This window comes from Oncorhynchus masou, chromosome 15 (assembly GCF_036934945.1).
Source record: "Oncorhynchus masou masou isolate Uvic2021 chromosome 15, UVic_Omas_1.1, whole genome shotgun sequence".
Classification (NCBI taxonomy): domain Eukaryota; kingdom Metazoa; phylum Chordata; class Actinopteri; order Salmoniformes; family Salmonidae; genus Oncorhynchus; species Oncorhynchus masou.
In genome coordinates this window covers 26,192,530-26,331,288 of record NC_088226.1, presented here as the reverse complement: position 1 = coordinate 26,331,288, position 138,759 = coordinate 26,192,530, and the positions used below count along the sequence as shown (strand labels likewise).

General features: G+C 41.8%; 2 protein-coding genes across 2 annotated transcripts; both read right to left on the bottom strand.

Moving 5' to 3' along the window:
• Positions 1 to 26,739: 26,739 nt before the first annotated feature.
• On the bottom strand, positions 26,740 to 61,136 carry pitpnbl (phosphatidylinositol transfer protein, beta, like). Its single transcript, XM_064988939.1, has 11 exons — positions 61,054 to 61,136; positions 60,354 to 60,384; positions 54,445 to 54,590; positions 52,426 to 52,517; positions 48,812 to 48,819; positions 48,646 to 48,720; positions 48,293 to 48,376; positions 43,633 to 43,710; positions 43,305 to 43,412; positions 39,725 to 39,847; positions 26,740 to 27,529 (listed from the first exon to the last, which is right to left on the bottom strand). The coding sequence occupies exons 1-11, from the start codon at positions 61,071 to 61,073 to the stop codon at positions 27,482 to 27,484; spliced, it is 813 nt and encodes a 270-aa protein (XP_064845011.1). The 5' UTR covers positions 61,074 to 61,136; the 3' UTR covers positions 26,740 to 27,481.
• A 13,158-nt stretch (positions 61,137 to 74,294) lies between these two features.
• On the bottom strand, positions 74,295 to 133,887 carry asphd1 (aspartate beta-hydroxylase domain containing 1). Its single transcript, XM_064990270.1, has 5 exons — positions 133,819 to 133,887; positions 104,136 to 104,342; positions 100,687 to 100,894; positions 100,240 to 100,353; positions 74,295 to 75,600 (listed from the first exon to the last, which is right to left on the bottom strand). The coding sequence occupies exons 1-5, from the start codon at positions 133,885 to 133,887 to the stop codon at positions 75,491 to 75,493; spliced, it is 708 nt and encodes a 235-aa protein (XP_064846342.1). The 3' UTR covers positions 74,295 to 75,490.
• Positions 133,888 to 138,759: the final 4,872 nt, after the last annotated feature.

Below are 138,759 nucleotides of genomic sequence, written 5' to 3'. Positions count from 1 at the left end.
CCTATTCTGAGATTTTTGGTTCCAATCGCTGTGTCTTTGTGAGACGCAGAGTAGTTGAACGGATGATTTCAGCATGTGTGGTCCCACCGTGGCGGCATGGAGGAAGTGGTGTGATGGTGTGGGAGTGCGTTGCTGGTGACACTGTCTGTGATTTATTTAGAATTCAAGGCACACTTAGGATGGCGTATCGATAGTCTTGCTGGTTATCTGTTTTGCGCTTAGTGGGACTATCGTCTTCACTATTATCCTACAATGTAGAAAATAGTAAAATAAAGAAAAACCCTTGAATGAGTAGGTGTCCAAACTTTTGACTAGCTCTGTATATATTAGCAATTTTTATGCCAACATTATAATAGAAGTGCCGGATCTCAAGCAGTAGAAAATGTGAGGTTCTGGTACTCAGTACTGGTGTGTTCCAGCCAAATTCAAGTAGTGTTGATCCCAGATATCTCCTCGCCTCATGTATTGAAGGAGAAGGTCCCAGGTCCCTTCCCTTGGACCTTCTTGTCCTATGAGTTTTGAGAAGGAGGTAAGCAGAGAAAATTCAAGGTATCAAGGGAAATATTCATTGAGAAACAGCCTTTGTTTCAGTTTCCATGTCTTGACCCGAAATTAGACTGCAACAGGGTGGTGCGGTGAGTGTACGGGGATGTCAGTTCGCATCCACTTCTAATCCCCTGGATGTCTTCTCTCGGTCAGTATTGTTAATGGGGGAGCTATGTCGGCTGGGGTAGGCATAGTGTGTTGCCCAGGAGGAAGACTCTGGATGTGCAAAGATATGGGCTGGGGGTTAACATGTTGGCTCTCACCTCACCACCTCAAAACTCATTGGAGAGAGTCAGAGGTCCCTCCCCTCTGGCTTTCTCATCCAATGGGTTTTGAGAAGGATGCGAGGAGAGAGGATACGAGGAATATGTCAGTTGAGGATGCCTGGTCATTCTTTAAAAGTAACTTCCTCACCATTTTAGATAAGCATGCTCCGTTCAAAAAATGCAGAACTAAGAACAGATATAGCCCTTGGTTCACTCCAGACCTAACTGCCCTGGACCAGCACAAAAACATCCTGTGGCGGACTGCAATAGCATTGAATAGTCCCCGCGATATGCAACTGTTCAGGGAAGTCAGGAACCAATACACGCAGTCAGTCAGGAAAGCTAAGGCCAGCTTCTTCAGGCAGAAATTTGCATCCTGTAGCTCCAACTCCAAAAAGTTCTGGGACACTGTGAAATCCATGGAGAACAAGAGCACCTCCTCCCAGCTGCCCACTGCACTGAGGCTAGGTAACACGGTCACCACCGATAAATCCATGATTATCGAAAACTTCAACAAGCATTTCTCAACGGCTGGCCATGCCTTCCGCCTGGCTACTCCAACCTCGGCCAACAGCTCCGCACCCCCGCAGCTACTCGCCCAAGCCTCTCCAGGTTCTCCTTTACCCAAATCCAGATAGCAGATGTTCTGACAGAGCTGCAAAATTGGACCCGTACAAATCAGCTGGGCTTGACAATCTGGACCCTCTATTTCTGAAACTATCTGCCGCCATTGTTGCAACCCCTATTACCAGCCTGTTCAACCTCTCTTTCATATCATCTGAGATCCCCAAGGATTGGAAAGCTGCCGCAGTCATCCCCCTCTTCAAAGGGGGAGACACCCTGGACCCAAACTTTTACAGACCTACATCCATCCTGCCCTGCCTATCTAAGGTCTTCGAAAGCCAAGTCAACAAACAGGTCACTGACCATCTCGAATCACACCGTACCTTCTCCGCTGTGCAATCTGGTTTCCGAGCCGGTCACGGGTGCACCTCAGCCACGCTCATGGTACTAAACGATATCATAACGGCCATCGATAAAAGGCAGTACTGTGCAGCCGTATTCATCGACCTTGCCAAGGCTTTCGACTCTGTCAATCACCATATTCTTATCTGCAGACTCAGTAGCCTTGGTTTTTCTGATGACTGCCTTGCCTGGTTCACCAACTACTTTGCAGACAGAGTTCAGTGTGTCAAATCGGAGGGCATGCTGTCCGGTCCTCTGGCAGTCTCTATGGGGGTGCCACAGGGTTCAATTCTCGGGCCGACTCTTTTCTCTATATATATCAATGATGTTGCTCTTCCTGCGGGCAATTCCCTGACCCACCTCTACGCAGACGACACCATTCTATATACTTCCGGCCCCTCCTTGGACACTGTGCTATCTAACCTCCAAACGAGCTTACATGCCATACAACACTTCTTCCGTGGCCTCCAACTGCTCTTAAACGCTAGTAAAACCAAATGCATGCTTTTCAACCGTTCGCTGCCTGCACCCGCACGCCTGACTAGTATCACCACCCTGAATGGTTCCGACCTTGAATATGTGGACATCTATAAGTACCTAGGTGTCTGGCTAGACTGTAAACTCTCCTTCCAGACTCATATCAAACATCTCCAATCGAAAATCAAATCTAGAGTCGGCTTTCTATTCCGCAACAAAGCCTCCTTCACTCACGCCGCCATACTTACCCTAGTAAAACTGACTATCCTACCGATCCTCGACTTCGGCGACGTCATCTACAAAATAGCTTCCAACACTCTACTCAGCAAACTGGATGCAGTTTATCACAGTGCCATCCGTTTTGTCACTAAACCACCTTATACCACCCACCACTGCGACCTGTATGCTCTAGTCGGCTGGCCCTCGCTACATATTCGTCGCCAGACCCACTGGTTCCAGGTCATCTACAAGTCCATGCTAGGTAAAGCTCCGCCTTATCTCAGTTCACTGGTCACGATGGCAGCACCCACCCGTAGCACGCGCTCCAGCAGGTGTATCTCACTGATCATCCCTAAAGCCAACACCTCATTTGGCCGCCTTTCGTTCCAGTTCTCTGCTGCCTGTGACTGGAACAAATTGCAAAAATCACTGAAGTTGGAGACTTTTATCTCCCTCACCAACTTCAAACATCTGCTATCTGAGCAGCTAACCGATCGCTGCAGCTGTACATAGTCTATCGGTAAATAGCCCACCCAATTTTACCTACCTCATCCCCATACTGTTTTTATTTATTTACTTTTCTGCTCTTTTGCACACCAATATCTCTACCTGTACATGACCATCTGATCATTTATCACTCCAGTGTTAATCTGCAAAATTGTAATTATTTGCCTACCTCCTCATGCCTTTTGCACACAATGTATATATAGACTCTCTTTTTTTCTACTGTGTTATTGACTTGTGTAACTCTGTGTTGTCTGTTCACACTGCTATGCTTTATCTTGGCCAGGTCACAGTTGCAAATGAGAACTTGTTCTCAACTAGCCTACCTGGTTAAATTAAGGTGAAATAAATAAAAAAATTGACATTCTCCATCTGTCTCTCACCCTCTTCTACACTCGGAGACAGACACCAATCACTGCAGAGTATTTCCACATGTTTGGTTCCAGATGCAAGCCAAAGCCAGCACCTGTCTGAAATGTAAAGAGACAACCAGGTTTAGCGAAACAGATGTGTGTGTGCTCTACCTAACTAGAGCCAGAATTACATTGTGCAAAACAGTGAAAGCAACTTTGATATCAACTCATTACTTACTAAAAAGTAAGTAAGTAGCCTTGCAAGATCCTTGGCGTGTGTGAGCCGGAACAGCTCATAGGAGCTCCTGTTTCTGTAGCGTGAGGCAGCTTGATGTACAAGTTCACCCTCTGATAGGACACTAGCCTGTTACTTAGTAAGCGTAATGTTAAAGATGATAGTGAAAATCCAATATATCTTTCCAGTCCTCAAATGCAACCATTTACGATTGTATTTGATTGTGTTGTATCCCGATCAGGTTGTTCGTTTCTTTGTTTTCTAGATTTGTGTAGTTTACAAATGCTTTTTGATTCATATTTGATTTCATATTGATATTTAGTCAATATGAAAAGGCAAAACTCATGTAGAAATACCTGCATGTGTTTTCAGTTGTGTGACTCCTATTTCCGATTGTGATCCGCAGCCAAGGTACATTCAGGTGGTGTGAACTTTTGTTAGAACACATGCAGGGTGAAATTAGCAATCAAAACACACAGAACAGGCAATCAGTGGACCTTAGACAATCAGCCACTGATATTAGACATTATGCGGTTTAGCAACACAGATCCCGCTTTAGGCTACTGCTGTTTGCTCAGATACCCAGGCTACAATCTAATTTCCATGCTCTCTTACTCAAAGGCAAAACCTTAGTTAACATCTATCTTATTACAAAAAGAGGAAAAACAGGCTGACAGGGTAGGCGGTCTTGCCTATGGGACTCATAGGCTGTGTTTACATAGGCAGCCTAATTCTGATCTTTTGCCCAATTATTGGCAAAATAGCTGATCTGATTGGTCAAATCAGAATGGGGCTGCCTGTGTGAATGCATTAATAAAAAAAGCCCAAGTTATGTTTCAGCTGTTCGAAAGTCCATCCTCTCCTCGCCTCCTCCCCCTTATCTGCCCTGACTGTAAAATACTTGACAGGTAAAAACAATATAGTTGAAGCTCTTTCACCTGGTCAGTTCTTTCACATCGAAATGTTGAAGGAGAGGAGGGGACAGGACTGATTGGGACCGAGCCATGGAGCTGTTAGTGGAGAAAACAAAGCCGTTGCTAGACTGCCCCCTTCTGTTAAGAAAGTACACTGCTGACTTGCTCCAACAAACTATTACATTCAATGTTCAATGGGTGACATGTCTGGTGAGTATGCAGTCCTTGGAAGAACTGGGACGCTTTCAGTGTACAGATCCTTGTGACATGGGGCTGTGCATTACTGAAGTGATGGCTGCGGGTGAATGGCACAACAATGGGCCTCAGGATCTCATCATGGTATGTCTGTGCATTCAAATTGTCATTGTGGTGTATTGGAAATGTTATTATTCAGAATAACCAATCATATTTATTCCAAAGAGGGTTATGGTTTGAATGAACAAATAGTAATTGTGGTACTGCCCTCCAAAGAGTGTGATTGGCTAATGAGAGGCCAGGGGATCACCTGGGAAGGCAGTAGGCGTTAGTAGGGCTGAAGCAGCGAATAGTCATATCTATCTGTGTTACCTGTGTGAATGTGAAATAAACATATTCCTTTGTTTTACAAATTGGCGAAGTCTCAGAGTCATCAGTAAAGAACCCAGCGTCTAAGAATCTAAGATGCAACAACTGGTGATGAGGATGAGATGAATTCTGAGGTAAAACCCTCAATTTGCTGACAACCAATTGAGCGAGCTAGCTGCGCGGCTAGTTGGAATCTGCATCATTGCGCACGATGACTAACGAGAGCCATGGCATTGTTCATTAATTAGACCGCTTGGTGCTATGATGAAGCTATCGATAGTTTCAACACATACTGTATGAGGAATTTTTTTTACCGTTTTTGGAGGCCAACGAGATATAGGACAACAGGAGAAGAGCTGTTTCTATCGGTCGTGGGTTCAGGGACTTTTACACTGCTGAAAGACTTGGTAGCGCCGAAGAAGCCTGGTGAGGTTAGCGTCAAGGAGTTAATGAAAGCTCCAAGAGACTTATTCAAATCAAATCGTATTTGTCACATGCATCGAATACAACCTTACAGTAAAATGCTTACTTACAAGCCCTTAACCAACAATGCAGTTCAAGAAAATATTTACCAAAAAAAAGTTACACAATAAAATAACAATAATGAGGCAATATACAGGGGCTACCGGTACCGAGTCAATCTGTGGGGGTACAGATTAGTTGAGGTAATTTGTACATGTAGGTAGGGGTAAAGTGACTATACATAGATAATAAAAATAGTGAGTAGCAGCAGTGTAAAACCAAAGGGGGTAAATGTAAATAGTCCGGGTGGCCATTTGATTAATTGTTCAGAAGTCCTATGGCTTGAGTGTAGAAGCTGTTAACTCCATGCCACCATGGGGCACTCTGTTGATGTCAGCAAACCACTCGCCCACACAACGACAGACACGTGGTCTGAGGTTCTGAGGCCGGTTGGACGTACTGCCAAATTCTCTAAAACGACGTTGGATGCGGCCTATGGTAAAGAAATTAACATTCACTTCACTTCTTGTATGTTCCCTCAAAACTTGAGACATCTGTAGCATTGTGTTGTGTTACAAAACTGCACATTTTAGAGTGGCCTGTTATTATCCCCAGCACGAGGTGCGCCTCGGACTGTGTAATGATCACTATGTTTAACTAATCCATTTCTTGATATGTCACACGTCATGTGGATGGATTATCTTGGCAAAGGAGAAATGCTAACTAACAGGACTGAGACTTGTCAGTAGATAACAAACCTGAATTAACAGGATAGAATGATGACATATACATTTTAGTGATGTTCAGTAGCAGGCATTCTCAAAGATGTATTAAAATATGATATTTTCTTCATCTTTTTCTTTTGTTAAAATCAAGTACGCATTACAACTCTATTGTAGTATTAAATCTACCCATTCCATATTCCAGTATAAAAGGTCTCAGGTTTTTTTTTATCGCCATACTTATACACATTCCCGTTATATATATAACTTATGGTTCTATCAGTGTCAATTTCTAAAAAGGTGTCAATTACTGGAGGCCTGTGTAAACAATGCTACAACCATTACACTATAAACCACCAACTTGTAAGCTAACATTGACCAAAACCAACTAGCCTAGAGCTAGCTAGTGCTGAGCCAAGCTAAATTCGTTTACCATCAAGCTAGTGAACTGTTGAATGTACTTTTTCGACAAATATTTAACATTTTTGATCATCACATTGCATATTTATATATATTCCCTGAACTAAACTGAGCCTTCGTTCATAGGCGTGCTATAGGAGCTAAAATATTGTTGAAAGTTCTCTTACATATAAACCATTAGCAACCTAGCCAACCTCCATTACTTACAATGGGGAAAACACCAACAGCTTTTTTACACCTGATTAAAACGCCCTCCAATTGCCTTCAAATGTCACCAAACTCATGGACTATGCAATTAACCATGTTAACACAATATTTTGAGAGTTATATTGCACTTTTGCACATTATATACCTGAATTAACAGGATAAAATGATGAGATGAAGAAACGTTAGTAGTGTTCAGTGGTAGGCATTCTCCAAGATTGAAGAAGAAACCTCCAAACCTCACTATCTCAGTAATGGTCCCATTTGACGTCACAGCTTCCTCTAGTGGCAGTACTCATATGCATGACTTCAAATGCAAATACCTAGGAGGCATAGAAAATGATACAAGGGATGGCCCCATAAAATAACAAACAAAATGGAACATCAAAAATATGACCATACATATATGTGTGTCTCACACCAGAAAAGCCACTACACAACACTAAACAATACATTAATTGCACTATAACGGTGACAAACTGTGCCCACAAACGGTTAGGGCCTACATAAAGATGTCCCAACAGCAGAGCTTTCTTTTCAGCACCATGGAGTGAATCCTTAACACTGCTTCACCTGGCTATCAGCGGAGCCTTGTTTGGCAGCGAAACAGTTCATTCAGCCTAATTTAATGCTTTTAAAAAACACAACTGATATGGCTGACTTTCTTAAAGAAAGGTGGTTTCTACTGAGAATTAAGATTTAAAAACTATAGCATAAGAGGCGATCCGTAATTTTGATTAAGACATTAATGAGCAAGCTTGGACGAACATAGACTTTGAAATGTACAGCGACAGTATTCAGAACATGGGCCATTCTCACAGTATTCTCCCTGTACACCAAGTAGGAACCGTGTGACAAATAAAGGGGGCATATAAGCAGACAATGAAAGCTCTTACAATATTCAATGATTACATTTCTCTAAAACTACATGTGCATCACCAAGTCAGAGCAGTAGGCTAAGTTATGAGAGGCAAAGGGACCAAATTATTAGGATGAGGCACATGGGTTTCTAACAGTTTACTACACAAAATAAACGTAGTATTACTTTCTTAGATGCAGTATTCATATCTCCCTGGCATATTACATCATTTATGCAGCAGCATATAAAACATTTTTTGGACTCACCTGGTTGTGCTATGCTCACTTGAATAGGAAGGTGGAGCGGCGGTCCTTGTGGGCAAATTATGTCATCAAACTCTGGAATTATGGTGCTTTCAAGACAACTGGGATCTCTAACAAAAACAAAGTCGAATCATGACGTCAGTGATCTTCAGGTTGGATCTCCGAGTTGGATGACTGTTGAAAACACATTTTCCCAGTCGGAGCTCGTTTTTCCCCCCGAGTTTCCAGTTGTTTTGAACGTGCAGAAGTCATGCTGGATTGACAGCATGGCCAATGTATTCCTGCTTACAAGCAAAAACTAAGATGTTGAATTGCTACTCTACTTTGTCTCTATACTGACGCTTAGCTTGTTTGATTGTCTTGCGGAATAGCTACACTGTTTGTATTCGGTCATGTTTCCGGTCACCTTGCCCTGATTAAAAGCAGTGGTTCGCGCTTTCAGTTTTGCGCGAATGTTGCTATCAATCCACGGTTTATGGTTAGAGAAGGTTTAAATAGTCACTGTTTGTACAACATCACCGATGCATTTGCTAATAAACTCACTCAGCATATACATCAATGTTGTTGTTCGACGCTATCCGCAACATATCCCAGTCCACGTGATGGAAGCAATCTTGGAGCGTGGAATCAGATTGGTTTGACCGTTGAACAGACCTGAGCATGAGCGTTTCCTGCTTTAGTTTCTGTCTATGGCCTGGGAGCAACAAAATGGAGTCGTGATCAGATTTGCCCGAAAGGAGGGCAAGGGATTGCTTTGTATGCATCGCGGAAGTTAGAGCAACAATGATCCAGAATTTTCCCAGCCCCGGTAGCGCATTCAATATGCTGATAAAATTTAGGGAGCCTTGTTTTCAGATTAGCCTTGTTAAAATCCCCAGTTACAATAAATGCAACCTCAGGATATGTGGTTTCCAGTTTGCATAGAGTCCAATGAAGTTCTTTCAGGGCTGTCGATGTGTCTGCTTGGGGTGATGTATACGAATGTGTTAAGGGAATTTTTATCAATGATGACTAATTATGTATACATTTCAATCAGGACTGACTAGTCCAAATGCTATTATGTACTGTACATATATGAATTTTCTCTCTTGCTCCCATTCCCAATTGTATATAATATAGTCAGGAGTTTAGAACAGTGCCTTGGTACAAATGAATGAACTATCTCCAGATGGCAGGGACGGACTATCTCTAGACTGTCTAGAATGCTATCTACACTGATGAATTGACCTTGGCTACAGGCGAGGAGGGAAGGCTCGAGAACTATAGGGCCTCTCTACCGGTGTCATGAAGAGATAGATCATTTAGAAAACGCTGACGTAATTTTCAGTTTATAACCTGTGGAAAAATGTGTATATACCAGTACTCTCTTGAATTAAACGCTGTTACCTGACTTTTAAGACTGGTCTCGATCTATTTCATGCAAAAATGATAAACTTACAACTTATTATGAAATAGATAGAGTATGAATTTGGATTTGGCTACAAAACATATAGGAATTTAGAATTCCTCTAACAGAATGTGATTTTATTCGAAGAGAATTCTCTTGGTAGATAATGCGGTTGGCATTTGATTGTAAGGAATTCTAGGTCAGGTGAACAAAAGGACTTGAGTTCCTGTATGCTGTTATGATCACACCACGACTCGTTAATCATAAGGCATACACCCCCACCCTTCTTCTTACCATAGAGAAGTTTGTTTCTGTCGGCGCAATGCGTGAAGAAACCAGGTGGCTGTATCCCGAGTGAGCCATGTTTCCGTGAAACAGAGAATGTTACAATCTCTGATGTCTCTCTGGAAGGCAACCCTTGCTCGGATTTCGTCCACCTTGTTGTCAAGAGACTGGATGCTGGCTAGTAGTATACGCCAGAATTTGTTTACATCCCTGTAAGTGAGCATTTCCCCATTGTCAAGATAATCCATCAACCTGACAGGTGTGGCATATCAAGAAGCTGATTAAACAGCATGATCATTACACAGGTGCAATGATAAATAAAGGGCGGTATGGCCGCTGACCATTTCTTTCCATGGGATTATCTGGAAGTTCTTTTCCAATAAGTGCAGTTCGCCATGTGCTGATACCAACCTTTGGTGGTTTACATTAAACTTGACATTTCTTGATATGAGTGTCTGAGCATCTGTGAAGGATGTCCTCTTTCCAGCCCCTGGGTTACCATGACGGCAGCCAGGCTGACTGGCCACCTACTTCCAAGAGTGTGCTTATTACACGGTACCCAAAACGGCTGCGTGTGTGCACCATCGTGCGCTATCGTGCATAAATTTATTTTGTCCCCCACACCAAACACGATCACTACATGTAGGTTAAAATATCAAAACAAACTCTGAGCCAATTAATATGGGGACAGGTCGAAAAGCATTAAACATGTATGGCAATTTAGCTAGCTAGCTTGCACTTGCTAGCTAATTTGTACTTTTTAGCTAGCTTGCTGTTGCTAGCTAATTTGTCCTGGGATATAAACATTGAGTTGTTAGTTTACCTGAAATGCACAAGGTCCTCTACTCCGCCAATTCATCCACACATAAAACGGTCAACCGAATCGTTTCTAGTCATCTCTCTTCTTTCCAGGCTTTTCTTGTCTTGACTTTATATTGCGATTGGCAACTTTCATAAATTAGGTGCATTGACCTCGTTCGTCTTTCAGTCACCCACGTGGGTATAACCAATGAGGAGATGGGAGAGGCAGGACTTGCAGTGCGATCTGCGTCTGAAATAGAACTGATTTCTATTTTAGCCCTTGGCAATGCAGACACTCGTTGGCGTGTGCAATAATTGAATAACATTGAATAACATAGATTTCTACATTTATTTTGCGATGTGAGCGGTGTGGTCAGCCTGTTACAGACCTCTAATGTAAGAATGCTACAGAGGACTGACTATTCCATTACCTTGTAATGAACAAATGAAACACTGTGGTCTGCCCTGTCAATTCCAAGTTGTTATGTTGGTTATTTCAGAACTATACTGAACACAATATAAACACAACATGTAAAGTGTTGGTCCCATGTTTCATGAGCTGAAACAAAAGATCCCAGAAAGGTTTTACATCCCTGATATTAGGCATTTTTCCTTTGCCAAGATAATCCATCCACCTGACATGTGTGGCATATCAAGAAGCTGATTAATTAAACATAATGATCATTACAGAGGTGCACCTTGTGCTGGGGCCAATAACAGTTCACTCTAAAATGTGCAGTTTTGTCACACAACACAATGCCACAGATGTCTCTAGTTTTGGGGGAGCATGCAATTGGAATGCTGACTGCAGGAATGTACACCATGGCTGTTGCCAGAGAATTTAGTGTTAATTTCTCTACCATAAGCCACTTCCAATGTTGTTTTAGAGAATTTAGCACTACGTTCAACTGGTCTCTGATGTTTTTGTGCATTAACTACATTCCAACGTGAAAGGGTTCAAGGTCAAACATATGTTGTTCTCCAGACAAATGAGCAACAGGTCTCTCGCTCATTTCCCGACACTGGCAGCACCAAAAACCACAGCGGTGCCACACTGACATACAGTAGCACATTGAGCGACTTGCATGCTAAGTTCTCCCACCGCTTCTCAGACTTTGGCAAGATTGAGACTGAGCTGGAGCTTGTATCATGCCCCCTGTTTCGACATTGAGAAAGCACCGCTAGACACACAACTGGTGATTAATCGACATCCAGTGCAACAGTTCTTTGAAGGATAAGTACAACACAGCCACAATAGACCCGTTTTGTGGCTCATTGAATGAAACAGTTTCCCAACATGAAAAAGCACTTTTATTCAGGTTCACATATGCGCGTGAACAAACTTTCTCCATCATGAATCATGTCAAGGTCAAATTTAACAAATTACCACTGATGCCCTTTCCAAGAGAGGTGGACAGACCCATTCCTCACATTAAGACCGTAATCATCAAAAGTGGGGTAGGCCAGGCTTATGTTTTCTTTAAGTGTTTTAAATAGTTTTTGGCTACGTTTCACACCCTGATCTGTTTCACCTGTCTTTGTGCTTGTCTCCGGCCCCCCTCCATGTGTCGCACATCTTCCCCGTTATCCCCAGTGTACTTATACCTGTGTTCTCTGTTTTTCTGTTGCCAATTGGTTTTGTTTCGGCAAGCCTACCAGTGGTTTTCCCGTGCGCCTGTCTTTCTCTAGTTCCTGTTTTCTAGCTTTCCCGGTTTTGACAATTCTGCCTGCCCTGACCCTAAGTCTGCCTGCCATTCTGTATCTTGTCACACCCCCCTGGATTAATGACCTCTGTCTACCCTGACCCCTGACTCTGTCTGCCGTTCTGTACCTTTCGGACGCTGATCTGGACTACTGGCTTCTGCCTGCCATTGACCTGTCCTTTGCCTGCCCCCTGTTTCTGTAATAAACATTTGTTACTTCAAAACTGTCTGGGTCTTCTCCTAAACCTTGATACTATGTTTTTTGAAATTGTATTATGGTGATGGTTATTGCAGTGAGAACTATCCAGCAATGCACTTGGATTCTGGTCTTGTCACCATTCATTTGACATTGAACACCTACAACAATAGCTCAGATTGTACTTAATTTGGGCTGAGATGATTTGAGAACTGTTCAGTGATCTGCTTTAATAGATCTACATTAATTTGAACATGAAGCCAAATGTTTTATGTATGCTCTATGTGGCTCACAGTGTTCTTTGTTAGGGTTGAGGTGAATTGAGAACTGTTCAATAATATGCTGTCGATATGAACTCAAATTATTATATACACTTATTTGTGTCACTCAGATTGTACTTTAGGAGAAGAGATGGTCTTTACAGTGCTCTATCAGACATCTGCTGTTTCCAGTTATATAAACATGCTTATTTCATGTTTCTTTTTGTGGATGTGAGTTGCATTGTACTTTAGAAGGGTAGAGATGGGGTGGCAGGGTAGCCTAGTGGTCAGAGCCAAATCCCCAAGCTGACAAGGTACAAATCTGTCGTTCTGCCCCTGAACAGGCAGTTAACCCACTGTTCCTAGGCCGTCATTGAAAATAAGAATTTGTTCTTAACTGACTTGCCTAGTAAAATAAAAAAAATAAAAAAGATGGTACAGTGACTGAATAGTTCTGCAATCTTAGCAACATACTTAAACCTACAGTACACTAGTAGTTGTGTGTCAATGTGAACGAAGGCTTCAGATGTTTTGTCACACATATAGTATGTGGCTCCTCACATGGTTTCAAAAGCTGAATGTGGCCCTTGAGCCAAACTATTTGCCCGGCTATGTACTGTAGAATAAGGTGTGAAACTGTAAATAATGGACTTTTGGCACCTCTAACACCTTAAAGCTGGAATATGCAGTAGTCTCCTATTCTCGCTATACACCAAGTCACTTGGCTCTGTCATAACCTTACATGGTCTCTCCTATCATTGCTATGCAGACGACACACAATTAATCTTCTCCTTTCCCCCTTCTGATGACCAGGTGGCGAATCGCATCTCTGCATGTCTGGCAGACATATCAGTGTGGATGACGGATCACCACCTCAAGCTGAACCTCGGCAAGACGGAGCTGCTCTTCCTCCCGGGGAAGGACTGCCCGTTCCATGATCTCGCCATCACGGTTGACAACTCCATTGTGTCCTCCTCCCAGAGCGCTAAGAACCTTGGCGTGATCCTGGACAACACCCTGTCGTTCTCAACCAACATCATGGCGGTGGCCCGTTCCTGTAGGTTCATGCTCTACAACATCCGCAGAGTACGACCCTGCCTCACACAGGAAGCGGCGCAGGTCCTAATCCAGGCACTTGTCATCTCCCGTCTGGATTACTGCAACTCGCTGTTGGCTGGGCTCCCTGCCTGTGCCATTAAACCCCTACAACTCATCCAGAACGCCGCAGCCCGTCTGGTGTTCAACCTTCCCAAGTTCTCTCACGTCACCCCGCTCCTCCGCTCTCTCCACTGGCTTCCAGTTGAAGCTCGCATCCGCTACAAGACCATGGTGCTTGCCTACGGAGCTGTGAGGGGAACGGCACCGCAGTACCTCCAGGCTCTGATCAGGCCCTACACCCAAGCAAGGGCACTGCGTTCATCCACCTCTGGCCTGCTCGCCTCCCTACCACTGAGGAAGTACAGTTCCCGCTCAGCCCAGTCAAAACTGTTCGCTGCTCTGGCCCCCCAATGGTGGAACAAACTCCCTCACGACGCCAGGACAGCGGAGTCAATCACCACCTTCCGGAGACACCTGAAACCCCACCTCTTCAAGGAATACCTAGGATAGGATAAGTAATCCTTCTCACCCCCCCCTCCCCCTTAATGATTTAGATGCACTATTGTAAAGTGGCTGTTCCACTGGATGTCAGAAGGTGAATTCACCAATTTGTAAGTCGCTCTGGATAAGAGCGTCTGCTAAATGACTTAAATGTAAATGTAAAATGTAGTGGAAAGACAGTATCTCTTCGCCCCAGCACATACTGTTATTTCTGTTTTGTTTATGAAATGGAGGAGAGCATCCAGCATCTTGTTTAAAAAAATCTAATATGTGCTTGTATTGCAGTGAAGGAATAGAGCCAGGAAGCAGGTGGGAAGAACTGAGGTGTAGCCTGGTCTTATAGACTAGACATAACATAGTAAAGGTAAATCCGGGACACTCAAATTAGTACGATATGTTATGTTTGGGATGGTTACTTTAAGAAAAAACAAAACTAGGGTGGTTGGTCCGGGTGGATAACGCAAATGCAGGTTGTGAGTTCAAATCTCATCATGGACAACTTCAGCATTTTAACTAATTAGCAACCTTTTAACTGCTTACAACTTTTTAGCTACTTTGCAACTTCTTACTGTAACATGTTTGCTAACCCTTCCCCTAACACAGCATGGCAGCAACACAGGACAGCACAGCATGATAGCAACACAACATGGCAGCAGTACAACATGGTACAAACATTGTTCGGCACAGATAACAGCACAAAGGACAAAAAGGTAAGACAACAACACATCACAAGAAGCAGCTACAAATGTCAGTAAGTGTCCATGATGGAGTCTTTGAATGTAGCGATGGAGACAAAATTGTCCAGTTTGTGTGTACTTACTATGATGTAGCCTACAATCACGGTTAAAATACAAAGGTGCATGAATTGATATTTATTTTAAGTGAAACCTCAGCTTCTCATCCTGGAGAAGCTTTTAATTGACAACGCATTCTTCAGGGATATTTGAGGAATGGACAGCATCAATGGCACCAATACTTCCATGGACATGACCATGTTAATAGACAACAGAACAAGCTCCCCAAGGAGCGAAAATATGCAGAAAATTGTCTACGGACACTGCTGACTTGGAAACAACTGGTTGAAACCAATGTACTACAGTCCATCAACAAGAAATGATCGATGCTAGAAGTTGTGCACAAAGATCTCAGTGAGCTAAAATGCCAATCTGGAATTCTTCCAGCTCCAAATAAAAGACCTGATCAAAGACAATCTTCAGCTCAAAGGTAATGTCAAAACACAACTACTGTTACTTCATTATCACGTGACAATAACATGTTCATGAGACATTATTAGACCTACAGTCCTGTTTGCTGGAAGATAACCTGGTTTTCACAGGTATTTCTGAGAATAATGATGAAAAATCTGAGCAAATTGTCAGACTTTATACAAACAAAACTACATATCCCTGCAGATAAGGCATCAAAAATGGTTTTGGACCGTGTCCACAGAATGGCTATCCCTTCTATGAAATTACATCTTCACTATAGAAGGAACAGTACTTTCTCAAGTAAGATTCCCAAACCAGTGTCTATGAAAAAAAAGACCTAGGTATTGACAGCTATAATTGTAATGGTCTTGTAAATTGTTGAAAAAGAAGATAAATGTTCATGTGGTTTCGAGATAGGTAGTTTTCCCCCAGTAATGTGTTGTGCGGACCGCACTACCCTCTGGAGAGCCTTCAGGTTGAGGGCTGTGCAGTAACCATACCAGGTGATATGTTTGTGAAGGTTTTAGATGACAAGTCAAATATCTTCAGCCTACTGAGGTTGCGCATTCTTCACCACACTGTCTGTGTGGGTGGACCATTTCAGTTTGTCCGTGATGTGTACACAGAGGAACTTAAAACTTTCCGGGGTGTACAGGAGAGGGCTGAGTACGCACCCTTGTGGGGCCCCAGTGTTGAGGATCAGCGGATTGAAGATGTTTCCTACCTTAACCACCTGGAGGTGGCCCGTCAGAAGGTCCAGGACCCAGTTGCACAGGGCAGGGTTGAGACCCAGGATCTCAAGCTGAACTTCTTATGGGCAGGGGGGACGGTAGCGTCCTACCTTGCCGACATCCAGTGAAATTGCAGAGCACGAAATTCAAACTACAGAACTATAAATATTTAACTTTCATAAAATCACAAGTGTAATACCTCAAAATAAAGCTTAACTTCCTGTTAATCCAGCAGCTGTGTCAGATTTCAAAAAGGCTTTACGGCGAAAGCACACCATGTGATTATCTGAGGACAGCGCCCCGCATACAAATGCATGAAAAACACATTTCAATCAGGCAGGTGCGCCACGAAAGTCAGAAATAGCGATATAATAAATGCCTTACCTTTGATTATATTCTTCTGTTGGCACTCCAAAAGGTCCCAGATACATCACAAATGGTCCTTTTGTTCGATAATATCCTTCTTTATATCCATAAAAACTCAGTTTAGCTGGAGCGCTTCAGTCAATTATCCACCCAGTTTCCCTCCATCAAAATTCATACAAAATGAATCCCAAACGTTACTAATAAACTTTTCCAAACAAGTCAAACAACGTTTAATAATCAAACCTTAGGTACCCTAATAAGTAAATAAACTATAAATTCACCAATTTGTAAGTCGCTCTGGATAAGAGCGTCTGCTAAATGACTTAAATGTAAATGTAAAAGTTAAATCATTATTGTCTTTACCTGAGAAAAAATACCAAAGAACGCGCTCTCTGCCACACACTTGGAAACACTACAGCCAAAATGGGAGCCACTTAGAAAAACTACAATTTCTGGCTCATTTTACCAAAAACCAGCATGAAACTTTCTAAAGACTGTTGACATCTAATGGAAGCCCTAGGAACTGCAATCTGGGAGGATTCCCTTTGATTTTCCCATAGACAGCCATTTCAATGGGTGGTGACCTCAAAACATTTTCCGGATGGATTCTCCTTGGGTATTCGCCTGCCATATCAGTTCTGTTAAACTCACATACATTAATTTAACAGTTTTAGAAACTTCAGAGTGTTTTCTATCGAATACTACCAATTATATGCATATCCTAGCTTCTGGGCCTGAGTAACAGGCAGTTTACTTTGGGCACCTCAGTCATCCAAACTTCTGAATACTGCCCCCCATATCCCTAAGCCAGTGTTCCTTTGCTCAGGTGGAGAGAGCTGATTGATATGTCCTGTGTTGGTTGTAGCTCAGAGAGAGCTTATTGGTATGCCCTGTGTTGGTTGTTGCTCACAGTTTTTGTTAAGTATTTTGTAGCCGCTGCTTCTGAGGTAATGTGTGTGCCAATAGGATGCAGTGTTTTTGATTATTGAAATGGTTTACTTACGTTTGTATTATTCTGTTTTTGTTCCCAGGGGGGAAGGGGAAGGCACCTTGAGAGTGCTTAGCCAAGAGGCCTATGGGCTTACATATACCCGTAGTATATGTCTGTCTATGCACACTAGGTAAGACCTGGGCGGACCATCCCCTGTATTTTGGTTAGTGCTTGTTAGGTAAGTTTTTTAAAAACATTTTTTACTTAACCTTTATTTAACCAGGTAGGCTAGTTGAGAACAAGTTATCATTTACAACTGCGACCTGGCCAAAATAAACCTAGCAGTGTGAACAGACAACAACACAGAGTTAAACATAGAGTAAACAATAAACAAGTCAATAACACAGTAGAAAAAAAAGTCTTTTTTGGAAGAGGAAGGCTTTTGATACTGTTAACCATGAGATTCACATCACAAAATTGTCAAAGTTCAACTTTTCCCCTGATGCCTTGAGATGGATGAAATCATACCTTGAAGGCAGAACTCAGTGTGTCAGAGTGAGCAATGAGCTGTCGCCCTATCGTAGCTATGATGTGGGCGTGCCCCAGGGGTCAATACTGGGGCCCCTCCTGTTCAGCCTGTACATTAATGATCTGCCTTCTGTCTGTACTGGGTCTGAAGTTCAAATGTATGCAGATGATACAGTGATATATGTGCATGCAAAGAGCAAACAACAAGCTGCACAAGAACTCACTACTGTAATGGTCCAGGTTACAAAGTGGCTCAGTGACACGTGTTTGCATCTCAATGTGAAAAAAACTGTTTGCATGTTCTTCACAAAGAGGGCAACAGATGCTACTGAGCCAGATGTCTATGTGTCAGGGGAGAAGCTACAGGTGGTATCCGATTTTAAGTACCTTGGCATCATACTTGATTCCAACCTCTCTTTTAAAAAGCATGTAAAAAAGGTAATTCAAATAACTAAATTCAACCTAGCTAATTTATACAAAATTGTTTGACTACAGAGGTAGCAAAACTGTACTTCAACTCTATGATACTCCCCCACTTAACATACTTCTTGACTAGTTGGGCCCAAGCTTGCTGTACAACATTAAAACCTATTCAGTCTGTCTACGAACAGGCTCTCAAAGTGCTTGATAGGAAGCCCAATAGCCATCATCATTGTCACATCCTTAGAAAGCATGAGCTCTTGAGTTGGGAAAATCTTGTGCAATACACCGACGCATGTCTTGTATTCAAGATCCTTAATGGCCTGGCTCCCCCTCCACTCAATATTTTTGTTAAACAGAAAATCCAGACATATGGCAGCAGATCCACAAGGTCTGCCATGAGAGGTGACTGTATAGTTCCCCTAAGGAAAAGCACCTTTAGTAAATCTGCATTCTCTGTGAGAGCTTCCCATGTCTGGAATACACTGCCATCAGACACACATAACTGCACCACATATCACACTTTCACAAAATGCTTGAAGACATGGCTAAAGGTCAATCAGATTTGTGAACATGGTCCCTAGCTGTGTGTTGCCGCTTTCCATGTTGTCTGTTGTCTGTAGCTTGTGAGGTGTGGAAACACTTTGTTGCTTTTATGAATTTTGTCTTGCTGCTTTTTGCTCTATGTTGCTCTGTCTGTATGCTACGTCTTGCTTGTCCTATGTTGCTATGTCTTGCTTGTTCTATGTTGCTATTGTCTATATTGTAATTGTTTTTAATAACCTGCCCAGGGACTGCGGTTGAAAATTAGCCGGCTGGCTAAAACCGGATCTTTTACTGAAACGTTGATTAATGTGTACTGTCCCTGTAAAAATGAAAATAAACTCAACTCAAACTCATATACATTGTGTGCAAAAGGCATGGGGAGGTAGGCGAATAATTACAATTTAGCAGATTAACACTGGAGTGATAAATGATCAGATGGTCATGTGCAGGTAGAGATACTGGTGTGCAAAAGAGCAGAAAAGTAAATAAATAAAAACAGCATGGGGATGAGGTAGGCAAATTGGGTGGGCTATTTACCGATGGACTATGTACAGCTGAAGCGATCGGTTAGCTGCTCAGATAGCAGATGTTTAAGGTTGGAGAGGGAGATAAAAGTCTCCAACTTCAGCGATTTTTGCAATTCGTTCCAGTCACAGGCAGCAGAGAACTGGAAGGAAAGGCGGCCAAATGAGGTGTTGGCTTTAGGGATGATCAGTGAGATACACCTGCTGGAGCACGTGCTACGGGTGGGTGTTGCCATCGTGACCAGTGAACTGAGATAAGGTGGAGCTTTACCTAGCATGGACTTGTAGATGACCTGGAGCCAGTGGGTCTGGCGACGAATATGTACCGAGGGCCAGCTGACTAGAGCATACAGGTCGCAGTGGTGGGTGGTATAAGGTGATTTGGTAACAAAATGGATGGCACTGTGATAGACTGCATCCAGTTTGCAGGGTAGAGTGTTGGAAGCTATTTTGTAGATGACATCGCCGAAGTCGAGGATCGGTAGGATAGTCAGTTTGGCAGCGTGAGTGAAGGAGGCTTTTTTGCGAAATAGAAAGCCGATTCTAGATTTGATTTTGGATTGGAGATGTTTAATATGAGTCTGGAAGGAGAGTTTACAGTCTAGCCAGACACCTAGGCATTTATAGTTGTCCACATATTCTAGGTCGGAACCGTCCAAGGTGGTGATGCTAGTCGGGCGGGTGGGTGCGGGCAGCATACATTTGGTTTTACTAGCGTTTAAGAGCAGTTGGAGGCCACGGAAGGAGTGTATGGCACGAAGCTTGTTTGGAAGTTAGTTAGCACAGTGTCCAAGGAAGGGCCAGAAGCATACAGAATGGTGTCGTCTGCATAGAGGTGGATCAGGGAATCGCCAGCAGCAAGAGCGACATCATTGATATATACAGAGAAAAGAGTTGGCACGAGAATTGAACCCTGTGGTACCCCCATAGAGACTGGCAGAGGTCCAGACAACATGCCCTCTGATTTGACACACTGAACTCTGTCTGCAAAGTAGTTAGTGAACCAGGCGAGGCAGTCATTAGAAAAACCAAGGCTATTGAGTCTGCTGATAAGAATACGGTGATTGACAGAGTTGAAAGCCTTGGCCGGGTTGATGAAGACGGCTGCACAGTACTGTCTTTTATCGATGGCGGTTATGATATCGTTTAGTACCTTGAGCGTGGCTGAGGTGTACCCGTGACCGGCTCGGAAACCGGATTGCAAGCAGAGAAGGTACGGTGAGATTCAAAATGATGAAAGTGATCTGTTTATTGACTTGGCTTTCAAAGACTTTAGATAGGTAGGGCAGGATGGATATAGGTCTGTAACAGTTTGGGTCTAGGGTGTCACCCCCTTTGAAGAGGGGGATGAACGCGGCAGCTTTCCAATCTTTACGGATCTCGGACGATACGAAAGAGAGGTTGAACAGGCTGGTAATAGGGGTTGCAACAATGGCGGCGGATAGTTTTAGAAAGATAAATATACAGTGGCTTGCGAAAGTATTCACCCCCCTTGGCCTTTTTAAAAATGTGTTGCCTTACAACCTGGAAATAAAATTGATTTTTGGGGGGATTTGTATCATTTGATTTACACAACATGCCTACCACTTTGAAGATGCAAAATATGTTTTCTTGTGAAACAAACAAGAAATAAGACCAAAAAAAACCTGAAAACTTGAGCGTGCATAACTATTCACCCCCTCCAAAGTCCATACTTTGTAGAGCCACCATTTGTAGCAATTACAGCTGCAAATTTCTTGGTGTATGTCTCTATAAGCTTGGCACATCTAGCCATTGGGATTTTTGCCCATTCTTCAAGGCAAAACTGCTCCTACTCCTTCAAGTTAGATGGGTTCCGCTGGTGTACAGCAATCTTTAAGTCATACCACAGACTCTCAATTGGATTTAGGTCTGGGCTTTGACTTTGCCATTCCAAGACATTTAAATGTTTCCCATTAATCCACTTGACTGTTGCATTAGCAGTATGCTTAAGGTCCTTGTCCTACTGGAAGGTGAACTTCCGTCCCAGTCTCAAATCTCTGGATGACTGAAACAAGTTTCCCTCAAGAATTTCCCTGTATTTAGCGCCATCCATCATTCCTTCAATTCTGACCAGTTTCCCAGTCCCTGCCGATGAAAAACATCCCCACAGCATGATGCTGCCACTACCATGCTTCACTGTGAGGATGGATGGTGTTGTCGGTGTGATGAGACATAGCGTTTTCCTTGATGGCCATAAAGCTCAATTTTAGTCTCATCTGACCAGAGTACCTTCTTTCATATGTTTGGGGAGTCTCCCACATGCCTTTTGGCGAACACCAAACGTGTTTGCTTATTTTTTTCTGTTAAACAATGGCTTTTTTTCTGGCCCCTCTTCCGTAAAGCCCAGCTCTATGGAGCGTGCGGCTTAAAGTGGTCCTCTGGACAGATACTCCAATCTCCACTGTGGAGCTTTGCAGCTCCTTCAGGGTTATCTTTGGTCTCTTTGTTGCCTCTGATTAACTTCTTGAAACTCCCCATCCCGGATCCGGGTTTGTGACTAAAGCCTCAGGCTCATTAGCATAACGCAACGTTAACGATTTCTGAAAATCGCAAATAAAATGAAAATAATGCTTCTGCTCTCAAGCTTAGCCTTTTCTTAACAACACTGTCATCTCAGATTTTCAAAATATGCTTTTGAACCATAGAAATTGACTAATTTGTGTAAGAGTATGCAAAGCTAGCATAGCATTTCGAGTAGCATTTAGCACGCAACATTTTCACAAAAACCAGATAACCAAATAAATAAAATCATTTACCTTTGAAGAGCTTCTGATGTTTTCAATGAGGAGACTCTCAGTTACATACCAAATGCACAGTTTTTCCTGAAAGCGTCTGTGTGTAGGAGAAATCGTTCCGTTTTCTACATTGCGTCTGGCTACCGAAACGAACCGAAAATTCAGTCACCTACAACGTAAAACTTTTTCCGGATTAACTACATAATATCGACCGAAACATGGCAAACGTTGTTTGGAATCAATCCTCAAGGTGTTTTTTCACATATCTCTTCATTGATATATTGTTCGTGGAAGCTTGCTTTCCTCTCTGTATCGCATGGAAAAATACTGGCAGGTGACTTTTGCGCACCAATTTCGGCGCAGGACACCGGGCGGACACCTGGTAAATGTGGTCTCTTATGGTGTCAACAGTACAGGCTGGTGGCAGTGGTGTACTGGTGTGGGGAATGTTTTCCTGGCACACGTTAACCTAATTTTATTACCTTGTGCAATCCACCCCTCATAAAAAATACAGTTTGACAAAACAAACCATACAACTAATATATATATGCCAAACTCACTGAAGGCCAGCATAACGGAGTCGCCTCTTCACTGTTGACGTTGACACGTGTTTTGCGGGTATTATTTAATGAAGCTGCTAGTTGAGGACTTGTGAGTCGTCTCTTTCTCAAACTAGACACTCTAATGTACTTGTCCTCTTGCTCAGTTGTGCACCGGGGCCTCCCACTCCTCTTTCTATTCTGGTTAGTGCCCGTTTGCGATGTTCTGTGAAGGGAGTAGCACACAGAGTTGTACCAGATCTTCAGTTTATTGGCAATTTCTCACATGGAATAGCCTTAATTTCTCAGAACAAGAATAGACTGACGAGTTTCAGAAGAAAGTCTTTGTTTCTGACTATTTTACGCCTGTAATCGAACCCACAAATGCTGATACTCCAGATACTCAACTAGTCTAAAGAAGGCCAGTTTTATTGCTTCCTTAACAGAACAACAGTTTTCAGCTGTGCTAACATAATTTCAAAAGGATTTTCTAATGATCAATTAGCCTTTTAAAATGATAAACTTGGATTAGCTAACACAACGTGCCATTGTAACACAGGAGTGATGATTGCTGATAATGGGCCTCTGTACACCTATGTAGATATTCCATTAAAAAGAAATTATATTGTAGTTTACAGCTACAATAGTCATTTACAACATTAACAATGTCTACCTTGTATTTCTGATCAATTTGGTGTTATTGTAATGGACAAAAATATGCTTTTCTTTCAAAAACAAGGACATTTCTAAGTGACCCAAAACTTTTGAATGGTAGTATATCTCTACTTCTCATACGAATCCTCTCAGGATCCCTCCCCCTTGACCCATCTTGCTCAACTTTCTTCACTGACTCAACATATGACATCCTCTGCTCTACTCTAACCCTGGTAACCTCAACCTGCCACTCTTGCACAGGACATTAACAATTTCTACACTATTTCTGATCAATTTTATGTTATTTTAATCAACAAAAAATGTGATTTTCTTTCAGAAACAAGGACATTCCTAAGTGACCTCAAACTTTTGAACAGTAGTGTATATGCTTCAGTAAGTTTGGCTTTTTAACGTTCATAGTAATGGTTATCAACTGTACTGCAGGGATGAAATGTAAGTCGCACAAAATAGAGGTTGTGGTGGCAGCTGCAGAGAAGCATTTGGGTGTACGAGATTTGATGTTTGCAGTGTTACAGGGTGTGGAGTGGTGGTGTTCCATTCTTTAGATAGGATTAGATGGTAGGCTATTTGTTGATTTATTTTCCTTTTTTCAAATAAAGTATAAATCAAATAACATTTTATTGGTCACATATTTAGGAGATGTTATTGCGGGTGTAGAGAATTGCCTGTGTTCCTAGCTCCAACAGTGTAGTAGTATCTAACAACTCACAAATCTAAAAAGTAAAATAATGTAATTAAGAAATTTATAAATATTAGGACGAGTAATGTTGGAGTGGCATTGACTAAAATATGGTAGAATAGAATACAGAACATACATATCAGTAAAGCAGTATGTAAACATGATTAAAGTGACTTGTGTTCCATTATTAAAGTGGCCTGTGATTCCATGTCTATGTATATAGGGCAGCAGCCTCTAAGGTGCAGGGTTGAGTGACTGGGTGGTAGCCGGCTAGTGATGGCTATTTAACAGTCTGATGGCCTTGAGATGGAAGCTGTTTTTTAGTCTCTCTGTCCCAGCTTCGATGCACCTGTACTGACCTCACCTTCTGGATGACTATGCATAGTCACTTTGCCCCCCACCTACTTGTACAGATTACCTCAACTAGCCTGTACCCCAATGACTACCGGTGCCCCCTGTATATAGCCTCGTTATTCTTATTGTGTTACTTTTTATTATTACTTTTTATTTTAGCCTACTTGGTAAATATTTTCTTCTTCTTGAACTGCACTGTTGGTTAAGGGCTTGTAAGTAAGCATTTCACGGTAAAGTCTACACTTGTTGTATTCGGCGCATGTGGCAAATAAAGTTTGATTTGATAGCGGGGCGAATAGGCCGTGGCTTGAGTGGTTGATGATGTCCTTGATAAATCATACTCCAGTCTAGTTGGCGGTAATGCAACATTTATTGGATGCCAACCGCCAATAATCCTCATCGAGGAAGACAAATTCAGTTAGGTCCCTTCCAGTTTTGTTTGCTTCCGTTTAAGAAACGTTCTGCAACAGAATCGTCGTAATGAATAGGCTATGTAGCAGTAGTAGCAAATGCAAATACAATACTTGAAAAGTGTACAAGCTATTGAAGGCCTATTCGATCTATAAGAGCTAGAGGAATTATTAGAAATATTACTGCGGTAAATAGCTTATAGGCCTAGAATTTACAAAGTGAAATATGTTTTAATCTTTTATTTATTTATTTTACCTTTATTTAAACAGGCAAGTCAGTTAAGAACAAATTCTTATTTTCCATGACGGCCTGGGAACAGTGGGTTAACTGCCTGTTCAGGGGCAGAACGACAGATTTGTACATTGTTAGGTCGGGGGTTTGAACTTGCAACCTTCCGGTTACTAGTCCACCACTCTAACCACTAGGCTACCCTGCCGCCCCATCTGATTGATATGAACTGACAATGCATGCAGCCTAGGATAAACATATCTCTCAAAAACGGAGAACAACTCGTAGGCATAGTCTACACATAGTCCAGCCATCCACATGGACTGTCTTCATTCGGTAGCGACTCCAACACCTGATTGAATACATTCACTTTTTTCCAACATTCCATGGAACTTTTTTCTGGTTCTTGCGTAATTGTTTAAGGCCATGCTTGTTGTTGTGATAAACCATTTTTGTGTGATTTTAAGACAAAACAATCACAAAAATATATACTTCAGGTCGGTGTCATGTCAGTGAAATTCAGGTCAGAAAGTCAGAGCTCGAGAAAGATGCCTGAGTTTCCAAACTCAGTCCTGCCCCCCGTGCACGTTTTGGTCACAGTACTACATTGGATTCAAATAATCAAAGTTTGATGTGTTATTTGAATCAGTTTTGTAGTTAGTGGTGAAAAAACTAAAACGTGCACGGGGGAAGGACCGAGTTTGGGCTGGGTTCCAACCTGAACAATGTTTAAAATGTTGATGCAGCCCCCAGTTATCCATAGTGTATACTTTTTTCTCTTATGAAAATGAAGATCCCAAAAATTGTCGGGAAAACTGTACCAAGAGATGACTTACCTTTTCACAATGTAGTTACAATACTATGTTAAATCCACAGTCGAGATCCTTTATTAAAAAGGCTTTACATTTGTCAGTCCATTTTGTAGATTAATCAAGGCCTAGAATCAATTCAGATGGCGAAATTTAAAGGCCACATGTGCAGAGACTGCATTCAAGGCAAATGTTGAATATAATCGGCTCAATCAGAAATCATAATTATCGCACTATTATGTGGATCTTCTGTTGTCCGGATTGAATCTAGCCCGAAGTGGGGCAATGACCCTCTTGTCCCTATGAAAGTGCCAACCCAGTAAAGTTTTCCACAGACTGCTGGGGCATGCTTGGCATTTAAACGCATTAAAGGTATTAATGGAAACAATTTAACACAGAGCGCTTTGTTCAAGTTAACGCAGCTTACTTGGCTCTGATTAGATAGTGTCATGCTCTACAGAAGCAAAGCGAGCGAGTAGTGTCTGTAAAACATTAACATTGTCCCATTTGACCTATGTTGACACCTAACATACTGTATTAACTCCTCTGAAACTTTTTTCTTAGCTATCAGTTCTACACAAATACAGTGGTATCACATTCTACAATAGGAACACATCAGTACTACTGAATATATGTTTGCTATATCCAAGCGATGAAATAGAAGGCATTAGCTGCAAAGCATAAATTGCTTTAATCCCAGGACCCTGGGAATATTTTGGCAAGAAAAACAAGCAGACCAGAAATGAAATTCAAAATGTCAAGCTGACACCCAAGAATGGTGAAAGACTGAAAAAGATGGTATTTCCAACATATCTACAGTACCCCATGCTTCATGATAGTCAATATTAGTCTTTATTATTATTGTAAATCAGACTCAACTCTCCAAAAGTTCCCTAGCCAACCCAACTCTTTGGAAGCGTGGTCTGGGCAGAGGTGGGAGGGGTTCCACTGGTTACACTCAAGTTTAAAAGACATGTCATCCACTCAATCATCTCAAAACTTTCATAGGTCTGCATTAAAATGGTGACTATCTCACAGGTTCTCTTCAATCTGAAGCTACCACTGAGACTTGAAGTAGCATACATTTTAATTAAAGTAAGTGAATGGTTATCATCATAATTTAGATACATGTGTAAATAGGAGAAATGCATCACAGACTTAATAGTGGGGGTGATTTTTTACGGGATTCACTGGCATAGTCACGAGCTAATGGTTCAAAATGAATAAAAAACAGAGTAATAATACTTATTATAAAAAAGGTTGATATCGTGTAATATTTTTCAGTAAAAAACAATGAATTTGCCAGCAAATAATGAGGTTAAGAGCCAACGGAAAAGCAAGGACAAAAAATATGACAAAGTTACACACTCATACACATTCTCTCATAGAAACCATACACTCTCACGTACACAGACACTTCCTGGATGAGGGATGACAGTTTCATGTGTGGAAGGACTCGGTGATGTGGCACGCTGTGAATGGCCATGGGGGGACTGAAGGTCGAATAATGGTTGATTGAACATAGCCCCATATCCCTCTCTTCCATCCAATCCCTTTCTCCCTCCCTCTGTCTAGTCTTCTCCTGCTTTCATTCCTCTGACAGATCCCTCATTCCGCATCTGAAAAAAGCAGAGGAAAAACCATACATTATATCCCTGCAACATGTAAAAATGCATCCAAATCACACATTTTCCAGACATTCCACAAAGCAACATATATTTTTTGTTAAAATATGATTTTAAGCCATAGCAAAACACATTTAGTGTACAGTCGTGTATGACAACTACTGCAATAGCTTATACAGTATGTTGAGAGGGGCTAGGGTCAACTTGTCGTATCCGGTGTGCCGTGTGATCGTAAGCATGCTCCCAGTAATCTTTTCTCTCTCGGTCCCCCCTTCCGGAGGGCCTGAGACCGTAGGACGGCAGCTGAGGACACCTTGGCCCGATGATTGTTGGCTGTGCCTGTCCCCAGTCCACCTGGTTGTGCTGCCGATCCTGTGCTGCTGATCTGACAGCAGCTGTGGACTGCCTGGCCTGATTACACATGCTCGTAAGGTAGCCTTCCGAGGTGGCAATAGTGGCATAGTAGCATAGTGGTTAGAGATGCAAGCCAGCAACAGGAGGGTTGCCAGGTCCGATGGGAAAAATCAGTCAGGAAGTGAGCTGTTAACCAGGGGGTTGTTGGTATCAAATCCTAGATGATATCACGTGTCGCTGTGCCCTTGAGCAAGACACTTACGACTCTATTCAATCCACATTGCAGAAGTTTATCTTTACAGTGTGATTGCCTTAATTTCAAAGTTCCTGCTTTAGAGGTGACTGCATTCATGGTAAATGTTGCATATGTCGGCTCAATCGGAAATTCACTTAATTATATTGCGGAATCTGTAACGCTTCAGTTTTACAGATTGAATAGAGCCATTTGTATTTATTCTGGAACCCCATTAGCTGCTGCCAAGGCAGCTACTCTTCCTGGGGTCTGGCAAAATTAAAGCAGTTATACAATTTTAAAAACGTTACAATACATTCATAACAGATTTCACAACACACGAAGTGTGTGCCCTAAGGCCCCTACTCCACTACCACATATCTACAACACAAAATCCATGTGTACATGTGTATGTTATCGTGTGTATATGCATGTGTTTCATAGTCCCCGCTGTACCATAAGGTGTATTTTATCTGCTTCTACTGCTTGCATCAGTTACCGGATGTGGAATAGAGTTCTATGTAGTCATGGCTCCATGTAGTACTGTGCGCCTCCCATAATCTGTTTTGGACTTGGAGTCTGTGAAGAGACCTCTGATGGCATGTCTTGTGGGGTATGCATGGGTGTCTGAGCTGTATGCCAGTAGTCAATAGCTCGCACAAATACAAGTAGCGATGAAGTCAATCTCTCCTCCACTTTGAGCCAGGAGAGATTGACATGCATATTATTAATGTTTGCGCTCTGTGTGAATCCAAGGGCCAGCCGTGCAGCCCTGTTCTGGGCCAATTGAGTTGTGGCACCTGACCACACAACTCAACAGTAGCCCAGGTGCGACAAAACTAGAGCCTGTAGGACTTGCCTTGTTGATAGTGCTGTTAAGGTGGTAGAGCTTTATTATGGACAGACTTCTCCCCATCTTCGCTACTGTTGTGTCAATATGTTTTGACCATGACAGTTTACAATCCAGGGTTACTCCAAGCAGTTGTCACCTCAACTTGCTCAATTTCCACATTATTTAGTGAATGACTTGTCCCAAATACAATGCTTTTATTTTTAGAAATATTTTAGGACAAACTTATTCCTTGCCACCCATTCTGAAACTAACTGCAGCTCTTTGTTAAGTGTTAATTTCAGTCGCTCTAGTAGCTGACATTTATAGTTAAATTAATTATTTTACCTGATTATAACACACTATTTTGCAAAGAAGGTCCACAGTAGCCTCAACAGCACTCTCTAGGGTAGTATCATGGTGTAGCCAGAGGACAGCTAGCTTCCGTCCTCTTCTGGGTACATTGACTTCAATACAAAACCTAGGAGGCTCATGGTTCTCATCCCCTTCCATAGACTTACACAGTAATTATGACAACTTCCGGAGGACTTCCTCCAGGCTATCAGAGCTCTTACAGCATGAACTGAAATGTTGTCCACCCAATCAAATGATCAGAGAATTAATCTAGTAATGAAAGCATAAACTACAGCTAGCTAGCACTGCAGTGTATAACATTTGGTGAGTAGATGACTCAAAGAGAAAACATAAAATAGTTGAACAGTTCTGAAGAAATGAATTTCTTCCAAAATGAAGGAGAAGCAAGTGTCTTCTTTTCTTCAATGAAATGTATTTATAAAAGCCCTTTTTACATCAGCCGATGTCACAAAGTGCTGTACAGAAACCCAGCCTAAAACCCCAAACAGCAAGCAATGCAGATGTAGAAGCACGTGGCTAGGAAACACTCCCTTGAAAGGCCGAAACCTAGAGATGAACCAGAGGGAGGGGTGGCCAGTCCTCTTCTGCCTGTGCCGGGTGGAGATTATAATAGTACATGGCCAAGATGTTCAAACGTCATAGAATACCAGCAGGGTCAGATAATAATCACACTGGTTGTAGAGGGGGCAACAGGTCAACACCTCAGATCAGTTGGCTTTTCATAGCCTATCATCCAGAGTTAGAGACAGCAGGTGCGGTAGAGAGAGTCCAAAACAGCAGGTCTTGGACAAGGTAGCACTTCCGGTGTTTAACTTTCACTTACTTAGTTACCAAATGCAGCTAGCTAGTTTAGCCTACTGAAACACCCTGCTCAAAAAGAAGGATGCTATTTTAGCTAGGTGGTTATGACTTTCCAACAACACTGGCACTATTCCAAGTCAAGGTAAGCTTTTGGGATTACTAATGTATTGCCACCGGGCCCACCGGTGTAACTGCTTACACTAACATTACGGCATGATTGTAGCTGGTTTACAAACACATTAGTTATATTAGCCAGTGGTGTAAAGTACTTAAAATACTTTAAAGTATCTGTACTTTACCATTTAAATTTTTTGACTACCGTAATTGCTGGATTAAGCGCACCTGAATATAAACCGCACCCACTGAATTATTTAAAAAATAAGTATTTTGTACATAAATAAGCCGCACATGTCTATAAGCCACAGGTGCTTACCGGTATTGAAACAAATGAACTTTAAACAGCCTTTAAACGAAACACGGCTTGTAACAAAAATTAAAAAACAGTAGCCTACCAAGAAAGTCATTGGTCACTATCTTCCTCCTCCTGTGCACTGAAACCATTGAAGTCATCTCCTTCGGTGTCGGAGTTGAATAGCCTCAGAATTGCTTCATCCGATGTTGGATCGTTTTCATTGTCGCTCTCGTCACTTTAATCCGGAGGCAAATACCCCGCTGAGCTCATGCTGCCCCTTCAACACGCAGCAGTCCAGCCTTTCGAAACCCGTTGATGATAGTGGATTTTTTGACAATGCTCCACGCTGTCAGGACCCACTGGCAGACTTGACCATAAGTTGCTCTTCGCATGCGGCCCGTTTTAGTGAAGGATTTCTCCCCACTTGTCATCCAAGCCTCCCACTGAACACGGAGCGCCACATTAAATGCACGATTTACACTGATGTCGAGTGGCTGCAAATACTTTGGGCCGGCCATCTGCTTTTCTTCCCTCTGAAACGTTTGTTGTCTTTTTGCACTGAGTCAGTTCCTCACACTGCTGTTTACAAAGTCTTATAAATCGACTCATTAAGGCCAAGCTCCCATGCAGCAGCTCTATTTCCTTTTCCGACAGCCAGATCGATCGCCTTCAACTTGAAAGCTGCATCATATGCATTTCTCCGTGTCTTTGTCATGATGAGGGTGACAAAATTACTACCGTAATCAGAATGATGGGAAGTTTGAGCGCGCTCGATTTACGTCACATTATGTGATGGTGCTCAGTTTTTTGGCGGCATGAATCTTGTGAAAGCGGGAAAAATCCATAAATTAGCCGCGTCATTGTATAAACCGCGAGGTTCAAAGTGTGGGAATAAAGTAGCGGCTTATAGTCCGCAAATTACGGTCCTTTTACTTCACTACATTCCTTCAGAAAATATTGTACTTTTTACACCATACATTTTCCTTGACACCCAAAATTACTCATCACATTTTGAATGCTTAGCATGCCAGGAAAATAGTCCAATTCACGCACTTATCAACCGAACATCCCTGGTCATCCCTACTGCCTCTGATCTGGCGGACTCTCTAAATATACACTTTGTGTGTAAATTATGTCAGTGTTGGAGTGCCCCTGGCTTTCCGCAATTACATTTTTTTTGTTTATAAATAAAAATGGTGCCATCTGGTTTTAAATTATTTATACTCAGGTATATTTTAAATCAAATATTTTTAGACTTACTCAAGTAGCATTTTACTGGGTGACTTATTTTCGATTAAGGTATCTTTACTTTTACTCAAGTATGACAGTTGGGTACTTTATCCACCACTGCTATTAGCTATGCTGACTATGACATTACTTTAACTAATATGGTGACAACGACGTAGGCGGTGTGTAGAGCAGTGATTCTTAACCTGGGTTCGATCGAGTCAGTCTCAGGGGTTCGGCGGAGGTCAAGACACACATCCGACTCATATGATTCGTGATGACACGCCCTTCTTGGCCATCATTGGCTGCAGGTGATCAAGCTACATCACTTGGCCTATCTGTGCTGCAGGGAATTTGGTGCACTCAGTAGTCGACTTGTGACTGTCGTGATGGTACGTCTTGTGATTTCTTTCTTTTAATCCCTTCATTCTTACCATGTCGAGCAAAAAAAGAAAGTTGTCGGACGAATATGTACAATATGGATTCACATGTATAACGGAACGTGATGGGAGTCAGCGTCCTAACTGCATGATTTGCAATGTCAAGTTGAGCAATTCTAGTCTAGCACCGGCAAAACTAAGAGAACACTTCCTTAATTAAGCTGCATGGAGATGGAAAATACAAGAACACAACGCTCGTTGAATTCGATGAAAAGGCTACTCTGCCTGTTCTCTGCTTTGTACCAATCAACAAACCGATCCTCACAGCATCATACGAAGTTGCTTACCTGATCGCAAAGCAGGGCAAACCACACACCATTGGTGAAACACTCATAAAACCAGCTGTGGCGAATATCATGCTGGGAAAAGAGGCTGAAGTTATCCCAAATTCCTCTTTCAAATGACACCATCAGCGACAGAATAGATGACATTAGCAAAGACATCTTGGCTCAAGTAGTTGCAGATCTGATTTCAAGCCCGGCAAAATTCAGCCTTCAACTCGACGAGACCTCAGACGTTTCCAATCTAAGCCAGCTTGCTGTATTCATGCGCTACGTGAAAGACGACGTGATAAAGGAAGATTTTTTTTATTTTGTAAGCCTCTTACAACAACAACTAAGGCAGCCGATGTGAAGAAACTTGTGGATGACTTCTTGAAAGACAACAATCTTTCGTGGGATATGGCTTCTGCAGTTTGTTCGGACGGAGCTCCAGTCATGCTGGGAAGAAAGTCTGGTTTTGGTGCGCTAGTGAAAGCCGATGCACCACACATGGTTACGCATTGTATTCTGCACAGGCATGCGTTGCCTCCAAAACTGGTAGAAGTATTACAAATTGTAGTGGAATGCGTGAACTATGTGCCAACTAGTGCTCTGAGGCACCGCATCTTCAGTGAGCTGTGTAAAGAAATGTGCTCTGAATTCGAGGTACTTCTGTACCATTTTAACGTTTGGTGGTTATCCCGGGGACAGGTGCTGAATCGTGTTTTTGCCGTGTGTGTGTGTGGAATTAGCCCTGTTTTTGCAAGAGCACCAACATTGTCATGCAGATTGCTTAAAAAATTCTGAGTTCATTCTCATTTTAGCGTACATGGCTGATATCTTCGCAGCTCTCAATCATCTCAATCAGAAGATGCAGGTCGGTGGAGTCAACATCATCGAAGTGGAGGAAAACCTGAAGGCTTAAAAAAAAAAATCTACCGTTATGGAAACGACGAACAGAGAACAATAACTTTGCAAACCTTCCCCTGCTGGACGACTAAGTAAGATCGAAGATGTATCTGGAATCGGAGACATTTCTGTACCCGCGGAACTGAAGCAAGTAATTGCCACGCACTTAGGTGAGCTTGCAAAGTCTCTCGACGGATACTTCCCTACGAGAGTCATATCCAGCATAGGTGAGACAGCCATTCACGTTTAGTGTTGAGACAACAGATGTCAATGATGAATACCTCGATAAAATCATTGAAATTCAGCAGAGCCAGGTTCAACAGCAACTCTTCAGAACAACAACGCTTTCAACGTTTTGGTGTCAACAAATGGTAACGTACCCCGTTATTGCTAAGAAAGCTCTGGAGATTTTCATACCGTTTGTTACAACAGATCTTTGTGAGCAATCCTTTGAGGATGCTGGACATAAAAACAAAGAAAAGGAACAGACTTTGTTGCGAAAATGACATGAGTGGCACTTGCCAAGGTGAAGCCGCGCATTTCTGAACTGGTCTCTGAAAGGCAACAGCAGAAGTCACACTGATTTGCAGTAAACATTCATTATGTTTTTGTGTGAAAATCATGTTTTGATGAATTTGTTCTTTGAACACAGTGATGTTGATGCACGGTTCATTTTGTGCACCAGTAAAATATATACCTATGTTTTGAATTTGAAAAAATTCTATTTTATTTTTTATTTTAAGAAGGGTTCGGTGAATGCGCATATGAAACTGGTGAGGTTCAGTACCTCCAACAAGATTAAGAACCACTGGTGTAGAGGTTTGGCTTGGGAAAGTTTTTTCGCCTGGTCACATATAGGACTGTGGCGGTCACAAAATTGTCAGCCGGTGGTTGTCAAGCAAATAACAGTTGGTCTCACTTCAAGATGGCCACCATTGTTCCTGTGCCCAAGAAGGCACAGGTAACTGAACGTAATGACTATCACCCCGTAGCACTCACCTCTGTCATTATGAAGTGCTTTGAGAGACTCGTCAAGGATCATATCACATCCTCTAACTTACCTGCCACCCTATAGCCACTTCAATTTGCTTATCGCCCCAATAGATGCAATCGCCCTCACTCTGCACACTGCCCTATCCCATCTGGACAAGAATGCGGTTTATTGACTATAGCTCAGCAAATCAACACCATAGTACCCTCCAAGCTCATCATTAAGCTTGAGGCCCTGGAACTGAATCCCCGCCCTGTGCAACTGGGTCCTGGACTTCCTGACGGGCCGCCCCCAGGTGGTGAAGGTAGGAGACATCACCTCCACTGATCCTCACCATTGGGGCCCCACAAGGGTGCGTGCTCAGCCCCCTCCTGTACTCCGTTCACCCATGACTGTGTGGCCAAGCACGCCTCCACTCCATCATCAAGTTTGCAGATGACACTAGTGGTAGGCTTGATTACCAACGATGATGAGACAGCCTACAAGGAGGAGGTGAGGACTTCAGGAAACAGCAGAGCGTGCACCCCCCATCTACGTCAACGGGACCGCAGTGGAGAAAGTGGAAGGCTTCAAGTTCCTTGGCGTACACATCACTGACAAACTGAAATGGACCACCCACACAGACAATGTGGTGAAGAAGGCACAAAAGAGCCTCAAACTCACATGCTGCTCATATATGACAGTTAGGCTCTTACACCCCTTGTAAAGTGGATTAATGTGCTTAAAATTAAGAAGTTATTTGGCCATTTTAGTTGTGATACAAACCTCATTAAATCATATAGGCCTATGGGCTAGGCTACATATGGTGCGTGACTATGATTCAAACTAGTCACAAAAAAGGCATTGTTTCTTATGCTGGGCATCATTCAAAAGTGATAATATATAATTCAAGTGACAGGCTAATATTGTCAACCATCAGACTTTTCTTGATTTAATTTTGTCTTTACATAAACTAAATAATGTGTGAAATTTGTTTTGATTTAGAATGGACCCTTATCATGCACCTGTATCGAAACAGGGGCAGCTTGAAAAAAATACATCTATGCACTTAAATAGCGTTTGGAGGATGCATTTCCCCGTGGCAGCCAGGTAGGCTATACTCCTGTTGGAAATATAAGAAATTTGCTTAATATTAGGAAAGTTGAGAAATACATTTAGTAGGCCTAGCCTATAGAAAACTGATGGGATCCTCTTTTTTTAGCAGCCATCGCTCGGTTTTCTCCCACAATTGCATAGCCTATAGAAATGTTACGCAACATGACCTCATGGGCTCACATGAAGTGATTAGATTTTCAATTTCATTTGCATCTAATCATGTCAGAGTGATTAGAGGGACAATCGAGTGCTGAGTACCAGGCAGTTAGCAAGTTTGGCAGGCTACTTATGACAAGCAGCAGCATCAGAGCTTGGAGAAGCCTAATTACTGTGAATAAATGGTCATGTGGAATTTGACAGCCTTCATGACCAGTGACTGCTGGTGTTGCGGTAATAAGGTCACCGCAACAGCCCGAGTTACATACAGATGTGTTGTGCATTGTAGTCCACAAGCGAAGATAACGTGGCTGTTATGAGTGAACTCTGTTTACGCGTGATCAGGGGTGTATTCATTCTGTCTATTCTGTTGAAAAACATTTCTTCCAAAGAAAGTAAACAGAACAAAATGGGATAAACATACCTGAATTTGTCCAACAGAAACTCGTTTGCAACTGTTGGACTGATGATTACACCTCATATCAGCTAGATGCAGGCATATGTGTGCAAGGCGGTATTGACTGTCACAGTTGATCACCTCAAATTTGTCTCTCGAACTGTGTGCACCTACGTTTTAAACTTTCATTCATAGGCTAGGTTGTAGCAAACTCATGATGGGTATAGGGAAAATGTAAGTATCATGTAGTAGCCTAAACCTATCGCTGTTACATTGAACTGGGTGAATGGAATATGAATGAGAGTCATCCAATATGCTGTAATAGGAATAAGGCCATGGTCATGAAAATAAAATCATCCTCCCTCCCTGTCCGCCACTGTGGTAGACATATAGGCCCTACGTGCACCGCACACACAGAGACAGGCATTCCAGTGGCATTGTTGCCTCTGGAAAGATGGTTTATTTTTGGTCAATTGCAGATCACGGTTACAATAAAACATTAAAAAAGCTAATTGTGAACCAAAAACTAACGTGATTAGGTCAAAACATTTTAAAAATGGATTAAAAAAAAAAAAAAATCAAATCAATCACTGGCGCGCCCTTGAGACCAATAAAAAAAAAAAAAAAGTGTGTGTCGCACTGCCAAGTCAAACAGCTGCAAATGTGACTGTTTGGTCGCAGTAGCAAAACCTGACATTTGCCAGAAAGAGCTTCCCTCTCTAAAATGGTTAAAGCAACAACAAAATCCAATGACTGGTTTGTATAAACCTATGACCTCAACGTTGCAATTTACAAATGCTATTATCCTTGTACCATAAGAGTGAACAGTGTCCTGACAAGACAGCAACTTCTCTGAGCAAGGAAAAACCATGCATCAGCATCATTGATATGTAAAGTGCACTCAAACTATTCAGACCGCTTTACTTTTTCTACATTTTGTTACATTGCAGCCTTATTCTAAAATGTATAAAAAATATAAAAACATTCTCTCAATCTACACACAATACCCCATAACGACAAAGCAAAAACTTTAGACATTTTTGCAAATGTATAAAAATCCTGAAATATCACATTTACATAGGTATTCAGACCCTTTACTCTGCACTTTTTTGAAGCACCTTTAGCAGCAATTACAGCATTGAGCCTTCTTGGGTATGACGCTATAAGCTATATTTGGGGAGTTTCTCCCATTGTCCTCTGCAGATCCTCTCAAGCTCTGTCATGTTGGATGGGGAGCGTTGCTGCAAAGCTATTTTCAGGTCTCTCCAGAGATGGTCGATCAGGTTCAAGTCCAGGCTCTGGCTGGGCCACTCAAGGACATTCAGAGACTTGTCCCGAAGCCACTCCTGCGCTGTCTTGGCTGTATACTTAGGATTGTTGTCCTGTTGGAAGATGAACCTTCGCCCCGAGTCTAAGGTCTGAGCGCTCTAGAGCAGGTTTTCATCAAGGCTCTCTCTGTACTTTGCTCTGTTCATCTTTGCCTCGAAGAAATAGTCCGGACAAAAATCTGGTTGCTAATTATTTTTCATTGCTAAGCAATCAATGAAGGCTGGCTAACATTGTCACTTGCGAGTGAACAAGCTGTCGACAGCAAACAAAGATGTAAAACTCTCCAGCTGAAATGACAGCAAACTATCTGCATTTGTTTGTTTTAGCTGCATTTGTTTGTTTTTTCTTTTGACATCTCTTTGGATAAATACAGTGGATTTGGAAAGTATTCAGCTACCTCGACTTTCTCCACATTTTGTTACGTTACAGCCTTATTCTAAAATTAATTAAATATGTTTTTCCCCCCTCAATCTACACATAATACCCCATAATGAAAAAGCAAACCGTTTTTATTTTGGCAAATGTATTAAAAATAAAAGGTGTGCCTTACATAAGTATTCAGACCCTTTGCTATGAGACTTGAGATTGAGCTCAAGTGCATCCTGTTTCCATTGATCATCCTTGAGATGTTTCTACAACTTGATTGGAGTCCACCTGTGGTAAATTCAAATAATTGGACATGATTTGGAAAGGCGCACACAGGTCCCACAGTTGACTGTGCATGTCAGAGCAAAAACCAAGCCATGCGGTTGAAGGAATTGTCCGTAGAGCTCCAAGACACAATTGTCTCGAGGCACAGATCTGGGGAAGGGTACCAAAACATGTTTGAAGCATTGAACATAGTGGCCTCAATTGTTCTTAAAAGGAAGAAGTTTGGAACCACCAAGACTCCTAGAGCTGGCCGCCCAGCCAAACTAAGCAATCGGGGGAGAAGGGCCTTGGTCAGGGTGGTGACCAAGAACCGGATGGTCACTCTGACAGAGCTCCAGAGTTCATCTGTGGAGATGAGAGAACCTTCCAGAAAGACAACCAATCTCTGTAGCCCTTTATGGTAGAGTGGCCACTCCTCAGTAAAAGGCACATGACAGCCCACTTGGAGTTTGCCAAAAGGCACCTAAAGAAGGGAAAGGGGGATACCTAGTCAGTTGTCCAACTGAAAGTACTGAACTGAAATGTGTATTCTGCATTTAACCCAATCCCTCTGAACCAGAGGAGCGGGGGGGGGGGGCTGCCTTAATTGACAACCATGTCTTTGGCGCCAAGGGAACAGTGGTTTAACTGCCTTGTTCAGGGGCAGAACGACAGATTTTTACCTTGTCAGCTTGGGGATTCGATCCAGCAACCTTCCGTTTAATGGCTCAGCACACTAACCGCTAGGCTACCTGCAGACCATGAGAAACAAGATTCTCTGGTCTGATGAATTCAAGATTGAACTTTTGGCCTGAATACCATGTGTCACATCTGGAGGAAACCTGGCACCATCCCTACGGTGAAGCATGGTGGTGGCAGTGTCATGCTGTGGGGATGCTTTTCAGTGGCAGGGACTGGGACACTAGGCAGGATTGAGGCAAAGATGAACAGAGCAAAGTAGAGAGATCCTTGATGAAAACCTGCTTCTGACTGGGGCGAAGGTTCTCCTTCCAACAGGACAACGCAGGAGAAGCTTCAGGACAAGTCTCTGAATGTCCTTGAGTGGCCCAGACAGAGCCCGGACTTGAACTTGATCGAACAACTGGAGATACCTGAAAGTAGCTGTGCAGCGACACTCCCCATCCAACCTGACAGAGCTTGAGAGGATCTGCAGAGAAGAATAGGAGAAGCTCCCTAAATACAGGCGTGTCAAGCTGATAGCGTCATACCCAAGCAGACTCGAGGCTGTAATCACTGTCAAAGGTGCTTCAACAAAGTACTTTGTAAAGGGTCTGAAAATTACATTAATTATGATATTTCATTTTTTGAAAAACCGTTAAAAAATATCAACCTGTTTTTGCTTTGTCATTATGGGGTAGTGTGTGTAGATTTATGAAAAAAACAAACAATTGAATCAATTTCAGAATAAGGCTGTTACGTAACAAAATGTGCAAAAAGTCAAGGGGTCTTTATACTTTCCGAATGCACTGTATGTATTTTGTCACACATTCTAACTATTTTTAAAGTGAGATTTCCAATGCACTTTGTCTTGATCTGGTTTTATATGTGCCATTTACAAGATTAAAAGGTATCAATGAGTAGAACACCTCTAAATTAAATAGTACTGCTCCTTTTTCATAAGTGCATTAACACCAAATTGAACACCATTGGAGACTGTACAGGTAAGGACTGTTTAGCAGGCAGAAAATGGTGCCCAATATTCATTCAATATCAGGGTTTATGAATGCATACCTGGTCCAGCTCTCTCTGTGTCTCCTCCTCCATCCGGCGGATGTCATCCATGGTTAGGTTCACCCAACGGTCTAGCCAGCAGAAGAGCTGCCGATGGAAATTAGTGAAGAGGCGCTTCTCTTGCTGCTCCAGGAGGGGGAGGGATGGAGGGCAGAAGAGGGGATATGAGTGTGGTGAGATAGATATATTCTTATGGAACTCTTTTTCTAATTGTCATTGCACTGATCTTAAAGTGACTAGGTACAAACCAGTCTAATGACGACCTTTTACCCTATTGTCTTCACCGGTCAAGTTTTTTCCAATCAGTACAGATGAAAGGGAAGAGACAATGAGAGGATGTGTTTAAGCAATCGAGAGAGCAGTCATACAAATTGCCGTTAAGCCCAAACCCAGCCAGAAGTTGGCTCTTAATCCAATTGAGACATTCAACTGCATTTATCTTGCTCCATGTTATACCAGCACTAATGTATGTGCCATTTTGGAATGTTGAGTGAAATACTGTTGAAATTCTGTTTTATCACATACATTGTCAATTTGAACAATTTAACCCATTAGGGAAATATTTGTATTGTACAGCAGTATACAATAAAACCCTCCTCCCCCTGTTGAGAACCAAACAACTACTGCAGAGTAGAGCAGAGGTGTAAATGTGGATACCTTTTTTTAACCATGTGACTTTGTGGTATTTAGGCAGTGACATGGTCAAATAAAACCAAAAATGTTTTGGGTTACTGCTATCATGTAGACTCAAGTCACACAGATAGATGGTTCGAGTTAATATACAAGACAGGATCATCAGAACTAAACAATAAATACATGCGTATACACATACATTTACATCAGTGTTTCCCAACCCTGGTCCTCGAGTACCCCCAACAGTACACGTTTACTATTAAAGCCAATAGAAACGCATTGAAGAACACATTTGTACATGACAAAAACAGGTCAATCAAAAACAAATCAGAAGGAATCTGATTTTTAAGTGTCTAAGTGTATATCTAAGAAAACTCAGAGGGAACATTTTTGTTTGGTCACATTATTATGACACTTCGTGACACTTTTTACCACACATTGTGCCCTTTTTACAGCCTGGTACTGGGTTACGTTTAAATGACTACCCTGAAGCTTGTGTGCATCGCAGAGCAACACAACCAACACCTTTGTGTTCGTGAGAGTCTCCATTTACGATATTGGTGAGTCGGTTATGTGAGAAGACCTCTTCAAAATGATGACGTCTGCGACAGAGTTCAGAGGACTGCCGTAAAACTCTTGGTTGTAGATGTGGCCATAAGCCAAAATCCATTGGCGGATGGTGTTGGTACTATTTGAGTATTTAAAACCTTTGTTACCGGAATTATTCGTTTTAACTTAGACTGGCTTACCCCGGCCTCAGACCATTTTAATAATATTTGTCTTGACTTTAACCTGACTCAACTGATTGCAAAACCCACACGGATGAATGTAAAAAAAATCAAGCAAATGCCTCACTGAATGGGGGCTCTCTGTCAGAATTAGGTCCAAAGTACTTGTCCAGTGATGCCTTTGCTAATTATCTCAGGGATCACTGTTCTATAAAAACAGGTCCGGTCCTTCGTTACATAGCAGAAAACAAATCATTCCGTCAACACTCATTCCGGTTATTGGCTATGGCGATATCATCTATATATAAATGCAGCTGCCACTGTATTGAAGCCATTGGATGCAGTTGATCATAGCGCATTGCGCTTTATTACGGGTGATAGGTTCAGTACACATTGGATTTTGAATCAGAAAGTAGCCTGGCTCCCTTTGAAGTCTTGTAGATCGATGTATTGCATTATTTTTGTTTATAAAGCCCTCTTGCATAAACTTCTGCCATACCTTACCTCATTCTAACTTTCAGACGTAGAAGTTACCAGACCCGGATTCAGGGATGTCTAACCCTGTATACTAGGCAGTGTCAGAGGAAGGCCCACCTGGACTATTTACATTGACACCCCGCCCTTTGTTTTTACACTGCTGCTACTCGCTGTTTATTATCTATGCATAGTCACTTTACAAATTACCTCGACCAACCCCTCACATTATATAGTGCCGGAAGGGATGGGCTCTTAACCAACTGTGCTATTTCGCATTGTTTTTAACTTATGTTGTACATAATGTTGCTGCTACCATAGTTATTTTACTGCTGCTCTTTAATTATTTTAGACTTTTATCAATAATTTTTTGTGGTATTTTTCTTAAAACTGCATTGTTGGTTAAGGGCATGTAAGTAAGCATTTCACTGTTGTATTTGGCGCATGTGACAAACACAATTTGATTGACTCGGTACCAGTGCCCCCATGTATATAGCCTCGTTATTGTTATGTTGTAGATTTTTTTTTAAACTTTAGTTTATATTTTATTAACGCAATTTCTTGAACTGCATTGTTGGTTAAAACCTGTTGTGTGTATGGGGCAGTATTGATGAAAAACGTACCCAAATGAAACTGCCTATTTCTCAGGCACAGAATATGTATATAATTGTCAGATTAGGATAGAAAACTCTAAAGTTTCCAAAACTGTCAAAATATTGTCTGTGAGTATAACAGAACTGATATTGCAGGCGAAAACTTGAGGAAAATCCAACCCGGAAGTGCTGTTTTTCCTGAAAGCTCTCTGTTCCATTTCATGAAAATGTAATCTTTTTTTTTTAATTTAATTTGAATTTGGCGCTCTGCAATTCAGTGGATGTTGACGAAAATGATCCCGGTAACGGGATGGGTGCATCAAGAAGTTAAGGGCTTGTAAGTAAGCATTTCAGGGTAAGGTTATACCTGTTATATTCGGAGCATGTGACAAATAAAATTTGATTTGCTTGTGAATTGTTGCATTATTGACGAGTGAAATGATTATATCACACCATTATTCAACAGTGTAAAATGTTTAACATTAAAAGTTGTTGGCAAAGGTGGCGCAGTGGTCTAAGGCACTGCGTAGCTGTATCACTAGAGAATCTGGTTCAAGTCCAGGCTCTGTCACAGCCGGCCGTGACCAGGAGACTCATGGGGTCTCAATTGGCCCAGCGTTGTCCAGGTTAGGGGAGGGTCTGGCCGGCAGGGATGTTCTTGTCCCATCGCGCACTAGTGACTCCCGTGGCGGGCCAGGCGCAATGCACACTGACTTAGTCGCCAGGTGTACGGTGTTTACTCCAACACATTAGTGCGGCTGGCTTCCGGGTTAAGCGGGCATTGTGTCAAGAAGCAGCGCAGCTTGGCTGGGTTGTGTTTCGGAGGACGCAGGGGTCTCGACATTGGCTTCTCCCGAGTCCGTACGGGAGTTGCAGAGATGGGACAGGACTGACTACCAAGTGGGGAGAAAAAGGGGTAAAAAAAAAAAGTGTACAAAAAAAAAGACAAAATAAAAACAAAAACACTACGGTGATGTTCACTGTAAATTTGAGCTGCGCAGCAAGAATCTTGCATTGCCAAGCCACATCCAAAAGGTAAGAAAAGGTGGTAATTTCAATATAAAAGTTTAAAATCTGGGGATCTACGAAGAAGACGGTGCAGCAACAAGTCTAGTGAATGTAATGATGCTCTTAGCTCTTCTAAGCTCTTACCTTGTGAATAAAGTTCTCCACTCGTCCCTGCAGCCCCCACCAGCGGAAATGCACCGTTACAAGCTTATAGGCAGTCATATAGGGACAGTTAATGTTGTGGAGCTCCTTCTACACAGTAAAAGAGAGATTGAACAGACAAACAAGGGGAGGAATGAGAGAGGCAAAGGATACCCAGATTTAACATGTAAATCACTTTTCTATTCAATGCTAGATTGGGAAAACAAATATGCCTCTTTTACTTTGAAAATGTCACGCTGCCTTTATGATACATAAAATCTATGGTAAAATATGGTAAATTAAAACAGAACAAGTGTAATTTCAGACATGCCTTCCATCCTGGTCCCAGGGGTCCTCTTCCAGTTTTCTCAGAATGGAAGATGGCTGGGTCTTCCTCTGGCTTATAGTCCTACATATGAAAACAGAGAAAAAGTATTTAATATGTATACATTTTACATATAGACTACAGTATGCATAGAATAAGGAATTAGACATGAACCTTCTTAAATGGTATAAAAAGTCAAACATTTTGGTCAGGGAGTTAATCAACTATGGTTTGCCAGTGCTGTGATAAATACTTCAAATTAACACATTTGTTATCTGCACTGTATGTTTATTAGCTAGCCAGACAGGAATGGAATCATTCTTCTAAAACTATGAAATCCTTAAGAGTCTATTGACACACCCATGTGTCAATCTTAAGCAACAAAAAAAGTCCCATCAAAATCCTTCAGCTTATGCTAGAGATATTTGTTTTTCGCATGCACTACGTCTCAATCCACCACATCAGCCTATTGTCGGCCTTCTGCATCTGCGGTGGAAGATGGCCGAGCTATAGCGGTGTTTAACAGACCATGGGTCTTCTGACAAAGACATCTGTAGCGTCCAAACAGTCTACAAACTAAACTACGTCCACTCTATGGAAAGATGAGACCCCTTCAAGCCCCACGAAACTCGTCTGAAGGTAACCCATACAAATAAATGGAAGTATGGAGGTAGTTTAAGGCGAACAAAAATAATGGGGTTAAATGTGTGCAAAAAAAGACAAGCTTAGGAAATATTACATCTCCTAGATATAGGACAGACACTTTAAAACCATATGATTTATTTTTTTGACTGTCTTCTTGTGTTATTCAATGCGTTTCTATGGACTATAGTAGTAAAGGTCAAATTCATAATTTTTGTTATACCTAGAAGTCTAGATCAAATAGCTAAATGATCCATGGTATGAATAGGGCTGTTAGAGACATGACCGCAGTCAAATTCCACATGACAATATTCTCATGGCTTCTGGAAGGAAATGCTGTCGGAATGCTCAACAGGTGTCGCTCATTCAGCCGACAAACTTTCAACCGATTCTCCCCATTAAGCAACGCGTCGGAGTCAGAGGCCAAGCCTTCTCTGGTCTCTCCTCCACAAGTTACAGGGTCTGAGCCGCCAAAGCCTCCCACCATTAGGGCTGACAAATTGAAAACCCTAGTCCTTAGCGACTCCATTACCTGCAGTATCAGACTTAAAAAGAATCATCCAGCGATCATACACTGTTTACCAGGGGGCAGGGCTACCGACGTAAAGGCTAATCAGAAGATGATGCTGGCTAATACCCTGACTACACCGCTCGCGTTGCAAAATACATTTAGGAATATATATGAGTAATTGTCTCTGGCCCCCTGCCAGTTAGGGGGAGTGATGAGCTCTACAGCAGTCTCACAACTCAATCGCTGGTTGAAAACTTTTCTGCCCCTCCCAAAAATATAGAATTTGTAGATAATTGGCCCTCTTTCTGGGACTCACCCACAAACAAGACCAAGCCTGGCCTGCTGAGGAGTGACGGACTCCATCCTAGCTGGAGGGGTGCTCTCATCTTACCTATGAACAGACAGGGCTCTAACTCCTCTAGCTCCACAATGAGATAGCCAGCTTGCCAGCTTAGTGGAGTCTGCCACTAGCAGTCAGTGTAGTAAGCTCAGCTATCCCCATTGAGACCATGTCTGTGCCTCGATCTAGGTTGGACAAAACTAAACACGGCAGTGTTCGCCTTAGCAATCTCACTGGAATAAAGACCTCCATTCCTGGCATTATTGAAAGAGGATTGTGATATCTCACATCTCAAAATAGGGCCACTTAATGTTAGATCCCTCACTTCCAAGGCAGTTATAGTCAATTAACTAATCATAATCTTGATGTGATTGGCGTGACAAACATGGTTTACGGCTGATTAATTTACTGTGTTAAATGAGGCCTCACCTCCTGGTTACACTAGTGACCATATCCCCCAAGCATCCCGCAAAGGCGGAGGTGTTACTAACATTTACGATAGCAAATTTCAATTTACAAAAAAGACAGCATTTTCATCTTTTGAGCTTCTAGTCATGAAATCTATGCAGCCTACTCAATCACTTTTTATAGCTACTGTTTTCAGGTGTCCTGGGCCGTACACAGCGTTCCTCACTGAGTTCCCTGAATTCCTAAATCGGACCTTGTTGTCACGGCAGATAGACATTTTTGGTGACTTTAAAATTCACATGGAAAAGTCCACAGACCCACTCCAAAAGGCTTTTGGAGGCATCATCAACTCAGTGGGTTTTGTCCAACATGTCTCTGGACCTACTTACTGCCACAGTCATACTCTGGACCCAGTTTTGTCCCGTGGAATAAATATAGTGATCTTCATGTTTTTCCTCATAATCCTGGGACTATCGGACCACCAATTTATTACGTTGGCAATCGCAACAAATAATCTGCCTAGACCCCAACCAAGGATCATCAAAAGCCAGTAGTCTAATCTATAAGTGGCAAAAGCATGGATGAACTTTTCTGCATCATTTTTGGACTAAGGTTCAGATTTTTGCAATGTTATGAAGATGGAAAAAAGTTGTCCTTGAAATAGTCTTGATATGTTCATCAAAATAGAGATCAGGGTCCAGAGTAACGCCGAGGTCCTTCATAGTTTTATTTGAGACAGTACAACCATCAAGGTTGTCAGATCCAACAGAAGATCTCTGTTTCTTAGGACCTAGAACTAGCAAGTTTCAAAGTAAAACATTTGCCGCCATCCACTTCCTTATGTCTGAAACACAGGCTTCCAGGGAGGGCAATTTTGGTACTTCACCATGTTTCATGGAAATATACAGCTGTGTATCGTCCGCATAGCAGTGAAAGTTAACATTATGTTTCCGTTTGATATCACCAAGAGGTAAAATGTAGTGAAACAATAGTAGTCCTCAAACGGAACCTTAAGGAACACCGAAACATACAGTTGATTTGTCAGAGGACAAACCATCCACAAACTGATATCTTTCCGACAGTTATGATCTAAACCAGGCCAGAACTTGTCCATGTAGACCAATTTGGGTTTCCAATCTCTCAAAAGAATGTTGGTGTCGATGGTGTCAAAAGCAGGGACTAAGGTCTAGGACAGATGCAGAGCCTTGATCTGACGCCATTAAAATGTAATTTATTACCTTCACGAGTGCAGTCTCAGTGCTATGATGGGGTCTAAAACCAGACTGAAGTGTTTCGTATATTATTTGTCTTCAGGAAGGCACGGAGTTGCTGTGCAACAGCCTTTTTAACTTTTATTTAACTTGATCCTAGGTCCTGGCAGTGTTGTGCAGATTCAGGACAACTGAGCTTTGGATAAATGCACAGATTTAAAGAGGAATCTAATTTGCATTCTAATGATCATGATCTTTTTGTCAAAGAAGTTCATGAATGTATCACTGCTGAAGTGAAAGCCATCCTCTCTTGGGGATTGCTTTTTAGTTAGCTTTGCGACAGTATCAAAAATAGTGAGGGATTCTGATCAGTGTTGCAGCTCAGACACTTCATTCAGGATAAATGTAATTAGCCTGCCCCGGAGCAGGTTAGTTCTGAAGCATTTGTTGCCATAGAAATGTACCTGGCTAAAAGGTGAGACACTTTTGTGGTACCAGTTACCCTGAATTTTGTATTTATCACAATCCCCGCTGTTTGGTGCACACATTTGTTTACATTCCTGTTAGTGAGAATTTCTCCTTTTCCAAAATAATCCATCCACTTGACAGGTGTGGCAGATCAAGAAGCTGATTAAACAGCATGATCATTACACAGGTGCACCTTGTGTTGGGGACAATAAAAGGCCACTCTAAAAAGGTGTACTTTGGTTGCACCACACATTGTAATGCTGACTGCAGGATGTCCACCTCAGCTGTTGCCAGAAAATGTTATGTTAATTTCTCTACCATAAGCCACCTCCGTCGTTTTAGAGAATTTGGCAATACGTCCAAATAATTCGTTATGACGCTGGCCCTGAATCCCTTTGAAAACTTGTCGTTTGAATTGAAGAGGACAAGGCTGACAAGGCCGTTGAAGGCCGTTTAGTCGTGATAACCCTGAAAAAAAGCAACTGCTACAGCCAAGTTTGCTACTATGCACTCAAATGGTAAGACAAAGTGGCCCTGACACATGAATATTGCACCTCTGCTGGATTTCAAATTAGACATTTTTCAGTTTAATTGTGCTGCCCAGTAAACAACTGTTTACTGTTAAGTTTGGAACCACCTCTTCAATGTTGGGTGATTATCGTCATCGCAACTTTAGCCTAAATGAAATGACATACATTTTTTTATGATATTTAACTTTTAAATTTGTCTCATCTTTACTGTTGATTGACTTACAGGTACAAGAAGAATGAATGGCTTTGTCAGGTTCATAAAAAAGATAAAATATTTATATTTAATAAGTCTATAAATTTGACAGCAGCACCCAGGTTGAAGATCCCTGCAGCTATACATTGTTCATTTACAAAATCATGACATCAAAAACAAACAGAACAAGAGGTTTGATGTAAGAGTGGTCCTAGCCTCGTTATGTAATTTTCAACAATTAAGGAATGCATTTCATTTCTTGAAGTTACAAATCAGCAACAGGACATTTTATGGTTTTAAAAATCAATTTTAAACACAAATAATTAATTTTCTCTAGAGGGGGACTCTAAAAAAGGAACTTACCACATCATCAACTTGTGATCGGTCAGCGATGTCAATTGGAACAACCTCAGCCTCCTCCCATTCCTCTGGGGAAAGACCATGGGGCTTCAAAGAGAAAGTGAGGGGGACATACTGTTAACACGTTTCCACTGGTGTAATAACAGAATAGGACAAAAAGTGACATCACATTATACCTTGATAAATGCAACAGAGTTTATTATCTCTACCAATATATTCTGCATGAATTTATGCAAAGGCATTACAAATTGAGAAGATTCTGAATTTCAGAATGATATTTAGTTTTATTATTGCCCAATCCCAATACTGTGTTGAGTCTAAATTAGTGTAATAATTACTTGAAAAAAAAATCTCACATTTTCTGTGGTCCCCATGTCTAGTTTGTGCCAGGTCTCAATCTTAATGAAAAAGTCATCCTTCATGTATTCATTCTGCGAAAATAAAACTAAGTTAAAATGTCTGCATAATGTATACACGCACACTGTAAACAAAAATAAGGTAATATAAATTAAAAACACTTACGGTCACAACTGCATAATCCCAGATTTAGAGCAAGACGAACAGGGTACAGAGGGGAAAAAGAGAAAAGAAGTAGGAAGATCTGTGATAATAGAACATTAAGGATGTTCCTACTAAAACTTTAACATGACAGTAGAATTAGCCACACATACAAAATCCAAGCTATAAATCAAATACAAGTTATTTTTAAAGCTAGATACACCAAAGTTGGTGCACATATTCTTACTATAAGTGCTGTGCTTCTAAATCAAGTTAGATTGGATCGTGCCCATCTCTCCCATTTATTTGGGATTGAGGTTTATAGCGGGATCTAAACTCATCAAAAATGAAACATCACATTTTTAGGACCCTGTCTTTCAAAGGATTCATAAAAATCCAAATAACTTCACAGATCTTCAAAGTAAAGGGTTTAAACACTGTTTCCCATGCTTGTTCAAAGAACCATAAACAATTATTGAACATGCACCTGTCGAACAGTCGTTAAGACACTAACAGCTTACAGACAGTAGACAATTAAGGTCACAGTTATGAAAACTTAGGACATTAAAAGAGGCCATTCTACGGACTCTGAAACATATCAAAAGAAAGATGCCCAGGGTCCCTGCTCACCTGCGTGAACATGCCTTAGGCATGATGCAAACAGGCATGAGGACTGCAGATGTGGCCAGAACAATAAAATTGCAATGTCCGTACTGTGAGAAGCCTAAGACAGCACTACAGGGAGACAGGATGGACAGCTGATCGTCCTCGCAGCGGCAGACCATGTGTAACAACACGTGCACAGGATAGATATATTCGAATATCACACCTGCGGGACAGGTGCAGGATGGTAACAACAACTGCCTGAATTACACCAGGAACGCACAATCCCATCATCAGTGCTCAGACTGTCCGCAATAGGCTGAGAGAGGCTGGAATGAGGGCTTGCAGGCCTGTTGTAAAGCAGGTCCTCACCAGACATCACCGGCAACAACGTCGCCTATGGGCACAAACCCACCGTCGCTGGACCAGACAGGACTGGCAAAAAGTGCTGTTCACTGACGAGTCGCGGTTTTGTCTCACCAGGGGTGATGGTCGGATTCGCGTTTATTGTCAAAGGAATGAGCATTACACCAAGGCCTGTACTCTGGAGAGGGATCGATTTGGAGAGTCCATCATGGTCTGGGGCGGTGTGTCACAGCCTCATCGGACTGAGCTTGTTGCAATCTCAACGCTGTGCGTTACAGGGAAGACAGACATCCTCCTCCCTAATGTGGTACCCTTCCTGCAGGCTCATCCTGACATGACCCTCCAGCATGACAATGCCACCAGCCATACTGCTCATTCTGTGCTGGATTTTCTGACAGGAATGTAAGTGTTCTGCCGTGGCCAGTGAAGAGCCCAGATCTTTCCCCCAGAAATGTCCGGGAACTTGCAGGTGCCTTGGTGGAAGAGTGGGGAAACATTTCACAGCAAGAACTGGCAAATCTGGTGCAGTCCATGAGGAGGAGATGCAGTGTCGTACTTAATGCAGCTGATGGCCACACCAGATACTGACTGTAACTTTTGATTTTGACACCTTCCCCCTATGTTCAGGGACATATTATTCCATTTCTGTTAGTCACATGTCTGTGGAACTTGTTCAGTTTATGTCTCAGCTGTTAAATCATGTTATGTTCCTACAAATATTTACACATGTTAAGTTTGCTGAAAATAAGTTGAGTGAGAGTTTCTTTTTTTGCTGAGTTAAGATAATAGTAATTCAAAAATCATGTTAAACACTATTATTGCACACAGTGTGAGTCCATGCCACTTATTATGGGACTTGTTAAACACATTTTTACTCCTGAACTTATTTAGGCTTGCCATAACAAAGGTGTTGGATACTTGACACACGACATTTCAGCTTTTCATTTAATTAATTTGTTTGAAAAAATTCCACTTATACATTATGGGGTATTGTGTGTAGGCCAGTGACAATCAATTTTAAATACAGGCTATAACAACAAAATGCAGAAAAAGTTGAGGTGTGTGAACACTTTCTGAAGGCTCTGTATAAGCTAACTCATTACAGACCGTTCCTCATCAGTTCTGTCACTGCTCCATCATGTGTGTGCCACAGACACTTAAGTCCTGCATCGGGTCGTATACCCACAGTTCTCCATGGGTGATCAGCAAAAAAAAAAAAGAATCCACTGGTTGGTGGAATGTAGAGGTCGACCGATAATGATTTTTCAACGCCAATACCGATTATTGGAGGAACAAAAAAAGCCGATACCGATTAATCGGACGCTTTTTATTTATTTATTTGTAATAATGACAATTACAACAATACTGAATAAACACTTATTTTAATATAATACATCAATAAAATCAATTTAGCCTCAAATAAATAATGAAACATGTTCAATTTGGTTTAAATACTGCAAAAACAAAGTAAGAGTGCAATATGTGCCATGTAAGAAAGCTAACATTTCAGTTCCTTGCTCAGAACATATGAAAGCTGGTGGTTCCTTTTAACATGAGTCTTCAATATACCCAGGTAAGAAGTTTTAGGTTGCAGTTATTATAGGAATTATAAGACTCTCTATACCATTTGTATTTCATTAACCTTTGACAATTGGATGTTCTTATAGGCACTTTAGTATTTCCAGTGTAACAGTATAGCTTCCGTCCGTCTCCTCGCTCCTACCTGGGCTCGAACCGGGAACAGAAAGACAACAGCCACCTTCAAAGCAGCATTACCCATCGCTCCACAGAAGCCGTGGCCCTTGCAGGGCAAGGGGAACAACCACTCCAAGTCTCAGAGCGAGTGACGTTTGAAACGCTATTAGAGCGTACCCCGCTAAACTATTTGATTATCTAAACGATATTGAATGTAAGGGTAGGCCTATTGTTTTGTCGATTATAGGCTTTCATTAGGTAAGAAGGCTAATTAGAAAGCTATTTTTCTAATGTGATTTGAGTGATACATTATGAAAAGATTTTGTTCTTAATTCATGGCATGGTTTCCTTTTATGCAAATGTTGAATAGACAGGCAGACAAGTTTATTCAAGCAAGAAAGAACAGTAGAAATAATAATTATTATAATAAGGCCTACTACTCTGGAGTCATATAAACAATTAAACAAATTGATGTTATATGACAGGTAACAGACCAGCTCTCATAATAATTATGTGTGTCAGGTTGCAAATAAAAAAAAATCTGTCCCGATGTCTGGTATCGGGCTCGGAATTGATGTGGCCGGCGTGGAAAACACTGACCAGTATAGGACTCCAACATACACACCTGTTCCACGCAGAAGCTCCACCATAAGGAATATTAGAACAGATCTGCCTGCACTTAGCCTCTGCCCAGGCATTATGCTTAGTCATGATTCGTCCAGGTGGCGCATTCGATTTTGAGCAAAACTTTTGTTAAAGCAGTTTGTTTTTCACACATTTTTGGGTTACGATTACCATCCTATATCACAATGTTTTATGGGTACATTATCACGATAGGACAAACCTATAGATGACTGCTTTTTTCGAGAAGAAATTGTGACCACAGAAAACCAGATGCTATGAATATTATTCACTTGAGCAGGAAACTCAATCAAACCCCTCTCACACACACACACACAGTCCTGAACACTCACTGGTGCGACAATAGGGGTAGGCATTCCAAGCTTTCTCGTGGAAGACAAGGGCTCCCTCTGGAGCAAACATCTGGATGAAACTGGGTACCTTGCTGTAAGAGTGAGAGGATAGAATAGATTCAATCATGCAATAAAAACAGTTATGAGTTATTGTTTTAACACAAAATGTCCTCCAAGTAGGGTTCTTATACTTTCAACACAGGTGGAAAGAATCAAAACAATCAGTAAATATTTTATTTTTTATAGGTCGCTAATAGTAAAAGTAATTGAAAGTTCTACATACTCAACTAGCTAGCTACCCTCTGACTGAAGCCATTTTCCAGTGACAATGGTTTGTTCTGTATTGGGATTTCCATTGAACCATTTTTATGCAAAGTCCTCTTGTACCCCAAAACTTACTTGAACTGCAAAGCATGTATTGGGGACCAGCGTTTATCACCGTTTGAGGTGTGGAAAGCCCAGCTCACCCCTTTATGATGTGATTTTCTCAGTCTACAAGTTGACAAAAAAAAGCTACTCATAATAGGTTGTGTTCAATATACTGCAACTGTTACAAAAGGGGGGAAGTGATCATTTCTCTCTGGCTACAGATTTGCATTTTGACAGACAGGAAAAATGTGTGAATGTGTAATTACACATTAACCCGGCGCTTAGTAGAGACCATTTATTTTTATAAAATTAGAAAACATATACCCAGCACTTGACATGGTTGGATAGAATTAGAGTAGGCCTAATAATCACACGGATGATGTTAAGCCAAGTGATATACAGATTAGTGTTTTCTTTATTATGAGGGATACAAAAGTATATTGAAAGCAGGTGCTTTGACACAGGTGTGGTTCCTGAGTCAATTAAACAATTAACATCTCATTATGATTAGAGTCATGTATTAAAACAGCCAGTTGCCCATTATTTTTTGGCAACCATGGCTAGAAGAGATCTGTGACTTTAAGAGGGGTCTCAAAGGAGTATAAAGGGTTTAAAGGTTGTGTGTGTCTCAGTCACCAGATCCTAACCCAATGTAACTTTTTGCCTGTGATAGTTTTCCACCACCACCAAAACACCAAATGGTGGAATTTCTCCAGGAATAATTGTGTTGCATCCCTCCTATAGAGTCCCAGACACTTGTAGAATCTATGCCAAGAGGCAATGAAGCTGTTCTGTCGGCTCGTGGTGGCCAAAAGCCCTATTAAGACACTTTTTGTTGGCGTTTCCTTTACTTTGGCAGTTACCTACATATAATGTGCATGATGCAGTGGAAATTGTGATCTATATATTTTAATGGAACTAACAAAGTAAATTTAGAGTCATGTAGTGCTTTGTTGTGTTGGCCTAACAGTGAAGAAAAGCAGAATAAATTACAGAGCTTGGTCATTTCCAATAAGCAGTATGGGTGGGACTCTGTCTATGAGATTGTTTGAAACATGATATGGTGGTTACCACTTCATTATATATCCCCTTAACCATACTCTCATCATGTACACTTACCACTTTCAATCTGTGAAATGTTGGCTAGAGATATTGGAGTGGGCAAGTTTAACCATTTATTAGAAAATGTTCACATGTAGTGTATTGAAACCTAATTCATTTTAAAAATTCTAAAATGTTCAATTCCAACACCTTATTTCACTAGTCTGTAATGTCAACTACTTCTAAACAAATGTATTTTGTAAATGACACTGCTAGCTTAGATGATCTAAAATGATCATTGTAAAATGCCAAAACTGAACTGTTTCACTCCATTTTTCTTGATCTGATTGTAAAAATTAGGTTAGCCTAAAGTTCTTGCTCACCTAATAGGAAAATGTTAATACAGATTGCTACACTTCCATAAAAATTAAATACATTAAATCCCTACCTGTTGAGAAGTATTTACCTCCCTAGCAGAACGCATCTCGCAGTGGTTTTTACACTTTGAAGTAGGCTGATAGTGAAGTAGGCTCATTGCATGCAATAGAAAAAAAGGACAGCAAATGTGTAGGCCAGATCCACCAGATGTATTTTTCCAGAAGTACTCACCTATGTATGTGGTAGATCTTGTGCGTGTATTGGCCTTTCTCTCCATCCTTTTCATATGGTTCATTTCGAAGCACTTCAATACCCTCTCCTCCTCCAGTGTTATTCTTGCTAGCCTCAGCAACAGAGAACAGCTGGCCGACCTGGTACTGTAAATGAGTGAAGACGTTACATAAGTATGCATGTGTAGCTAATGTAGTCAGGCCTCCCACCAGCTTAATCAGTTCACAGCATGAGAAATAAAGACACGGAAGTTGGTATTCGATGTGGTAGATGCTGAAATACACTGAACAAAAACGCAACAATTTCAAAGATTTTACTGAGTATTTTTACTGAGTAGAGTTCATATAAGGAGATCAGTTAACTGAAATACATTCATTAAGTCATAATCTATGGATTTCACATGACTGGGAATACAGATATGCATCAGTTGGTCACAGATACCTTAACAAAAAGGTAGGGGTGTGGATCAGAAAACAAGTCAGTATCGGGCGTGACCAGCATTTGCTTCATGCAGCGCAACATCACCTTACTTACCCTATTTTTTATTGAAGCGTCATGTACACGTTTAAAGTGGCGTTTAAATACAAAACAAAAAACTGACAATACAACTTTCATAACAGTTACATACCAATAAAACAAAAAAGAATGTAAAAAAAGACTAGCCTGCTGGCCTTACTGAGTTGATAGGAACATTAGTCCGAGCTATTTAGGAGGGATATCACACCTGGCACAAATGATTGTCTAGTTCAGTTTTTTCCGCTGAGGGGTGCCCTATACCTGCGCCCAGAGCGGAGTAGTTCAAAGTCCGGGTACAGGGGGTGGCTTGGGTCGAAAATGATTTTGTGAGCCTTGCAGAGAGCCCTGACCTTAAAGATCTCACCCAGGCCTGTCTGTGTGACTCCAAATACCTTGCTTGCTGTGGTGATAATCCTTCTCAGCATATTTATCTGGCTGACAGTGGCATTGCCAAACCAACAAACAATACAAAAATTTCAAATACTCTCAATGAAAAATTTGTAAAATAGAGATTTGTAAAATCTCCTTCGCTTAGGGCTCTATTTTTGGCTGCCAAAGGCACATTAGTTTGCAATTTCATTATGCAAAACCTGGCATTTTTCAGCACTAAATGTAAATGCCCCACTCGCATTTACCTGTCTAACAACAGCTCACTTGCACTGTCGTGTGAGGGGGCAATATTTGAGATGTGTCCTTAAAAACATGAGCAAAAGTGACAATTTCATGCAGCACTAATGGGAAGTTAAGACTCACAAAAAGCAGGTCTTAGCAGTAATGCAGTTGATGACAGCATGGATTTTGAGAGCAGAAGTGCAGCCTATCCAGCCGTGACGCACAGCGAGTGCCCATTGGAGATCAAATTCAAATCAAATGTATTGTTCTCATAAACATATTTAGCAAAGTTATTGCGGGTGCAGCGAAATGCTTGTGTCCCTAGCTCCAACAGTGCAGTAGTAGTGTTTCATTATTAAAGTGAATTTTATGCAGGTGAATCTCATATTTAGAAACTATTGGATTCCACCCCTCCCCATTTTATTTAATTAAGAACCAAGTATAGCCTCCCCTCCCCTTAATCAAGGCTGGTTTAGCAGCATCATATAGGTGTCGATTTATCCCGGCCATTAGCCAACTAGCCTATGAATAAATTAGTTTTACTGAGCGTACTTTGAAATATTTGTAAATTTGTCCTCATGCTTTTTCATTATTCAAAATTGACATACTTGCATACTTCATTTAGCTTGCTAGAGTAGGCTTTCCATCCCCATTTTCAAAGAGGGCCACTCGTCCAATTACCAAAGACACGCACACTCCTCCGAACTATTCAAACCTCATAGGCAATGATACAATTGACAGGAGCTAGTTTGTACGTGCGAATATAATGCATAAAGACATTTAGGCCAACATGTGCACACATGCCATTGAAGGAGATAAGCAATTTATGATATCATGCTTCTGACCCGATTCTAATTAGAAAGGGTTCTTGGTTTTAAAAAATTATTACGAATATTCACCATCCATGGGTTTATTGTGATGAAGTAGGCTGCTACATGGCTCGATGCAATGCAATTTCATCTGCTATTTCTGGAGTGCAAATATTAAAATCGGTAAGATGGGTCCATAATGTTTATAAACATTACATTTGCAAGTAGTACAACAGTGAGTGGACAAGTCCCCTTTATATTGTATCTTTATCCTGCTACTGTGAAAAAGGGAGAAATTACAGCACCTGTAAATGTATTTACACTTATCATATTTAAAACATGTCATTTAGTTTTCATTCGAATTATATAGTCTTTAGGCTTTATCAATAGCCTATTGAATTTAAATCATGCTTATTGACTACATTTGGCATGTCCATGTCCAGACTGCAATTAACAGTAGGCCTAGACCAGAAATCAGTGAAAATGCCATAGCCTATTTAACAATGTATGTCCATATTGAAACAATGCAATTAGAACTACAGTTGAAGTCGGAAGTTTACATACACCTTAGACAAATATATTTAAACTCCGTTTTTCACAATTCCCGACATTTAATCCCAGTAAAAATTCCCTGTCTTAGGATCACCACTTTATTTTAAGAATGTGAAAAGAATGATTTATTTCAGCTTTTTCTTCTTTCATCACATTCCCAGTGGGTTAGGTCAGAAGTTTACATACACTCACTTAGTATTTGGTAGCATTGCCTTTAAATTGATTAACTTGGGTCAAACGTTTCATGTAGCCTTCCACAAGCTTCCCACAATAAGTTGGGTGAACTTTGTCCCATTCCTCCTGGCAGAGCTGGTGTAACTGAGTCAGGTTTGTAGGCCTCCTCGCTCGCACACGCTTTTTCAGTTCTGCCACTCCAATACCTTGACTTTGTTGTCCTTAAGCCATTTGGGAAGTATGCTTGGAGTCATTGTCAATTTGGAAGACCCATTTGCAACCAAGCTTTAACTTCCTGACTGACATCTGACATGTTTCAATATATCCACATAATTTTCCTGCCTCATAGTGCCATCTATTTTGTGAAGTGCACCAGTCCCTCCTGCAGCAAAGCACCCCCACAACATGACACTGCCACCCCCATGCTTCACGTTGGGATGATGTTCTTCGGCTTGCAAGCCTCCCCCTTTTTCCTCCAACATAACGATGGTTGTCATGGCCAAACAGTTCTATTTGTGTTTCATCCGACCAGAGGACATTTCTACAAAAAGTACAATCTTTGTCACCATGTGCAGTTACAAACTGCAATCTGGCTTTTTTATGGCGGTTTTGGAGCAGTGGCTTCTTCCTTGCTGAGCGGCCTTTCAGTTTATGTAGGACTCGTTTTACTGTGGATATAGATACTTTTGTACCGGTTTCTTCCAGCATCTTCACAAGGTCCTTTGCTGTTGATCTGGGATTGATTTGCACTTCTCACACCAAAGTATGTTCATCTCTAGGAAACAGAACGCGTCTCCTTCCTGAGCGGTATGACGGCTGTGTGGGCCCATGGTGTTTATACTTGTTCATCTGTACAAACAACAGTACACGTGGTACCTTCAGGTGTTTGGAGATTGCTCCCAAGGATGAACCAGACTTGTGGAAGTCTACAATCTTTTTTCTAAAGTTATAAAACTTCTCAACTTGTAAACTAACTTTCGAGAAAATGGCCTTTGAATGTTTTGTATGTTGTGAAGAGCTCTTTGTCTACACTCATTCAGCATTGTTCACAAGCTCTTAAGCTTTAGCCACAACCATCTCATTTCGCTCGTGGAGCGCACACTTCACGCTCTGGCCGATGATTGGATAACATGAAAATAGCCTAACCAGCTCTGCTGACAACAATTTCATTACGCTTTTTTGCAGACGTTTACTGACACCGGCCATATTTAATGGGTTTTGTACACACGTCACGTAACTTTCGCTAACAAACCAGCCAGCTAACGTTAGCTAGTTAAACAACAATGAACAGTGCCAAAAATGCCACAGTGCTGGATACTAACCAAGCTGGTTCAGAAAGTGGAGAGCAACAGTTCCACTCCAAAAAAATTAAAAGCCACGTTCGACAGGATTACCAACACAGACTGACAAGCACAAATAGACAGAAGCCTTCTAAATGGCAGACCGATCCGAAATCATCTCTCAGCATGTCCAGCGACTTATCTCAGCCAATCATGGCTATTGGGAAGGTTCCTGCCCTTTTCTGTTGCTTAACCAACTAGGCTTGTAATTTAACAATTTTATTTGTATTTACAGATGGCATGCAAGTTTGTTATTTAGACACGTGAAAGTTCACATGTTCAATTAGGCATTTCTGACAACATAAAACACATTTTGATAAAACACATTTTATTACATTCAAACGACTCTCCTGTGAAGTCGTGACTTGCGACATATGCCTAGTTTCCTGAATTGGGTCACATATTTAGCCAAGGAGAATGTTTTGATTGGCGAGTGAGGGGTAAGCCTCGACACACCCAAAACTGGTTTATTCATCAAAACCCAGCCCTTTCAAATAAAATCGTATTGGTCACATACACATGATTAGCAGATGTTACTGCGAGTTTAACTTAATGCTTGTGCTTCTAGTTCCGACAGTGCAGCAATATCTAACAAGTCATCTAAGCATAGTTTCCTAAGGACTAGAAGCGAGGTGGCCCTATGTCGGCGCCATCTTGGTAATTTGCGCAACTGCGCCAATAACTGTGGTGGTGAAAATAGCAAAACTATTTGACCCCCCCCAAACCTACAGCGCTACCGCTTAGATTTACCACTGCATTAGGTTTGTTAAAATAGAGGCCATAGAGTTCATCAGGCTGTTTGTGGCCTGTGGAATGTTCTTCCACTCTTCAATGGCTGTGCAAAGATGCTGGATATTGGCAGGAACTGGAACACTGTCGTACACGTCAATCCAGAGCATCCCAAACATGCTCAAAGGGTGACGTGTGTACAGATCCTTGCGACATTGGGCTGTGTATTATCATGTTGAAACATTAGGTGATTGTGGTGGATGAATAGCATGACAATGGCCCCCAGGATCTCATCACAGTGTCTGTGCATTCAAATTGCCATTGTGTTCATTGTCCGTAGCTTATGCCTGCCCATACCATAACCCCACCGCGGGGCACTCTGTTCACAACGTTGACATTAGTAAATCACTTGCCCACACCATGTCGTCTGCCCAGTACAGTTGAAACCAGGATTCATCCATGAAGAGCACACTTCTCCAGCATGCCAGTGGCCATCAAAAGAGAGCATTTGCCCACTGAAGTCGATTATGACAAGCATGCAGATGAGATTCCCTGAGACGTTTTCTGACAGTTTGTGCATAAAATTCTTTGGTTGTGAAAACCCAGTTTCATCAGCTATCCAGGTGGCTGGTCTCAGACAACCCCGCAGGTGAAGAAGATGGATGTGGAGGTCCTGGGCTGGCATGGTTACACGAGGTCTGCGGTTGTGAGGCCAGTTGGACGTACTGTCAAATTCTCTAAAACATTGGAGGCGGCTTATGGTAGAGAAATTAACATGAAATTCTCTGGCAACAGCTCTGTTGGACATTCGTGCAGTCAGCATGCCAAATGCTCGCTCCCTCAAAACATCTGTGGCCTTGTGTTGTGTGACAAAACTGCATATTTCAGAGGCTTTTTATTGTCCCCCAGCACAAGATGCACCTGTATAATTATCATGCTGTTTAATCAGATTCTTGATGCCACACCTGTCAGGTGGATGGATTACCTTGGCAAAGTTGAAATGCTCACTAACAGATCCAAACAAATGTGTGCACAAAATTTGCGATAAATTTTTGTACCTATGTTAACATTTTGGGATCTTATTTCAGCTCATGAAACATTCACCCAACACGTCACGTTTATATTTTTGTTCAGTGTATGTGTTTGACTAAACGAAATATTGAAACCATGCTCTTACCTCTTCAACTGAACAGGGCAACAGCACTTGGCTATCAAGAGATGGGAGGATAAAGAAAACGGACATACAAGTCAATACAATTGGATAAGTAGTTATTGTGTTAACATTAACAGTTTACTCAAATCCACAATATGTTGAGTGAAGTCGGCTATGCGGACCATTGTATGGTATCATCAGCTCGTGCTGTAGTAGATTACATTCCACACGTTAGCATCGCCGCTAGCTTGCTACGAACCAAGGACAGGTTCGAAATTGGCTATCCGTAGAGCCGCTATCCCGTTAGCTATCTAGAGTCAGTGGCTAGATAACGTTAGCTATATTTATACACCAAGTAACGTCAGCTAGCTATCACCGATCATTCAACATTTTAGAAAACCTGTCATCGACTCAAGGAGTGCCATATTGTAGTGATATCTAGCTATGCATGTCCCACAATTGCGAGTTACATTAGCTAGTCTAATAGACAGTCAGTATTATCGAACACAAACATTGACATAGCTTTACTAACTAGCTGAAGCTGGGTGGCTACCGTAGTAGCTAGCCAACGGCTTACGTTACCTCGAACCAAATCACTGCTTCAAATTCCTCATTGCATGAGCTATGTTATGCATTAAATAACATTTTTATATATTGTGGTAACGATTAAGAGTCATGATGGACGCTATGATATAAATAGAATTCGCGTGCATAATGTACTCACTATTCCTTTATGAGTACCATCCCGAACGTGGACTGAACTGCTTATTCTTTAAATTTGTATTGGCGGATCACAACTAAGGCGCATATACCGCCCCCTACTATACTGGATGGCTTGTGTACATCGCCGCGGGCCGCACTGGGTGTCTCGCTTGTGGGCGTGCTGGCAGCATATAGCAGCTTTTCGATTGTGCGTAAAGAATTCAGCATAGCAAGTTTGTATGAAAGTCTCGTTATGAAATGGGCAATTAGTGTAATCCATTTTCCATGTCATGAATTTATTCACAGATAAATAGTAATATGCTCGAAACCGCGCTGGTGACAAACAAACTTTGCTGCTCTGTTTCTAATCGTTCACATGGCTGGGTGAACCTATTCAAGTAAGTAAATACTTTTCAAAAATGTTAAAACAAACGATGTATTATTAGCTAACTAGCTACAGTGCATGCTAACTCAAATGAGCTATCTAGCTAACTTCACATACTGTATAGATAGCTAGCTAAGTGAATGAAATATCACAATATACCTACAGTTGAAGTCGGAAGTTAACATACACCTTAGCCAAATTCATTTTACATTTAAAATCACAATTCCTGACATTTAATCCTAGTAAAAATTCCCAGTCTTAGGTCAGTTAGGATCACCACTTCATTTTAATAATGTGATATGTCAGAATAATAGTAGCGAGAATTATTTATTTCAGCATTTATTTATTTCATCATATGTGGTTCAGAAGTTTACATGCACTCAATTAGTATTTGGTAGCACTGCCTTTTAAATTGTTTAACTTTGGTCAAATGTTTCATGTAGCCTTCCACAAGCTTCCCACAATAAGTTGGGTGAATTTTGGCCCATTCCTCCTGACAGACCTGGTGTAACTGAGTCAGGTTTGTAGGCCTTGTTGCTTGCACACGCTTTTTCAGTTTTGTCCACAAATTTTCTATAAGATTGAGGTCAGGGCTTTGTGATGGCCAATCCAATACCTTGACTTCGTCTTTAAGCCATTTTGCCACAACTTTGGAAGCATTCTTTGGGATCATTGTCCATTTGGAAGACGCATTTGCGACCAAGCTTTATCTTCCTGACTGATGTCTTGAGATGTTGCATCAATACACCCAAATAATTTTCTTTCCTCATGATGCCATCTATTTTGTGAAGTGCACCAGTCCCTCCTGCAGCAAAGCACCCCCACAACATGATGCTGCCACCCCCGTGCTTCACGGTTGGGATGGTGTTCTTTGGCTTGCAAGCATCCCACTTACTACTCCAAACATAATGATGGTCATTATGGCCAAACAGTTCTATTTTTGACCAAAGTATGATTTTTGTCCCCATGTGCTGTTGCAAACCGTAGTCTGGCTTTTTTTATGGTGGTTTTGGAGCAGTTGCTTTTTCCTTGCTGAGCGGCCTTTCAGGTTATGTTGATATAGGACTCATTTTACTGTGGATATAGATACCTTTGTACCTGTTTTGTCCAGCATCTTCACAAGGTCTTTTGCTGCTGTTCTGGGATTTATTTGCACTTTTTGCACCAAAGTACATTCATCTCTAGGAGACAGAACGTGTCTCCTTCCTGAGTGGTATGACTGCTGCTTGTTCCCATGGTGTTTATACTTGCGTATTATTGTTTGTACAGATGAACGTGGTACCTTCAAGTGTTTGGAGATTGCTCCCAAGGATGAATCAGACCTGTGGAGGTCTACAATTTTCTGAGGTCTTGGCTGATTTCTTTTGATTTTCCCATGATGTCAAGAAAAGAGGCACTGAGTTTGAAAGTAGGCCTTGAAATACATCCGCAGGTACACCTGCAATTGACTCAGATGTTGTCAATTTGCCTATCAGAAGCTTCTAAAGCCATGACCTAATTTTCTGGAATTTTCCAAGCTGTTTAAAGGCACTGTCAACTTAGTGTATGTAAACTTCTGACCCACTGGAATTGTGACACAGTGAATTTTAAGTGAAATAATCTGTCTCTAAACAATTGTTGGAAAAATGACTTGTGTCATGCACAAAGAAGATGTCTTAACCGACTTGCCAAAACTATAGTTTGTTAACAAGAAATTTGTGGAGTGGTTGAAAAACAAGTTTTAATGACTCCAACCTAAGTGTATGTAAACTTCCGACTTCAGCTTTAACTTCATATTAGCTAGCTATCTTGATGTATTTATCACTGTAAAAAAACGAACTCCAAATGCAGTTGTAGGTAGCTAGCTAACAGCTATGGAGGAGGGTGAAACGAGAGCAGCCCCAACTGCCGGTAGGCAGTAGGCTATGCTAGATAGGGCAGGTACTTTCGTGTAGTTCCTGTCCCTAGAAGTGAGGATGGAGATAATAGCAACATAATATTCAGTGTGGTGAATTTGACTATTATCAAGTCTGTTTCTTGTGAGGTTTTCTGTCCTCAGATAAAGAGAGCTATGAAAGCCAGTCTACATATGAAGAGGTCCAAATGAAGAGCTGTGGTTCTCAGTCCTGGGGACTCAAAGGGGTGCACATTTTTGGTTTTTCCTTAGCACTGCACAGCTGAATCAAATGATCAACTCATCATCAAGCTTCAAGTGTTATTTATGTATTCATGTGTGACACTATCCTTGATATGATCCTGTTATTGTCACTTGTCACGTGTTATTGAACATGTGTGCCCATGCATCTTTTAATCCAGTGATGTAAATATCTAACAATTGTTTTTCATATTCCAACAGATACCTTGTAACTGGAGATTTCTTCAAAACGATTGCCTACAGTTAATGTGTAGGGCACTGCAAGGTTGGGTGACCAGGGCCATCTGGGACTGCCTACTGGAGGAATTCAGGTGTGTGAAGGCTACCTTTTGTTCTGCATAACTTCATGAGGATGGACACAAGGACCAGGACGGGATCTGCAGCTCACTGCCGTGTGCAAGAGAAGCCTGCTGCGCTGCACGATGTTTCAAGGATTGGGTCCAACAACGCAGCTAGAGTCAAGCTGTGTGCTGGAGATATTCACCTCCTACTTCTTCAAAGAGGGTGCTGTTCCCTGGCAACACCATAGACTACACTATGCACAACCAAAGACTCTTTTAAGAGCCATTCACATTGCAATAAGAGTATTCTTCCATTTACTTAGCTATTTCAACTGCAGTTATTCAATTCCCAGTTTCTCTCCCATTGATTTCTACTTTTCAGGTGAGGGTGCTGTTTAGGTAAGGGTGTGATGTCTCTACAAAAACAACAGGCTCTTTTTAAGAGCCATGCATATTGAAAAATGTAGACACCCTATAACCCACACCTACACACTTGTGTATCAATCTGATTGGTGGAGTGTGTTGTGCAGTAAGCAGGCTCCGGTGTGTTACTGTGACTCCTTCCACTTTCAAAGAATAAGCAAGAGGACCAACCATGGAGAATAGTAAGAGATTTCATTATTTCTATTTACACTACCGTTCAAAAGTTTGGGGTCACATAGACGTTTCCTTATTTTTGAAAGAAACAATTTTTTCTGTCCATTAAAACAACATCAAATTGACTAGAAATACAGTGTAGACATTGTTAATGTTGTAAATGACTATTGTAGCTGGAAATGGCAGATTTTTTAAATGGAATATCTACATAGGCGTACAGAGGCCCATTATCAGCAACCATCATTCCAATGGCACTTTGTGTTAGCTAATCCAAGTTTATAATTTTAAAAGGCTAATTTATCATTACAATATTATTTTGCAATTATGTTAGCACTGCTGAAACCTGTTGTACTGATTAACAAAGCAATACATCTCACCTTCTTTAGACTAGTTGAGTATCTGGAGCATCAGCATTTGTGGGTTTGATTACATGCTCAAAATGGCCAGAAACAAAGACCTTTCTTCTGAAACTTGTCAGTCTATTCTTGTTCTGGGAAAGGAAGGCTTTTCGATGTGAGAAATTGCCAAGAAACTGAAGATTTCGTACAACACTGTGTACTTCTCCCTTCACCAAACAGAGCAAACTGTCTCTAACCAAATCAAATTTTATTGGTCACATACACATGGTTAGCAGATGTTAAGGCGAGTGTAGCGAAATACTTGTGCTTCTAGTTCTGACCATGCAGTAATATCTAACAATTTCGCAACAACTACCTTATACACACAAGTGTAAAGGAATTAATAAGAATATGTACAAATAAATATATGGGTGAGTGATGGCCGAACGGCATAGGCAGGATGCAGTAGATGGTATAGAGTACAGTATAAACAGTGCCTTGCGAAAGTATTCGGCCCCCTTGAACTTTGCGACCTTTTGCCACATTTCAGGCTTCAAACATAAAGATAAAACTGTATTTTTTTGTGAAGAATCAACAACAAGTGGGACACAATCATGAAGTGGAACAACATTTATTGGATATTTCAAACTTTTTTAACAAATCAAAAACTGAAAAATTGGGCGTGAAATTATTCAGCTCCCTTAAGTTAATACTTTGTAGCGCCACCTTTTGCTGCGATTACAGCTGTAAGTCGCTTGGGGTATGTCTCTATCAGTTTTGCACATCGAGAGACTGACATTTTTTCCCATTCCTCCTTGCAAAACAGCTCGAGCTCAGTGAGGTTGGATGGAGAGCATTTGTGAACAGCAGTTTTCAGTTCTTTCCACAGATTCTCGATTGGATTCAGGTCTGGACTTTGACTTGGCCATTCTAACACCTGGATATGTTTATTTTTGAACCATTCCATTGTAGATTTTGCTTTATGTTTTGGATCATTGTCTTGTTGGAAGACAAATCTCCGTCCCAGTCTCAGGTCTTTTGCAGACTCCATCAGGTTTTCTTCCAGAATGGTCCTGTATTTGGCTCCATCCATCTTCCCATCAATTTTAACCATCTTCCCTGTCCCTGCTGATAAAAAGCAGGCCCAAACCATGATGCTGCCACACCATGTTTGACAGTGGGTATGGTGTGTTCAGGGTGATGAGCTGTGTTGCTTTTACGCCAAACATAACGTTTTGCATTGTTGACAAAAAGTTCAATTTTGGTTTCATCTGACCAGAGCACCTTCTTCCACATGTTTGGTGTGTCTCCCAGGTGTCTTTTGGCAAACTTTAAACAACACTTTTTATGGATATCTTTAAGAAATGGCTTTCTTCTTGCCACTCTTCCATAAAGGCCAGATGTGCAATATACGACTGATTGTTGTCCTATGGACAGAGTCTCCCACCACATCTGTAGATCTCTGCAGTTCATCCAGAGTGATCATGGGCCTCTTGGCTGCATCTCTGATCAGCCTTCTCCTTGTATGAGCTAAAAGTTTAGAGGGACGGCCAGGTCTTGGTAGATTTGCAGTGGTCTGATACTCCTTCCATTTCAATATTATCGCTTGCACAGTGCTCCTTGGGATGTTTAAAGCTTGGGAAATCTTTTTGTATCCAAATCCGGCTTTAAACCTCTTCACAACAGTATCTCGGACCTGCCTGCTGTGTTCCTTGTTCTTCATGATGCTCTCTACGCTTTTAACGGACCTCTGAGACTATCACAGTGCAGGTGCATTTATACGGAGACTTGATGACACACAGGTGGATTGTATTTATCATCATTAGTCATTTAGGTCAACATTGGATCATTCAGAGATCCTCACTGAACTTCTGGAGAGAGTTTGTTGCACTGAAAGTAAAGGGGCTGAATAATTTTGCACGCCCAATTTTTCAGTTTTTGATTTGTTAAAAAAGTTTGAAATATCCAATAAATGTCATTCCACTTCATGATTGTGTCCCACTTGTTGTTGATTCTTCACAAGAAAATACAGTTTTATATCTTTATGTTTGAAGCCTGAAATGTGGCAAAAGGTCGCAAAGTTCAGGGGGGCCGAATACTTTCGCAAGGCACTGTATATGCACAAATTGATTGTGAGACTGTGTTGAACATACACACTATACACACACGCACACATGGATTTTGCGTTGTAGATAAAGTATGTGGTCGTGGAGTATGGGCCTGAGGGCACACACTAAGTGTGTTGTCAATTCTGTAATGAATGTATTGTAATGTTTATTAAATTGTAGAATTGCCTAACTTTTGCCTGACCCCGGGAAGAGTAGCTGCTGCCTTGGCAGTGTCCAAACTGTCACTTCCTTGGCAGTGTGCAAAGCTGTCATCAAGGCAAAGGGTGGCTACTTTGACTAATCTCAAAAATAAAAAATTATTTGATTTGTTTAACACTTTTTTGGTTACTACATTATTCCATGTGTGTTATTTCATAGTTTTGAGGTCTTCACTATTATTCTGCAAATAGTAATAATAAAGAAAAACCCTTAAATGAGTAAGTGCTCTAAAACTTGTGACCAGTAGTGTAAGTATTCAGACCCTTTTACTCAGTACTTTGTTGAAGCACCCTTGGTAGCTATTACAGCCTTGAGTCTTCTTGGATATGACTCTACAAGCTTGGCACACTTGTATTTGTGGAGTTTCTCCCATTCTTCTCTGCAGTTCCTCTCAAGTTCTGCGCAGCTATTTTCAAGTCTCTCCAGAGATGTTAGATCGGGTTCAAGTCCGGGATCTTGCTGGCCCACTCAAGGACATTCAGACATTCTTGTCCCGAAGCCACCCCTGCATTGTCTTGGCTGTGTGCTTAGGATTGTTATCCTGTTGGAAGGTGAACCTTCGCCCCAGTCTGAGGTACTGAGCGCTCTGGAGCAGCTTTTCATCAAGGATCTCTCTACTCCGCTCATCTATCCCTTGATCCTGACTAGTCTGCCAGTCCCTGCCGCTGAAAAACATCCCCACACCATGATGCTGTCACCACCATCACCACCGTAGGGATGGTTCCAGGTTTCCTCCTGATGTGACACTTGGCATTCAGGCCAAAGTGTTCAATATTGGTTTCATCAAACCACAGAATCCTGTTTCTCATGGTCTGTGTCTGTTTAGGTGCATTTTGGCAAACTCCAAGCAGGCTGTCATGTGCCTTTTACTGAGGAGTGGCTTCCGTCTGGCCACTCTACCATAAAGGCCTGATTGGTAGAGTGCTGCAGAGATGGTTGTCCTTCTTCTGGAAAGTTATTCCATCCTCTCAGAGGAACTCTGGAGCTCTGTCAGAGTGACCATTGGGTTCTTGGTCAACTCCCTGACCAAGGCCCTTCTACCCTGATTTTTCCATTTAAGAAGTATGGAGGCCACTGTGTTCTTGGGGACCTTCAATAATGCAGAAATGTTTTGGTACCCAACCCCAGATCTGTGCCTCGACACAATCCTGTCTCGGAGCTCTACGGACAATTCCTTCAGCCTCATGGCTTGGTTTTTGCTCTGACATGCACTGTCAACTGCGGAACCTTAAATAGACAGGTGTGTGCCTTTCCAAATCATGTCCAATCAATTTAATTTACTACAGGTGGACTCCAATGAAGTTGTAGAAACATCTCAAGGATGATCAATCATGATTCTAGCCGTGTTGGGGGTAGAGTCCGGGAGGCATCGGCTGAGTAGCTGAGTGATCACAGAGTAGGCTGGGAGGTGGGCCTGGCTCAGGAAAATCCAGAAAGTCACATTGTATGATTTTTAAGTAATATATTTTTTTTTTTAAATAAAAAAAACAACCAATTGTGGTCACAGTGCAGTCTCCACTGACCACACTATCTTCTCCTAACGCTGGCTGCAACACAGTCATCCATAAGGAGTACCTGTCGACAGGACCCCTTGGGAAAAAGATGTTTCAACACCTTTTGGTGCAGAATCTGACTCAAGTAGATATTATATCTCATCACATTCAATCAACAAACCTGATTGACTATTCTTTTCATGAGTTCTAGCCAGCAGTCTGTGAATGAGAAACTTCCCTCCTTCTTGGAGTCATGTGATACTGTAGTTAAGATAACTTCTCTTGTCCTTCAGACATATTCGCAAGCACCGCGGCCATCTCATTAATAAAAGCATCAACGTGCAGAGTGGAGTCGGCATCCAATTATACATTTTCCGTTTGAGAGGGACTGAAACCCTTTTCTATGAAACTAACGGCATCAGTCCCGCCACTGACCCGATGACTCCCACTGGTGAAACACTGTGTGATATCGCAGAAAGATATCCTTGTCGCAGTTCGCAGGCACTGGAACGGTGACCACACGAAGACGCTGTGGTGACTGGCAGGCCACAAAAGCCACTGAGCATTTTGAAACACAAATACCAGCAGATTTGGTTGAAAGGCTGCCGACAACTCGTACAAAGGGTCTGACCTTTTTGTTTGTGCCTCGGACACCAACACCAGCCCAGAGCCATGATGAACCTCGTCGAGGCCAGTGGGCAAGTCGAGACTAATTGCAACATTGTACGAGGCCGCCCAATCAGGAAACAAATCAGGTTGTAAACTTTCCCACGAGAACAGAGAGGAGCGGACAAGCCCCTTGAAGGGGATAACCTTAGAATACGTCTGAGATATCACTGAGGTATCCCACACTGGTCGTAAAAGAAGTTCAGTGGACATTCCACCTCCAAAAACAAATGGTAACAATAATCATTCCTTGCCATTTGTAGTCTCAACTACAATACAAATAGAAAAATGCTCTATTTCATGTGTTCCGGTAGGTTAACATTTCAGAATAAAATCGGTAGGATAGCTGGTCCCCTTGGGTACCAGTACCAATGTCAGAAACAATCAGTAAGAAGGTTAGAGACCTAACAATTCGAATTGCCATTGATAACAGTGACAGAGGAGGTAGTAGTCACTCAGATTGCAACACATGGAGGGGAATCTCCAAAACACTCTTCTGATGGTTAAGACACATGCCACTAAAAAATATAACCCTCCATTCAGGAGGAAAGTTATTAAGTCATGAACCATGATTACACCACGTACGACTGGTTCCGTGCTTAAAGAGTAATTCCGTCGTGAGGTTAGCTCCTCCGTTGATAACACAGGTATGAAGGAGTCTATTTCATAGCTATCACCACAACAATGATGTAAGAGACATTGACTTGTAGTAAAAACACTACAGGTCCCCCTTGGCGAATGGTTTGAGGTCAGCACCGATTCTTACTGACAATGGAAATGATCTGATGACAGACTTATTCTGAACAGGTTGCAGTCTACCAGGATACTTGTTTTTTTTCCTTGGCACGTGCGCTTGTGTAAGCATAAACGCACATGTACAACGGAACATTTAAGGAGGATTTATACTAGGATCACTTAAGAGTCCGAGCAAAATACCAGCCCTGGTAAAGTTTATCACATTTATCCTAGAACATTTATCCTGATGCCCCTGACTCTACAGCTACATTAATCACATATTTCTTCCCAGAGGTCCATAGGTCATCCCTGTAGACTGGCCGAAGCTAGTGTTTTACAGCTGTAGACTTATCATGTAGTTATCAACTTAGGATAGTGCACCAAGCAATACACCGCTAAGTAGGATCGCCCTAGATATGACATTAGACAAATGCCATGATAGAGTCATTTAGCCAAGACCGTGGACGTATATCGAATAGTCCAATTAGATGATTAAGGTGTGCTAACTATAATTTGTCTCATTTACCACGGCAAATCAACTGTGGCAATTCACCCGACACTGTACGAATAGAAACTAATGTTGGTGTAGCCTACTTATGTTATTTGTTTCCTATTTATGTATTCCAAAAGTGTCTGGTATGATTATTTCTTATCAAGATCAGGGGTAAAATATCCCTGGACTGTCCATATTTGAAATTTGTAACTAAATCAAGTCAAATCGGGGGCATTGAGTTATCTGTACCAGAAGGGCGTGGGCCGGAATCAAACCCAAGTGGGCCAGAATCAAACCCACGTCGACACGCTAGGTCTATATGTGCGCTGAAAGCAGCGGCCTTAACAACTAAACCAGGGTTTCTCAAACTCGGGCATGGAGCCTCCCCTGGGTGCACATTTTGGTTTCTTCCCTAGCACTACACAGCTGATTCAAATAACCAACTCATCATCAAGCTTTGATTATTTGAATCAGCTGTGCAGTGCTAGGGCAAAACTAAAATGTGCACCCAGGGGAGGCCCCAGGCCGAGTTTGGGAAACCTTGTACTCGACCACCCCAGGCCACGATTGAACTCAATTTTGACAGTTCCTTCGTAACCTTAGGATACACTCCACACTTGTATGCCATTGCCTAGAGGAGACCAATATCTATCTTGTGTTATTAAGCTATATAAAATAATGGTTGTTGATCTGTATGGCTACATTTCAGATAAAGTTTTTTACATTTGAATGCTGCAGTAATAAGACCTAGGCCTTGCGTTTGAGCAAGCGAGAGAGAATGTTATTGACAGCAGATCCCAATGACTTGACTGCCACTGCATGGAGAGAAAGAGAACTGCTCATGTTCAAGACTCATTTGAATTCCCTGATGCAACAGGACATTTCTCTGCGACAAGAGTGAAGATTAAGATCTGACATCTGTAGTGTTGTTTTGACTCAAAAAATATTAACACCATGAACAGAGTAGTTTTAACACAAAATGGGGGTGGGACCATATAAATTCCAAAATAGTGTTACATTTGACTTCATAGAAGTTAAATGAACTCTTGTGACATTACTGTGCTGTCGCATTAAATTCAAGATCCTCACTTGCCTACAGAGTAGCACAGGGAACTGTTACTCCCTACCTCAACTAAATGGTCAAGTCCTACACTCCAGCACAAGCACTCCATTCTGCCACCTCTGGCCACTTGGAACCATCATCCCTGCGAGGGGCCAATTCCCACTCATCCAAATTTCAGTTCTTCTCTGTGCTGGCACCTACGTAGGGGAACTAATGCACTGACTGTAAAATCACTTTGGATTAGACAGTCTTCTAAATGACTCAAATGTAATGTAAATATTAAACGAGAGGATATTTGGACACTTTTATTAGCTACATATTCACATACAGTGCAGAACATGCTTCATCAGTGCTGTGATTTGTTCTTACAGACTATGCTTTTCAATTCCACATGATTGTGTATATACAGTACCAGTCAAAAGTTTGGGCACACCTACTCATTGTATAATAGTGAATACAACAAAACTATGAAATAACACATATGGAATCATGTAGTAACCAAAAGTGTTAAACAAATCAAAATATATTTTAGATTCTTCAAAGTAGCCACCCTTGCCTTGATGACAGCTTTGCCCACATTATAGTTACCAGCCTCAGAAATTGCAGCCCAAATAAATGCTTCACAAGTAACAGACACATCAACATCAACTGTTCAGAGACGATTGCGTGAATCAGGCCTTCATGGTCGAATTGCTGCAAAGAAAGCACTACTGAAGGACACCATTAAGAATAAGAGACCTGTTTTGGCAAAGAAACAGGAGCAATGGACATTAGACTGGTGGAAATCTGCCCTTTGATCTGATGAGTTCAAATTTGTGATTTTTGGATCCAACTGCCGTATCTTTGTGAGATGCAGAGTCAGTGGACCGATAATAGTCACATATGTGGTCCCACCGTGAAGCATGGAGGAGGAGGTGTGATGGTGCTTTGCTGGTGGCACTGTCAGTGATATATTTAGAATTCAAGGCACACTTAACCAGCATGGCTACCACAGCATTCTGCAGCAATACGCCATCCCATCTGGTTTGCACTTAGTGGGACAATCATTTGTTTTTCAATGGGACAATGACCCAACACACCTCCAGGCTGTGTACGGGCTATTTTACCACAAATGAGAGTAATGGAGTGCTGCATAAGATGACTTGGCCTCCACAATCACCCGAACCTGAAACCAATTGAGATGGTTTGGGATGAGTTGGACCACAGAGTGAAGGAAAAGAAGCCAACAAGTGCTCAGCATATGTGGGAACTCGTTCAAGGCTCTTGGATAAACATTCCAGGTGAAGATGGCAGAAAGAATGCCAGAGTGTGCAAAGCTATCAAGGCAAAGGGTGGCTACTTTGAAAAATCTAAAAAAATCTATTATGATTTGTTTAACACTTTTTAGTTACTACCCGATTCCATATGTGTTATTTAAAAGTTTGTCTTCACTATTATTCTACAATGTAGAAAATAGTAAAAATTAAGAAAAACCCTTGAGTGTCCAAAAACTTGACTGGTACTGTATATATATAAACTCAGCAAAAAAAGAAATGGCCCTTTTTCAGGACCCTGTCTTTCAAAGATAATTAGAAAAAAATCCAAATAACTTCACAGATCTTCATTGCAAAGGGTTTAAACACTGTTTCCCATGCTTGTTCAATGAACCATAAACAATTAATGAACATGCGACTGTGGAAAGGTTGTTAAGACACTAACAGCTTACAGACGGTAGGCAATTAAGGTCACAGTTATTAAAACTTAGGACACTAAAGTGGCCTTTCTACTGACTCTGAAAAACACCAAAAGAAAGATGTCCCTGCTCATCTGCGTGAACGTGCCTTGGGCATGCTGCAAGGAGGCATGAGGACTGCAGATGTGGCCAGGGCAATAAATTGCAATGTCCGTACTGTGGGGTGCCTAAGTCAGCGCTACAGGGAGACAGGGCGGACAGCTGATCATCCTCGCAGTGGCAGACCACGTGTAACAACACCTGCACAGGATCGGTACATCCGATCATCACACCTGCGGGACAGGAAAGCAACAACAACTGCCCGAGTTACACCAGGAAAGCACAATCTCTCCATCAGGCTGAGAGAGGCTGGACTGAGGGCTTGTAGGCCTGTTGTAAGGTAGGTCCTCACCAGACATCACCGGCAACATCGTTGTCTATGGGCACAAACCGACCGTCGCTGGACGAGACAGGACTGGCAAAAAGTGCTCTTCACTGACGAGTCGTAGTTTTGTCTCACCAGGGGGTGATGGTTGCATTCGCGTTTATCGTCGAAGGAATGAGCATTACACCGAGGCCTGTACTCTGAGGCGGGATTGATTTGGAGGTGGAGGGTCCGTCATGGTCTGGGGCGGTGTGTCACAGCATCATCGGACTGAGTTTGTTGTCATTGCAGGCAATCTCAACGCTGTGCGTTACAGGGAAGACATCCTCCTCCCTCATGTGGTACCCTTCCTGCAGGCTCATCCTGACATGACCCTCCAGCAAGACAATGCCACCAGCCATACTGCTCGTTCTGCGTGTGATTTCCTGCAAGACAGGAATGTCAGTGTTCTGCCATGGTCAGCGAAGAGCCCGGATCTCAATCCCATTGGGCACGTCTGGGACCCCCAGAAATGTCCGGTAACATCTCACAGCAAGAACGGGCAAATCTGGTGCAGCCCACAAGGAGGAGATGCACTGCAGTACTTATAATGCAGCTGGTGGATACACCAGATACTGACTGTTACATTTGATTTTAACCCCCCCCCCCCCCTTTGTTCATGGACACATTATTCAATTTCTGTTAGTCACTTGTCTGTGGAACTTGTTCAGTTTTTGTCTCAGTTGTTGAATCTTGTTATGTTCATAGAAATAGCTACACATGTTAAGTTTGCTGGAAATAAACGCAGTTGACAATGAGAGGACGTTTCTTTTTTTTGCTGAGTTTATATATATATATAAAAAGCATGCTCACAAAAAATCTATTGAGCCAAACCAAATGAAATATCTAGATCACAGTATATGCCAAAAGGGGTTACCTTAAATTAACATCAGGCACATTTGAGAAAAGGATAGATAGAAAACAGGCACAACAAAATAACAAAACTGAATAGATAAAACAGTGGTTAATTGACTTTTTTCCCGCACAGTTTCTGCAGTTACTTATGAAGCAAAAACTGTGATGATACAGTTCTACAAAATAATAAATATTTACTTGTTTTATTGGAGGATTCCTTTGCATCATGAGGTCACCTATCAAAAAGCTGTGATCAACCCGCAATGTCATTTGTATGTTTTGCTATTAAGATAGTGCAGTCCAAATGTGTGTGTGAGTGCAAGTGTGGAGTTTAAAGCAGCAAAGACCAGTTCTGATCTTAAATGACTGTACGTTCATTCTGTTTCTACCCACGGGTCAAAACTGGTTGAATCAATGTTGTTTATATGTCATTCTACCCCCCAAAATTTTATGGCATGATGTTGAATCAACATGGATTTTAAAGAAGTCATCAATATACGGAAATTGTAGTCTTTTTTTGACCCAACGTTTTACCGAAATCCAATGACATGGGGATTTATTTATTTATTTTCACAGTGAATTCAGCTTAGTTGACAACTCAACCAAATCCAGGCTTTATTACATCCGGCCGTGATTGGGAGTCGCCTGAGTTTGGCCGGGGTAGGCTGTCATTGTACATAAGAATTTGTTCTTAACTGACTTTCCTAGTTAAATAAAGGTGTAAAAAAACATTTAAAAAATAAATAAACTAGACATTGAACTGACGTCTGTGGGTAAGCTCCCTTTGGCTATTTGGACTGTTTCAGTGGATTCACTGGTAACACACACAGTGATACTCGGACTGGATGAACATTGAGGTTGAAGAGCACAGCCCTCGAGACGAGGTTTGGGCACCTTTCCCTCATATAAAATAAGGGTGGAGCACAACTAGAACATGTGCACAGTGGAAGTTGTAGTTCATTGGTCAGGGCAGAAAATGTAGTCCAAGGCCTGTCTTTCTGCTGCAGCCACATTTGGATGCCAGAGGTCCACACTGAAAATCACCCGTGGCCCGTCCTCTGCCACCCCTTAACGAAAAACAAAAACAAGAAAACGTTATAAAATAAGGCCGAGATTCAATGCAAGATGTGTTATAGAGCAGCACATTATACAGCCAACAATGCATCTTTTAAAGACATTTTCCCCGACGTTCACAGAGATTGCATTCATGTTAAGAATGTTGTCTCAAAAATAATTTATCCTTAAAAGTCTGTTATAGTGTGCTGCTCCGTAACTCAGTTCCGATTGAATGCCTGTCTTTGTACAGATAATGCACTTGTGATTATGGAGTTATCTTCCAAAATTGAACAGAGTTGATGGGACTGTAACCAATGCTCACACACAGTCAGAATTGTCAGAACTGTTGTCTGCGAAACTACTGCTTACTACAGTACCATCTAGTGCTCTAAAAAGGCTAAGTTGTTTTATGGTTAGTTTTTTTCACGTTGAGAACGAGAAAGTGTTGGCTATATAGAAATAATGACACTCAAATTAAACATTATTAAACTAAATAATGGGGGTGTACAAAACATTAAGAACACATGCTCTTCCCATGACAGACTGACAAGGTGAATCCAGGTGAAAGCTATGATCCCTTATTGATGTCACCTCAAAGAAGGATTTTTAAGCCTTGACATGACTTGTGTCATTCAGAGGGCGAATGGGCAAGACACAAGATTTAAGAGCCTTTGAACGAGGTATGGCAGTAGGTGCACTGGTTTGAGTGTGTCAAGAACTGCAACGCTGCTGGGTTTTTTCACACTTAACAGTTTCCCGTGTGTATCAAGAATGGTCCACCACCCAAAGGACAACCAGCCAACTTGACACAAGCATTAGTCAACATGGGCCAGTAACCATGTGGAACGCTTTCGACACGTTGTAGAGTCCATGTCCAGATGAATTGAGGCTGATCTGAGGGCAAAATGGGGTGAAACTCAATATCAGGAAGGTGATGGGGTCAACTTTGGGGTCAAGCTAGGGGCTGTGCTCAATGATTGTAGTTATTATAATAATTGATTATGTTCATGTTGTATTAATAGAAGGGGAAGGGCTATAAGAACCCTCCCTCACTATCTATAGGGTCCTGGACTACAGATAAGCAATCTATATATATATATATATATATATATATATATATATATATATATATATATATATATTCATTATAAGGTTTAATATTGTTTCTAGTCTATGCCTCTTATAAGAAACAGTCTGAGAGTCTCAGGTCTTTTGCAGACTCCATCAGGTTTTCTTCCAGAATGGTCCTGTATTTGGCTCCATCCATCTTCCCATCAATTTTAACCATCTTCCCTGTCCCTGCTGAAGAAAAGCAGGCCCAAACCATGATGCTGCCACCACCATGTTTGACAGTGGGCATGGTGTGTTCAGGGTGATGCGCTGTGTTGCTTTTACGCCAAACATAACGTTTTGCATTGTTGCCAAAAAGTTCAATTTTGGTTTCATCTGACCAGAGCACCTTCTTCCACATGTTTGGTGTGTCTCCCAGGTGTCTTTTGGCAAACTTTAAACTACACTTTTTATGGATATCTTTAAGAAATGGCTTTCTTCTTGCCACTCTACCTGCCCTCCAGGACACCTACACCACCCGATGTTACAGGAAGGCCATAAAGATCATCAAGGCCATAAAGGCCATAAAGATCATCAAGGACATCTACCACCCGAGCCACTGCCTGTTCACCCCGCTATCATCCAGAAGGCGAGGTCAGTACAGGTGCATCAAAGCTGGGACCGAGAGACTGAAAAACAGCTTCTATCTCAAGGCCATCAGACTGTTAAACAGCCACCGCTAACATTGAGTGGCTGCTGCCTACACACTGACACTGACTCAACTCCAGCCACTTTAATAATGGGAATTGATGGGAAATGTTGTAAATATATCACTAGCCACTTTAAACAATGCTACCTTATATAATGTTACTTACCCTACATTATTCATCTCATATGCATACGTATATACAGTACTCTATATCATCGACTGTATCCTTATGTAATACATGTATCACTAGCCACTTTAACTATGCCACTTTGTTTACATACTCATCTCACATGTATATACTGTACTCGATACCATCTACTGTATCTTGCCTATGCTGCTCTGTATCATCACTCATTCATATATCCTTATGTACATATTCTTTATCCCCTTACACTGTGTATAAGACAGTAGCTTAGGAATTGTTAGTTAGATTACTTGTTGGTTATTACTGCATTGTCGGAACTAGAAGCACAAGCATTTCGCTACACTCGCATTAACATCTGCTAACCATGTGTATGTGACAAATAAAATTTGATTTGATTTGATCTTCCATAAAGGCCAGATTTGTGCAATATACGACTGATTGTTGTTCTATGGACAGAGTCTCCCACCTCAGCTGTAGATCTCTGCAGTTCATCCAGAGTGATCATGGGCTTCTTGGCTGCATCTCTGATCAGTCTTCTCCTTGTATGAGCTGAAAGTTTAGAGGGACGCCAGGTCTTGGTAGATTTGCAGTGGTCTGATACTCCTTCCATTTCAATATTATCGCTTGCACAGTGCTCCTTGGGATGTTTAAAGCTTGGTAAATTTTTGTATCCAAATCCGGCTTTAAACTTCTTCACAACAGTATCTCGGACCTGCCTGGTGTGTTCCTTGCTCTTCATGATGCTCTCTGCACTTTTAACGGACCTCTGAGACTATCACAGTGCAGGTGCATTTATATGGAGACTTGATTACACACAGGTGGATTGTATTTATCATCATTAGTCATTTAGGTCAACATTGGATCATTCAGAGATCCTCACTGAACTTCTGGAGAGAGTTTGCTGCACTGAAAGTAAAAGGGCTGAATAATTTTGCACGCCCAATTTTTCAGTTTTTGATTTGTTAAAAAAGTTTGAAATATCCAATAAATGTCGTTCCACTTCATGATTGTGTCCCACTTGTTGTTGATTCTTCACAAAAAAATACAGTTTTATATCTTTATGTTTGAAGCCTGAAATGTGGCAAAAGGTCGCAAAGTTCAAGGGGGCCGAATACTTTCTCAAGGCACTGTACATACATCATACATTTCGTGCATCTAATGGTAATGTCCGCAATAGAAGCCACTTGTGGATTTGGCAGCTCTAACGCAGTTACACCTCTGACACAGCCTAAATGAAAGCAATGCGCTTGATGACTAACGCAGGTTCCCGCTGATCTGATTGAATCCTGGCCTAAGTTTATATCTTAAAAAATAAATAACGTACACCACTGGTCAAAGATTTTACAACACCTACTCATTCAAGGGTTTTTCTTTATTTGTACTATTTTCTACATTTTAGAATAATAGTGAAGACAGCAAAACTATGAAATAACACATATGGAATCACGTAGCAACCAAAAAAAAGTGTTAAATAAATCTACATTCATTTTATATTTGAGATTCTTCAAATAGCCACCCTTTGCCTTGATGACAGCTTTTCACACTCTTGGCATTCTCTCAACCAGATTCATGAGGTAGTCACCTGGAATGAATTTACAAGTGTGCCTTCTCAAAAGTTAATTTGTGAAATGTCTTTCCTTCTTAATGCGTTTGAGCCTAACAGTTGTGTTGTGAAGGTAGGGGGTATACAGAAGATAGTTTCTTCAAGTGCAGTCGCAAAAACTATCAAGTGCTATGATGAAACTGGCTCTCATGAGGACTGCCATAGGATAAAACCTCCCTAACCCAGACGACGCTAGGCCAATTGTGCATCGCCCCACGAATCTCGCGGTTGCGAGCGGCTGCGACAGAGCCTGGGCGCGAACCCAGAGTCTCTGGTGGCACAGCTCTGGTGGCACAGCTAGCGCTGCGATCCCACATATTAGTAAAGACAAGATTAAATTGAGAATAGTCTGATGGGTGAAAATATTATCATTTGATGGGAGAACAGCTTGCAAATATTTTTTTTCGCTACTTTCTCAAATCATCAGTAGCCTATGTCACACTATGCAGCCCATATAGTCACACTATGCAGCCCATATACCCTGTATGTTTTGATTTCAAAGACATTCTATGTTTTGTATCATTCACAACAAAAGTTGCCGAATAACTCTAAATCTAGCATACAGGACCTGTTTCAAATGATTGATTTTATGCTCAACAACTTTACTCGCTCCATAATGGGAAAATATCCTTTCTATTTTATTCAGTTCAATTTATATTCTTCTTCTTCCAAAAAATATACATCCCTTTTTCATGACCCTGTCTTTCAAAGATAATTCGTAAATATCCAACTAACTTAATAGATCTTCATTGTAAAGGGTTTAAACACTGTTTCCCATGCTTGTTCAATGAATCATAAACAATTCATGAACATGCACCTGTGGAACGGTCGTTAAGACACTAACAGCTTACAGACGTTAGGCAATTAAGGTCACAGCTATGAAATATTAGGACACTAACAAGGCCTTTCTACTGACTCTGAAAAACACCAAAACAAGATGCCCAGGGTCAATGCTCATCTGCATGAACGTGCCTTAGGCATGCTGCAAGGAAGCATGAGGGCTGCAGATGTGGCCAGGGCAATAAATTGCAATGTCCGTATTGTGAGACGCATAAGACAGCGCTACAGGGAGACAGGACGGATAGCTGATCGCCCTCGCAGTGGCAGACCACGTGTAACAACACCTGCACAGGATTGGTACATCCGATCATCACACCTGCGGGATATGTGTAGGATGACATCAACAAATGCACCAGGAATGCACAATCCCTCCATCAGTGCTCAAACTGTCCGCAATAGGCTGAGAGAGGCTGGACTGAGGGCTTGTAGGCCTGTTGTAGTAAGGCAGGTCCTCACCAGTCGTCGCCTATGGGCACAAACCCACCGTCGCTGGACCAGACAGGACTGGCAAAAGGTGCTCTTCAATGATGAGTCACAGTTTTGTCTCACATGGGGTGATGGTTGAATTCGCATTTATTGTCGAAGGAATGAGCGTTACGCTGAGGCCTGTACTCTGGAGCGCAATCGCTTTGGAGGTGGAGGGTCCGTCATGGTCTGGGGTGGTGTGTCACAGCATCATCGGACTGAGCTTGTTGTCAATGCAGGCAACCTCAACGCTGTGCATTACAGGGAAGACATCCTCCTCACTCATGTGGTACCCTTCCTGCAGGCTCATCCTGACATGACCCTCCAGCAAGACAATGCCACCAGCCATACTGCTCGTTCTGTGCGTGATTTCCTGCAAGGCAGGAATGTCAGTGTTCTGCCATGGCCAGCGAAGAGCCCGGATCTCAATCCCATTGAGCACATCTGGGACCTGTTGGATCGGAGGGTGAGGGCTAGGACCATTCCCCCAGAAATGTACGGGAACTTTCAGATGCTTTGGTGGAAGAGTGAGGTAACATCTCACAGCAAGAACTGGCAAATCTGGTGCAATCCACGAGGAGGAGATGCACTGCAGTACTTAATGCAGCTGGTGTCCACACCAGACACTGACTGTTACTTTTGATTTTGACCTTCCCTTTGTTCAAGGACACATTATTCCATTTATGTTAGTCACGTGTCTGTGGAACTTGTTCAGTTTATGTCTCAGTTGTTGTGTCACGTTCTGACCTTAGTTCTTTTGGTATGTCTTTGTTTTAGTTTGGTCAGCGCGTGAGTTGGGTGGATTGTCTATGTTCGTTTTTCTATGATTTGCTATTTCTCTGTTTGGCCTGTTATGGTTCTTAATCAGAGGCAGCTGTCAATCGTCCCTGATTGAGAACCATATTTAGGGAGCCTCGCAGCGCCTCGTATCGGCCGGGCTAGAGTGGGCATCGAGCCAGGTGCCATGAAGCCGGCTCAGCGCATCTGGTCTCCAGTGCGTCTCCTCGGGCCGGGGTACATGGCACCAGGCCTATGCATGGTGTCCCCGGTTTGCCAGCACAGCCCAGTGTGGGCTATTCCACCTCGCCGCGCTGGCCTGGCTACGGGGAGCATTCAGCCAGGTAGGGTTGGGCAGGCTCGGTGCTCGAGAGCTCCAGTGCACCTTCACGGTCCGGTCTATCCGGTGCCACGTTCACGCACCAGCCCTCCGGTGGCAGCACCAGGCTGTCTCTCCGTCTCCTTCCTACAGGTGCTCCTGCATGTCCGGATCTGCCAGAGTCTCCTTCCTACAGGTGCTCCTGCATGTCCGGATCTGCCAGAGTCTCCCTCCAGTCCGGATCTGCCAGAGTCTCCCTCCAGTCCGGATCTGCCAGAGTCTCCCTCCAGTCCGGATCTGCCAGAGTCGCCCGTCACACCGGCACTGTCGTAATCGCCCTTCTCTCGGAGCTGCCGGAGTCTCCCACCTGTCCGTTGATGCCGGAGTCTCCCGCCTGTCCGGTGCTGCCGGAGTCTCCCATCCGTCTGGTGCTGCCAACCAGACCCAACCAGACCCTCCCCTATAGGTTTAGGTTTTGCAGCCGGAGTCCGCACCTTTGGGGGGGGGGGGGGTACTGTCACGTTCTGATCTTAGTTCTTTTATTATGTCTTTGTTTTAATATGGTCAGGGCGTGAGTTGAGTGGGTTTTCTATGTTAGTTTTTCTATGATTTGCTATTTCTGTTTTTGGCCTGGTATGGTTTTCAATTAGAGGCAGCTGTCAATCGTTGTCCCTGATTGAGAACCATATTTAGGGAGCCTGTTTTCGTAGTGTCTGCACCAGCCAGAACTGTTTTCATGTCGTTTCTCTTTGGTATTTTTATTTCCGTGTTCTTTTTAATAAATATGGACACATACCACGCTGCACCTTGGTCCTCACCTTCTTCCACCAACAACGGCCGTTACATGTTGAATCTTGTTATGTTCATACAAATATTTACACATGTTAAGTTTGCTGGAAATAAACGCAGTTGGCAGTGAGAGGACATTTTTTGTTGTGGCTGAGTTTATAAAATCTATAGCCTATGGCATGGAGCATAGCAATATAACATACTGTCGGCCGACAGTAGACAAACTCATATTCTGAAATACATTTTCTTCATATCATGTTTCCATAGGCCTGACTAAAATAAATAATGGCTCTATTGTGATGGTGTATATTAAATAGATTTATTATAATTTTTGTCAACGTAGGATGTTCCAAAGGCGCCCATCAGCCATGTGGAGGCCTGGAGACGCTAAACATGATTGTTGATTAATGGTCAATTACCATGAGATCAACAGTCTTTTGCATGGCAATAACCAGTTGACAAAATGGCATGACTGCTACAGCCCTAGACATAACGTGACATTCCCTTTCAGTCAGTCTACTCCAGTACAACATATTATGGGGAAATAGAATCTGGCCCCATGCCAACCCAAAAGGATACTAAGTCCTGCAAGATGCGGCAGTCTGGGTATATATAATTATTCAACCCCCTGAGCCATAGATTTTCAAGCAAATGTAAGTCAAAACTAACTCGGCATTCACTGTCTTCTTGGTAAGCAACTCCAGTGTAGATTTGGCATTGTGTTTTAGGTTATTGTCCTGCTGAAAGGTGAATTCATCTCCCAGTGTCTGTTCGAAAGCAGACTGAACCAAGTTTTACTCTAGGATTTTGTGCATGATGTCACTACAACAACTGTCGATAGACGTACTGTTGCTGGTAAAGTCGATCTGGCTATCTACTCCGATTTCAGAGTACTCTCTTCAGGTGTGCCAGAGCGCGGAATAACTGACAAATTTACAAACGCTCAGCACCCGTTGAATATGGCCGGTGTCAGTAAACATTAAATATTGAATTAATTCAATAATAATTAATTAAAGTAATTCAATTGTTGCCAGCACATTTTTGCAATCACCAATGCTCTGGATAACATACAAACAGTCTAACCAGCTCTGCTAGGGTGAGTAAAATGGTCAGAGTGAGCTGTTCTCTCATTTGTGTCTGGAAGTAAGCTATCCAACGTTAGCTTGGGTGCTTGACTATTGTTGTTATGTCAGAATGCTCGGATAAACCCTACAGTCGTGGCCAAAAGTTTTGAGAATGACACAAATATTAATTTCCACAAAGTTTGCTGCTTCAGTGTCTTTAGATATTTTTGTCAGATGTTGCTATGGATTACTGAAGTATAATTACAAGCATTTCATAAGTGTCAAATGCTTTTATTGACAATCACATGATGTATCAAGACCTCCTTCTTTATCAAGACCTCTGCAATCTGCCCTGGCATGCTGTCAATTAACTTCTGGGACACATCCTGACTGATGGCAGCCCAATTTTGCATAATCAATGCTTGGAGTTTGACTTGAATCCAATCGAGAATCTGTGGAAAGAACTGAAAACTGCTGTTCACAAATGCTCTCCATCCAACCTGTTTTCGAGCTGTTTTGCAAGGAGGAATGGGAAAAACTTTCAGTCTCTCGATGTGCAAATCTGATAGAGACATACCCCAAGCGACTTACAGCTGTAATCGCAGCAAAAGGTGGCGCTACAAAGTATTAACTTAAGGGGGCTGAATAATCACAGTGCAGGTGCATTTATACGGAGACTTGATTACACACAGGTGGATTGTATTTATCATCATTAGTCATTTAGGTCAACATTGGATCATTCAGAGATCCTCACTGAACTTCTGGAGAGAGTTTGCTGCACTGAAAGTAAAGGGGCTGAATAATTTTGCACGCCCAATTTTTCAGTTTTTGATTTGTTAAAAAAGTTTGAAATATCCAATAAATGTCGTTCCACTTCATGATTGTGTCCCACTTGTTGTTGATTCTTCACAAAAAAATTCAGTTTTATATCTTTATGTTTGAAGCCTGAAATGTGGCAAAAGGTCGCAAAGTTCAAGGGGGCCGAATACTTTCGCAAAAGGCACTGTAGCTCTGTTTTTGTTCATCACGTTTGGCTAAGAAAAAGACCCGAAAATGCAGTCACTACAACGCCAAACCTTTTTCCAGATTAGCTCCATAATATCGACATAAACATGGCAAACGTTGTTTAGAATCAATCCTCAAGGTGTTTTTCACATATCTATTCGATGATAAATCATTTGTGGCAGTTGGTTTCTCATCAGAGGCAAACGGAAAAATACTGCAGCTGGAGATTACGCAATAATTGTGACGGAGGACACCTGATAGATGTAGTCTCTTATGGTCAATCTTCCAATGATATGCCTACAAATACGTCACAATGCTGTCGACACTTTGGGGAAACAACAGAACGTCTAAGCTCATTCGTGGCCCATTCACAGCCATATAAGGAGTCATTGGAACACAGCGCCTTCAAAATCTGGGGCACTTCCTGTTTGAAATTTCATCTTGGTTTCGCCTGTAGCATCAGTTCTGTTATACTCACAGACAATATACATTTACATTACATTTAAGTCATTTAGCAGACGCTCTTATCCAGAGCGACTTACAAATTGGTGAATTCACCTTCTCTTTTGGAAACGTTAGAGTGTTTTCTATCCAAAGCTGTCACTTATATGCATAGTCGAGCATCTCGTCGTGACAAAATATCGCGCTTAAAACAGGAACGTTTTTTTATCCAATAATTAAAGTACTGCCCCCTAGTTGCAAAAGATTACATTTACGAACAGACCCGTAGTATCATCCAGTCTTTCATCTTGAAATCTTTGGTTGTTTAGTACATAGCCTCACATGTGAATCCTTAAAGCGATGGGTAGAGCTAAAGCTTAAGAGGGTGTGAAAGATGCTGAATGAGTGTAGACAAAGAAGAGCTCTCCAGTAGGTACCAAATATTCAAGGGTCATTTTCTCAAAAGTTACAAGTTTATTAACTTTCTAAGCAGAATTAGTTTCCCATTGTTCCTCAACTGTAGTGTATGATTGATACTTTTCTAGCTCTGTCTCTACTTTTATCCAATGTAAAAAAAAAGTAAAATATTGCTACATAAGACCGAGTGGAGTCGGTCGTTCACATATGACCACTCTGTGGAAAGACGAGACGCTCACGAACACGATGGTGTTCTCCGTTTTGCTCTACGACCCTCATAAGACCAGGGGACTCTTCTGAAGTCGATAACACCGACGTGCCATCTTCTGTATGTGGAGCACAAACTGTTTTGGATACGAACTTATATGACCCTACTGTGGAAAGGGGAAACTCTCACAAACACGATGGTGTTCTCCATTGTCTGACTCGTCTGAAGGTAACCCAGTATGGAGGTAGTTTTGTGCCAACAAAAATAAAGGGGTTCAATACATGTCAAAAGATCTAAAACATTTCCTGAGTTTTCTTATATTTCCTAGATATAGGACAGACACTTCAAAACTTTATTCCTTATAATGATTTTTTTACTGGTCTTTTTTGCCATGTATGAATCCAATTAAATGTTATTTGTCACATTGAATTCATCGACATCCACGGCGCCTGAAGAACAGTGGGATAACTACCTTGCTCAGGGGCCGAACGACAGATTTTTGCCTTGTCCACAATCATCTCCTTTGTCTTGGTCACATTGAGGGAGAGGTAGTTATCCTGGCACCACAAAGGGGATACCTAGTCAGTTGTACAACTGAATGCATTCAACTGAAATGTCTCTTCTGCATTTAACCCAACCCCTCTGAATAAGAGAGGTGCGGGGGGCTGCCTTAATCGACATCCACAGCGCCCAGGGAACAGTGGGTTGCTCGGGGGCAGAACGACAGATTTTTGCCTTGTCAGCTCAGGGATTCGGTCCAGCAACCTTCCGGTTACTGGCCCAGCACTCCTACCCGCCAGGCTACCTGCCGCACATGTAGGTAGAGTTAAAGTGACTATGCATAGATAATAAACAAAGAGTAGCAGCAGCGTAAAAGAGGGGGGGTAAATGCAAATACTCTGGGTAGCCATTTGGTCAGCTGTTCAAGAGTCTTATGGCTTGGGAATAGAAGCTGTTAAGAAGCTGTTACTTGGCGCTCCAGTACCGCTTGCCGTGCGGTAGCAGAGAGAACAGTCTAGGGTGGCTGGACTGACAATTGTTAGGGCCTTCCTTTGACACTGCCTGGTATAGAGGTCCTGAATGGAAGGAAACTTGGCCGTACACCCTACCCTCTGTAGTGCCTTGCGGTCGGAGGCCGAGCAGTTGCCATACCAGGCAGTGATGCAACCAGTCAGGATGCTCTCGATGGTGCAGCTGAGGATCTAAGGACCCATGCCAAATATTTTCAGTGTCCTGAGGCGAATAGGCTTTGTCATGTCCTCTTAACATGTCTTGATATGTTTGGACCGGGATAGTTTGCTGGTGATGTGGACACCAAGGAACTTGAAGTTCTCAAACTACTCCAGTACAGCCCCATCGATGAGAATGGGGACATGCTCAGGCCTCCTTTCACTGTCGATCATAATCATCTCATTTGTCTTGATCACATTGAGGAAGAGTAAGTTATGCTGGCATGACACAGCCATGTCTCTGACCTCCTCCCTATAGGCGGTCTCATCAGTGTCCGTGATCAGGCTGTTGTGTCATCAGCAATCTTAATGATGGTGTTGGAGTTGTGCCTGGCCATGCAGTCATGAGTGAACAGGGAGTACAGGAGGGGACTGTGCACTTACCCTGAGGGACTGATGCTCTCATGCATGCTTCAGTGTTGCTTGCCTCGAAGTAAGCATAGAATAGGAGGGAGTTGGGACGGTTTTATGACCTAACAGCCGGTCATAAATAGTTTGCTGAGACTCTCCCTCTGGCTCCCTAGAGTGGGAAAACTGAAATCTCTTTGTTACAGAGAGACTTTTCCCGCCAAAACTTTTTTTCTCTAAGAGAATGAACTTTGGATCAGTATTCATAAGATAGGAATGTTACGAGTGGTCCGGGGGATCTAAAGAATAATCCTGTGACATTGTTTATTATTTTGTGATCTGATTAAGGATGGTATAACAAAGTAACTAAGTTAGGAAGGAAACAAGTTTGGAAGGAAACATCTGTTTTATACAACATCTAAATGTTGTATAAAATAAATGTTTTAGTATGAGAGTATTTTTTTAAAGATTTTCTAATGAGATAATTGTTTTTCATATGAGCTTTGCACAGTCAGTAGCCACGCCCAAGTGAGCTCAGAGTTTGTGTCAGCATGACGGAACGCCCACTTTGGCCAGAGTGTGTAGGAGAGTTTCCAGTCATTTGGTGATTTTCAGTAACTTATACTGTTCTCTTTGAAGTAGAAGAAGAGTCGATATCACTTTAAATATTAGACATGTGTAAGCAGAATGAAGGCTGAGCCCATGTGAGTGTACAAAGCTGGATCAAGATCGAGTCAACTATTAGACATGTAAAAAAACAGAACGTAAGCAGAATCTGTGTGGATGAGGCAAGGTAGACCAACAAGACTTGACTGGTCTGGGCCATATCTGATCTTGTGAAGGCTACTGGACATGCACATGGGTTAATCATATACAGACAACATTGGCCTGAACTTGTGAAGACCTTTGGACGGGAACATTAGATAATCAGTTATAAGCACCAGCAGGAGTGTGCAGGTCACGCCACCAATAGAATCTATGCACCAATGTCTGAGTGAATAAGAGAATGGAAAATAATCAAGACAACAAGATTCCTAAAGTGGAGTGACGATGTTATGTAAGGGTAAGTCTGTATAAAAGCCAAGTACTAAGAATGAAGAGTCAGTTCTTCCATGGAATTGCTCAGCTTTGTTACTGTTTGTAATAAAGTCCAATTGAATTCACAAGTTCCGGTATTGGTGAAATATTTGATTCAATATTTTCCACCACAAGTGCTTAAAAGGACTCGCTAAGAATTAACATATCAGACCAGCATGACGGACAGCGTGAGCTGAGGGTTATGAAATGGATTAACATTTACATTTTTTACATTACATTTTATAACTAGGGGAAAAACGGGATATTTTGTCACGACAAGATACTCGACTATGCATATAATTGACAGCTTTGGATAGAAAACACTCTGCCGTTTCCAAAACTGCAAAGATATTGTCTGTGAGTGCAACAGAACTGATGTTACAGGCGAAACCCAGATAAAAATCCAATCAGGAAGTGCCGCATTTTTTGAAACCGCCTCATGCCAATGACTCCTTATATGGCTGTGAATGAGCTACGAATGAGCTTTCTACGTATTCCCCCAAGGTGTCTACAGCATTGTGGCGTCTTTTTACGCATTTATGTTGAAGAATAGCCGTAAGGGACCACATTTAGCTAGTGGTCACATGATGGCTCCCGCAGAATATCTTGCGTAAAGTACACAAGTAGCCATTTTTCCAATCGCTTCTTATGAGAAACCAATTGTCCCGACGGATACATTATCGAATATATATGTGAAAAACACCTTGAGGATTGATTCTAAACAACGTTTGCCATATTTCTGTCGATATTATGGAGCTAATTTGGAAAAAAGTTTGGCGTTGTAGTGACTGCATTTTCTGGTCGATTTCTCAGCCAAACGTGAAGAACAAACGGAGCTATTTCGCCTACAAAAATAATATTTTTGGAAAAAAGGAACATTTGCTATCTAACTGGGAGTCTCCTGAGTGAAAACATCAAAGTTCTTCAAAGGTAAATTATTGAATTTGATTGCTTTTCTTATTTTCGTGGAAATGTTGCCTGATGCTAGCAGAGCCATAGCATTATACCATGAAAACTTACATAAATGCTTGTCTAGCGTTGGCTGTAAAGCATATTTTAAAAATCTGAGATGACAGTGTGATTAACAAAAGGCTAAGCTGTGTCTCAATATATTTCATTTGTGATTTTCATGAATAAGAAAATTTTCTAGGAAGATTTATGTCCGCTGCGTTATGCTAATTAGTTTGAGGCTATAATTACGCTCCCACATGCGGGATGGATAGTATCAAGAAGTTAAGCCAGACATCGTGAGCTGAACGTTACAAAATGGTTTTAACTACTGACCAGCCGACATACAGCGCGAGCTAAAGGAGAATCCCCACAGAAAACCATCTGAAGTATCTGTCGAACAAACACACCACTACCATAGAAGCTCTAAAAAGAAGACATAGTGACATAGTGACCTTTGGTGGACAACCAGAGTCTACATCGAGCCACTACTCATAGACGGATCAAATGGTCTCAACAGCTTGACAACGATCAGGGACAGCTACGCGTAAATATATCTTGCATTTCTAATAGTGATTCATATGTTGATGATGTAAAGAATGATCTGTGGTGTGTAATGAGGAGCAATCAGCCGCTGCACTTGACGCATTTATGAAACTACTTATTCCAGTTACTAATAAGCACGCATCCATTAAGACAATGACTGTAAAAACTGTTAAATCCCCTTGGATTGATGAGGAATTGAAAAATGTTATGGTTGAGAGGGATGAGGCAAAAGGTATGGCAATTAAGTCTGGCAGCCCAACTGATTTGGCAAACGTACTGCATATTAAGAAATCTTGTGACTAGACAAAATAAAAATAAAAAGAACCTACACTATGAAACAAAGATAAATTATATAAAGAATTATAGTAAAAAGCTTTGGGGCACCTGAAATTACATTTTGGGGAAAAAAAGGCTCCTTCATTCATTGAATCAGGTGGCTCATTCATCACAAAGCCCACTGATATTGAAAACTACTTTAATTACTTTTTTCAATGGCAAGATAAGCAAACTTAGGGATGACATGACAGCAACAAATGCTGACACTACACATCCAAGCATATGCGACCAAATTATGAAAGACAAGAATTGTACTTTTGAATTCCATAAAGTCAGTGTGGAAGAGGTAAAAAAAACTATTGTTGTCTATCAACAATGACAAGCCACCAGGGTCTGACAATCTGGATGGAAAATTACTGAGGATAATAGCAGAGTAGCAGCCACTCCTATTTGCCACATCTTCAATTTAAGCTTACTAGAGAGCGTGTGCCCTCAGGCCTGGAGGGAAGCTAAAGTCATTCCGCTACCCAAGAATAGTAAAGCCCCCTTTACTGGCTCAAATAGCTGACCAATCAGCCTGTTACCAACCTTTAGTAAACTTCTGGAAAAATAGTGTTTGACCAGATACAATACTATTTCACAGTAAACAGAATTTCAGCATGCTTATGTAGGGAAGGACACTCAACAAGCACACCACAAATGACTGATGATTGGCTGTGAGAAATTGATGATAAAGTGATTGTGGGGGCTATCTTGTTAGACTTCAGTGCAGCTCTTGACATTATCGATCATAGTCTGCTGCTGGAAAAATGGCTTTACACCCCCTGCTATGGATAAAGAGTTACTTGTCTAACAGAACACAGAGGGTGTTCTTTCAAATGGAAGCCTCTCAAATATAATCCAGTTAGAATCAGGAATTCCACAGGGTAGCTGTTTAGGCCCCTTTCTTTTTTCAAATTTTACTAACGACATACCACTGACTTTGAGTAAAGCCTGAGTGTCTATGTATGCAGATGACTCAACACTAAACACGTCAACTACTACAGCGACTGAAATGACTGCAACACTCAACAAAGAGCTGCAGTTAGTTTCAGAGTGGGTGGCAAGGAATAAGTTAGCCATAAATGTTTCTAAAACTTAAAGCATTGTATTTGGAAAAAAACATTGACTAAACCCTAAACCTCATCTAAATATTGAGTTGAGTTTATTTTGAGTTTATTTTTACAGGGACAGTGCACATTAATCAACGTTTCAGTAAAAGTGCCGGTTTTAGCCAGCCGGCTAATTTTCAACCGCAGTCCCTGGGCAGGTTATTAAAAACAATTACAATATAGACAATAGCAACATAGAACAAGCAAGACATAGCAACATAGGACAAGCAAGACGTAGCATACAGACAGAGCAACATAGAGCAAAAAGCAGCAAGACAAAATTCATAAAAGCAACAGTGTTTCCACACCTCACAAGCTACAGACAACAGACAACATGGAAAGCGGCAACACACAGCTAGGGACCATGTTCACAAATCTGATTGACCTTTAGCCATGTCTTCAAGCATTTTGTGAAAGTGTGATATGTGGTGCAGTTATGTGTGTCTGATGGCAGTGTATTCCAGACATGGGAAGCTCTCACAGAGAATGCAGATTTACTAAAGGTGCTTTTCCTTAGGGGAACTATACAGTCACCTCTCATGGCAGACCTTGTGGATCTGCTGCCATATGTCTGGGTTTTCTGTTTAACAAAAATATTGAGTGGAGGGGGAGCCAGGCCATTAAGGATCTTGAATACAAGACATGCGTCGGTGTATTGCACAAGATTTTCCCAACTCAAGAGCTCATGCTTTCTAAGGATGTGACAATGATGATGGCTATTGGGCTTCCTATCAAGCACTTTGAGAGCCTGTTTGTAGACAGACTGAATAGGTTTTAATGTTGTACAGCAAGCTTGGGCCCAACTAGTCAAGAAGTATGTTAAGTGGGGGAGTATCATAGAGTTGAAGTACAGTTTTGCTACCTCTGTAGTCAAACAATTTCGTATAAATCGGAAATTAGCTAGGTTGAATTTAGTTATTTGAATTACCTTTTTCACATGCTTTTTAAAAGAGAGGTTGGAATCAAGTATGATGCCAAGGTACTTAAAATTGGATACCACCTGGAGCTTCTCCCCTGACACATATACATCTGGCTCAGTAGCATCTGTTGCCCTCTTTGTGAAGAACATGCAAACAGTTTTTTTCACATTGAGATGCAAACACGTGTCACTGAGCCACTTTGTAACCTGGACCATTACAGTAGTGAGTTCTTGTGCAGCTTGTTGTTTGCTCTTTGCATGCACATATATCACTGTATCATCTGCATACATTTGAACTTCAGACCCAGTACAGACAGAAGGCAGATCATTAATGTACAGGCTGAACAGGAGGGGCCCCAGTATTGACCCTTGGGGCACGCCCACATCATAGCTACGATAGTTCTGCCTTCAAGGTATGATTTCATCCATCTCAAGGCATCAGGGGAAAAGTTGAACTTTGACAATTTTGTGATGAGAATCTCATGGTTAACAGTATCAAAATCCTTCCTTAGGTCCAGAAACACAGCCCCAACAGCACCCCCTTTGTCCATCTTGGACTTCACATTTTCCAGAAGAAAGCAGTTGGTCGTTTCTGTGGAGTGTTTCGCTCTGAAGCCAAACTGCATGGAGTGTAATGTGAAGGGGCTGTTGTTGAGGTGGGCAATCAGTTGTTCTGCTACACACTTTTCAACAACCTTTGACACCACAGGTAGTATACTAATGGGCCTGTAGTTACTTACGTCAGCAGCCTGATTTAAAGATGGCCGTTATTATGGCCGACTTCCATACCCTTGGAAACACACCGAGACCATTAGATGTGTTGGTGACCTTAGTAATGGGGCCAATGAGTGACTCTTTGTAGTTTTTAAGAAAGGTAGAGTCCATCCCAAACACATCTTTGGCTTTAGAGTTCTTTAGTGAGCTAATCACCTTGTTCACCTTTGACTCAGAAACCTCCCTTATGATGAAGACAGGTTGAGTGTCATTCACTAGCACTGAGCCCAAGAAACCGGTGGAGGGGTTCTGTGTCAGTGCCCTGACAGAGTCAATAAAGTAGGAATTGAAGGCTATTGCTATTTCGACTGCATCTTGTGTTAGATTGTTATTCACAATGATTTCTAGTCTTTTTGCAGTGTTACTATGGTCTTTCCCTGTTAACTTTTTTAGATTCTCCCATATCAATTTAGAATTTCCCTTTGCTTCACCAATTATGTTAATAAAAAGGTTTGCCTTGGCCTGTCTGATTTCTTTCATCACCTTATTTCTCAACATGGTACACGTATGTCTGTCATGCTCTAATTTAGATTTTAGGGCTATTTTTAGAGCATAATCTCGTTCTTTCATCAATTTCCAGATTTCTCCATTTAGCCAAGGAAGAGTGCTCTTTTGGCCAGGTTTGGATTTGATTTTCTTTAGGAAGCCATTTATTGTAGTCTGGATTGTGGATAGAAAAACCTGACTATCAGCTTCCACGTCTGTATAGGACAAGAGATCATTCCAGTTTATTCCCTTAATTGCTTTTTCAAAATAGTTTAATTCACTCTTAGGTATTCTGAGTTGATCCTGAGTTAAACCTGCTCTTAGACAGCTTTCTGGCTATAAGTGTCAGATTATGATCAGACAGCACAGTAACCATAATGAATGATTTAGTCACTCTCTCTGGTTTATTACTGAACACCAAATCAATCTGTGTTTTAGAGCAACAAGTCACCCTGGTTGGCCCTTTAACTAGCTGTGTAAGGTCAAAGGTATTAGTGATCCGTTTGAGGGTTTTCCTACAACACTTGTCTTCATAATTAATGTTAAAATCTCCCATTAAGATGACCTCTTTCCCAAAATCACATTCCCTAAGCATGGTATTAAACTGATCAAAAAACACACTTTTGGTGGAAGGTGGCCTATACATTCCAATGAGGGTAAAAGACATTTGGGGAGACAGTGTAACTTTCAGGCCGATACATTCTAGTTCATTATCACATGACCACTCAATTTGTTTACATCGGATATGTTCTTTAATGTAAATCATCACACCCCCTCCTCTTCCTTCAATCCTGTCTCTCCTGAAAACATTGTAGCCAGGCACAATCAAAGCAGCATATGGAGAGTGTTTATGGAGCCATGTCTCTGAGAGGCAGAGAAAGTCAAGGTTGGAGTCTGTGAGTAGATGTTGAATTTGATCACTTTTTGGAATGACACTACGAATGTTCAAGTGCCCCCTAGTAGTCCCTTGGGCTTAGCTCGTGGGTCCCAGATGACTCGAGAGTGATTGACACACTGAAAAAAGTTAAATTTTCTGTGTTTTCTGACGGCTGGGTTTAGGCCGTTTTGTTTCGTTTTGATTAGGGGCAGTTCGGTAGCGCAATTAACAATCCCTCCCGCCTGCACTGGATGCGGGGAACTAATTAAAATAGCTTGCGTACCAGAAGCAGAGTCAGGGATCGCATATAGCGACTCTGGTATGTTTGAAGAGTCAAAATCTATCCTGGAGTCGGGTGAGTCAAGAGAAACCATAGGACCATAGCACTCACCCACCTCCACAGCGGCGACGACCAGTGGACGAGGCCATCCACCGCTCTCCACTCCGGTGCGTATCACTGGCTCGCATTGGCTTGCAATAAATATTGTGGAAATTGAGCGAGTTGAGATGACTAAACTGCTTGGAGTAAACCTAGATTGTAAACTGTCATGGTCAAATCATATTGATAGAGCAGTAGATAAGATGGGGAGAAGTCTGTCAATAATAAAGAGACACTCTGCCTTCTTACAAGGCAGGTCCTACAGGTCCTAGTTTTGTCGCTCTTTGACTACTGTTCAGTCTTGTGGTCAGGTGCCACGAAAAAGGACTTAGGAAAATTACAATTGGCTCAGAACAGGGCAGCACGGCTGGCCCTTGGATGTACACAGAGAGCTAATATTAATAATATGCATGTCAATCTCTCCTGGCTGAAAGTGGAGGAGAAATTGACTTCATCCCCACTTTTATTTCCGAGCGGTATTGACATGTTGAATGCACCGAGTTGTCTGTCTAAACTACTGGCACACAGCTCGGACACCCATGCATACCCCACAAGACATGCCACAAGAGGTCGCTTCACAGTCCCCAAGTCCAGTACAGACTATGGGAGGCACACAGTACTACATAGAGCCATGACTACATGGAACTCTATTCCACATCAAGAACCTGAAGCAAGCAGTAAAATTAGATAAAAAAACAGATAAAAACACCTTATGGAACAAGGGGGGCAGGTAAGCAACACAAATATTGCCACACACACACACACACACACACACACACACACACACACACACACACACACACACACACACACACACACACACACACACACACACACACACACACACACACACACACACACACACACACAATAACATACGCAATGTAACGGCTGTCATTGGTGGAAGAAGAGGAGGACCAATGCGCAGCGTGGTAAGTGTCCATTATTTTAATGAAACAACTGAACACCAAACAAAACAACTTGAATAAACGAAAAACAGAAACAGTCCTGTAAGGTGATGAAGAAACACTAAACAGAAAATAATCACCCACAACCAAAATGGGGAAAACAGGCTACCTAAGTATGATTCTCAATCAGAGACAACGATCAACAGCTGCCTCTGATTGAGAACAATACCAGGCCAAACACAGAAATACAACAAAGAAAAAAGAACATAGACTACCCACCCCAACTCACGCCCTGACCAAACTAACACAAAGACAAAATAAAGGAACTAAGTTCAGAATGTGACACGCAATATACATACGCATGGATTTAGTACTGTAGATACAGTTGAAGTCGAAAGTTTACATACACCTAAGCCAAATACATTTAAACTCAGTTTTTCACAATTCCTGACATTTAATCCTAGTAACAATTCCATGTTTTAGGTCAGTTAGGATCACCACTTATTTTAAGAATGTGAGATGTCAGAATAATAGTAGAGATAATTATTTATTTCAGCTTTTATTTATTTCATCACATTCCCAGTGGGTCAGAAGTTTACATACACTCAATTTGTATTTGGTAGCATTGCCTTTACATTGTTTAACTTGGGTCCAACTTTTCTGGTATCCTTCCACAAGCTTCCCACAATAAATTTGGTGAATTTTGGCCCATTCCTCCTGACAGAGCTGGTGTAACTGAGTCAGGTTTGTAGGCCTCCTTGCTCGCACACACTTTTTCAGTTCTGCACACACATTTCCTATAAGACTGAGGTCAGGGCTTTGTGATGGCCACTCCAATAGCTTGACTTTGTTGTCCTTAAGCCATTTTTCCACAACTTTGGAAGAATGCTTGGGGTCATTGTCCATATGGAAGACCCATTTGCGACCAAGCTTTAACTTCCTGACTGATGTCTTGAGATGTTGCTTCAATATAACCACAGAATTTTCTTTCCTCATGATGCCATCCATTTTGTGAAGTGCACCAGTCCCTCCTGCAGCAAAGCAAACCCACAAAATGATGCTGTCACCCCCGTGCTTCAAGGTTGGGATGATGTTCTTCGGCTTGCAAGCCTCCCCCTTATTCCTCCAAACATAATGATGGGCATTATGGCCAAACAGTTATATTTTTGTTTCATCAGACCAGAGGACATTTCTCCAAAAAGTATGATCTTTGTGCAGTTGCAAACCGTAGTCTGTCTTTTTTATGGCGGTTTTGGAGCAGTGGCTTCTTCCTTGCTGAGCGGCCTTTCAGGTTATGTAGGACACGTTTTACTGTGGATATAGGGTTAGAGTACTTTCGTACTTGTTTCCTCCAGCATCTTCACAAGGTCCTTTGGGATTGATTTGCACTTTTTCTAACATAATTACGTTAATCTGTAGGAGACGGAACGCGTCTCCTTCCTGTGCGGTATGATGGCTGCATGGTCCCATGGTGTTTAAACTTGCGTACTATTGTTTGTACAGATGAACGTGTTACCTTCAGGCATTTGGAATTTTCTCCCAAGGATGAACCAGACGTGTGGAGGCCTACAATTTTTTTTCATCTAAAGCCATGACATAATTTTCTGGAATTTTCCAAGCTGTTTAAAGGCACAGTCAACATAGTGTATATAAACTTCTGACCCACTGTAATTGTGATACAGTGGATTATAAGCGAAACAATCTGTCTGTAAACATTTTGGGAAAAATTACTTGTCTTGCACAAAGGAGATGTCCTAACTGACAAGAAATTTGTGGAGTTGTTGAAATGTATTGACTCCAACCTATGTGTATGTAATCTTCCGACTTAAACTGTATGTCTATCGACAGTTGTCGTAGTGACATCATGAACATTCTATTGAAGTGGTTATTTGCATAGTTGTTCAGACATGTAGCTAGCTAGCTAAACAATAAACCATAATCGCAACTCATAATATTACAGTAATTGCTGGACTATTAAGCGCACCTGAATATAAACCGCACCCACTGAATTATTAAAAAATATGTATTTTGTACATAAATAAGCTGCACATGTCTAAGCCGCAGGTGCCTACCGGTACATTGAAACAAATTAACTTTACACAGCCTTTAAACGAAACACGGCTTGTAACAAAAATAAATAGGCTTTAACAAAACACGGCTTGTAACAAAAATAAATAGGCTTTAACGAAACACGGCTTGTAACAAAAATTAAAACAGTAGCCTACCAAGAAAGTCATTGGTCACTATCTTCCTCCTCCTGTGCACTGAAACCACTGAAGTCATCTCCTTCGGTGTCTGAGTTGAATAGCCTCAGAATTGCTTCATCCGATGATCGTTTTCATTGTCGCTCTCGTCACTTTCATCCGGAGGCAAATACCCCGCTGAGCTCATGCTGCCCCTTCAACACGCAGCAGTCCAGCCTTTCGAAACCCGTTGATGATAGTGGATTTTTTGACAATGCTCCACGCTGTCAGGACCCACTGGCAGACTTGACCATAAGTTGCTCTTCGCATGCGGCCCGTTTTAGTGAAGGATTTCTCCCCACTTGTCATCCAAGCCTCCCATTGAACACGAAACGCCACCTTAAATGCACGATTTACACTGATGTCGAGTGGCTGCAAATACTTTGGACCATCTGCTTTTCTCCCCTCTGAAAGGTTTGTTGTCTTTTTGCACTGAGTCAGTTCCTCACACCGCTGTTTACAAAGTCTTATAATCGACTCATTAAGGCCAAGCTCCCATGCAGCAGCTCTATTTCCTTTTCCGACAGCCAGATCGATCGCCTTCAACTTGAAAGTTGCATCATATGCATTTCTCCGTGTCTTTGCCATGATGAGGGTGACAAAATTACTACCGTAATCAGAATGATGGGAAGTTTGAGCGTGCTCGATTTACGTCACATTATGTGACGGTGCTCAGTTTTTTGGCGGCATGAATCTTGTGAAAGCGGGAAAAATCCATAAATTAGCCGCGTCATTGTATAAACCGCGAGGTTCAAAGTGTGGGAATAAAGTAGCGGCTTATAGTCCGGAAATTACGGTACTACCCTGCATGAAACTGCAGGTAGCTAATCAACCAGGTTCAATGTTAGCAAGCTAACATTAGGCTATAACTCGCAATGCAAATCATAATATTACTACACAGATCATACGCATAATGTTAACTAGCTAGCTAACAGTACACTTTAACTTGAAAAGAAAATTACTTTCTGACAATTTAGTATCGTGTAATATCTGAAAATGTAGCTTGCTAGACTATCTTACCTTTATACATGGATCGACGCTTCTCCCTCTCTGTCACGGATGCAATGGTTGCCCTTAGGCAGAATTTTCTCCATCTATTTAGCTATCATACCACTGATTTTCAAAACTCGGTCCTCCAGTAAGTGGAGAGCTACTACGTGATATCTTTCAAAAAAGCGGCTTCAGAAAGGATTACCATCGCAGCTCATGGTCTAGACAGAAACATGCTACATGGCAGACCAATCCCATCTCATCTCTCGGCATGTCCAGCCCACTCATTATCTCAGCCAATCATGGCTAGCGGTAAGGTTGCCGTCTTTTTCCGTTGCTGAACCAACTAGGCTTGTAATATAACAATTGTATTCGTATGTACAGATGGCATACAGGTTTGTAATTAAGGCACATGAAAGTTCACATGTTCTAGAAATGCATTTTGATTTAAAAAATAAAGTTTACGTTTAAATGGCGCTTCTGTAAAGTAGAGAAGGGCAACATACGCCTAGTTTCTGAAACGAGTCACATATTAGTTTGGACGCTACAGACGTTTTTGTGAGAACTGAGTTTTGTATTGTCTCATGGTCTGAGAAACACCGCTGTAGCTCTGCCACCCTCCACCAATTTGCCGTTATGCATTATAGTCAACATGAGAATTTGAGGCTTCTAGTCTAAACTAGGCTAGCTAGCCTCTTTGACTGCAGCACGGTCCGTTGATATTTGGAATAACCAAGCGACTTAACGCTAGCTATGTATACTAAACAAGAGATTGCAATACCCAAGCAATTCCACCGTTAGGAAGCCTGAATAGCTAGCCCTAATCTGTGAGCTAGCTAACCTGGCTTAAACGCTATGCAGCGCTTGTTAGCTAGATTGGTTTCAAAAGTTTACTTTGGACTGTAACCGGCAACAGAGCACAATCCATCTCCACGTCCCTCAGCTCAATTCAGCTGAGGTACGGGCACCGAGGAGAGGAGTCACCATCAGACACACCAAGTCCTCTAAAGAATGCTACACAATTGTCAAGAGAACCTGCGCCGCAGACTAGTAGGGGAACAGTGCCCGCCGTCTGCTAATCTTGCACACAAACTGATTCAAGTGAGGGCAGTGTGAGCATGCACCAAGCCCAAAATATACAAAACAACAAACCTGAGTATCTTTTAACTCATTGGGGCTTGGTCGCAAACATGACTTCTTAGACTTATTGCTATAGCCAGGTCAAGCTATCTGACAAATAATTCATTGTTCATCATTAGGAAACTTATGAGAACCATACAATCTTTCACACCTAGCGTCGATAGGGTGAGCACGCTCAACCACTAAGGGACAGTTCATTTGGCGCAATGTAAGACAAATTGTTGCAAATAGTTTGTTTAAGTAGCATGAATCCATCCTGTTCACACTGAGGTTAAGAGCGGAATAATTGAAGGAATGAATGCAATCCTCAAGCTTATCACCTGTGGAAGGTGGGGTTTCCAGCGAGGCGCGGATTTCATTGGCTTTGCCAGGTGGGATTTTAGATCCTTCGACCCAAGTCGCAAGAGTGCGACTCCCCATAGTATGTTGTACCTAAGTTGACTGACTGAAAGGGAACTGGAATCTGAGCACAGCTTGAGTTTGTTTTGAGAGTGACTGCCTTGTTGTGGGAGGTGGTGTTGACTGACCATTATGGGAGACAGTGTGCAGGAAGGAGTCATCCACCAGGAGGCAGTGTCCCTCTGACCAGCACTGAGGCTCTCCTCCCACTACCAGCTCACACTGAGGTGGGGTCTGCACTCCTAAAAAGTGGTGGTGTCAAAAGGATAGATTCATGGCAATTATATAATTACACTGATTTGCATTGTATACATCAGACCTGACTTACATACTAACACTCGTTAACAAACAGTGAAGTAAAAAAACATGTTTGGGGGGTTATGCTGGAGTTAGATAGTTGTGCAAAGCTCATGAGGCATTTATCAAACAATATATCATTAATTTCAATGATCGTTAATATTAGACTGCACATTTAATGGACAAAATCATGCACAGAGAGCATGTAAGCAAAACTTTGTCAAGAACCATACTGAGACCCAATGATATGTGGGCTGGAACATGTCTGTCTCACTCACCGAGGTGGCAGCGTAGGCGAGTATTGGTGGGGCCATACACTCCCCCTAGTGTGGCCCCAGGCCCTAGCAGCCAGAACCCGGCGGCCCCCAGGGAGTTGCTACTTATGAAGGTGCGCAAGGAGAGAAGAGTGCGGTAGGTGCAGGGACAGGAGCGACAGTTCCCTGCTACACACACGCCTGCGCTGTACAAGGGGAACACAGCTTGGCCCTGAGAGAGACACATAGACCTGTTACACATAGACCTGCCTTGTCACACAAACTACTGTGTTAAATAAATGTTACACACACACCACTGCACCATACAAACACAGCTATTTCAAACCCATGTACCCACACGTGTTTGTATTGTATGCATTTCAAACTGCTGCACTGCAAGCACGTTAGCACTTATTTTTTATGTAATAGTTCTGACAAAGTTGCCTCAATGCTTTTCCACTATACAAATAAGGAGAACGTAGCCATGTGGCTTTTGTAGGCTGGTATTTAGTTTAATACTTACATTTGTGTGTCATTATTTGTATCATCGATAGAGCCTAGGGGAGAATGGGCTAAGAGCGTCTGCTAAATGACTTAAATGTAAATGTAAATGTAGATTTGACCAAATATTTAAGAAGAGGTCATCATTTCATTGAGACTATGAAGGAAGAAACCACATGGAAAAAGTGGTAAGGAAAACGGTCCAAAAAACATATTTTCATTAAGTCAAATTAACGTACTGTGTTAGAGGTTTCATTATACTTGTCTTTAAGCCAAAGTAGTTAATTTTAAGAATGTTCTATACATCAGTTGGGGTCTCTATAAGTTTCAATATGAGGTCCTAAACCTAGCATGAAAGTGCATCGTTCTAGCTCAGTGGGTTAATATAGTCAAAATGTTTGTCTTCGGGCAAGTTGTGGCAATCGGAGGAGTTGAGATGGGACTTCGAATACCAGAGGGACAGGCTAATGGCTACTGGCAAGCAGATTGTCCTTTCCGGTCCTATCCCAACATACGATCGTGGAGTTGATCGCTTCTTCCGGCTATTTGCACTGGACTCATGGATGAAATCCAACTCTGACCTGAAAAAGTGTTGGATTTTATCGACAACTTTGATTTATTTTGTGAGCAACCTCCGTTGTCAAAAATGGAAGGCCTGAATAGAAGAGGAGCTAGAATGCAGAGTTCTAATATTGCAAATATACTAAACAAGTGATAGGATTTCAGTCCTGGTCCTCAACAGCTAACCCTCATTTATTCTTGTATCAAGCCAGACATACAGTATTTTTAAACAAGGGGTTACCTACCGAACATAGCATGTTTGTGCTAGAGACTGACCATCTGATCTGAAAACCTGCAGCTGTAGGCTTGGCCTGATTCATGTAAATACCAGAAGTTTGATTTCGAAAATGGATTTTATAGTAATTCTGGCTTCTCAAACCAACGCAAACAGATAGGCTGAAAGATATTTGTATTGAGCTAAACCAACCTACCCCAACTTTAAACACCCTGATGAATCTACTCTTTTAGATATTACTCTGACAAATGTCTCTCATAAGTATATAGCCAATGGAATATTTGCTAATGAGCTGTGACCATTGTCCAATTGCCTGAATAAAATATGTTAAACTACCTAAATCTCAGCCATTCATTATCACAGATCTATTTTTATTTGTTTTAATGAGTAACATTTGTCTTGCCTGGGATTGTGTGACTGGGGGGGGGGGGGGGGTATCCATCTCTGAGTCGGATCTGGCCTTTAATTGTTTTACCTCTCTGTTCAACTCTGTTGCAGATAAGCATGCTCCGTTTAAAATACTAAGGGTAACAGACAGATCTAATCCTTGATTCACCCATGAATTGTCTGAAAAAGTACAGGAAAGAAACTTAACCTGGGCTAAGGCTAGGTTGACTGATTATGCATCTGATTGGCAGTCATTTGAGATATAGACGTCTAACTCTGATTAGAAAGGCAAAATTGACATCTTACATTTTCTGAGCGTGGTGGAAATCCAGCTAACTTCTGGAAAGTAGTCAAGTCCTTGAAGCTAAATTTCACCCCCTTATTGCCCCAGCAGGTTATGACAATCCCTGGTCCTCTAATAGATCAAATGAACATTTTTGATGCTTTAAATAGCTATTTTGCCTCAGCTGGCCACCTATTTGAAAGAATAGTTTCTGAAAATTCCTTTAATTCCAACGTTATTGAAATAATAATATTTTTTTTTAAACTGCTTGCAGAGAATGATCCACTCCTAGGCACACATTCTTTATTTTCAACCGTTTGTTGTCTCTGACATTTGTTGTCTCAAGTGCCTTGCTAAAAATTCATGTAAAAAAATCTCTGCCTCACTTATTGCAGAAACATGAACCTATATTTTTTACTTGACAATTGTTTCTGGTATTATCCCTAAGATCTGGAAAGCGGCACATGTCCTCCCCATACACAAAGGCGGAGACCATTTGACTTAGCTTGGAAATTGGATGGTAGTTATCTATCTTGCATTGTCAAAGTATTAGAATCCCTGGCCAACTCTCAGCTAAGAAATTTTAACTTATCATTCTATTCTTAATGTGCACCAATCTGGTTTTAGACCTGGACATAGCATAATTTCAGCTGCTATGCTTGTCTTAGATGATATGTTAAATTGCTTAGATCATAAAAAATATTGTGCTTCCTTATTTATACACCTGTCCCCCACTACCTACTAATTCAAAGGTTTCTTGCAAGTGGTTTAAGAAATACTTGATAGACAGAACTTAATGTGTATTTTCTGATGGGAGAGAGCAGCGCGAAACGGTGCTAAAATAGTTGTATATAGTTATTGCTCACCATATGTCTTTGGCAGAGGGAAAAGTGAGAGTCATGAGATTATGAGTGTTGATCAGTCATGTAAATTAAAGTGCTGAAAACGACTTGGCCCCCTATTTAAAAAGAAGATGGAGAACAAGCTATGATGGAAAAAATATTGGAGTTTTGGTGCAGGTAAAGCAAACTAGCACAAAAATAATATTGCGATATTGTCAAAACAATTCGATATATCTTCAAAAATAATATCCCGACATGTAACTGTATAGATCCAACTTTGTCAAGGTCGCACACCAGTTCAGCCGGCCGAAGTGAATTGGCTAAAGAAATTAGGTAGCTAGTCAGTTCAGCCCCCCTTTAAATAAACTTCCGGTGGATTGTGGCATAGCAAGAGTTAGAAGTGCAAACTTGTTGCACCAAAGCTTAGTGGAAGCTTGACTGCATCGGTGCAGACTGCCTCCATTTGAAGTAAATGACAGGCTCAGAGGCTATGGAGACGTTAAAAATGTATTCCTTCTCCCTCTGTTTTGGAAGGACTGTTTTGTGACATGACTGGATCTGTGAAAGCTATGTAAGAGAACCCTTGCTTTCACCTAATTGTCCAATCAGGTTAGATCAGTGACTGAACAGGTACATGCACATTGGGAGTTGTAGGTTTGTGTACCTTAGATCCCAGGCCGGTCCAGCCAATCTTTGGATCAATGCCTCTCTGGTAGACCGCCTGAAACTCTGCAAGGATTATGGGATAGTTGGCCTCCAAGACCTCAATGTCATGTCGATGGGCGTCACGTGGGAAAAAAGGAATGCTGGGGACATCTGGGAGGAAGAAGAGATGAGGCTTTTGGATGGAGGAGCGATCATTTAATGTGGCCTGAGAAAGACAAATCACAGAGAAAGATTCATACATTCTAGAGAAAGAACTAAACAGACATTGGTTAATACACATGTATTGTAATTGTTTTACACTGAGGATGAAAACAAACAAAAACATGCAAGGGATGTTTTGTAAATATTTTTATGTTTGCTTTCTGTTCTTTAAATGCCAACCACCAGGACACCAAACACACACAGGGAGACTGGGAACAACATATAGCAGCACCCCCGAAGCAGGTTAGTGATTGTCTGTCTTATCTGAAATAAATAAAACAAATCATATTCTAATGCTATCCAAGGCCTTTATACACACAAATGGTTACTCTTTCAGTAGCATATAACATGTATTAATTACAGTGTTAGAATGTTGCATTCAGAATGACTGCTCATTAGCTTGAAGGGGGATCCCTCGAGGCCCAGTGGTTCTAGTGTTAAAACAGATCAATATCTTCGGTTTTGTACTGTTGATTTTGTCATACACACACATGCAGGACTTAGAAAAGTATAGCTGTGTTCTTTCTCAAATGGCATGGATAATTCTGGGTGTTCACTATAAAAGTCACTGACCGCACACCAATACATGGATTTGAGAGTAAAACAATCACTGAAATAACAGCAAACACTTGTAGGGATCATGATTTGTTGAAGTTAAATAACAGAAAAAGTGGTTTGTTTCATTTCATAATGGCAGCCTCTCGAAACCAACATCCGACTTTCCAAAATATAGATAGCAGCCTTACAATTCCTCATCTCACCAACCATATACAGTGGGGAGAAGTATTTGATACACTGCCGATTTTGCAGGTTTTCCTACTTACAAAGCCGCTACACAGTCTACTGTTAATTTTTATTGTTTATTTAACTTTATATATTCACTTTATATATTATCTACCTCACTTGCTTTGGCAATGTTAACACATGTTTCCCATGCCAAATAAAGCCCTTGAATTGAATTGTAGAGAGAGTTTAGAGAGAGGGTGTAGAGAGACAGGATAGAGAGAGAGAAAGAGAGAGAGAGAGAGAGGGTAGAGAGCGAGAGGGTAATTGTGGACAGGTTTCAGCAAGTTGCAACATACAGAAATATCTTTTTTTCATAAACAAGCTCTAAATCATGTTTGATGCACTCTGGATGTCCAATTTTTGCTGTGCTGTTTATTAGAGACGATATGAACAAGGTGGACAATTTTCAGCAAGTTGCAACATAAAAAAAAACGTTTTTTTCATAAACAAGCTCTAAATCATGTTCGATGCACTCTGGATGTCCAATTTTTGCTGTGCTGCCTCCTTGAGATGAAATGAACATTGTGTACAGTTTTCAGCAAGTTGCAACATACAGAAATAACATTTTTTTCATAAACAAGCTCTAAATTATGTTTGATGCACTCTGGATGTCCAATTTTTGCTGTGCTGTCTATTTGAGATTAAATGAACATTGTGGACAGGTTTCAGCAAGTTGCAACATTGAAATGCAAAAAAAACTTTTTTTCCATAAACAAGCTCTAAATCATGTTTGATGCACTCTGGATGTCCAATTTTTGCTGTGCGGTTTATTAGAGACGATATGAACAAGGTGGACAATTTTCAGCAAGTTGCAACATACAAAAAAAACGTTTTTTTCATAAACAAGCTCTAAATCATGTTCGATGTACTCTGGATGTCCAAATCACATTGTATGATTTTTAAGTAATTCATTTTCATTTTATTGCATGGCATAAGTATTTGATCACCTACCAACCAGTAAGAATTCCGGCTCTCACAGACCTGTTAGTTTTTCTTTAAGAAGCCCTCCTGTTCTCCACTTATTACCTGTATTAACTGCACCTGTTTGAACTCATTACCTGTATAAAAGACACCTGTCCACACACTCAATCAAACAGACTCCAACCTCTCCACAATGGCCAAGACCAGAGAGCTGTATAAAGACATCAGGGTTAAATTGTAGACCTGGCTAGGATGAGCTACAGGATAATAGGCAAGCAGCGTGGTGAGAAGGCAACAACTGTTGGCGCAATTATTAGAAAATGGAAGAAGTTCAAGATGACGGTCAATCACCCTCGGTCTCGGGCTCCATGCAAGATCTCACCTCGTGGGGCATCAATGATCATGAGGAAGGTGAGGGATCAGCCCAGAACTACACGGCAGGACCTGGTCAATGACCTGAAGAGAGCTGGGACCACAGTCTCAAAGAAAACCATTAGCACACACACTACGCCGTCATGGATTAAAATTCTGCAGCACACGCAAGGTCACCCTGCTCAAGCCAGTGCATGTACAGGCCCATCTGAAGTTTGCCAATGACCATCTGGATGATCCAGAGGAGGAATGGGAGAAGGTCATGTGGTCTGATGAGACAAAAATAGAGCTTTTTGGTCTAAACTCCACTCGCCGTATTTGGAGGAAGAAGAAGGATGAGTACAACCCCAAGAACACCATCCCAACCGTGAAGCATGGAGGTGGAAACAACATTCTTTGGGGATGCTTTTCTGCAAAGGGGACAGGACGACTGCACCGTATTGAGGGGAGGATGGATAGGGCCATGTTTCGCGAGATCTTGGCCAACAACCTCCTTCCCTCAGTAAAAGCATTGAAGATGGGTCGTGGCTTCCAGCATGACAACGACCCGAAACACACAGCCAGGGCAACCAAGGAGTGGCTCCGTAAGAACCATCTCAAGGTCCTGGAGTGGCCTAGCCAGTCTCCAGACCTGAACCCAATCAGAAAATCTTTGGAGGAAGCTGAAAGTCCGTATTGCCCAGTGACAGCCCTGAAACCTGAAGGATCTGGAGAAGGTCTGTATAGAGGAGTGGGCCAAAATCCCTGATGCAGTGTGTGCAAACATGGTCAAGAACTACAGGAAACGTATGAACTCTGTAATTGCAAACAAAGGTTTCTGTACCAAATATTTAGTTCTGCTTTTCTGATGTATCAAATACTTATGTCATGCAATAAAATGCAAATTAATTACTTAAAAATCATACAATGTGATTTTCTGGAGTTTTGTTTTAGATTCCGTCTCTCACAGTTGAAGTGTACCTATGATAAAAAATTACAGACCTCTACATGCGTAGGAAAGTAGGAAAACCTGGAAAATCGACAGTGTATCAAATACCTGTTCTCCCCACTGTATATGATTCCAAGTTTCCGTGTGGTCTTTGTATAATGTACATATATATATATACAACCCACATTTTTTGACCCTGTTCAATTGATTTCAACTTGATATCAATATGATTGATGAAGAAAATAGTGTTGTGTTCACCTTTCCAAGTTGGCGACTCACTTGAAACAAAATGTAGAAATTCAAAATGTAGCTGGCTGTCTTCTACAAGTTGTCCTAAACCAGTGAAATCGACTGCATTCGGAAAGTATTCAGAACCCATGACTTTTTCCACATTTTGTTACATTACAGCCTTATTCTAAAATTGATTACAATTTCCCCCCCCCTCATCCACACACACACACACACACACACACACACACACACACACACACACACACACACACACACACACACACACACACACACACCCTACCCCACAATGACAAAACAAAAATGGGTTAAGAACTGTTTGCAAATTTATGAAAATAAAAACAGAAATATTACATATGTATTCAGACGCTTTACTCAGTGCTTTGTTGAAGAGCCTTGGGCAGCGATTACAGACTCAAGTCTTCTTGGGTATGATGCAACAAGTTTGGCACACCTGTATTTTTGTGAGTTTCTCCCATTCTTCTCTGCAGATCCTCTCAAGCTCTGTCAGGTTAGATGGGGAGAGTCGCTGCACAGCTATTTTCAGGTTTCTCCAGAGATGTTCAATCGGGTTCAAGTCCTGTTGTCCTGTTGGAAAGTGAACCTTTCCAGAGTGATCATCTGGTTCTCGGTCACCTCCCTGACCAAGGCCCTTCCATTTAAGAATGATGTAAGCAACTCTGTTCTTGGGGACATTCATGGCTGCAAAATATTTTTGGAACCCTTCCCGAGATCTGTGCCTCAACACAATCCTGTCTTGGAGCTCTACGGAGCTTGGTTTTTGCTCTGACATGCACTGTCAACTGTGGGACCTTATACAGACAGGTTTATGCCTTTCCAAATCATGTCCAATCAATTGAATTTACCACTGAGGGACTCCAGTCAAGTTGTAGAAACATCAAGGATGCTCAGACCATAGCAAATGGTCTGAATACTTGTGTAAATAAGGTGTTTATTGTTAATACATTTGCAAACATTTCTAAAAACCTGTTTTTGCTTTATCATTATGGGGTGTTGTGTGTAGATTGAGTGGGAAATCATTTTAGAATAAGGATGTAACGTAAGAAAATGTGGAAAAAGTCAAGGGGTCTGAAAACTTAAAACATTTTCTTAAACAGGACATGCAACCTGACTCTTTCCCCCACCCAACTCTCCTTCTATTGATTTCAACTTGATAAATGCAAGTGTCGCGTTTCTCTTTACGTTTTGGTGACCCCCAAACCAAAATGTTCTTTGGGTGGTGGACCATTCTTGATAAACACAGGAAACTGTTGAGCATAAAAAACCCAGCAGCGTTGAAGTTCTTGACACAAATCGTTGCGTCTGGCACCTACTAGCATACCCCATTCAAACATTTTGATTTTTGTAATTTAGCAGACGCTCTTATCCAGAGCGATTTACAGGAGCAAAAAGTGCCTTGCTCAAGGGCACAGACATTTTCGGCTCAGGGATTCAAACCAGCGACCTATTGGTTACTGGCCCAACGTTCTTAACTGCAAGGCTACCTTTAATATTTGGTTGTGTCCATTCACCCTCTGAATGGCACAAACACAATCCATGTCTCAAGGCTTGAACATTTCTTTAACTTGTCCTCCCCTCGCCTGCCTTTCTCTAAACAGAATATTCAGTCAACCTTTTAATCTGTTCTTGATTATGGTGATATTATTTATCAAAGTGCAGCTTTCACTACTCTTAAACCTTTGGATGCCATCTATACCATAGTGCCCTTCATTTTGTTACAGGTGACAGTTTTGATACTCATCACTGCATCCTGTATCAAAAAGGTTGGCTGAACTTGGCTAAAGACCCATAGATCTCTACATTACTCCCTTTTTGTTTACAAGGCCCTACTTCATAAACTTCTGTCTTATCTAACTTTACTGTTGAAGTATAGATGCCCGAGTTGCCACACTGTTCACAGGATTGGTTAACTCAAGGTTCCTAGGGTCTCCATCGAGCTAGGTAAATCAGCTTTTAGTTTTAATGCACCGTATTGCTGGAACAAAACTCAAAAATAAAATTCTTCTTGATGTTCTGGTGCCATTCAGGCAATTTAAAGTATTGACTGGGGATTTATTTGTGGAGGAATGTAACTATTTTTTGGGGTGATTTGTGATGTTTTATTTGTGATTCCGATGACCATGCTGTTGTATTACATTTACATTTACATTTAAGTCATTTAGCAGACGCTCTTATCCAGAGCGACTTACAAATTGGTGAATTCACCTTCTGACATCCAGTGGAACAGCCACTTTACAATAGTGCATCTAAATCATTAAGGGGGGGGTGGTGAGAAGGATTACTTATCCTATCCTAGGTATTCCTTGAAGAGGTGGGGTTTCAGGTGTCTCCGGAAGGTGGTGATCGACTCCGCTGTCCTGGCGTCGTGAGGGAGTTTGTTCCACCATTGGGGGGCCAGAGCAGCGAACAGTTTTGACTGGGCTGAGCGGGAACTGTACTTCCTCAATGGTAGGGAGGCGAGCAGGCCAGAGGTGGATGAACGCAGTGCCCTTGCTTGGGTGTAGGGCCTGATCAGAGCCTGGAGGTACTGCGGTGCCGTTCCCCTCACAGCTCCGTAGGCAAGCACCATGGTCTTGTAGCGGATGCGAGCTTCAACTGGAAGCCAGTGGAGAGAGCGGAGGAGCGGGGTGACGTGAGAGAACTTGGGAAGGTTGAACACCAGACGGGCTGCGGCGTTCTGGATGAGTTGTAGGGGTTTAATGGCACAGGCAGGGAGCCCAGCCAACAGCGAGTTGCAGTAATCCAGACGGGAGATGACAAGTGCCTGGATTAGGACCTGCGCCGCTTCCTGTGTGAGGCAGGGTCGTACTCTGCGGATGTTGTAGAGCATGAACCTACAGGAACGGGCCACCGCCATGATGTTGGTTGAGAACGACAGGGTGTTGTCCAGGATCACGCCAAGGTTCTTAGCGCTCTGGGAGGAGGACACAATGGAGTTGTCAACCGTGATGGCGAGATCATGGAACGGGCAGTCCTTCCCCGGGAGGAAGAGCAGCTCCGTCTTGCCGAGGTTCAGCTTGAGGTGGTGATCCGTCATCCACACTGATATGTCTGCCAGACATGCAGAGATGCGATTCGCCACCTGGTCATCAGAAGGGGGAAAGGAGAAGATTAATTGTGTGTCGTCTGCATAGCAATGATAGGAGAGACCATGTGAGGTTATGACAGAGCCAAGTGACTTGGTGTATAGCGAGAATAGGAGAGGGCCTAGAACAGAGCCCTGGGGGACACCAGTGGTGAGAGCGCGTGGCGAGGAGACAGATTCTCGCCACGCCACCTGGTAGGAGCGACCTGTCAGGTAGGACGCAATCCAAGCGTGGGCCGCGCCGGAGATGCCCAACTCGGAGAGGGTGGAGAGGAGGATCTGATGGTTCACAGTATCGAAGGCAGCCGATAGGTCTAGAAGGATGAGAGCAGAGGAGAGAGAGTTAGCTTTAGCAGTGCGGAGCGCCTCCGTGATACAGAGAAGAGCAGTCTCAGTTGAATGACTAGTCTTGAAACCTGACTGATTTGGATCAAGAAGGTCATTCTGAGAGAGATAGCGGGAGAGCTGGCCAAGGACGGCACGTTCAAGAGTTTTGGAGAGAAAAGAAAGAAGGGATACTGGTCTGTAGTTGTTGACATCGGAGGGATCGAGTGTAGGTTTTTTCAGAAGGGGTGCAACTCTCGCTCTCTTGAAGACGGAAGGGACGTAGCCAGCGGTCAGGGATGAGTTGATGAGCGAGGTGAGGTAAGGGAGAAGGTCTCCGGAAATGGTCTGGAGAAGAGAGGAGGGGATAGGGTCAAGCGGGCAGGTTGTTGGGCGGCCGGCCGTCACAAGAAGCGAGATTTCATCTGGAGAGAGAGGGGAGAAAGAGGTCAGAGCACAGGGTAGGGCAGTGTGAGCAGAACCAGCGGTGTCGTTTGACTTAGCAAACGAGGATCGGATGTCGTCGACCTTCTTTTCAAAATGGTTGACGAAGTCATCTGCAGAGAGGGAGGAGGGGGGAGGGGGAGGAGGATTCAGGAGGGAGGAGAAGGTGGCAAAGAGCTTCCTAGGGTTAGAGGCAGATGCTTGGAATTTAGAGTGGTAGAAAGTGGCTTTAGCAGCAGAGACAGAGGAGGAAAATGTAGAGAGGAGGGAGTGAAAGGATGCCAGGTCCGCAGGGAGGCGAGTTTTCCTCCATTTCCGCTCGGCTGCCCGGAGCTCTGTTCTGTGAGCTCGCAATGAGTCATCGAGCCACGGAGCGGGAGGGGAGGACCGAGCCGGCCTGGAGGATAGGGGACATAGAGAGTCAAAGGATGCAGAAAGGGAAGAGAGGAGGGTTGAGGAGGCAGAATCAGGAGAAAGGTTGGAGAAGGTATGAGCAGAGGGAAGAGATGATAGGATGGAAGAGGAGAGAGTAGCGGGGGAGAGAGAGCGAAGGTTGGGACGGCGCGATACCATCCGAGTAGGGGCAGTGTGGGAAGTGTTGGATGAGAGCGAGAGGGAAAAGGATACAAGGTAGTGGTCGGAGACTTGGAGGGGAGTTGCAATGAGGTTAGTGGAAGAACAGCATCTAGTAAAGATGAGGTCGAGCGTATTGCCTGCCTTGTGAGTAGGGGGGAAGGTGAGAGGGTGAGGTCAAAAGAGGAGAGGAGTGGAAAGAAGGAGGCAGAGAGGAATGAGTCAAAGGTAGACGTGGGGAGGTTAAAGTCGCCCAGGACTGTGAGAGGTGAGCCGTCCTCAGGAAAGGAGCTTATCAAGGCATCAAGCTCATTGATGAACTCTCCGAGGGAACCTGGAGGGCGATAAATGATAAGGATGTTAAGCTTGAAAGGGCTGGTAACTGTGACAGCATGGAATTCAAAGGAGGCGATAGATAGATGGGTAAGGGGAGAGAGAGAGAATGACCACTTGGGAGAGATGAGGATCCCGGTGCCACCACCCCGCTGACCAGAAGCTCTCGGGGTGTGCGAGAACACGTGGGCGGACGAAGAGAGAGCAGTAGGAGTAGCAGTGTTATCTGTGGTGATCCATGTTTCCGTCAGTGCCAGGAAGTCGAGGGACTGGAGGGAGGCATAGGCTGAGATGAACTCTGCCTTGTTGGCCGCAGATCGGCAGTTCCAGAGGCTACCGGAGACCAGGAACTCCACGTGGGTCGTGCGCGCTGGGACCACCAGATTAGGGTGGCCGCGGCCACGCGGTGTGGAGCGTTTGTATGGTCTGTGCAGAGAGGAGAGAACAGGGATAGATAGACACATAGTTGACAGGCTACAGAAGAGGCTACGCTAATGCAAAGGAGATTGGAATGACAAGTGGACTACACGTCTCGAATGTTCAGAAAGTTAAGCTTACGTAGCAAGAATCTTATTGACTAAAATGATTGAAATGATACAGTACTGCTGGAGTAGGCTAGCTGGTAGTGGCTGCGATGTTGACACTACACTAATCAAGTCGTTCCGTCGAGTGTAATAGTTTCTACAGTGCTGCTATTCGGGGGCTAGCTGGCTAGCTAGCAGGTTGATTGCGTTACGTTACCTTAAAAGAACGACAATAGCTGGCTAGCTAACCTAGAAAATCGCTCTAGGCTACACAATTGTCTTAGATACAAAGACGGCTATGTAGCTAGCTAGCTACGATCAAACAAAACAAACCGTTGTACTGTAATAGTTACTACAGTGCTGCTATTCGGGGGCTAGCTGGCTAGCTACGTAAAAGAACGACAATAGCTGGCCAGCTAACCTAGAAAATTGCTCTAGACTACACAATTGTCTTAGATACAAAGACGGCTATGTAGCTGGCTAGCTACGATCAAACAAATCAAACCGTTGTACTGTAATGAAGTGAAATGAAAATGTGATACTACCTGTGGAGCGACGCGGAATGTTGACCGGGTAGTTGAAGTTCAATTCGGTAGAGGTTGGCTAGCTGTTGGCTAGCTGGCTAGCAGCATCTCCTACGTTAAGGACGACAAATAGCTGGCTAGCTAACCTCGGTAAATTAAGATAATCACTCTAAGTCTACACACTCTAAACTGCACAATTATCTTGGATACGAAGACAGCGAAGACAACTATGTAGCTAGCTGACACTACGCTAATCGAGTCGTTCAGTTGAGTGTAATAGTTTCTACAGTGCTGGTGGACAGTGGATGTTAGCTAGCTGCTTAGCTAGCTGCTGGGCAGATACGTTAGGACGACGAAATACGATAATTATGCAATTATCTTTGATACAAAGACGGCTATGTAGCTAGCTAAGAAGAAATTGCTAAGATTAGACAAATCAAACCGTTGTACTATAACGAAATGTAATGAAAAGTTATACTACCTGCGGACCGAAGTGTAGATGCGACCGCTCGCTCCAACCGGAACCGGATGGACTATCATACAGGGTGTATTATACAGGGTGTATTTGAAAAGGAGGTAAATAAAAGGTAATAAGTGGTCAATAAAAGGTAATAAAAGGCAATAAAAGGAAAAAAATGTAATAAAAGGCATTGAAGTGGATTTAACAAATTACATCAATAAGGGATCATAGCTTTCACCTGGTCAGTCTACTGTATGTCATGGAATGAGCAGGTGTTCCTGATGTTTTGTATACTCAGTATATATAAAAAAAATGTATCTGCATATTTGTTATTGATTTGAAATTGGGCTATTTATCTAAATGTCTGGTCAAAAGGAAGCATCAACAGCATCATTATTGTGCGTGCGAAGCAACACTACTATTAATGACACTTACACAATTAATTATTATTATTATTATTATTATTATTATTACCTACAGCTTTAATACGAAAGTGTAACGGTTCTCGTCTGTCAAAGAAGAAGCGGACCAAAATGCAGTGTGGTATTTGAGACATGTTTAATGACGAATGAAAAACGAACTATACAAAAACAACAAACGGAACAAAAACCTATACAGCCTATCTGGTGACAACAAACACAGAGACAGGAACAATCACCCACGAACGGGACGTGGACCCCACTCTATTAATGTCTTAATCCCTCCTCCTCACGTCCTATGATAGTCCACCCTTGCTGCCGACCATGGCCTAGTAGTCCTCACCCAGAACCCCACTGAACTGAGGGGCAGCTCGGGACTGAGGGGCAGCTCGGGACTGAGGGGCAGCTCGGCACTGAGGGGAAGCCCGGCACTGAGAGGAAGCTCAGGCAGGTAGTTGGATCCGGCAGATCCTGACTGGCTGGCGGGTCTGGCAGATCCTAGCTGACTGGCGGATCTGGAAGAGTCTGGCTGACTGGCGGATCTGGAAGAGTCTGGCGGATCCTGGCAGACTGACGCATCTGGCTGCTCCATGCTGACTGGCGGCTCTGGCTGCTCCATGCTGACTGGCGGCTCTGGCTGCTCCATGCTGACTGGCGGCTCTGGCAGCTTCTTGCAGACTGGCAGCTCCTTGCAGACTGGCAGCTCCTTGCAGACTGGCAGCTCCTTGCAGACTGGCAGCTCTGGCTGCTCCATGCAGACTGGCAGCTCCATGCAGACTGGCAGCTCTGGCTGCTCCATGCAGACTGGCAGCTCCATGCAGACTGGCAGCTCTGGCTGCTCCATGCAGACTGGCAGCTCTGGCTGCTCCATGCAGACTGGCAGCTCCATGCAGACTGGCAGCACTGGCTGCGCTGAACAGGCAGGAGACTCCAGCAGTGCTGTAGAGGAGGAAGGCATTGGCAGCGCTGAACAGGCGGGAGACTCCGACAGCGCAGGAGAGGAGGAAGGCTCGGGCAGCGCTGAACAGGCGGGAGACTCCGACAGCGCAGGAGAGGAGGAAGGCTCCGGCAGCGCTGGAGAGGCGAGGCGCACTGTAGGCCTAATGCGTGGTGCTGGCACTGGTGGTACTGGGCCGAGGACACGCACAGGAAGCCTGGTGCGGAGGGCTGGTGTGTGGAGGTGGTACTGGGTAGACCGGACCGTGCAGGCGCACTGGAGCTCTTGAGCACCGAGCCTGCCCAACCTTACCCGGTTGAATACTCCCGGTCGCTCTGCCAGTGCGGCGAGGTGGAATAGCCCGCACTGGGCTATGCAGGCGAACCGGGGACACCGTGCGCAAGGCTGGTGCCATGTAAGCCGGCCCAAGGAGACGCACTGGGGACCAGATGCGTAGAGTCGGCTTCATGGCATTTGGCTCGACGCCCAATCTAGCCCGGCCGATACGCGGAGCTGGAATATACCGCACTGGAGACACCGTGCGCACCACAGCATAACACGGTGCCTGCCCGGTCTCTCTAGCCCCCGGTAACCACAGGAAGTTGGCGTAGGTCTCCTACCTAGCGTCGCCATACTCCCTGTGAGCACCCCCCAAGAAATTTTTGGGGCTGACTCTCAGGCTTCCATCCGCGTCGCCGTGCTGCCTCCTCATACCAGCGCCTCTCAGCTTTCGACGCCTCCAGTTCTTCTTTGGAGCGGCGATATTCTCCAGGCTGATCCCAGGGTCCTTCTCCGAACAATTCGTCCTCCCATGTCCATTCCTCTCTTTGTTGCTCCTGCTGTTGCCTGTTACCACGCCGCTTGGTCCTGTTGTGGTGGGTGATTCTGTAACGGTTCTCGTCTGTCGAAGGAGAAGCGGACCAAAATGCAGCGTGGTATTTTTGAGACATGTTTAACAAATGAAAAACGAACTATACAAAAACAACAAACGGAACGAAAACCTATACGGCCTATCTGGTGACAACAAACACAGAGACAGGAACAATCACCCACGAAATACTCAAAGAATATGGCTGCCTAAATATGGTTCCCAATCAGAGACAACAATAAACACCTGCCTCTGATTGAGAACCACTCCAGACAGCCATAGACTTTGCTAGATAACCCCACTAAGCCACACACCCAACACCCCACAAAACCCCAAGTCAAAACACACCACAATAAACCCATGTCACACCCTGGCCTGACCAAATAAATGAAGACAAACACAATATATTACGACCAGGGCGTGACAGAAAGATCCCATTTCAACTAAATAATGTGCAGAAAGGTCTAACTTAAGTTTCTTACATTTTTATTTGATACTTCATTTTTACTATTTTCTACATTGTAAAATAATAGTGAAGACATCAAAACTATGAAATAACACATATGGAATCATGTAACCAAAAAAAGTGTTAGATTCTTCAAAGTAGCCACCATGCCTTGATGACAGCTTTGCACACTCTTGGCATTCTCTCCACCAGCTTCATCTGAAATGCTTTTCCAACAGTCTTGAAGGAGTTCCCCCAAGCTGAGCCATTGTTGGCTGCTTTTCCTTCACTCTGCGGTCCAACTCATCCCAAACCATTTCAATTGGGTTGAGGTCGGGTGATTTGTGGAGGACAGGTCATCTGACTCAGCACTCCATCACTCTCCTTCTTGGTCAAATAGCCCTTACACAGCCTGGAGGTGTTGGGTCATTGTACTTCTGAAAAACAAATTATATTGTGGAGTAAAGTACATTGCGTTGATGCAAGGGATAGTTAGAACGCTGATTATGCGTTGGTACACAGGCGGTAAAGTGTTTCTCTCCTCGCTGAATGACTGGGCAATATAAACCGATAATTGTTAATGTCTTCAAGATTGAATTTGAATTTACTGAATGGCGAGGATGAAGAAGTGGGTGATTGAATTTAGAACAATAGCGTACAAATTTCTCTTCCTCTGTCCAGCGTGCAGAACAGCTCACAACAAGGAAAATACAACTTTTTTGTTGTTTCTACATTGTCAGAAGAAGCTACCTGGACTGTAACCTATTTCTGACTATAAACTCATGTTTTATTGTAAGAGAAACGGAAATGGCTTCAGGACAATTAAAGAAAGTTGATATGAAAACCAATAGAACACGAGAGAAATGGCATAGTGGTGGGCCAATAGGAAATACAATGGAAATACATTTGCCATAATTACACTGTGTTGGTCCCATGTTTTATGAGCTGAAATAAAAGATCCCAGAAATGATCCATACACACAAAAAATTATTTCAAAAATGTTACGCACAAATTTGTTGACATCCCTGTTAGTGAGCATTTCTCCTTTGCCAAGATAATCCATCCATTTGACAGGTATAGCATATTAAGAAGCTGATTAAACAGCAGGATAATTACACAGATACACCTTGTGCTGGGGACAATAAAAGGCCACTGAAATGTGTCATTTTGTCACAATACAATGCCACAGATGTCTTAAGTTTTGAGGGAGTATGCAATTGGCATGCTGACTGCAGGAATGTCACCCAGAGCTGTCGGCAGAGAATTTAAATGTTAATTTCTTTACAATAAGCCACCTCCGTCATTTGAGAGAATTTGGCATTACGTCCAACCGGCCTCACGTGTAACCACACCAGCCCAAGACGTCCAAATTCGTCTTCTTCACTTGTGGGATTGTCTGAGACCAGCCACTCGGACAGCTGATGAAACTGGGTTAGCACATCCAAAGAATTTCTGCACAAACTGTCTCAGGGAAGCTCATCTGCATCATGCTCGTCGTCCTCACCAGGGTCTTGACCTGACTGCAGTTCAGAGTCGTAACCAACTTCAGTGGGCAAATGCTCACCTTTTATGGCCATTGGCACACTGGAGAAATGTGCTCTTCACGGATTAATCCAAATTTCAACTGTACCCGGACAAAGTGCCACATGGTGGCAGTGGGGTTATGGTTTGGGCAGGCATATGCGATGGACAACGAACACAATTACATTTGTTATGAATTATGAATGGCAATTTGAATGCACAAAGATACCGTGACAAGATCCTGAGGCCCAATGTTGTGCCATTTATCTGCCGCCATTACATTTCAGCATGATAATGCACACAGGATATGTACAAAATGTCCCAGTTCTTCCATGGCATGCGTATTCAGCATGTTTGGGATGTTCTGGATCGATGTGTACGATAGCGTGTTCCAGTTCCCGCCAATATCCAGCAACTTCGCACAGCATTAAAGAGGAGTGGGACAACATTCCACTGACCACAATCAACAGCCTGATCAACTCTATACAAAGGAGATGTGTTGCACTGCATGAGGCAGATGGTGGTCACACCAGATACAGACTGGTTTCCTGTAAAGTACTTCAGTAAAATTACTTTGTCGTATCTGTACTTTACTATTTAACAACTTTTACTATTACTTCGCTGCATTCCTGAAGAAAATAACGTACTTTTTACTCCATACATTTTCCCTGACACCCAAAAGTACTCATTACATTTGGAATACGTAGCATGACAGGAAAATGCTCCAATTCACATACTTATCAAGACAACATCCCTGGTCATCTCTACTGCCTCTGATCTGGCAGACTAACTAAACAAATGCTTTGTTTGTAAATGACGTCAGTGTTGGAGTGTGCCCTTGGCTGTACGTAAATAAAATAAAAACATTGTGCCATCTGGTTTGCTTAATTATTTATGTACTTTATTTTGATATTTAAATATATTTTAAACCAAATACTTTAATAAGTCTTGCTCAAGTAGTATTTTCCATTAAAAAGTTATCTTTACTTTTACTCAAGTATTATAAATTGGGTAATTTTTCACCACTGGGTATTTGTGACCAACAGATGCATATCTGTATTCCCAGTCATGTGAAATCCATAGATAAAAACCTAATATGTAGATGAAAGGCCTAATGAATTTATTTAAATTGACTGATTTCCTTATAGGAAATAACTCAGTAAAATCTTTTGAATTGTTGCATTTATATTTTTGCTCAGTATATATTAAAATGATTAGTTCTTAACAGTAAGCTTTTTGAAAAATCTTTCCAACAATCTCCCCCTTGATAATCATAAATCCTCAGTGTGAAATAGCAATGGAATCTATAGGCTTACTGCTGCTTTGGCCTAGGCTATGCATTCCAAACGATAATTTCTTTAGCCGTCAGTGGCTCACGGTGTATCAACGTGTCCATATGGCAGAGGCTGGTAATCTCGCATTAGTTGACTTTTAACATAGAGACGATCATTTTAATTCAGATTTTTATGATTAACCACGTGACAATGATTTTGAGAAACAAAAAAAGATAATTGAAATTAAACTGTTCCACAAAAATGCACATATGAAAATCAGATTTTTTTATTTAAGTCATAATAAGTATCCTATTTTCAAAATCAAAATCGCACCATTTTATTAACCCATGTTCTCGCAACTTCGGGTGTCACGTCTGCTGCTGCTCTTCTCCTCCGGTGTACGATGTTGCCAGAGTACTAAGCACCGGTCCTGGGATTCGTCATTACGCACACCTGGCACTCATCATTATGCGCACCTGTTAATCATTAGGATTCACACCTGGACTCCATTACCTTCATCATCTCCTCCCCTTTATATGTCAGTCTCCCATGTTCACTCACCAGTTGGGATTGTTCTTGTGTATCGGCAGTTTGCCTTATGTTAGTGTCGTGTTCTTGGTTTTGTTGTTTTATTGAAACGTTGCACCTTCTTCCGACTCACCGCCCATCATTACTTCGGGACCACCGGCCAGGCGATATTTTTTGCTTGATGCAGAACTAGTGCAAGAGGAGAGACTCTCAGACAGAAACATCCACACCTCCATTAGTTTACAAAAGGATAGAATAATTAAGGGGTCTCCAACAGGTCGATCGTGAGCTACCAGTAGCTCACAGCCCATCTATGAGTAGCTCACCAAACAATTCTGATAGTACATTCAAATCCACCACTAACTGTCAAACAAATCTCACAAGTATCAGACACTGCAATCTCCCAGCTACTATTTAATCAATACAACATTGACATTATCCCACCCCTGTTTAGCCACTATTGGCTTAAAAAGCCAAACCTAACAATATCCGCCAATTCATTTCCAGCAATATTGTCCGTCTGTCTGTGTGGTACACGTGTTTGTCTCACTCCATGTGTAGCCAGTTGTGATAACCGTCTTGTGGGATGACAGAAAAACCTTCCCCTAAACGTTCAATAAAATGCTAACCGCAAAGTAGGCTAACCTGGCAGAAGTACTGTACATCATGAGTAAGTATATCATTAGTATCTATTATTTGCAAATGTTGCGCTAGATGCGCAATTCTGAAGTAATCCTGCTGCTGCTGAAGGCTGTTCAGAGTTGCCATTGTGGCATTCCCGACACATGAGTATCCGTCAAAAACACCACAACAAAGTAGCGGACGGGACCAGTGTATTAAATCAATGCCTAAGCTACATGAGTGTGTCTCCTGCTTTTCAGAGTCCAAAAGAGCCTCTTCATTCAGTTTGGCGTGGGAGGAGGAGAAAGGAGGGTAACTACTCCAGTCGCTTAGCCTATTCCTCCCTCTTTGGCCCAATGACTTGAGAGAAAGTTGACTTGACTAATGTCGGGGGACACTCAAGAACCTGGATACCTGTGTCAACACCTGCTACCAACTAGCCAGTTTGCAATGGAGCTCACGCCACCTGGAATAGCTAATGAACATTTCCAGCGCCGTGGAAGCTGAGTTTGTTATGTTCTTGTCCGGTACAAAATTGACAATCCAGAGCTCCAATGCAGAAATTGTTTGCTGGTGGAGGATTACAGGAATGGGGTGGCTATGCTTAGAAAACAAATCTCAATTCTATGCAAACTTATGGGAAAACTCTAATTGGAACCTTCTTAACTCCTATGGCTGGACGCCGCTCGGGCAAGATGGATGTTCCCCGCCTTGTGATCTGTCGCTATCCAAATGGCTTGTGCTACCTGGAACTTGCCTGCCTACGAAATTATTTCCATCTGCTTCCCCTCATCCATCCTGTAGTGAAGTAGACTGAGAACAGCAATAAGAATGTTCCAATCAGCGCTGGTCCCATTTCACAAGTAGTGGAAAACGAAGGCAGCGGCATGCTGCTAAGCGGACAGGAGTAACTGTGAGAGGTTCGGAGCAGATTGACATAAGGAATAGCTTCACTCACTGGTGCCTGATCTACCTGCGCCTTCAGCGCTGGGACTGCCTGTGTCTGCGGCGGCACTGCTGACTCCAACTACGTTGTCAAGTTTAACTCCTTTCCCCCTCTATGGATCTGACGGGACACTGGCTGCTGTGGGAGGTCTAGACCTATCGCCGGGAGCAGCGGGCGTACGCTATTTGTATTTACTAGGGATCCCCATTAGCTGTTGGCAAGGCAGCAGCTTCTCTTCCTGGGGTCCAAGCATAGTAGGCACTTACATTACATGTAAAAAAAAAGATAAAACAGTACATCATAACATTACACCACGACATAGCTACAATACAAAATGTTTAATACCACCATACAACAATATTACAATGTACTGTACATGTGTGTAGAGTGTGTGTGCTAGTGCGCCTATGCGTGTATATGTACCTTTGTGTCTCTTCTCAGTCCCTGCCATTCCATAAGGTGTATTTTTTTAAATATCCATAATAAAGCATTTGCTATCAACAAAGCAGGTCCGACAGGCCCTAGTTTTGTCGCACCTGGACTACTATTCAGTCATGTGGTCAGGTGCCACAAAGAGGGACTTACAAAAATTACAATTCGCTGTAGCACTTCTTGGAAGACCTTTGACATGAAATTCAAGCATTGGTCCAAATGCACTACCTGCTGAAGCCCAAACGTTGAAAATAATTTCACCTGGACCTTAATATTGGGAGCCGTGATTTTCCTCAGTGGAATGGCCTCAGGGAAACGAGTGGCAGCACACATTATGGTTAAGGGAAACTGGCTCCCACTCTTGGCTTTGGGCATCAGACCCCTGGTCTAATAGCTTGGCAACGTGTGAATGCTGTGGTCAGTCATCTGAGTGAGGGTAGGAGTGCAAACTGATCAGTAGAAATAGACTTTGATTTCAATTTGTGCCACCACAGATCATAATGCACTAGCAAGCTGCGAGAACACTGAAACCCGATGGTAATAGCGTGTCCTTTATTTATTTTGTATTAGACCTTCCCCAAACCATAACCATAACCTTTACCACTTGGAATTATTAACCTTGAGTTATTTATGTTTTAACCCTGTAACCACACAAAATTAACCCTGTAACCACACAGAAATGTGGAATGTTACCAAATAGATAATAGCATCTAGTGGCATTGGTAGAGAGGTAGGCAAAGAATGGAGTGAAAGTGCACTACAAATCTGTGGGCCAGGTGTAAATGGTTTGGCAGCCTTTCCAATAAATTGGAATACAAAAGAAGCCATCCACTCTTGATGGGCTATCAGGCAAGAGAGTGAATAGACAGAGAGCAAGGACTCCTGAGTACTTCTACAATATAGAATTAAATATAGAATTAGAGTTGGATGAAAGTATATTCAAAAAAATGTGCAAGGATTTATACAGGATATGAACTTCAACATCAAAATCTGGGACAGGGAAGATGGTTAAAATTGATGGGAAGATGGATGGAGCCAAATACAGGATCATTCTGGAAGAACCTGATGGAGTCTGCAAAAGACCTGAGACTGGGACGGAGATTTGTCTTCCAACAAGACAATGATCCAAAACATAAAGCAAAATCTACAATGGAATGGTTCAAAAATAAACATATCCAGGTGTTAGAATGGCCAAGTCAAAGTCCAGACCTGAATCCAATCGAGAATCTGTGGAATGAACTGCAAACAGCTGTTCACAAATGCTCTCCATCCAACCTCACTGAGCTCGAGCTGTTTTGCAAGGAGGAATGGGAAAAAAATTCAGTCTCTCGATGTGCAAAACTGATAGAGACATACCCCAAGCGACTTACAGCTGTAATCGCAGCAAAAGGTGGCGCTACAAAGTATTAACTTAAGGGGGCTGAATAATTTTGCACGCCCAATTTTTCAGTTTTTGATTTGTTAAAAAAGTTTGAAATATCCAATAAATGTCGTTCCACTTCATGATTGTGTCCCACTTGTTGTTGATTGTTCACAAAAAAATACAGTTTTATATCTTTATGTTTGAAGCCTGAAATGTGGCAAAAGGTCGCAAAGTTCAAGGGGGCCGAATACTTTCGCAAGGCACTGTACAATTGCTCAAAACCAGGACCACACCAGTCTGGAGGGAAAATCCAAAACAACCAGCACTACCACACAAAATACACAGTGGGAAACTAAATAAGCCCACACAAAGAGCAGCCGGGCCTACCGGCTTAAATAGCCCAACTAAACCTAAACAAGAAACAGGTGTTACTAATCAGACAAAAACAACAGAAAAGGGAAAAGGGATCGGTGGCAGCTAGTAGTCCGGTGACGACGAGCGCCGAGCACCACCCGAACAGGAAGAGGGGCCACCTTCGGTAGGAGTCGTGACACTACTACAGCGACTGAAATGACTGCAACACTTAACAAAGAGCTGCTGTTAGTTTTGGAATGGGTAGCAAGGAATAAGTTAGTCCTAAATATTTCCAAAACTAAAAGCATTGTATTTGGGACAAATCATTCACTAAACCCTGAACCTCAACTATATCTCGTAATGAATAATGTGGAAAGTGAGCAAGTTGAGGTGACTCAACCGCTTGGAGTAACGCTGGATTGTAAAACTGTCATGGTCAAAACATAATGATACAACAGTAGCTAAAATTGGGAGAAGGTCTGTCCATAACAAAGCATTGCTCTGCCTTCTTATCAACACTATAAACAAGGCAGGTCCTACAGGTTCTAGTTTTGAAGCACCTAGACTATTGTTCAGTCGTGTGGTCAGGTGCCACAAGGGACTTGGGAAAATTGCAGTTGGCTCAGAACAGGGCAGCATGGCTGGCCCTTAAAAGTACACAGAGAGCTAACATTAATGGCATGCATGTCAATCTCTCATGGCTGAAAGTGGAAGAGAGATTGACTTCCTCATTACTGTTTTTGTAAGAGGTGTTGACAAGCTGAAGGTACCAAGCTGTCTGCTTAAAATACTAGCACACAGATCGGACACACATGCATACCCCACAAGACATGCCACCAGAGGTCTCTTCACAGTCCCCAAGTCCAGAACAGACTATGGGAGGCGCACAGTACAACATAGAGCCATGACTACATGGAACTCTATTCCACATCAGATAACTGATGCAAGCAGTAGAATCAGATTTAACAAGCAGGTAAAAATACACCATATGGAACAATGGAGACTGTGAAGAGACACAGAACATGCATACTCACACATTATGATATTGTTTTATGGTGGTATTTTACATTTTGTGAAGGGATGTTAAATGTACAGTTTTAATTTAGCTCATTCATTTCAAACATAAACTTTTTGTTTTATGTATATGTAATGTGGGTGCTTTGGTGTGTCTCCCCATATGGTACAGGTACCCCCTCCACACCCCCCCCCCTCTCCCGAGTTTCGCAAATATGCACAGTTGAGGCGAGTGACTGAACTTACAATGGCTAGACCCAAGTTGTTATATTTTTAGCTTGTGCTTTATGCTATTTGCCTCATGACTCCTGCATGCTTTGTTGACTATGAACTTGCTTGTTTGCCCAACCGTGGGACAGTCTGTTTGTTCCCACACTCGGGACTCTGGTTCTATGGGTTACACGGACTCTTGGCTTTCCATCCTATTCTAACCACCTCATGTTACCTGATGAAATTGCTGTACAATATGATCTTGTTGCCATCTAATACAAATTCAAATGTTATAAATTAACACTACAGAGCTCTCCCTGTCCTCTACCATAACCTGATTGTATTACTGCTGATTATATATGGAAATGTGCATGTACACCCTGGCCCATCTACTGTTGCGAGACACAATTCTGATTTCTACACTTTAGTATTAGTATAGTATTTTATAATATTAGTAATAGTATTTTGATATTCCAAAATATTTAATGTTATTTTCATCTCAAATATGAATTTTAGATGTGTGTTTCTGATTTGTGAAATCTGTCTACCGTGGTGTTGTGTATTTTCGTGATTATTTTAGATGTTTTGTTAAAATAATGTGTTTTCTGGACATTAACACCAGAAGCATATTACCTAAAATTGATCAATTGAAAGTGTGGGTTCACAACTCCAATCCAGATGTGTTGGTCATTACTGAGACGTGGTTAAGAAAATTATTTTGAACACTGATGTTAACCTTTCTGGTTATAACCTTTTTCGGCAAGACAGATCTTCCAAAGCTGGTGGAGTGGCAATCTTTACCAAGGAACATCTTCAGTGCTTGGTTGTCTCCACCAAGTCTGTCCCCAAACAATTTGATTTGCTGGTAAAGCATTAAACTTTCAAATGGCTCTTTGTTGACTGTTGCTAGGTGTAATCCACCACCATCAGCACCGGCTTGTACCCTAAATGCCCTAAATTCTCTCCTGGCCCCTTACACTAAGTCTGAATGTGTCCTGCTAGGTGACCTAAACTGGGACATGCTTAAAATCACCAGACCAAGTCCTAAAGCAATGGGACTCCCTAAATCTTTCTCAGATTACCAATCCTACAAGGTATGACTTCAAAACACTCAGAAAAGGCTACTCTCCTTGATGTTATCCTTAAAAATAATCCTGATAGGTGTCAGTCAGGTGTTTTCTGTAATGACCTTAGTGATCACTGTTTTACAGCCTGTGTTACAAATGGCTGCTCAGTGAAACAACCTGTCCTGACTTTTGTTGTGGAAATAATCAGAATTTGTTGGTAACATAGATAAGATGTTTTATATTCATCATATGTTTGTAAGTTACTTCTCATCAGAATGGTATTTTTGTATAATACTGTGGCGAGGTTGCAGTTATCTGTTCTATGTCAAGACTAAGTTGCATGGGCCGCAGAGAGGGGAGAGGTCAAAGTGTCATCATGTGTAAACATATCTTTTGCTCCACTGTGTGTGTGCCAGTCACTCCCTACTTTTCCCATCGGGGAGAGGAGGATGGCAGTGTCTGGAATCATTCTCATGCTCCCTTTTATCTTAACCTTTAGCCTCACTCTCCTCTCCGTGAGCTTGTCCAGGATTGGTTGTATTTAGAATTGGTTGTATCTAAATGACAATTTGATATATGCCTGTTGATATGAAGGATTGGTTTATGGTTCTGAGTTTGAGAAAGGAGACAAAGCTGAACAAAGAATTATGCCGATGCTGTCTTATCCTGTGTATCTTTGCTATAAAGGATCCCATTTGCCATTGTGTTGGGACTCTCAACTTTTCATTAGAGATACTGAACTGTTGAAAGTCAAAATGCTATTGCAATGCGGAGGGGGCTCTCAGAGAATTCATTGATAGACGCTGAATTACCTGAGAGTCACAGGGTTGTGATAGAACTCATATAATTAAAGATGGACTTTGATAACTAACTCTGACTTGTGTGTGGTTCGCGCTCATGATTTGGTAAATAGAGGAAATTTCCACGACATTTGGCGACGAGGAGGGGATGTGAATCTTCACTTGGTGACCGTTCCTACGATCTAGGTAAATAAATCGTGCACGAGGGATCCCCTAAACTTGGGATCTCGGGGAGAACCACACTTTGGGAACGAAGCAGATGGACCAACCTTTGATCTAAGAGGAAGCGAGCCGAGTGGATACCACATCGAACTGAGTTTTTTTTTAAAGAAAAAGGTGAGCGAACCACATACAGATTTGAAGTCGAGTTTTTTAATTATGCCTGTTACGTATACTCTGAGCGTGAATTCCTTTGTAAGGAAGGCACCTTGGCGGCGTAAGCAGGGCCGAGTCAGAGGAGAGTAATCTGGAGGTTTTGTGGACTCAAAAGATACTCTGCACTGTCCGGTTCCCAGTGACCAAGAGCCCTCCTGACACTGAATTGATCACAGTGGGGATTTGGTGAGGTCGTCTGTCGGGGTGAGGGGCCAGGGGGACTGTGTGTTCTAGGTGAAACACGGTACTTGGTGAAGCCCTATTGGAAGAAGGACCTCATTCTGTGTATCTGTGTGATTTGTCTAAGTGACCCTCAGATGTGGTGAATTCCAATTATTTTAAATTTGCTAGCCAGGTATGCCCTGGGTTACTCTGTGTGAGTATTTTGTTATGGGATCACTAGGTAATAGTTGTCGGACCGTTCTGTGTGAGCGGGGTAGGGTTGACTCTGTGTGGGCAAACCTTTTTATGATGTTCTGTGTGGACGTCTGACCAGTTCTATGTGAACATCTGACCAATCCTGTGTGGATGATCCTGAAAGTTCTGTGTGAGTACCTAAGATTTCTTAAGTTTTATATGGATTCTGTGAATTATTTGAAATTATGATAAATTGTATGTGTGTATAATCAATTACTAGAGATTTGATAAAGTAATGCTGAGAATGATTAAATACAATTTAAACCACCCATTCGTAGACGTACGTAGGTTTTGAGTTGATATCTTAAATGGATAATTTGATAAAGATGAAGTTTTTAAGCACTATTAAAATAATCTACAAAATCTGGGAAATTGAGCTCTAGAAACTGATTAGAGTGTGTCCACTTTTGGTTATCTTACCCTAGCGATGTAACTATAAAACGCATATTGGATGATCTCCGTCTGGGTGAAACATTTTAAATTAAACTGCCTTTAAGGTCTGAACATGTTATAATTTTTCTTCCCAGTATGAGAGAAGTTGCGGGATTTATTGAATAAACTGTTTTCCATAAAGTTAAAGAGAATTCGAGGGATGCTCGACGTAATTTATAATGTCGTACAAAGCCTAAGGTTTTCCATCAAACTAATTATCATTGCGTGATTAATGTGATGTCGTAAAGTAATTGAAAGATGTTGCATAAGTAAACATAATCTACTTGTCATGTCTTATTATGTCTGTTCCTGTCCTTTCTCTTCACTCTGTCTCTCTCTGCTGGTCTTATTAGGTTACCTTCTCTTTCTCTCCTTCTCCAGCTGTTGCTCATCTCCCCTAACTAGCTCGTTCACCCTTTCCCCACCTGTTCCCTTTTTTCCCTCTGATTGGGTCTCTATTTCTCTCTCTGTTCCTGCTACTTTCGGTGTCAGATTCTCGTTTGTGTTTCTCATGCCAGAAGCAAGCTATCGACTCGTTTGCTTCCTCCTAGTCCTATCCTGTCGGAGTCTGCCTGGCAGGTGCATCCTGTACACTACTAACTATCTTTTGTTTGCACCGTGTCCAGTTCATCATATGCTACGTGTGATCAGCTACCACCGTTCCTCTGTGACCCGCACCGACCCAGAGCGACCTGCAGCCTGTCGCCGCTACCCAGCTATTCATCAGAGGGACTTTATGTTTCATTTGTCGCCCTCTCTGCGGGTATTCTATTGTGCCATTGACAACGTCGGAAGAGGATCTATGCCATTCCTGTTTTTTCATTAAAAGAACTCTGTTTCTGTTAAACCGCTTTTGGGTCTTCACTCAAGTACATAACACTACTTTTCTTAGTCATTAACTGTCGATTTTATTCTTTGATTGCTAATATATTCATTTGGAATTTGAGAATCATAGCTGGAGTATGAGAATCATAGCTGGAGTAACGTTTGTACTATTAAAATTGGGCTGTTATTCATCTGGGAATTACCGATAGTGACGTGTTTTGATTTTACTTAGAAATTGGGTTTATATGCAGAGAATCTTAGTTTTTTGCGATAGCATTAGTGGTTCAGTGGTGGAATTCTCGCCTGCAACGCAGGAGGCCCGGGTTCCATTCCCAGCTGGTTGAATGCTGTTTTTGATTGTAAATAATCTATTTGTATGTTTTGCCTGGAAGGTTATGGTCGCTAGTGTTTGTATAAGACATAAATTGAACGTTTTCAATAGATTGTTTTAGGTTAAATTGATAGACTAATTCAACTTATAATAACGAAGCGAATTCTGATGCAAGATAATGTCTGTTCACTAAATTATCTGCTGGAATAATGTATTGAGAATCGTATTTAAATTACTGTATCAATGGAGAAGACATTCTGAATGATAGCGGGGAGAGAATGGCGATAGGAAGTGATTACCGAAGTGTTTTTCATTCTTATAAATTGACTGACGCATGTTATAATTTTGGCGGTGCGTGTGTTATTTTTAAAGAAATAGGATACATTTCATAAGTGTGAAGAGAAAAGAGAAGAGGAAGTTATAAAGTTGGGGTTTTTAATCTTACATAGAGGTAAGGAAAAACGTTGAAATGAGAGGGGTTATATATTTTTGCCCAATGGGAAAAAGAAATAGGAAAGTTGAGTTGAAAGTATGGAAGAGAGTTAGTTGTTGTATTGGCTACTAATTGTCAGGGAAAGTTGTTGGAGGCAGGTAGATTGTTGTAGAATAACGTAAATTTGCGTTATTAGTTTGAATATACAATAACCTTACTCTAATTGTTTTGACCGTTGTTCAGGTACATTTTTTTTGTATTTCTAGCAGCTGATTCGCTAGGTGGGCAACATAGATTTGTGGGAGACTGGATGTCTGAATCATAAAACATCGTAAGGATAGATTCTGATGGTTATTGATTCTTGGTTTGATTGTTTAAGTAACACCAGTTAATTTGAGCAGGAAAGTTCATGTAGTCTAACATTATAGTATGTTTCCATTATGTGGAACAATGTCAGGTCATTAAAGGTGATTGCTGGATTGAATAGTATGAGAACCTGTTGACAGAAGACTGAATGGGTATGAATGTTGAAAAGCAAGCTTGGGCCAAACTAGTATACTATTTTACTATTGGTATTTGAGTTAATTTATTATTTGCTTTTTAAAAGAGAGGTTGGAATCAAGTATGATGCCTTGGCACTTAAAATCAGATACCACCAGGAGCTTTTTCCATCAGTAGTTGTTTTTTGAGGAACATGCAGACTGTGTTTTATTGTAGTGAGATGTAAACATGAGTCTCTGAGCAATTTTGTCATCTGAATCATTATAGTAGTGAGTTCTTGTGTAGTTTGTTATTTGCATGAATTTATCACTATATCATCTGCATACATTGGAACTTTCAGACCCTGTACAGACTAAAGGAAGATCATTAATGGATGTGCTGAACAGTATTGACCTTTGTGGATATCAGTGGGGGAAAAAATTAAGTTTATATTTATTTTTACGATGATGAGACAGCACCAACTTTTGAAAGATTTTAGATTTGTTTAAAAAAAATCAGGTTTGGTTTTTACTAAATTTATATCAACAGATTGAAATTATTAGGTTGCTGATTAAAAGTTTTTTTTAGGAGTTGATTTAACTTAATTAAACATTGTATCATACATATACATTGATTTGATTAATGATTTGAGGTACAGTGGAATTATCATTAGGTTTGGTTTATAGTTCAAGTTTGAGTGTCTGAATCAATGTAGTGTAATGAATACATAAGTGTTTTTGTGTTTTCTCTGGGAAAATTGATATTTCACTGTAGCTCTCTGGAATGTTTCCAGGGACTATACTCTTGGGGAGAGTGAGTGAAATTGAGGCCATAAACTACCACATTGAAAGGGGCACTCACCACATGGGATTTTTTGAGTTGTTATTTCCTGACTTTTCATTACACACGCAAATTCTTTTGATAAAGGAATGTTCTGGGAACATGGAAATAAAAAAATGTTGGAACTAGTTGATTATTGTTTGAAAATTGTTTTATATAGTAAAACACTGCCTTGAAGGGTTTTGTATGACCTGTGACCTTCTGATGACTTTCCGTTGTGGCTTGATCACCCGCATTGGAAAGCCATTTGGATAATAAATGTATGGTCATTTGTAATACTGCTTTCAAAATAATTTGTGTAATTGGTAAATATGTTTCTTAGCCATATTTGTAATTTGGACCACTGTGAAGGGCATTGCTTTTAACTAAGGGTATGCTGCTTTAAGTCTATTTTCCTATGACCATAGGGGTTAAATAATTTTTCTTTGTGGAGTTTTGGGGGAGGATTCAGTTTTTTGAGGGTTTGTTTTTTGAGGGTTTGAATTGAAGTTATACAACTTAAGTGATATGTGAATGAGTGTATTGTATTGTTGAGTGTATTGTATTGTTGTGTTTGTTTTGTTCCATTCCCGGGGGGTATAGGTCTAATTTCTTGATCCTTGGCTCTACGATGGAGTTGACAGTGAGATGGGGAGTTGAAAGAATAGTTTCAATAGAGTGTTTTGATATTCTCTGTGAAATATAGTTTAGATATGTGTATTAAGAATAATTGGTAAAAGTAATCATTTATCATGTAGTTAATGAACTGAACAAAACTGTTGTTCTGATCTGTTCTTTCGAGGTTATCATGAAAAGTGACATCAGACGGTATCTTAATGTATGGGAGAGATAATTTGGACCGAATGGTGTGTGTACCTCAAAACCCCCTCTAACTGGCTGAAGAAGAGTGACAAAGGCGTTGAAGGAGGCTTTCCAAACCACTTCTACCGAGAGAAAAGAACCAAGCCAGAAATTGGTGTACAGTATCAGATCTAAGCTATCAACTGCTTTTCTTTCATGGTTCTCTCATACTGTGATGAGTCCACTTGGAGTGATCATGGAGAAAGATCTGTTCTAACATTTTCTTATGATGCTGGTATATTGGTTGACGAATGGACAAGACATGAGTGGTAAAGATGAGACATTGAAATTGGGACATTATCATGGGCCGTCCAATTTGAACTGTAAAGCTATCTGAAGAAAAACGAAGATGCCAGAAGATGCCGTGCCTGAGAGGGGGGGGGGTCAATCAAATGTGCCATTAAAATTGTTTATACTTTTGTGGTATCACGTTGATTGAAGAGGTCTACACCATGTAAATTGTAGTAATTTAGATTAAGAATGCATTGAGATACTGATCTGTATTATAATCATGATTAAAAAGTTAATAGTAGAATTATGGGATAATTATACTGTATGTAAATCTGCTAATATTGATGTGTGTTAAATTGAGGTTTTTACTTTGAGTGATAAGACAAATTTGAATCACTGAGGAATGCTATTCTAAATATTGGTTTGATAAATAGTTGGGTTGTTGTTTATGATTTGGAATATGAATGATTTCAATGACCTATTCTCTATTCCTGAGTATATTTCTGAGCATGAGGACTTAGAGGGATGTCTGTCCTATATGTTGTGACGAGGCCTGTGATTAGACACTGGTTCTCATGTAACTTAAAGAGCATAAATATGTTGTGTTTTTATTTTCCTCAAATGGATTATTCTGTGTTATTAAACATGTGCAAGTTTGTCTTGTAGAATAAAGGTTGTAAACTTAGTTTCAGAAGGGAGAAAGCTTTGCCAACAAAGGGTATATAACAAAGTATTGAGATAAACTTTTGTTATTAACCAAATACTTATTTTCCACCATAATTTGCAAATAAATTCATTAAAAATCCTACAATGTGACATTTTGTCTGTCATAGTTGAAGTGTACCTATGATGAAAATTACAGGCCTCTCTCATCTTTTCAAGTGGGAGAACTTGCACAATTAGTGGCTGACTAAATACTTTTTTGCCCCACTCTATATCCAAAATGTCCATTTATTTGGCGCGTTTGATCCAGAAAAACACAGGTTCCAACTTGCGCAACGTGACTACAAAATATCTCAAAAGTTACCTGTAAACTTTGCCAAAACATTTCAAACGACTTTTGTAATACAACTTTAGGTATTTTTAAATGTAAATAATCTATAAAATTGAAGACGGGATGATCTGTGTTCAATACCGGTGGAAAACAAACTGTAGCTAGCTTTCTGGTCACGCACCTCTATCTAACAGTACACTACAAGTGACCCTCGTTCTGAACAGGGCTACTTCTTCATTACACGAAGGGAAAAACTTCAACCAATTTCCAAAGACTGGTGACATCCAGTGGAAGTGGTAGGAACTGCAAGAAGGTCCCTTAGAAATGGATTCCCAATGAAAACCCTTTGAAAAGAGAGTGACCTAAAAACAAATCTGAATGGTTTGTCCTCGGGGACAATAAGTTCTGTTATACTCAAATACATGATTCAAACAGTTTCAGAAACGTCGGAGTGTTTTCTATCGAAATCTACTAATAATATGCATTTCTTATCTTCTGGGAATGAGTAGCAGGCAGTTGAATTTGAGCATGCATTTCATCCGGACTTGAAAATACTGCCCCCGGTCACCAAGAAGTTAAGGAGCAGTTCTCTCCATGTGGGTCTAACCCAAAGAAGTTCTGGAAAATGGATAAAGAGCTGGAGAATAAATCCTCCTCCTCACAGCTACCCATGTCCCTTAATGTTGATGTTGGTTGTTTCTGACAAGGAGAACATGGCTGAGCTCTTTAATCACCACTTCAGGATTCCTATTTGACTCTGCCATGCCTCCTTGCCCGTCCAAAATTTCTCATCTCCCACCCCTTCTAATGTGAGTATCCTTGATGCTCCTCCCTATTTTCCCCTGCCCCACTACAAAGTTTATCCCTGCAGGTGGTCACTGAGTACGAGGTGCTAAAGGAACTCCTTAACCTGACCCCCAAAAAACATCTGGTTCAGACCCTTTCTTCTTTAAGGTTGCTGCCCCCATCCTCTGCAAGCCTGTCTTTCCTCTCTGGGGAGGTTCCCATTGCTTGGAAGGCAGCCACGGTGCGTCCTTTATTTAAACAGGGAGGTCAATCTGATGCTAACTGTTACAGGCCTCTTACTATTTTGCCCTGTTCATCAAAAGTGTTGGAAATACTTGTCAATCAACTGACTGGCTTTCTTGAATAGTCTATACTATTATCTCGGGTATGGATGGTTATGGATGGTTATGGATGGTTATGGATGTGTCACTGCAACCTTAAAGGTCCTAAATTATAACACCATTGCCCTTGATTCGAAGCAATGTTGTGCTGCTATTTTTATTGACTTGGCCAAAGCTTTTGATACGGTAGACCATTCCTTTCTTGTGGAGTATTGGAGTATTCGTGTCTGAGGGGTCTTTGGCCTGGTTTGCTAAATACCTCTCTCAAAGAGTGCAGTATATACAGTCAGAACATCTGTCTCAGCCACTGCCTGTCAACAAGGGATATTTAGATTTGTGTATTTCTATATCAAAATGCTGAATTTCCTAAATTACCTAAAATGCATTAAAAACAGTGTATTTATTATGAAATAAACAATGATTGTTCTCTCGGCATTGAATTGCCAATTAAATGTGTTTTTTTAAGTATAAGAATAAGTATAAGTATTTTTTTTAAAGTATAAGAAACATTTTGTGCTTTCGCAAAGGTCTTCAATATAGACTGTAATCCTGTAGAAACTCTTCTTCGTGGTTTTAAAATGGATAATTACAGAGGCGGGATGAAGGAGCGTTTTACTATAAGTCTTCAAGAAAGGAAATCAGAACCAAAGAAGTAAACAAAGAGATGGTAGCTAGGTATGGTAGCGGTTAGTAATCTCTGAAGTAAAGTAAGGAGAACAACGTTAGTAGTCCAGTAGCTGAGTGACGTTGGCCAAAATGAATTCCATTGTACCCGGGTGCATTAATGTTCCAGTCAGCTACAAATACACTACTCATTTCCACTCGTTTCCTGACCACGATTGAGCTTTGTGATCTGGCTGCTTATCCTGCTTATGGTGTCGATATGACGCCTGAAGTCATTCACCGGCTGTGTTTGACTGTGGCCAGTGATCACTTTGTGGACACTGACGACAATGGGGACTGGTTGAAATCTGGTTCTGTTCCCACCGTCTTTCCACCATTGACGGGAAAACTCCAACCAGTCAAGATATGTTGCTAGCTAGCTAAGTTGCTAACACTCGTCACCACAAAGTAATTTATAATGTTATTTGTTTGTCATTCCTTTTACTAGTTTGTGGTGTTTTAACTTAGCTACTACTGTTAACGGTAATGTTATGCTGTCCTACTGACTGGGAAGTTTATTTTGCTTTGTGATGCAAGTCCCTTTTTTCCTTATAACATTACTGATAAGAAATAGTATATTCCTTTCTACTAGGCATCACAGTTTTCTGTAGAGCTATTGATTGCATAAAATGACTTGCCCTAGTTAAGATCCATGAGTAGAACACAGCCCTAGCCAGAGCCATATAGATACATACAGTGCCTTGAGAAAGTATTCGGCCCCCTTGAACTTTGCGACCTTTTGCCACATTTCAGGCTTCAAACATAAAGATATAAAACTGTATTTTTTTGTGAAGAATCAACAACAAGTGGGACACAATCATGAAGTGGAACGACATTTATTGGATATTTCAAACTTTTTTAACAAATCAAAAACTGAAAAATTGGGCGTGCAAAATTATTCAGCCCCTTTACTTTCAGTGCAGCAAACTCTCTCCAGAAGTTCAGTGAGGATCTCTGAATGATCCAATGTTGACCTAAATGACTAATGATGATAAATACAATCCACCTGTGTGTAATCAAGTCTCCGTATAAATGCACCTGCACTGTGATAGTCTCAGAGGTCCGTTAAAAGCGCAGAGAGCATCATGAAGAACAAGGAACACACCAGGCAGGTCCGAGATACTGTTGTGAAGAAGTTTAAAGCCGGATTTGGATACAAAAAGATTTCCCAAGCTTTAAACATCCCATGGAGCACTGTGCAAGCGATAATATTGAAATGGAAGGAGTATCAGACCACTGCAAATCTACCAGGACCTGGCCTTCCCTCTAAACTTTCAGCTCATACAAGGAGAAGACTGATCAGAGATGCAGCCAAGAGGCCCATGATCACTCTGGATGAACTGCAGAGATCTACAGCTGAGGTGGGAGACTCTGTCCATAGGACAACAATCAGTCGTATATTGCACAAATCTGGCCTTTATGGAAGTGGCAAGAAGAAAGCCATTTCTTAAAGATATCCATAAAAAGTGTTGTTTAAAGTTTGCCACAAGCCACACCAAACATGTGGAAGAAGGTGCTCTGGTCAGATGAAACCAAAATTGAACTTTGGCAACAATGCAAAACGTTATGTTTGGCGTAAAAGAAACACAGCTCATCACAATGAACACACCATCCCCACTGTCAAACATGGTGGTGGCAGCATCATGGTTTGGGCCTGCTTTTCTTCAGCAGGGACAGGGAAGATGGTTAAAATTGATGGGAAGATGGATGGAGCCAAATACAGGACCATTCTGGAAGAAAACATGATGGAGTCTGCAAAAGACCTGAGACTGGGACGAAGATTTGTCTTCCAACAAGACAATTATCCAAAACATAAAGCAAAATCTACAATGGAATGGTTCAAAAATAAACATATCCAGGTGTTAGAATGGCCAAGGCAAAGTCCAGACCTGAATCCAATCGAGAATCTGTGGAAAGAACTGAAAACTGCTGTTCACAAATGCTCTCCATCCAACCTCACTTGAGCTCAAGCTGTTTTGCAAGGAGGAATGGGAAAAAAATTCAGTCTCTCGATGTGCAAAACTGATAGACATACCCCAAGCAACTTACAGCTGTAATCACAGCAAAAGGTGACGCTACAAAGTATTAACTTAAGGGGGCTGAATAATTTTGCACGCCCAATTTTTCAGTTTTTGAATTGTTAAAAAAGTTTGAAATATCCAATAAATGTCGTTCCACTTCATGATTGTGTCCCACTTGTTGTTGATTCTTCACAAAAAAATACAAAGTTCAAGGGGGCCGAATAGGCACTGTATATGGCTCTGGCTCTAGCTGGTGCATGAGTTGTAATGACAAGAATCTAGCCCAACCTTCACATTATTTCAATTAAAACATTTATAATATCAGCTCCTGAATTGACATGCAATGACTGACTTTCTGTTTATTCTCGGAAAAAAAATATACCCCAACCATGACAAAAACATTAGTAGACTAAACATCCGCCAACTGGCCTTGACCAATAGTGAAACTCAGCACAAAAGCAATAATGGAAGTGTAATGAATGTGTCGATAAGACAACAATAAAAAAGTATCAATTATTGTCAGCTTATGCTTGTGTGCATCTTCATGCAATGGCCTCAGTTGGATTTCATTTAGGTGTTATCCATTGTCCTAACAATTTACACAATTTTCGTAACTTTCATTTGCTTGACACACTTTGACATACCTTTGTTTGGTTGTAGTGCGTAATAATCTCCAGTTTTCTCTTTATTGTCCCCCCATAATCTTGTCAATCTTCAGCACTGTTGCAGGGTACAACGGCTGTGCAGGTGCCTTATTTTGTGCTGAGGGAGGCAGCTCCTATCTCACTTTGTTCATGTTACCGGGCAGACATGTTTTCTTTGCAAGCAACTGCTTCGTCAATGACAGGGAAGTGAAGAAATGGTCCATGGTGACATTTCTCCCCTTAGAAACTTCACGAGCCTTATCGCCACATTCTCCATCACTCGCTTGGTCACCTGCTGCCTGATATGGATATTTTCCCAGATAATGAAAGCCATTCAGTATGTACAATTATGCACACTCACACTGTGTAGCCAACTCCAAGTAGACTGATAAGACTGCTTTGACTAGGTGGACTGATATAGGGTACATACCATTTTAAAGCCATGTAACCTTTTGGGCGACCTTACCAAATTCATATAGAAATGTGAGTCATTCTCACTAAAAGCAAGTCTAAGAAGCAGTAGATCTGTTCTGAAGTTTAGTTTTAGCATCTTTTACTTTCAGTTTTGTACACTAGATTCAAACAGCTGAAATACAATATTTTTGGTTATGGAAAATATTTTTCACAACGGTTTACATGGTATAATGATTACATTATACACTATACTTGCTTGTTTTGTCAACTGTTCGAATTTTAGCGAACAGAAAATGGCAGAGCGATTTCTGCATATTGCATCTTTAATATTATAATTAGAATGGATCAATACAATGGAATAACCCACCCTGTTCTTCATTCATAAGTGGTGATTACATAATTATGCATTACTGTTTCCCCTCGCATAACTCACCCATTCTACCCCTTTATCCCCATTATACTTTACTTAAATCTTTTTTAATCTGTTGTCATATGTGTGAAATGAGTTTAGGTTCAGTTTCAAGGAAATTATCGGAGTGATTATCTGTTGTGCACTGCACTTTCTACTGTCGGAAGAAGGAGCGGAGCAGGCCCTACTGTCGGGAGGAGAAACGGGGGGGAAACCATTCCCTCCTAAAACTCCAGTTCTGTTTGTGATATTAAGATTCTAACACAGACTTATTTATAAAAAGTCAAGGACGGAGGGTGGCATGACTTGAAAAATTGCAGAGTAATAAATAAATACAATTCATGAGCAGCCAGAATGACTGCTTTAGCGTTAAAGGTAGACTCAGCAATATGATGTAGATGCAGAAAGAAAATGGTATCATGGGTCAATTTCCGCAACAAGTAAGAGCATTGAAGTGTGAGGCTCAACTCCTCCTCTGTTTTGTTGCACATGCACAGAAAGTGTGTGACTGTGTGAGAGCGAAGTGTTGCAAATATAACCATGTTAAAATCTTTAGTGTTGCTCGTGGTAAAGTCATTTAGCGTTTTTTAAATGTGATCAGT

What these genes read in the sequence shown, in the direction of transcription:
- pitpnbl (XM_064988939.1), bottom strand. Translation starts at nt 61,073, where the DNA reads ATGGTACTCATAAAGGAATA. An exon ending in GATCACAAGTTGATGATGTG is followed by an intron (nt 43,711 to 48,292) that starts GTAAGTTCCTTT and finishes TTTCATATGTAG; the next exon opens with GACTATAAGCCAGAGGAAGA. An exon ending in CACAGAGAGAGCTGGACCAG is followed by an intron (nt 27,530 to 39,724) that starts GTATGCATTCAT and finishes TGCTTTTTTCAG; the next exon opens with ATGCGGAATGAGGGATCTGT.
- asphd1 (XM_064990270.1), bottom strand. Translation starts at nt 133,887, where the DNA reads ATGGGAACCTCCCCAGAGAGGAAAGACAGGCTTGCAGAGGATGGGGGC. An exon ending in GCAACCTTAAAGAAGAAAGG is followed by an intron (nt 104,343 to 133,818) that starts GTCTGAACCAGA and finishes TGTCTTTCTCAG; the next exon opens with GCCACATTAAATGATCGCTC. An exon ending in GCACACTGTCTCCCATAATG is followed by an intron (nt 75,601 to 100,239) that starts GTCAGTCAACAC and finishes TTTTTCGTTAAG; the next exon opens with GGGTGGCAGAGGACGGGCCA.